The sequence below is a fragment of the Myodes glareolus genome, chromosome 1, assembly GCF_982192425.1.
Source record: "Myodes glareolus chromosome 1, mMyoGla1.1, whole genome shotgun sequence".
NCBI lineage: Eukaryota > Metazoa > Chordata > Mammalia > Rodentia > Cricetidae > Myodes > Myodes glareolus.
In genome coordinates, this window is record NC_142026.1 from 55,580,939 (window position 1) to 55,689,033 (window position 108,095).

The window sequence follows — 108,095 nt, forward strand, 5'->3', positions numbered from 1 at the left end:
TTTCCACACTGGGAAAGGTGAGTCAGGAGAACCGTGAATTCAGGACCAGCCCAGGCTTCACAGCAAGACCCTATCTCAAACAAACAAACAACAAAGAACATAGTAAGAAAATAGTTTACGGGTTGGCAAGATGACTCAGCAGGTAAAGGCCCTTGCCTCCAAGGCTGACCATCCAAGTCTGATCACCCGACCTCACATGGTGGGTTGAAAGTTGTCTTCTGACTTCCACACATGCACCGTGGGGCATGCATACACTAAGATACATACACACCATATAATGATGATGATGATGATGACGTTGATGATGATAATAATAATAAATAAATAGAACACTTTATATTGCTCATTAAAATAAGAGACAATCATATGTCCTAGGCACTGTTTTGGAGCTGGGTACAGTTGCTGGGTGTTCTTTATTATAAAGGAAAGTTAGCTGGAGAGATGACTCAGTGATTACTAAGGGTTCTTGCTGTGGCCGGAAGGGGATGGCACCTGCCTTTCGACCCAGCACTTGGGAAGCAGAGACAGGGGGATCTCTGTGAGTTCGAGGCCAGTCTGGCCTACAGAGCGAGTTCCAGGACAGGTTCCAAAGATACACAGAGAAACCCTGTCTGGGGGCTGGAGGGTGGGTAGAGAAAAGTTTCAGCTCCCTGCACCTACACCAAGTGGCTCACAACTGGCTGCAACTCCAGCTCCAGGGGGTCCAGCGCCCTCTTCTGGACTCTGTGGCACTTGCACGCTTTGGTTACAGAACATCCAGAAATCAGTCTCCAACAGTTCAGGAAATTCTCTCCCAGCTGGCTGGCTCTCGCGGTGCTGGAAGAGAAAACGGTCTTCTCCAGGGTTGGACCCTGCACCCTGGAGTACTGAACTGCCCCGAAAGTTACAGCCTCGGGGGTAATAGTGGCTTGATGGCTATGAAGGTAACCAGTCACTTTCTGATTAGATCTGAGACCGGCTCCACAGAAGGGAGTTTGTGTATGGCACTGTAAACCTGGTCAAAAGCCTATGACTTGAGAGATCATAGACCCTGGAGGGAGACCGATGGTGCTGATTCACTACACGGTCATGTCAAACTTCCTTCCTAGTCTTTCTGCTTATACGCATAAATTTTTGATGCTCTTCACCTTGGTTGGAGGAGCTCCTTTTTGCAGTGGGCGGTGGCTAACACAGAGACTCAAAACTGGTTAATATGCCGAGAACAAGTGACGGTGGATGCTCAGCCTTAGATGGGTCACCTCTCCCAACTAACCACAGTTCAGGGCGTAGGAAACACCCCCAAAGAGTGGGTGCAGGGACTAAGAGTTGGAGGACGGAGATGGGAGCTGCTACATTGCTGGCTGCTGGACAGGACGGGACTGTTGTACCCATGATTCATAGCAGCTGCGGTTGCCGACAGACAACCTGTACAAGACCGAGGGAGGCCACATTCCAGCATGATGGGAGAGGGCTCCTGAGGCCCCAGCCCTGGCTGAGGAGCTGTTGGCGGTTGGTGGCTTCTAAAGGAGAGCGAGACACTTCACTTTGGAATGTGGCCACTGGGGTGTTGCCCACTCCCAGCAGATGGCTCCAGCGTAGCCATTGGCACACAACCAGCACTGCTGGACTTGTGTGTATGGGGGGGAGGGGGGAGACTATTAATAGTAACAATAACAAAAAGAGGGAGATGGGTGGTGGGTCGTGGAGGGAGCTGAAGAGGGGGATGAGGTGAAAACAATCAAAATACATTGTGTATGTCAGGTCCAAAGGAAACTCCATTTCCCCAAATTCTGACCATTGGACAAAAGGCGGCATTCCTCAGGATACATGAGGCGGTTTTCCTCTGCCAGAGGAGCTGTGCCCCTCAGAGAGAAGAGAAAAATGGCTGTCTGTGGTGCCTGCTAGCATTCCAGATTGCATACCGGCTTCCATGCTTCCTCAGTATCATGGGTACCTAGTTCTTCACACACACACACACACCTTCCCCCAGCCACTCATTTCTCTTTATAACTCCTGCTATTTGGGCTACGATCTCTCTCTTTGTCCCCTCTTTTGCCTTCTCTTTCTTGCCCACACTCTTTCTCTTGGGTCTTCATCTCTCATCCCATCCCCTTTCTCCCTCTCTTCCCCTCTCCCTTTTTTCCTCTCTCCCTCTCTCCCTCTCTTCCCCTCTGCTCTGCTTCTGCTTCTCTCAAGGCAAGGTCCAGTCTGCTGGCCATGCTCTGCCTACTCTGTGCTGTCTGCTCTGGACTCTTCCAGATGCCTCTGGCTGTTCTCTCCCTCTTGTCTCAATGAAACCCTTCTCTTCAGTCATGCCAGGAGCCATCCTGTTGTCAGTTTATGCAGTATACATGTGGATGAAAGCTTCACCCTATCTTTTTGTTCATTTCAGTGAGCCGCATATTTGGGGGCACACCTGTGACCGCATCGCTCTGGCTGCTGAGGCAGAAGGATCCCGAGTTCAAGACCAGCCTATGCAATCCCCTGTCTCAAAAAAGCGAGGGTGACTGGAGAGATGGCAGCTCATGACCGTCTGTAACTCCAGTTCCAGGGATCTGCCACCTCACGGCCTCCACGGACATTACATGCATGTGGTGCACTGACAGAGGTGCAGACAAACAGCCATACAGATAAACTAAAAATAAAGGAAACTTTTAAAAGTATTCTAGTTGGATTAGGAGGGTGGGTCAGTGGATAAAGACTTGCCATGTTAGCATAAAGACCAGTGTTCAAATCCCCAGGACCCATGTAAGCCAGATACAGTAGCCCCCATCTGTTATCCCAGGGCTCCTAAAGCGAGACTGGAGAGAAAGACAAAGAAATGCTCAGAGGCTCTTGAGCCAGCTAGTGTAGAGTATACAATGCAAGCAAAGAAACTCTGTCTCAAACAAGGTGGAAGGCAGGAACCAACACCTGAGGCTATTGCATGTAAATCACACACACACACACACACACACACACACACACACACACACACAGTTGAACATACATATTCACACATACATATCATATATAAACAAATAAACAAGCTTATGTGTTATTACTTTGTGTGTATTGATATTTTGCCTATGTACTGTGTGTGTGTGTGCGCACACGTGTGCACGTACGTGTACATGCACACGCACACCTGCCAGAGAAAGATATCAAATCCCTCTAGAACTGGAGCTGCAGGTGGTTGTGAGCCCCACCATGTGGGTGCTGGGAATTGAACCTGGGTCCTCTGCAAGAGCAGTAAGTACTCTTAACCCCTGAGCCACCTCTCTGACCTAACAGACTTTAAAACATGGGGAATAGTGCAGCCCAGGTCTGACTCTGACTGGTCCCTTCAACATCAGTGGGCAGCCTCCTTCCTGCATCTAATAACATCCTGTCTAAGTCTCTGTCTTAGTCTCTCTCTCCTCTTTACTGTTTACTGTTTCCTGTTTCCGCTGAAACTTCTCAAGTGCCGGGCAGAACTGTAAAGAAACCTACAACTGGAAGGAATAGGGAAAACGTAGCTGGCATTTTCAGCATCCAGCGTGATCAAGGAGAGTCCTTTCAGGTCAGCTGCAAGTCTACAGGAAGAAAACAAGCAGAGGGTGTGGCGTCTTCAAGCAAGACAGCATGCAGAGACCCTGCAGCAGGCGCCTGCTTAGTCTACTTAAAGAGCACTGTGGCTGGAGCAGGCAATGGGAGAAGCTGAAGTCAGAGCAGGAGGAAGGCTTGGGGACTTGGGAGATTCTTGTGAGGACTTTGGTTGGAGGCTACTTGCTGCTTTTGGAAGCCCTCTGGGATGGGAAGTACGCAGAGACCAGTGGGGAGGCCTCAGGGAAAGACAGGAGGCTGATAAAGTATAGCAGGGAGATAGCCTTGGGACTGCCACATCCTACTCCTCTCCTGGAGCCTTCAGCACTCATTCTCGGAAAGACAGGAGGATGTGAGGCTCAGCTGCAGCGAACAGGGGAAGCCCCAGCAGAAGCAGCAGGACTCCGTGACCTGTCAGGATGCTTTCTTCGTACTTGTTATTGTTCTTGATGACATTGGTTTTTGGGTTTTGTGACTGACAGGGTTGGCTTCTCTGTGTGAAGCCCTGACTGCATTCTTGATGATTTTTTTAATTTTTGTTTTGATTAGGTTTTGTTTTTTTGTTAAAGCATTTTGTGTGCATGTGAGTACATGCACGCATGCGTGCATGAGTGTGCGTGTGTGTGCGTGTGTGTGTGTGTGTGTGTGTGTGTGCATGAGGAGGTCAGAAGACACTTAATGGGAGTTGTTTTTTCTCTCCTTCAACCATGTGGGGCCTGGGGACTGAACTTAAGTCATCGGATTTGGCAACAAGAGCCTTTAGCTCCTGAGCCATCTAATTTCGTGTTTTGAGACATGGTATTATAACGTAGACCAGGCTGGCCTGGAACTCACTGTGTAGTACAGGCTAGCCTGTACTCATGTTCTGTCTTCCTGCCTTAGCTCTGTAATCCCTTCTGGTGTCAGATGGGTGCAACCATACCCTGGCTTATAGTCGTGTGGTGCCCAAAACACACACACACACACACACACACACACACACACACACACACACACACCTGTCTTTAAAGGGCAAGTCAGAAACTTGTTTATAAACAGGGCCTATTACCCTCTTCCCTTGCTGCAGGTCACAGGAGGACAGACCACCTCTCAGGTGGCCTGGCAACACACGGAAGGGCTCCCCTGGATGGCCTTAGGCAATTGTCTCCCTCTACCTGCTTCTCCATCATCTGTGAGGGGGGTATTGAGGGTGTCTGCCCCCCGGGCCTTGTGAAGACACAGTGAATCATGTCTGTAAAGTGCTTAGTACAGACCCAGCAAGAGCCCTGAAAGGTGGCGGTGGCAGCAGTGAGGTCCCACCCAAATTCCTCACCCTACTCCTAGGCATCTGCAGAAACTGGTCCTTCCTCCGTCTCTCTGGATCCACCCTTCCCAGCCTAGGGCTTCTCCCTTCCTCTCAGTCCACAGCCTAGCCCCGGTTAGCTCATGTGTCAGACATCTGGGTCTGCCCCTGACCTCACCGCCGGAGCTCCATGAGGGAGATGAGTGTCCAACAAGTAACGTTGTGGTATAATTGCAAACTGCCAGGGGCACCATGAAGGACAAGCTCAGGGTGTCCTGAGAGAGTATGGGAAGTAATGGTCAGGTGGTCAAGGCAGCTGTGACCCGAAGGATGAGGAGGGAACATTCCAGCAGAGGGCAGCAAACCCCGCCCATCCCAGGAAAGAGGGGCCTGTGAGTTTCCTTGGGGGATCAGCTGCCGTTCCTCTGGTAACCTCAGGGCTGCTCTGCAAACAAACCCGGTGAAAAAACGTCATAAGAAATGAACAGTGGCTCAGTGGATACGGGGGCTGCCTGCCAAGCCTGAGTCCAATCCCAGGGCCCCCGAGTGGCATAAAGAATCATCTCTTGCCAAGCTGTCCTCTGATTTCTTCCACACACTGGTCACGGCATCAGTGCACATGCACACACAAATACATAAGCACATAAACACATAAATAAAGACGTGGAATTTGAAAATTAGCCAATGCAAGCTTTTACTTGGTAAAAGACTGGTGGTGCCCTTGAATACTGCCTTTGGAAAGCAGGCGATGAAGGACGCCTCCCAGAAGGACCGGTCCCTCTCTGGGAATCCAGCACAGTGTCACCAAGTGTCTGACCTGGTTCTGTTTACCAACATGCAGCACACAGATTTTCACAGTATAATTTGAAATGCACAAAAAAAAAAGTTGATAATGGCACATGCCTGCGATCCCAGCAATCCACAGTAGAAGTAGGGTGACCAAGAGATTCTTTTGTTTTGTTGTTGTTACTGTGATCCTTGTTGATTTGAGACAAGGATGAATTGTATAGCCCCAGTTGGCCTTGGGGTCCTCTTGCTCCCCAACCCTCTACTCCCCCATCCTCCACCCCATCACCCACCCCCAATCCTGCCTCCTGAGTGCTGGGATGATGGACATGCACCACTGCATATGGTAAGAATTGTTTGAGGCCAATCTGGTCTAAATGGGGAAAGCCTATTAAAATAATAATAGTAATAATAGCAATAATAACCCAGGTGGTGGTGCACACCTTTAATCCCATCACTCGGGAGGCAGAGGCAGGTGGATCTCTGTGAGTTCAAGGCCAGCATGATCTATAGAGCAAGCTCTAGGACAGCCAGGGCTACACAGTGCAACCCTGTCTTGAAAAAAACAAAATAATAACATAAAATAGCTATTATAATAAAATGATAATAGTAAGAAGAAGCAAGATGTCTCAGCACCCGGGGGAGACTGCAGCCGAGCCTGAGAACTTGAGTTTGACTCTGAGACCTTACATGGTAGAAAACAGACTCTCACGAGCTGTCCTCTACTGTGGCGTGCACATGCCCACACACTACACGCACAAAATAAATAAATAATGTTTTCTTAAAGGGTTGTTCTGAGGCTAGATGGACCGGTGTGTGCTCAAGCAAGTTCAAGACAATAAGGAGGGAATCTGCGTGGCAAAATCGCAACCTCTTTCCTTTCTATTCCTTTTCTTTCTTTTTTATTTTGGCTAAAATACTTTCAGAATATTTCAGATGTTATTATGAACTGATAATACTTCCTTTTCAAAAAAAATTAAAACAAGGTCTCCCTGGCTGGTCTGGAACTCACTCTGTAGACCACAGAGTCTTCAGACTCACAGAGATCCACTCGCCCCAGCCTCTTGAGGACTGAGATTAAAGGCGTGCACTAACTCTACAAAATAAGATGGGAAAAGGGCAGCACATTAGAAACATCTGGGATGTTGCCTTTATTGTGCAAAGGTAAGCTGCTAGGTGCCTTGGGGTGTCTTTTTTGTGTTTTAAGGGGGTGTTCAGTGTTGGCAAGCACTCTGTGATTAAACTGCAGCCTGGTTTGGGCTTTCCATGGTCTAACATCACCCCCAGCAAAGCCTAATTCCCCAGGGCAAGCCCCCTGCATTAGTTGTGGTCCAGTGGGTGGATGGGGGAACTGAAAACAGACTGCAGCCTTAGACTGTAGACACCCCCGCCTGCTTGACACTGGAGGAAGAAATCCTACAGGCGGCTTCCCGGGGGGCTGCAGCTGTCCTAGTGAGTGCTCTGGTTGGATCTGGTTGGATTTGGGAAGTGGCAGGGAGACCACGGAAAATGCAGGGTAGCATCCTGTGTGCAGTTCAGTAGTGCCCAGATGCAGGCCTATTGCTTCCAGTGAAGGATTCCCCAGTGTGCCCTTGCCCTGAGGAATCTCTGTGCACTCAACAGGGGTAATACGACGTCTGTGCTGGGTTGTGAGACAGATGGACATGAGGAAGCTTTGCTCAGCCCCTATGATTGGCACTTGCTGCCTGCTTTTGTTACCCCTCTGTGCTCGAGCGGTTCCTGAACCCTGGACCTTCCATGTCTCTACCCACATCACTGAAGAGGCTCTTCCACCTGTCCAAGAACCTCCCAGCTGAGCGTCCATCTTCCCCTTCCCTGAGAAACCCTACCACTTGTCCAGTCTTCTCCCAGTCCGCTGGCTGCCTCACCCTCCCGCCAAACAGGAGAGGGTTTGCAGCTCCAAGACCATTTTGTCCCCCACACTAACTGCCCGTGTTTTCCAACTGCGCAAGCCTCCATGAGACTCCTCCATACCTAAGGATAATAACAGAACTTTTACCTAATTGGGCAGTCGGAGGATTCGGTGAGATCATGCCTGGAAAGCTCCCAGCATGTCTTTATTGCACAACGGATACAAGCTGCCATTGTTTCTTCTTGGGTACCACACACCCCACCAGCAGTTGCTTCCCTTCCCAGCTGCCTTTCCCAGCACTGAGCACAAACACTACATGTTGTAAGGCAAGTGTGGCTCGCCTCTGGGAACTGCCCTCTTCGAGCCAATCAGCCTGGAGTCTCCACCACTTTCCATCCTGTATGGCAAATTCCCACCTCCTTCCATCCAACAAGGGACAGTGCAAGCCCCTTCCCCGCCCGCCAACCCTGCCGTCCCTCTCTAGGGAGCACAGTCAACCATGATGAGAAAGGACAGCGTGTTCGTGTTTATTCACAAAGCTCAAAGCAGCCCCCGCTAAGGACACCCAGGAAGCTCTCCCCCACCCCCAGCTCCTCCAGGCCATTTCAGCTGATGTGACAACATGAACATTCTGTGTTGCCTGGGCATCAGTTTAGGGCATGATGGCGGTGATACTCTGGAAGAGAAGAGAGGGGGGTCAGATACAGGCACATAGTCACAGGGTCCTGAGATCTGGGCTCCTATTCTACCCTGGAGAAATGACAGGGAGACCGTTGTTTCTCTTGGAATAGTCGGGTGCCATTCCTAGGGAGATAGGCTGAGGGAAGGCACTCTACAGAAGAAGCCCTGTGTGTTTCACCTCAGAGGATCTTCTGCCACTCCGAGGTAGGGCTGTCACACACCCTGGGTCCTGGGCCCTAAGCTCAGGAAGCAGATAAGAGCAGTTTCTGTTCAGTCGTGAAGACCAGAGTGTGGATCCCAGCACCCACACCAGGCAACTCACAAACACCTGTAACTCTAAGGGATTCAATGCACAGTGTACACACACACACACAAAGACACACAGAGGGATCCAACACACAAGAGTACACACACACACACACACACACACACAAAGGGATCCAACACACAGTGTGTAGGGGAATACACACACACACACACACACACACACACACACACAGACATACAGACACACAGAGATCCAACACAGAGTACACACACACACAGGAATCCAACACACAGTGTATACACACACACACACAATTTCAAATGTTTTTTTTTTTTAAAAAAAAGACAAAGCAAGACTGTGGACCTAGAATAAGGACCAGAATTCCACAAGACCTTTATACTCTCAGCCTGGAAAGGAGCTTCCTGCCAAGACAAATTACCACTACTCAGCTCACCCACGCAAAGCAGCAGGGCAGGGTAACAGGTATTCACAGGAAAGCCAGTGAGAAGGAGAGGCAGCTAGTCTCTGGGAATGGGAGGAGAGATGATGGGGAACCCAGACCAGCATGCACGTGAGGGATGGTTTCAGCATCCCCACCCTAGCTCCCAGATGCCCCAGGGCCCTAGAGGTGATTTCTGTCAGCTTATGTTTGTTCACTGGGACTGGAAAGTACCCAAAAGCTGCAAGTGAGTGACGAAAGGCCAGCGCACAGAGCTAGGAGAACAGGTTGGATGGTCTCAATAGAGGTTGAGTCTGCCCAAAGGAACGCTGACCGCAAGAAGGCCACAGGAAGGGAATTCAAGGTTGAAGGATGGGGAGTGGGGATCATAGAGGCACTCACCCTCCACAGAGCTGGGAAGTTGATAAATGGCTTGTTGACCGAGGCCTGGAAGTCAAGGGCAAAGCCAGTCACTGACCTTCAATCAACCACTGTACTTAGGAGAACCTCCAGCAGCCTCCACTCACCCCTCCCAGCTCCAAACCCATGTTAACCCAGAGACTCACCCCAGATGCTAATGTAGTGGTTGCGGCCCCTCCGTGTTGGCCTGCGTGCCCGCCTTGATGAGCGCCCTAAAGACAAAACCCAGATTGTCACTACCATCCCTTGACCTGCAAAGGTCTCCCCCATTCCCTCCTCCCCACCCGAGAACCTGCCCCCCTCTAAGATGACTGGGTCTGGGTGGGAGCCTAGGCTCCTCACTCGACTATCCTGAAAGACAACCCAGAGTCCCAGATGCTGACCCCATGGGAGAGGTGGAGAGGACTCCAGGAAGGATGCCTGCCTCTTTCTGACTCGCCTCACCCAAGCTCTCCTTAAAGTCAATGTTAGGAAAACATTCCCATCTTGGAGAAGGAGGACTCAGAGGACCCACACAAATGCCAGAGCCACCATTCACCCTCAGCCCTGGTTTTTAAATGCCTTTCCACACAGTCTAGCCTCAAGCCTAACACAATTCATGCCCACTCTTGAACACCACATGTGATTCAACATGTCCTCCCCAGTTGCACCCCACCCTCAACCACTCTTGCCCTTCCCCCAGCCTCTATTTCAGTCTCTCACTCAGGGTCTGGGTCTTCACCCAGGACTCTCTCTAGTCCCCTCCTCCACACCCCAGCCTTCTGTGGCTCCCTCCAAGTATCAGAGGTGACTCTGGGCTCTGAGACCTAGACTCATCCTCCAGGTGGTGTCCCAGCTTGCTGATCTCCACAACTGCTCACGGGGTGTGGAGAACTGGGAGCCAGGCCACGTGAAAGTCAGCCTGACAATGCTTCCCAGTCCTCCTTGGTGCCTGCTCTGTGGCTGCTTGCCTGGCCTCCAGCATCTGTTCCCTCTAGAAATACGGGTAAGAGAGTCCTCCAGAAACTTCCCCTGCCACACAATCAGGAAGCAAAGGAAGAAAGAGAGCTGTATCTCCTCCACTGGGCACTTGTCATGTGTCCTTGGTGAGTCCCCTTAGCCTCTCTGAGCCTTAGTTTCTTATCTGAATGTCATAGAATCAGCACCCTCATTCTGAACACCTCGGAGGCTTGTTACAAGGATGGAACACAACAGAGCCTGCAGCCAAAGTGCCTCCTCGTGCTCTGGGGTTTCTCAGCCTCCATCTGTTTGTACAGTGTCTGAGCTCAGGACTATTTCCTGGTTCCAGGAGTGGGGACAGTTTAGGGTCCCTCATCTAGGAGGACAGTTCCCCGGCAATGGGACTGGGTCCCTTGCACCTTGTCTAGCCAGCTGGCCACCAGCTCTGTAGCAGTGGAGATGGACGGGAGGGAACGCAGTGTTAAGGCTTCCCAAGGGTTTAGTCTCTTCCCTCCCACGACCCCCATCCCCCCAGTTTCCCCACCTCTGTTCACCTACATTCAGCAGCTGGTTGGCCTCCTTGCTGGCTTGGTTGACCCCATTATGAACATCTTGCTGCAACCTGTCCATTTCCTTCCCGGCCTGGCCAGCAGCATGGTGGACACCTTGGCCAAGCTTCTCCGCTTCCTTTTCGGCCTGGCCAGCAGCATAGTTGACCGCTTGGCCAACTTTCTCTGCCTCCTTCTCGGCCTGGTTGACCCCAGTGTGGACCCCTTGGCCAACTTTCTCTGCCTCCTTCCTGGCCTGGTTGACCCCAGAGTTGACCCCTTGACCAACTTTCTCTGCCTCCTTCCCCGCCTGGCTGACCCAAGTATGGACCCCTTGACCAACTTTCTCTGCCTCCTTCCCTGCCTGGTTGACCCCAGTCTGGACCCCTTGGACCACCTTTTCAGTCTCCTTTCCAGCCTGGTCAATGGTATGGCGGACACCCTGACCAAAATGCTCCATCTCCTTCCCAGCCTGGTTGACTCCAGGATGCATTACTTTGTCTCCCTCTTGCCAAGGCTGCCCTGCAGCATAATAGCCATGGCCATGGCCATGGGCAAACTGCTCTGCCTCCATTGCAGCATGGCTAAGTCCCTGATTGGCCCCCTGCACCACTTTCCCTCCTTCCCTCCCAGCCTGACCAAAGGCATTGTGGACTCCCTGACCAACGTTCCCTCCTTCCTTTCCAGCCTGACCAAAAGCATGGTGGACTCCCTGACCCAATTTCTCTGCCCCCTTCTCGGCCTGACCAAAAGCATTATGAACCCCTTGACCAAACTTCTCTACTTCCTTCGAAGGCTGACCAAATGCATGGTGACCATCCTGACCAAATTTTTCTGCTTGTCTCCCAGGCTGACCAAAGGCATTGTGAGCCCCTTGACCTAATTTCTCTGCCTGCTTCCCACCCTGACCAAGAGCATGGTGGGCCCCTTGACCTAATTTCTCTGTCTGCTTCCCACCCTGACCAAGAGCATGATGGGCCCCTTGACCTAATTTCTCTGTCTGCTTCCCACCCTGACCAAGAGCATGGTGGACCCCTTGACCAAACTTCTCTACCTCCTTCTCACCCTGACCAATAGCATGGTGGATCCCTTGACCAAACTTCTCTACCTCCTTCTCACCCTGACCAATAGCATGGTGGATCCCTTGACCTAATTTCTCTGTCTGCTTCCCACCCTGACCAAGAGCATGGTGAGCCCCCTGTCCCAACCTCCCAGCCTCATTTCCAGCCTGCCCCCAACCATGGTGGGCCCCCTGTCCCAACCTTCCAGCCTCATTTCCAGCCTGCCCCCAACCATGGTGGGCCCCCTGAGCAAACCTCCCTGCTTCATTGCCCGCCTGGTTGACCCCGTGATGGACCCCATGATGGATGATTTTGTCTGTCTCCTTCCCAACCTGTCCAGCGGCGTGGTTGACCCCATGGGTTAACTTCTCTGCTTCCTTTTCTGCATGTCCGACGCCATTGTTGATGCCATGGGCTACCTTGTCCAAGCCACGGTCCAAATCCTTGCCAGCCTGGCTCCCCATGTTGCTAAGTCCATTAATAACTTTCTCCACTTCCCTTCCAGCTTGAGTGATTCCATTATTGATGCCTTCAAGGGCCTTGCCCACCTCTCTCTCTGCATTGCTCAGCCCTCGGCTGAACCCTTCTATGACCTTCTCAAGGGGATCATCATGGGCTGCCCATGTAGCCAGAGTCCCCAGGAGCAGTAGGAGGCAGCAGGACCTGAGCAAATTGGCGAGATGCATGTTGTTGGAAAGGCAGGGAGGGTGCAGAGAGGAGCCGGAGAAGCGAGGCCGCTATTTATCCTTTGCCTCCCTCCCTCTTCTCCACCCCTCATGACTCAATTACCCCTGTGATGCTGTGACTTAGTTCCCAGTCAGGGAGGTGTTTCCCAAAGGCAGTTGCTGTTGAGCAATGAGAAGGACCAAGAGGAAAACAGGGTGAGTCATAGAGAGAGAAGACTCTAGCTAGCATCTTTGCTCCTTCACCGGCACAGGCCCTCCACCCCAGTATACGGTTCTGCCCTGCTCAACCCCCTCCTATTTTCCTTCCTCCCCCACCAGTCATCCTCCTTGCTCCCGAGTCCACCTTCAGGCACCCACCGAACCACCCTGTCAGCCCTCTCAGAGATCTAAACATACAGCCTGCCCAGCTGGATAATTCTGAAAACTTGGAAAGCAGTCAGGGAGGAGTAGAGAACCCCAGAAGCTGAGGGAGTTACCCGATTTTGTTCTTGGGGGTCCCTCTGCCACCCCTCTCTCTGCTCCAGTCACATGGCCCTTGTCCCAGCTCCTCCCATAGCCCTCTCGTCACTGCCTGACATATTTGTGTGTGCCTGGAAGCTGGAGTGTCAGCTTAATGGCTCCACGCATTCCGCACCTTGCTCGAATGGCCAGCATCACAGAAGGGCCTGCCTGACCACCCCCAGGCACAGTGTGGTATTACAGGTATGACTTCTATGCTCGGTGACGTCATCCTTCTGTCTCCATAGTAGTTATCACAACCTTAAATTGAATTTGGTTTTTAATAGTGTCTCACCTGCCAGATTGTACACTTCAGCAAACAGGCCCTTTGTGCTGGATACTGCCACGGCCCCAACTTGGGGGACAATAACTGGGGCTCAGTAAGTAGTCATAGATGGAACACACGGATGGGTTAGAAACCAAAGGGATAGTCCAAGCCTGAGCCCATCTCACAGGGTGCTGGAGGGAAGGGGTACCTGGGTCCCCAAAACTGCATGGGGTCTCTTGGAGATGGTTGCAAATTTTGGAGCCAGGATCACATGTTCATGACAGAATCCAGGCCTCTTTCCTCCCAGCCCGTGGGCAAGGGCAGGGGGACTGCTCGTCATACGCTGGGAGAGGACGCAGTGGTACCTGAAAAGCCGGTTGAAGCAACCCTGGGGAGAGGCTCAGAGACCTGTGCAACAGCAACTGTCTCAAACATACGGGCTGGGGGCCAGGACCTTTTCCTTCCTCCCTTGGGGCATCCAATGCCTGGACCTGAAGCCCCAAGCATTGCCCTATAGGTTCAGATTACTGGGGGAAGCAGCTGGGAGCCTGGGCTGGGGTCGAAGCCCAGCATTAGAATGAAGGGCAGGTAGTGGCTGATGGATCATCCATGGTGTGCCTACCCTAGTTTAGAGGGAGGCAAACAAGAGCCAGTGGGTGGGGAACAGTGGGGCGAAGATATTTAGGTTTTAATGCCAACAGTGAGGCTGAACGAAGGGGTAATAGTGGGACAGTCAGGCACGGAGGAATGCAGAGGGTGTGTGCCAGTGGAGGTGGCAGAGTTATGTGTGTGGGTGCCAGGTGTGGCTGAGAATCAGCACGTGTTTTCAACTTCAAACCAGGGCATGAGGTGGTCCCCTTAAAAAAACAGCAGCCACACCCAGAACCAAACATCCCAGGACCGGGGACCCTGAAGCCTCTGCTTTCCCTAGCTCTGACAGCAAAGTGTGGCTAATTGGGCCCCTCTACAGAGTGGATCTGTTTCCCAGTTTCACACTCCAAAGACAAAGGCAGATCTCTAGGCAGTTTCGGGCGTGGTGCTCCAGCCAGGAGCATCTCTAAATGATGGAGAATCAAAGACCGAGCAAAGAAGTGATCCAGGGTATGTGTGTGGGAAGGGGACCAGAATCCTGGTCCACCCCAAGATAGACAGGCTGGCCTTCCCCTTTTTACAAAGTAGCCTATCTTTTCTACGTTCTATTGTGGTAGGATCTCATGTAGCCCAGAACAGAGGCTGGCTGGCCTTGAATTCTTGATCCTTCCGAGGCCACGGCCAGGCGCTGGGACTGCAGGCACACATCCATGTGATATTTTCTTTTCCATCCTTCTTTCCCTCCATCAGCCCTTCTTCTCAGCTTTCTGTCCCCATCTGCCACTGAATTCAGGAAGTCTCATCTTTCTCCTTAACTGCTGCCAGCAACCTCTGGCCGTCTGGTTGTGCTGGTTCTTTGCTGCCAGTGGAAGAAGTTCAGGGTTTGGAATGTCACACTTCAGTATATGTTCACACAGGGTGTTTGCTCGTCCAAGGATGTCACAGTGAGTGCCTTACCCAGACCCCCGTGCCGAGGGACTGCCTGGGGCTCCCCAGCTCAGTCCAGGGTCTGCCAGTTAGAAAAGGAGATGGACACAGGACATTGATCAGAAGCAGCTGCTGGGAGAACAGCTCAAGACTCTTTCCTCTTATGTTATTGACAGAACTTGTCACTTCTGACATCAGATCCTGGGGAGCTGTGTGTCATTTTTGTTTTGTTTAAGCTAGGGCCTCATACTGTAGTCCAGGCTGACCTCAAACACATAGCCATCTTCCTGCCTCAGCATCCCAAGTACTAGGATTACAAGCAAGAACCACCATGCCCACATCTGGCACAGGGCAGGATGCTTTGATGTGGTTCTGGCGTTGGTTTTATGAGACAGGATCTCTATATGTAGCTCAGGTTAGTACAGAACTCAATCTGCCTGCCTTAGCCTCACAGGGCCTGAGAGGGCAGGTATGTACCACCATACCAAGGAAAACTTCCTCACACATGCTAGGCAAGTGTCTGCAAAGTTATCTATACCCTAAACAATTTTACATTTTATTTTATTTTTTTTTTATTTTTTGAGGTAGGATCTCACTTTGAAGTCCTGGAACTCACTATGTAGACCAGGCTGGCCTCAGACTCCCAGGGATCTGCCTGCCTCTGCCTTCCAAACACTAAGAACAAAGGCTTGCACCATGACACCCAGACCTTTTAAAGCATTTTTATTTTGAGACTAAGTTAACTTGAACTCAACTCTATAAACCAGACTGACCTTGATCCTATGATCCTCCTGCCTCAGCTGCAATTACAGATTCAAGCTTGTCTCCCTCCAGTCTATTTTTAGTTTACTTCTCTAGGGCCATCCAAGCAGGAGACGGCCTTGCTGACTCTTGTCCCATGACTGTTTCTTGACATAATGTAGATCTGGCTTTAGTTTGGGGAGACCTCTGTGTGTAACCCATGGAAAGCTTCTGTGGGGATTTGGGGAAGGAAGAGGTTATGTCATTGTATGAGTTTTGGGCCTTCCACCCGTCTCTCTAGGATAGTGACTCCTCCCTGTACAAAACTCCACACCCACCTTGGTCACAGCTGCGTGTCAACTGGCCCTGCAGGGAAAGGAGCCTGCTAGTGAGTCACTAAAATGCAAGCAAGACCTAGGGCTTGAGGGGACGTCTTCACCTTGCTTTTGCCTGGACACTTCCTGAAAGCTGCTCTATAAACTGGGCATGGTGGCATGCAGTTGTAATCCCAGAACCCAGCAGGCCGAGGCAGGAGGATCACGGCAATTATGAGGACCACTTCAACTACGTCATGGGATCTTGTCTCAAGAAATGAAGAAGAGAGGGCCTGAAGAGGTGCCTCAGTGGCTAAGAGTCTTGCAGAGGACCTGAGTTCAGTTCCCAGCACCCACAGGGTGGGTGACAATCATCTGTAACTCCAGTTCTAGAGGAATCGACATCCTCTTCTGGCTTCCAAAGACACCAGGAATGCACACAGCACATTGACGTACATGCAGGTAAAACTCTCAACTATATAAAATAAACACTGTCTTAAAAGAAGGATAAGAGCCCAGTATGTGCCAGGTGCTGTCCCAGTATGTCCCAGGAGTGGATGCAGCACCTCCAGAATACACAGCCAGCAGGGATGACATGGAACAGGACGTCAGTAGATGCTAGATACAGGAAAACTACAAGGCAAACAATGGGCTGCAGTGGGACATGGCCTAGCGATTGCTTCAGGACTGGGGACCAGAAAATACATGAGGGCTGAGGGTTGGCTCGCTGGTAGCAGGGGATTGCTGCAAAGCCTGAGGAGCTGAGTTCAATTCCTGGAGCCCACAGTTGGAAGAAGAGGACCAACTCCCACAAGTTGTCCTCTGACCTCCACATGGAGATGTGGGGTGAGAAGAAATACAAAAACCTGAGGGGCTGGGGTGTGTCTCAGTGGAAGGAAACTTGCCTAGGTTGCCCAAGGCCCGGGGTTGACTCCAGAAAGGAAGGGAAAAGAAAAGAAGCTGAGGAAATGGGAGACCTGACGTGTTCACCGCTCACACACAGAAACACCTATCCAATCGTGCTTCCTAAATATTGCATGGATGGGTTTGGTTGTTTTAATATTTTATTTTATTTTTTATTTTACATGTATGGGTGCTTCCCCTGAATGTCTGTCTGTGTGTGCCTGGGGCCTGTGTGAGGCCAGAAGAGGGCATCAGATCCTCTGGGACTAGAGTTACAGAAGATTGTGAGCTGCCATGTTGGTGCTGGGAATCAAACCCACATCCTTTGGATGAGCAGTAAGCACTCTTAACCACTGAGCCATCTATCCAGTCCCCTGTTTGTTTGTTTGTTTGTTTGTTTGTTTGTTTTGATACAGGATCTCACTATGCAGTCCAGGCAAGCCTCAAATTTACAGAAATCCTCCTGCATTAGCCTCCCAAGTGCTAAGACTGTTGACATGGTATTTGGCAAACTAAGTGCCTGCACCAACCCTGTGTCCACACGTCCTCCAGCTCCATCTCTTCCACATAACTGATGGTCAGGAGTCATTGCAGTTTAAGGTATGTGTAGGCTGGAGTGTGGGTCCACAGCAGAGCACATGCTTAGCCTATGCAAGAACCTGGATTCAGTCTCCAGCACCACACTACTAACAGGAGCCTTAAAGTCAATTAAAGACACCATGATAAGTGAAAGGGGGGGCTAAAAATCTGAGGGTAGAGAAGTCTTCTCACAATGGAATCCAGCTGTTCATGTTTCTTTATTCTTCTCCCTTCAATCCATCATTCTCATTGTTCCCCCTTGTTCTCCCGTGTTCTCTCTTATTCTACCCGTTACAAATGCTCCCAGTAATATATACCCTTAAAACCAGCAATTCCCTAGCCCTAGCAGGTTCCAGGGCCAGAATACTTATGCCCCATAAAAAAAAATCAGATAAGTAAGGAAATGCTCAACATCCTTAGTCATCAGAGAAATGCAAATCAAAACAACTCTGAGGTTGCATCATACACGTTAAGAATGGCCAAGATCAAAAACACTGATGTCAAGTTATGCTGGAGAGGCTGTGGGGCAACGAGAACACTTCTGTATTGCTAGTGGGAGTGCAAGATGGTACATCCCCTTTGGATATCAGTGTGGCAATTTCTCAGAAAATTAGGGAACAACCTTCTTCAAGACCCAGCAATACCACTTTTGGGTCTATATCCAAAGGATGCTCAACCGTGCCACAAGGACATGTGCTCAGCTATGTTCGTAGCAGCTTTGTTTGTCATAGCCAGAACCTGGAAACAATTTAAATGTCCCTTGATTGAAGAATGGATAAAGAAAATGTGGTACATTTACACAATGGAGTACTATACAGCAGATAAAAATAACGACAGCTTGAATTTTGCAGGCAAATGGATGGAGCTAGAAAACATTATTTTGAGTGAGGTAACTCAGACCCCGAAAGACAATTATCATATGTACTCACTCATAAGTGTTTTTTAAACATAAAGCAAAGAAATCCAGCCTACAATCCACAATCTCAGAGAAACTAGACATCAATGAGAACTCTAACAGAGACGTACATGAATCTAATCTACATGGGAAGTAGGAAAAAAAGATCTCCTGAGTAAATTGGGGACCTTGGGAGAGAGTTGAAGGGAAGGGGAGAGGCAGGGAGGGGAGCAGAGAAAAATGTAGAGCTCAATAAAAATCAATTTAAAAAATCAGATAAGGGTTTTCACACACACACACACACACACACACACACACACACACACACACACACAGATCCCTGATTGTCCACACGAAAACGGGAATGGCTGTGCACGTCCAGGGAGCTCCTAATGAAGAAAGTTAGTTAAATAAATTCTCAGGGGATTCTAGAGGGAAGGTTAGTGCACATGCTACATTCTCAGGTGGTTTGCAAAGAGCTAAAAGGTTTATTTTCAGTAAAATTAGGAACAGGGCGCAGATTGTTTAAATCGTCATGCCACTCCTTTTCTCACAGCATGCATAGGATCGGGTAACCAAGCAACCTATGTAAACAATCAGGGAGAAGCCACTGCTCTTGATCTGAGTAGCACATTCGCCAGAGGCTGCAGTTTCTAGGGCCTAGGTCTGGAGTTAGACTTACCACTCTAAGCAAAGAAGAGACCCAGGCCTCTAAATTCTCAGTTCTGGGCTATGCTGTTATCAGCCGTGCTGGTTGTGGGGTAAAACCAGAGCAGCAGCTTGGATAGGAAGTAATTCTACGTCCTTGGAGATGTGTGACTATCTTAGATGGGATGCTCTATGCCTGGACCCTAAACATTGACCAAGTTTCTACTGATAAAGATAATTTCAGGAAGGCAGATCTCTGCGTGTGCCTAGAAGAGAGGAACAGAGGCCTGGCAGTGGGAACTATTTTTACGTGTAGCTAGAGGAAAACAGTTCTGAACCGTGGGAATTAATTCCCAAATATGTAACAGAAAGGGAGTTAGCTACAGCGAAAGTCTACATCAAAGGATAGTCACTCATTCACAAAGCAATGACACACAAAAAAAAAAAAAAAAAAAAAAAACTTGTCATTTGGTTTAAAAACCTTCACCAAAGCCCTTGACTTTCATAATTCACTCGTAAAAAGATAGCTGAGAAATTACTGTATAATGTTGTGGCTTGTAGCACCCTACATCCAGGCAGAAATAAAAACCAAGGTGTACATCAGATAGGTCAGACACTTAATATAACAGATAGCTTCTTAGGCACGTAAGGTAAGTTCTCTATCACTGAACCTCAACCTCAAGCCAAAACTTTTTTAAAAAGTTGTTATATTTTCATCTATTTTATAAATGTTTATAATTTATGGAAATAATTTATATGCTTATATTTACAAATATATTTCTAATTTTATTTATTTATATATGAGTGTGAATGCATGCCCATATGAGAGCAGGTACCTGTAGAGGCCGGAAGAATGTGTCAGCTACCCTGGAGCTAGGGTTCTATGGGGTTATGAGCCGTTCAACAGGAGGACTGAACTAGTATTGTCTGCCTGAGCAGCAAAGGCCCTTGGTCACTGAGTCACCTCCTCAGGTCCACTGGCCAGAATCAGAACCCTGGAGGAAAAAAATCCTGTGACCAAAATGTGGGTGCAATATTTGCATCTTATAGCCTAAAACTGAACCTATAATAGTAACAGGGAAATTTTATTTAAAGCTTTAAATATATATATTAAAAAGTTGCAAATTATAAAGTTTAAAACAAAAGTTAATGAACATTTCCTTCTCTTAATAAAAAGAATCTGCAAGGCAAATGTGCTTTATTTATGGAGTGAATAACCTCTAAGTTAAACATGCGGTTGAAGGCAGTTCAGCTGGATAGGACACTTGCTACCAGGCGTGACAGGTTCAGAATTCAATCGCCAAGACCCATGTAGAAAGAGAGTGTCATCCTCTGGCCACCACATGTGTGCACATGCACACACATCATAAATGAATGGGATTTGAGTCACACACACTTGTCGTCAATGGGACATAGAGAATGAGACAAAGCCCCACCCTTTCAGGATGTGTAGGTGACCTCGTGGAGGAAGGGTCTCTACTCATTCGGCAGTGCTGTGTCATCGGGCTAGCTGGCCCACAAGCTTCTAGGATGAGCGATGCATGTTGCCACATCTGGCTGTATGTGTGTTTCTGTGTGTGTGTGTGTGTCTGTGTCTGTGTCTGTATGTGTCTGTGTGTGTACACTTTTTTTAAGAATTTCCTATGTGCATAAAATGTGTTTTGATCATGTTCATCCATGCCCCACCTCCTAACTCCTCACAGATCCTCTCTACCTCCCACCCTTTACCAATTTTATGGGCATTTTTTAAAGTTATTTTTATTTTATACATACAAGTGTTGTGGAATGTTCCTTTACATTGTGGTTGGTTTAATAAGAAGCTAACTGGCCAATAGCTAGGCAGGATGTATAGCAGGGATGTCTGGACAGAGTGCGTTCTGGGAAGGAGGCAGGCAAAGTCTTGAGCCAGATACGGGATAATCAGGACAGGTATAATGAAAATGAGATAATGAGTGCATGGAAGAACATGGATTTAAAAATATGGGTTAAATTAAGGTATAAGAGCTAGTTATAAGTTAGGTCAAGCTCTTATAATTAATAAGTATCTGTATCTTTTTTTGTGAGCTGGTGCCCCCCCTCAAAATTCCATCTACATAAGAGTATTTTGCCTGCGTGTATGTGCACCACATGGGTGTAGTATCTGAAAAAGTCAGAAGAGGGTGGTGGATCCCTCCGCCCGGAACCAGAGTTACAGGTGGTTGTACACCACCATGTGGGTGCTGGGAACTGAAGCCAAGTCAACTATTAGAGCAGCAAGCACTCTTAACGGCTGGGCCATCTCTACAGCCGCATATCCTCTCTATCCATCTATCATCTATCTATCCACCTATAATCTATCTAGCATCTATCTATTATCTATCTATCTATCACCTATCTATCATCTATCTATCTATCACCTATCTATCATCTATCATCTATCTACCGACCCACCTGTGTATCGATCTCTATTTTTAAGCCCACACCCATTTGTACTGCCAAAAGACTCATGGGTGTGAACTCACCCTGCAGTGTTTGGCTTAGGATCCTAAGGAAAACTGACTCTTCCTTTCCCTGTCCACAGCTCCTGAGCTGGGGGCTGGAGTTCATGTGCCCCTCCCCCATCCAGGAGAATGTTGACCGCCTTGCTCTTGGGCAGGCAACCGTGCCTGACGTGAGTTCAGGAGCACAGCAGTCCCGTCATGTCGGGAAGATACTGTTTCGTTGCTGTCCTACCAGACTTATGGATCTTACAGTATTTCCTTCCTATTCTCCGCCTGGGTGAGAAGGGCCACGCTTAAGCCCCTGGGAACCCAGGCAGCCAAGAGGAGACTTGGGAGGGGGTTTCTAGGTCTTTCCTGAATCCTGGAAAACTAGGGAAACGCCTCAGAGATTCAGGACACCATGGAGCAGGTGGACCAGGGGAGGGAGGAAGGGGGCCAACAGCCATAAGCACCTGAGTGAACCCAGCAAATTCCACTCTGGATGCCAGAGGGAGGCCTAGAAATACTCAGCGTGAGATTCCCAAAAGGCCTCTGGTGGGCTAAGGTCCCCAGCCTACACACTACTCCCTCTGTGATGTCACTGAACAATGTGACATCATCAGAGACTCTGGAGACACTAACCAGCCCCTGGGGAGCCTCACACCTCAGTACCATCTCAGAAGGGCCCAAGGCAGCCAGGCCATGAGACCTTAGGCCATGTCGAAACGTGACGTCGTCCTCACCAATGTCACTGTTGTCCAGCTACTGAGGCAGTCATGCCCATGCCCGGGTGAGGAGAGCCTTTAGGGGTGATGCTGGGAAGAGGAGGAAAGTGTGGTCTGGGAGTCAGCACACCCTCACACAGGGTGCTCAGAGTCCTGAGACCCTTCTTCCACCAGAATGCTGACTGCTAGGTGCCCTGGAGGAGCAGGCCAGGGGTGGGCCCTTCAGGCAGCTTCCAGGCCTCTCTCCTCCAGAAGTCCTTCCCTTCCCTTCCCCATTCCCTCTCATTCCTTCCTCACTCCAGAGCTTCTGCTTCGGATACAGATGGAGGTTGGGAACTCTGTCCCCAGAACCGCCTGAACTCTGGGTTCTAACAGGGCAAAGGGGAGAAGCAGAGGCCAAGATGAGGCAGGGAGGCCGGGAGGAGAGGGACGGGGGACCAGGAGGAGCGTTTGTGAAAGGGGCCAAGTGGCTGTGTTTCCCTCATTTCATTGACATCCCTGGTGGCTGGCCACAAAGGGGCTGATGGGCTTAGTCATCAGTGGGCTGCAGAGAGAGCAAAGGTGCTTGCTGCCCTCCAGGTCAGGGGAGGCATGTGTTCACACCCTCACAGACACCAGGTGAGGTCTGGGTGTTCACTGTCCCCATTCTATTGAGGGCAGAGGGCAAGCCACTTCCCAGCCTCCCAGTCAAGGCATGGCACAGCTGGGATTCTCCCAGGACCCCAGGACTCTGTGCAGTCTCGCTGCCAGATGCTGGGCAACCCCAGCCAGAGGGTGTGTGCACATGTGTGCTGTCAGGTGCTCAAGCCAGAGGAAGCCAGGGCTTCTGGCAGGGCAACCCCCAGTTCACTCCTGTGTCCTCACTTCCCACAAGTGGGCGGGTGTGTAGGGGACCCTGGCTTCAGGACACAGCAGCAGACAGGTGGACAGCAGGGACTGGCTTGTTCTGTGGCCCCCAGCTTCACTCCCCCTCCGGAGAGTGGGTGTGTGTGATGGGGCGGGGGCGGGGTGGGGGAGAGACTGTGCTGTGCTCTGAATGGCTTCTAGGTGAGCACACAGCCCCACTCAGAACTCTAACGGAATAAACCTCTCTACCTTCTCTTGTTTTAGGTTTTACATTTTATCTGGGAGAGGGAGGCATGTGTGAGCCACAGCACAAGTGTGGGGCAGAGGACAGCGTGGGAGAGCGCTTCTCTCCCTCCACCATGGGGGCAGGGTTCCAAGCAGGCCACCAGGCCTGGCAGCAAGCACCTTTTCCCATTGACCCATCTCACTGGTCCAAACCTCCCCGTCTGTATGCACAGAGCTAGAAACTTCAGGGTGCAGATATTCTCAAGGTCACCAGGGAGTACAAGGTCACTGCCACCAGGAAACACTGACTGACCTGTGGAGAGATTCTTGGTCCAGTTGGAAACACCCAGAGTCCACTGCCAGGCCTCAGGTCTGAGGATCAAGGAGAGGTTGGACAGAGACAAGCTGGCCACTGGTCCCTAACCCGAACCCCTCCTGGTGCCTTATTCTCTTGCCTGTAGCAACTCCCATCCACACCTTCCAGCCATTTCCTAGCCTAGTCCCTCCTTAATACTCCAAATGCTACCCTTCCTTCCCTGATCCTCCAAACTCAGCTTTTACTTGTGGGTGTGCAGGGCTCACAGAACCCTCGAAACCTCTGGATGAAAACTGAGATGCAACATCCAGTACTCAAATCAGAGAGGTTCATTAATGGTCTCCAGGCTCACACAGCAGCATGTGGCTAAGCCAGGGCTGATATCCAGAATGTCCAGGATGAGATCTTCTGCCAGCCAGGTCCTCTCACTCCTGTCTCCATTCCTCCCCTCCTTTTTCCTGAGGCCCTTGCCTACATAGCTCAGACAGACAGAAGCACACTCCAGGCCTGCACTGAGGTGTGGGAACAGGGAGCCAACAGAACTTCCACTCAGGACAGCGCCATACACTCAGTCTCCTCAATGTTCCTCAGGATAACCGCCACCTGAGTTCTGTTGTTTTGAATAATCAAATTCCTGTCCAGTGTGGGGGCACTGTCATCTCAAAGGGTCAAGGGTTCAAAGTCATCCTTGCCACAAAGTGAGTTTGAGACAGACTGGGCTCTAATGAGAAAACCCTGCCTCAGAGAGACACAGACACAGAGACACAGAGAGACAGGAACAGAATTCTGGACCTCGGTGTTGCCAGGCTCAGAGTTTCCTAGAACGAGGTCTTCCTCAGGTAATTCTTATCATAAGAGGTTGGGGATCCTGATAAGAAAGGGTCCAGAAACAATCTTTGAAATATTGACGTGTAAGAGTGGAGCGCAGCTTCGTGGGAGAGCAATCATTTAACACGTGGGAGGGCCTAGGTTTTTCTCCAGCACTAGAAAGATGGGGCAGGGAAGCCTGGGAAGGAGGAAATGCACCTGTAATCCCAGCATTGAGGAGGCTGAGGCAGAAGGGCCGAGAGCTCCAGGCAAGAGTGGGCAACATCGTGCAGAGGGCAAAAGCAGTGAGCACTAGGATTGATGATCTGCAGCCAACACTGGGACCCATAAGGTGGAAAGAGCAGAAGGAGAGAACATATCTCTCTCTCTCTCTCTCTCTCTCTCTCTCTCTCTCTCTCTCTCTCTCTCTCTCTGTATGTGTGTGTGCATGTATGTGCGCGCACACGTGTGTGTGTGTGCATTTGTACGTGTGTGTGCATGTGTGTGCATGCACGCACACGCAAGTGTCCACAGAAGCCAGAGGAGGCCAATCCCCCAAAACTCCTAGAACTGTATTTATAGGAGGTTGTGAGGCACCTGATATAGGTGCTGGAAACAGAACACAGAACTCGGATCACTAGATGAGCAGTACATGCTCTTAATCATTGAACCATCTCTCCAGTCCAATTTAAATCTTAATTTTTTTCTGTTTGAATATTTGCCTGCAGGTATGAATATGTACCCTGTGCATGTGGTGCCTTCAGAGGCCAGAAGAGGGCATCAGATGCCCTGGAACTGGAGTTACAGATGGTTGTGAGCTGCCACGTGGGTGCTGGGAACTGAACTTTGGTCCTCTGCAAGAGCCATGAGTACTCTTAACTGCTAAGTCATTTCTCTTGTCTCCTGTCTCTTAAGATTTATTTTCTGTACTATTAGTGTTTGGGGGATTGGAGGGCGTGAGAGTGCAACAGCATATTACAGAGGTCATAAAGAGCTGCTCAGGAGTTGGTCCTCTGTCTACACTAGGTGCCAGGAACTGAGTTCAGCTTGTCAGGTCCTCTGTCTACACTAGGTGCCAGGAACTGAATTCAGCTTGTCAGGTCTGTACAGCAAATGATTTTTGCCGGCGAGTTTCTCACAAGCCTGCATCAGTTTACAAATCTTCCCTCGTGAGTCCAAATTTACCATTCCACCGAAGACACATGGAAGATACATAAAGATGCCACTAACAAAGTAGGTTTCAGGAGCCATGCAAGATAGGACAGTTAATACATTTTTAAATGCATTTGAGTTTATTTTTGAAAGTATTGAAGATTAAATTCAGGATTTCTTGTCTGTTAGGCAAGCACTCTACCACTGAGCTGTGTTCTAGGTCCTTAAATTTAATTAAGTTCTTAAAATAAATGTCTAAATATAACCTTTAATAATTTTATCTTATACATACGGCAATACCATCTTCTTCTTCAAAATGGCATTTTCTACATAGAAAACTTTAATTCACTTTACCACATATTCTGTGATACGTTGCTTTTTATTTTTATCTTTTAACTGTTATTATTTTATTTTTATTTCTCTATTTTTCTAATTTTACTTTTAAATTTTAAAATTGTGTGTGTGTGTGTGTGTGTGTGTGTGTGTGTGTGTGTGTACCAGCATAGTCAGGGAACAGTGTGGAAGTCAGAGGATGAATATGAAGAGCCATTTCTCTCCTCCTCTTGTGTCGATGCAGGGTCTCCTCTTCCTGCTGTGTGTGTGCTGCAGGCTAACTGACCCATGAGCCTCTGGGCTTCGTTACATTCCTCTACTATTTTTATTAAATATGTGTGTGTGTATGTGTGTGTGTTTAAAATATATACTATTTTTATATTAATAGTATATAAATATATACTATTTATTAACTTTTGAGTCCATACATGCAATGTATTCGGACCATTTTCAACACTACCTCCTCCCCATGACTCCTCCCTAACACTAATTCCTTCCCAACTTCCTGGGTTTTTGTTATTGTTTGGGGTTTTTTGTTGTTTTGGTTTGGTTTAGTTTGTCGACACAGGGTTTCTCTGTGTAGTCCTGGCTGTCCTGGAACTCACTCTGTAGACTAGGCGGGCCTCGAACTCTGAGATCTGCCTGCCAAAGGTGTCTGCTACCACTGCCCAGCTTGGGTTTTTGGTTTTTGGTTTTGTTTTGATACGCCACTGATCCCCATTTGAGCTGTGTTCCTAGAGGGGCCAGGGGTCATGCACTGGAGCTAGATCCACACCCTTTTAAAAAAAAACTGATTCTCCTTTCCCCACAACTATCAAGAGCTCCTCAGCCAGAGGCGGTTGGGCAGGGGCCTTGGGAGTGCTGACTGGCCTGGTCTGTCACGGGGGCGCAGCCCGAGTAGCTATAGGTTCAGGCCTGCAGCCTATGTCCAGGAGACACCCATGTGTCTTCCTCCCCACCTCAGGCTCTGACGTGCACTACTTTACCTGCTCTTCTGTCATGGGGAGAAGGACCTCAGTTACAGAAAGCATCTAAGAGGAACCCAGGCAGGAAGGGGAGACTTAGGAGGGGCTTTCTATGTCCTTCCTGACTCCTGGAAAGCTAGGGAAATGCCTCAGAGATTCAGGACACCATGGACCAGGGGAGGGAGGAAGGGAGCCAACAGCCATAAACACCTGAGTGAACCCAGCAGATTCCACTCTGGATGCCAGAGGGAGGCCTAGAAATACTCAGTGTGAGATTCCCAAAAGGCCTCTGGTGGGCTAAGGTCCCCAGCCTACACACTACTCCCTCTGTGATGTCACTGAACAATGTGACATCATCAGAGACTCTGGAGACACTAACCAGCCCCTGGGGAGTCTCACACCTCAGTACCATCTCAGAGGGGCCCAAGGCAGCCAGGCCATGAGACCTTAGGCCATGTCGAAACGTGACGTCGTCCTCACCAATGTCACTGTTGTCCAGCTACTGAGGCAGTCATGCCCATGCCCGGGTGAGGAGAGCCTTTAGGGGTGATGCTGAGAAGAGAAGGAAAGTGTGGTCTGGGAGTCAGTACACCCTCACACAGGGTGCTCAGAGTCCTGAGACCCTTCTTCCACAGAATGCTGACTGCTAGGTGCCCTGGAGGAGCAGGCCAGGGGTGGGCCCTTCAGGCAGCTTCCAGGCCTCTCTTCTCCAGGAGTCCTTCCCTTCCCTTCCCCATTCCCTCTCATTCCTTCCTCACTCCAGAGCTTCTGCTTCGGATACAGATGGAGGTTGGGAACTCTGTCCCCAGAACCGCCTGAACTCTGGGTTCTAATAGGGCAAAGGGGAGAAGCAGAGGCCAAGATGAGGCAGGGAGGCCGGGAGGAGAGGGACGGGGGACCAGGAGGAGCGTTTGTGAAAGGGGCCAAGTGGCTGTGTTTCCCTCATTTCATTGACATCCCTGGTGGCTGGCCACAAAGGGGCTGATGGGCTTAGTCATCAGTGGGCTGCAGAGAGCAAAGGTGCTTGCTGCCCTCCAGGTCAGGGGAGGCATGTGTTCACACCCTCACAGACACCAGGTGAGGTCTGGGTGTTCACTGTCCCCATTCTATTGAGGCCAGCAGAGGGCAAGCCACTTCCCAGCCTCCCAGTCAAGGCATGGCACAGCTGGGATTCTCCCAGGACCCCAGGACTCTGTGCAGTCTCGCTGCCAGATGCTGGGCAACCCCAGCCAGAGGGTGTGTGCACATGTGTGCTGTCAGGTGCTCAAGCCAGAGGAAGCCAGGGCTTTTGGGAGGGCAACCCCCAGTTCACTCCTGTGTCCTCACTTCTCACAAGTGGGCAGGTGTGTAGGGGACCCTGGCTTCAGGACACAGCAGCAGACAGGTGGACAGCAGGGACTGGCTTGTTCTGTGGCCCCCAGCTTCACTCCCCCTCCGGAGAGTGGGTGTGTGTGATGGGGCGGGGGCGGGGGGGGAGAGACTGTGCTGTGCTCTGAATGGCTTCTGGGTGAGCACACAGCCCCACTCAGAACTCTAACGGAATAAACCTCTCTACCTTCTCTTGTTTTAGGTTTTACATTTTATCTGGGAGAGGGAGGCATGTGTGAGCCACAGCACAAGTGTGGGGCAGAGGACAGCGTGGGAGAGCGCTTCTCTCCCTCCACCATGGGGGCAGGGTTCCAAGCAGGTCACCAGGCCTGGCAGCAAGCACCTTTTCCCATTGACCCATCTCACTGGCCCAAACCTCCCCATCTGTGTGCACAGAGCTAGAAACTTCAGGGTGCAGATATTCTCAAGGTCACCAGGGAGTACAAGGTCACTGCCATCAGGCAGTGTGGAGAGATTCTTGGTACAGTTCTAAATACCTAGAGTCCACTGCCAGGCCTTGGGTCTGAGGAGCAAGGAAATGTCGGAGAAGAGAGACAAGCTGGCCACTGGTCCCTAGCCCCAACCCCTCCTGGTGCCTTACTCCCTTGCCTGTAGCAACTCCCACTAGTCTTGTTCTCTCAGGACGGTTAGGGCAGTGAGAAACATCTCCTACATTTCCAATGCTAACTAAGCGTAGCTAAGAACAGAATTCCCTCCAGGTGTGTTGGTACAAGCCTGCAATCCTGGCCCCGAGAACCAGGCATTCAGTGTAGTCCTTGGGTACATAGTGTAAAGACAGCTCAGGTTACAAAGAGAAGACTCTATCTCCAGGAAGAAAGGCTGAGGGAGGGGAAAGGAGAGAGTGGAGAGGAGAGAAGAGGAAGAGAGGGGAGAGAGAATATTCTTGAAGCTCAGTATTGCCCAACTAAGTCTGATTTTTCTAGAAAGAGGCCTCCCAGGGTAAGCCTTATCTTTAGAATAGGTTGGGGCTCACAGAACTAGATCTATTATCAGATCAAGAAATGATCTCAGAAATATTAATATGTAAGAGGGCTGTGTACCAAAGTGGAGGAGCGGGAGAGCGATAGTCTTAACAGGTGGGGGTCCTGGATTTATCCCCGCACTGAAAAGGCAGGGGAAGTCTATAGAGTGGAACACAGCTGTGGCCCCAGCACTGTGGAGGCTAAGGCGGAAGGACCAGGAGTTTGAGTCTACTCTGGGTTACAGAATTAGACCCTGTCTCGAAAAGGAGGAAGGGAAAGGAAGGGACAGGGAGGGATATATGTTATAATATGTGTGGAATGTTTCATCCTCATTTCACAGAATAAGAAACTGAATCCCAGAAAATAAACCCTCATAGAACTGCTAAAAACACATACGCTCAGAATGAAGTTTAGGAAGAAATCCCTGGTACAAACCTTTTGTTTTGCTTTTGTTTGGGGAGGCAGAATTTCTCTGTGTAGTCCTGGTGGTCCTGGAACTCAGTCTGTAGACCAGCCTGGCCTTGAACTCACAGAGATCCACTGCCTCTGCCTCTGGAGTGCTGGGATTACAGGCGTGCACCACCACACCCCGCTACCTGGCACACATCTTAAACTCAGTTTCCTGCTTGTTCTGGGGCTAGGTAAATTTGGCAAAGAAACACTAGGCCAGGGAGTTGGCCACTAGGGGCTCTAAGCCAAACTGGGTCTGTGTGGTAAAGATAGGTCCTTCTCTTCTTTGAGAGAGAGAGAAGGGGGGGAGAGAGAGAGAGAGATTGACATTTATTTGTGTGTGCGTGCGTGCGAGCACCAATGCATTCTTCTGTATAAGAAGGCACTCACATACCTTTGTATGTGTGCAGAGGTGGAGATCAGAGGACAATTTGTGGAAGTCCATTCTCTTTTTCTACCACAAGGGTTCCAGAATTTGCACTCAGGTCACAAGCCTTAGGGGCAGTCACCTTTACCCACTGAGCCATCTCATCCATCCCCGTGTCTTGTATGGAGTGATCCAGCTCACCATCTCCTTTCTGGACTCTCTCTGCTCCCCACAGTGATCAGACCACCACCACCACCACCACCACCGCCTCCTCCTCCTCCTCCACCTCCTCCACCTCCACCTGAGCCCAAAGTTGAGGAGCCACCGCCACCACCACCACCACCACCACCGCCTCCACCCCAGATAGAGCCAGTCAAAGAGGTTCCACCTCCCCCTCCTCCACCACCCAAAAAGCCATCAAGAGAGCTGACAGTGGGCATCAATGGGTAAGTCAACCTCAGGCCTGAGTGGATGCTGAAGCTGGGCAGTCCTAGAGGCTGATGCTGTGGCTACCTCGGGTCACTATGGTCTGGGGGCATCATCTTCTCACTGGGCCAACAAGGGCAAGCCAGCCCTCAGAGAACTCCCTTTGAGGAGATAACACTCAGAGGTAGTTCTGAGTAGATAACACCCGAGGTAGTTCAAGGCTGCAGTGGTAGATCTCACGAAGGCCCAGGAGCGCAGCACAGGGCCTTGAGGTTTCTAGGAAGAGATACAGGAGTGAGGCTGAGTGACAAAAGGTAGCCGGTCTTCTCGCCATTGGGGAAAGTCTTCAAGGGAGTGGGGCAAGCAAGTGCTTGGGTATGGAAGCGCCTGCTTTATATATTCAAGGACAATCAGGAAATCTGCATAGCTGTAAGAACAAATGGGGGGTGCAGAGTGTCTTTGAAGACCCCAAGCACCATGGTGAGGAATACAGATCTCACTGAACACAGAGGGGGTGAAGTTTCCCAGCCAGTTACAGGGGAAGAATAGGGAACATTAGCAAGGAATGGTGGTGTGCCCACAACGCTAGCAACTAGGGAGGCTGAAGTAGGAGTTCTAAATTCCGGGCCAATCTGAGCGAAATATTGTGAGTTCCAGGTTAATCTGGGCCACACACTAAGATCCTGTCTCAAAAATACAGAACAGAAACAATACAAAAAGGAACTGGAGGTTGGGAGTGGTAGCACATGCCTTTGATTCCGCAGAGGCAGAGGCAGGCAGATCTCTGTGAGTTCTGGGCCAACCAGGGCTACGCAGTGAGACCCAGACTCAAACCAACAGAAGAGTAAAGGCGGGGCAGGACTGAGGGTGAAGGTATATAAACTGGTGGTCGGGTGCTTGCCTAGCATACACAAAGCCCCGCATGCACAACCACAAAAAATACAAATAAAAATGAAAATAGAAAATAAAAAGGGATAGAGAGAGAGGAAGAAGAGGGGAGGAGGGGGAAGAGGGGAAGGGAAGGGAGGGGAGAGAGGAGGAGAACGGAGGGAGTGGGAGAAGGAAAAGAAGGGAAGAAGATGAATCAGCGGGTTGGGTGGGGCTAGGAAATGGAAATGCAGGTTAAGCCGAGCAATCTCACCTGGGCAAGAGATGACACACACAGTGGCACACACAGAAGTGGTCGATTCCCACACCCACACCAAGGACCTAGACTCCTTGAGTGAGCTTCATGCTGTCTCAGTCTGTTTTCAGTGGCTGTCATTCAACACCTGAAACTGGGCCATTTGAGAGATCTCTTACAGTCTGGAGACTGGGGGAGTCCAGCATCGAGGTGATGTAACTGGTGAGAGCCTCCCTGCTGGTGGGGACTCCTGCAGAGTCCTAAGGCAGTGCACTAGTGGCATCGCCAATAGAGTCCGAGCCAGTTTTCGAGTCTCTATTCTCAAAAAGCCACTAATGCCACCACAGGGGCCTCACCCTCCTATCTTCATTTAAACTTAATTTTCTAAGTCCCATCTGCTAATACCACAAGAGGATTAGAAAAGATCTATGTGTTTATATGCGTGTGCACGTGTGCATGTGCACGCATGCACACATGCGTAGGTCAGAGGACAACTTGCAGGAGTCAGGTCTCTTCTTCCATCGTGTGAGTTCTGGGGATAGAAATGAGGTTGTCGGGGTTGGCAGCAAACGCCTTTCCCCTTGAGTCACCTCACCAGCCCCAGGTGTCCATCCTCCTAATACCCCCTCCCCATGGTCTAAAGTTCAACATGAACGTTGGTGGGACACTGACACCATGGCATCCCTGTCACCCTGTCCCCACACCCCTCCCCTTTTTTGCATGTTCCTGCTTGGACAGATTTGGACGTATTGGTCGCCTGGTTTTGCGAGTCTGCATGGAGAAGGGTATTAAGGTGGTGGCAGTGAACGATCCATTCATTGACCCAGAATACATGGTAAGTAGCAGATGGGGAGAGGGACCGGCAAGAGAGGCACTTGTGTTGAAGAGGTTTCAAGATCTGAATGGAAAGCCTTGCAGAACCTTCCCCAAGGTGGGTGGAGACCTGTCTGGGGTTGCTTGCTCTGCCACCTAAAATGGGGACCCCACTCTGTCGACTGCAGGTATACATGTTCAAATATGACTCCACGCACGGGAGATACAAAGGAAGTGTGGAACATAAGAATGGACGACTAGTTGTGGACGACCTTGAGATCCACGTGTACCAGTGGTAAGGATGGAGCGTCTGTGGCACCGTGAGGCTGGGAGGCTGTCATCCCTTGCTACACCAATCTCTATGTGCATGCCTCTGGGTCCTGTTTAGAGAGGGGGTCTCAGGAAGGTCTCTGGCTCCTACACAGTTAAGAACAACAGCTAAGAACAGCCCATGGTTCTTTAGTGTTTTGTATCTCACATCTTCGTGTGGCTGGCTTGGCTAGATGGGTGTCTTGTGCCTCATGTCCTGTTCCCCTGAGCCATCAGCCACCTCTCTCTAAGGCAACTGAGCCAGTTCTGACTCAGCATTCCCTGAAGTCTTTTGAATCTCAACCAAGCCAGGGCACTCCTCTACCTAATCCCCCATGGTCCTCAGCACCCCAAAATAAGGCCCCAGCTACCAGTGTACTCCATGCAGCATGCATTGCGTCCCGCAGTGTCTCTGTGCTTCATCTGCCACACTGGTCATCACCTACAGCCTGAACCCTACACCCAAGCAAGACTGACTTCATAGTGCCCTCCTCACACAGCTTCTACTGATGGAAGTCCCACTGTTTACACATAGATTCGGAATCTATATATCAGGCATAACATGCCAGGTGTGGGGTGTAGACTTATAATCCTGGTACTTGGTAGGCTGAGACAGGAGGATTACCACAAACTCTAGGCCAGCCTGGAGCTACGTAATAAAATTCTGTCTCAGGGAAAAACAACAACATCTTATGTTACTTGCAAAGCCTAAGAAACACAGCCCTCTGTAGCCCCAGACAAGGTCTTCTGGCTCCTCAGGAAGGAAACTCTCAGCTTCCCTTTTAACTCGCTGAAGATGAGGTGTAACAGAGGGGGCTGAGGGAAGGTAGGTACTGGGGTGTCAGGGAGAAGAGAAGCTGCTTGCCCTGAGTTTGAAATCATGACCCCAAGAGCAGTTTCGCCGTAGCAGCTTATCAGCTGCTCCAAGTCCTTCTGCGTCTGTCTGGTCATCAGTGAGGCACTCTCCCTCCATCACCCTCACCACACAGCACCCCGCTCCCACACTTCTGCGTCTGTCTGGTCATCGGTGAGGCATTCTCCCTCCATCACCCTCACCACACAGCACCCCGCTCCCACACTGCTGCAGAATGACCTGTGACAGTCACACTTTTGGTTTTCAGTTTGAATAAGTTTATAAATGGCAAGCCAAAGTAAAATAGATAACAGCAAGGGATGGATGAATAGATAGATAGCAAGATGTCAGATCAGGTAGTCAAAATGTCTGGCAGAAATCAGCTGGGGATACCCCAATAAGAGTCAGTTCCCAGACAGCTGGCGACCCTTTTAAGTAAAAGAGCAACAACAGAGTGTGATGAGACATCATACAGTCAAGGGCTCACGACATCGACATCCGGCAGAGACTGCCTGGGGAAGCTGAGCTTTCTCTCACGGCTGAGTGTGAGAGCTTTCCCACTGCCAGCACTAGGGTACCACAGGTTGAACAATAGGAGACTCCACCCGGCTGTGTTCTTAGCCCTGGGCTATTTCACTGTTCTTTCCTTCCCTGTTACAGAGGTGGGCGGGGCCAGTCCAACCCTGGACAAGGTCTTGAAGAACACTTGACCTAAACATGCCTGAGTCTTGAGTCAGCTTCTCAGTGAGCCCAAACAGCACGTGACAACTTGCTAATATGATATACAATACAGTTGCCTTCCCCCATCAATGCAGCTGAGTGGATGAGTCTTCAGGACAGTTCTGTGGGCATGAGGGGCTGGGGCAATGCAAGTGCTCTTTTGGGAATTGCTGAAGTACTCCCAACTCGAGAGCCAGAAAATGGGTGCATCAGTTCAAAGCTACCCGGGCCAGAGGGTGAATGGTGTGGGCTGAGGGTGCAGAGGGAGAAAAGAGCCATGTGGCCAGGAGACGGGGGTAAGTTCATGCAGTCATCCGTTCCCACACTGTAGCTGACTGGGGACAGAGCCTAGGGCCGGGCAGTCTGTGCTCCCTGCCTGCTGTCACCATTGTCCTGACGGTGGCTTCTTTGGAAAGTGATCACAGTGACAGTGGCGGCATTGTGGTGGCCAACAGTGCTTCCTACAGTAAAGCTGAGACTGGAGGCTCATGAGAGTTTAGTGCACGTGTGCAGAACGACTAAAAAGCAAGACTAGGGATGTGGCTCAGTAGAATACTCTCCTCTATGTATAAAGCCCTGGCATCAATCCTCGGCACCCCAAAATTAAGTAAATATGCATCGATTTGTGCTGGAGAGATAACTCAGTGGTTAAGATCACGAATTGCCCTTTCAGAGGACCCTACTTTCAATTCCCAGCACTCCCATAAGTGGCTCACAGCCTCCTATAATTACAGCGCCAGAGGACCCAACAACTCTGTCTCTCTGTCTCTGTCTCTGTCTCTGTCTCTCTCTCTCTCTCACACACACACAGGACTTAAAATAAGTTATTTTAAAATGTTTAGATATAGCCAAGGCAGTGGCAGCACGCGCCTTTAATCCCAGCACTTGGGAGGCAGAGGCAGGTGGATATCTATGAGTTCAAGGCCAACCTGGTCTACAAAGCAAGTTCCAGGACAGCTAACGCTACACAGAGAAACCCTGTCTCTAAAATTAATTAATTAATTAATTAAAAATAAGTTTAATTATCTATTGACTGATTAAATTGCTATAGCAGAAGCAGACCCAGCCCTGTGGTATGGAATGATCCAGAAGTAGAGCCAGAAGCAATCATTAGAACAAATCTCCCTGTCACATGATAAATTCCATGCGGGACAAGCCCACAGATGGAGTCACTGAGCTTGCTTGCTGGACACAAGATAGCAAGGATAGGTGTTTGTTGACCAGTTTCAGATGAAAACACTAGTGGGAACGTCAGGGAGAAACTGGGCATGATGGAGCCCATGGAACCGCTGCACTTGCAGGCTGAGTCAGGAAGAGCACTGACGTTGCTGAGCAGACTGGATTACACAGCAGTCACTACCACCACCCACCAAACACAAACCAAGTGAAAATGTAGACTGATGGAGAGGAACAGACTGCCTTTCGGGGTAGGGGGGACTTTCTATTGTCAATGATCGGTCACTGCTGGCCATAGGGTCTTCAGCTGTAGTCTTCTCACAAGCTGTTGTCTGATGTGGGTGTCTGTCCTTGGGGAGTTCCCAACAAGAGCTTGGTGGTGATGGCAAGAGGCTGAAAGGTGAAGCGGTCAGAGGTGGGGACCAGAGAGGAGTACTGTCAGTTTCACCATCTTGGGAGTCGTGCTCTGAACATGGGATGAAAAAAAGGCTCTGGTCCCTCTTTGGCTCCTGAGGGAGGAAGATCCTGAGCTGAAGATGGGAAAGTCTAGACACTGCAGGTTTAGCAGACAAGGAAGAGCTGACAGGCGATGGTGGCGCACACCTTCAGTCCCAGCTCTTGGGAGGCAGAAACAATCCCTGAGTTCGAGGCCAGCCTAGTCTACAGAGCTAGTTCCAGGACATCCAGGGCTACACAGAGAAACCCTATCTTGAAACCTCCCCACCACAAAAAAAAGGGGTGAGTGGTTGGTTTGGGCCTGCAAGATGGCACCAACCTGGAATGGGTAGGTATCTATAGAGTTAGGAAACAGGGGTTAGCAGGTCAAGGCACCAAGGCCTCTGGCTTAGACTGACACAGCCTTCCCACCACTCCACAGCAAAGAACCCAAAGACATTCCTTGGAGTTCTGTAGGAAGTCCCTATGTGGTGGAGTCTACAGGCGTATACCTGTCCATGGAGGCGGCTTCGGTAAGTGGGCGATAGTGCCCATGCCTGTCCGGGAAGAGGGGGCAGTGGTGCTTGAAGACTCTAACCCTTGTACTCTATCACTAGGCACACATCTCGGCCGGAGCCCAGCGTGTAGTAGTCACTGCGCCTTCCCCTGATGCACCCATGTTGGTCATGGGTGTGAATGAGAAGGAGTACAATCCCGGCTCTATGAACATTGTCAGGTACCTGGGATGACAGCCATCCTTGAGCATGTGGGTGGTAGCAGCAGACATGCCAGGCTGTGTAGCACAGGAAATGCTCCCTCCCCCCACCCTCTCCCCACCCCAGTCCCACTAGATCTCTGGGGTCTTTTACATCAACTTACCCCCACTTATCAGTCCCTAAGTCTCGAGTTCTCATGTTAACCTCACCCTGAGGAATGCTCGACGTGCCTGGGCAGCAATCCCCACTGGCACTTCCAATGGCTCCTTCATCTTTCCCATGGCATCCCCAGTGAGCCCTCCCTCCCCAATCCTCGCATCTCACAAACCAGACCGGGTTAAGTAAGAGTCAAGAGTGGAAGGGGGGCTCTGTCACTCAGCCGGCACACCATGACCGTTTCAGCAATGCATCCTGTACCACCAACTGCCTGGCACCCCTCGCAAAGGTTATTCACGAACGCTTTGGGATCGTGGAAGGGCTGATGGTGAGTTGGGGCAGGAAGGACGGCAGGGAAATCAACCCCTTCTTCCTGGGCCTTGCTTAAGGCATGGAGTTAGCATGGACAGTGGTTTGGGGAAGAAGCCCACCAACGGAGGTGCCTTTTGAAATACTCCTGACAAGGACAGGCCCTGACCCCCAGACACCCTTCCCATGGTCTGGGGTGGTGGCCCTGTTAGCTTCATACCTAAGTCACCTCCCAAGTCCTAGATGAGAGAAGAATGAGAGCTTAGGAGCCAGAAGGCTTCATCTTGATCCTCTTGTTCTCCAAGACCACAGTCCATTCCTACACGGCCACTCAAAAGACAGTGGACGGGCCATCAAAGAAGGACTGGCGAGGTGGACGCGGTGCTCACCAGAACATCATTCCATCCTCCACCGGGGCTGCCAGTGCCGTAGGCAAAGTCATCCCAGAACTCAAAGGGTATGAGGATACACTGCTGCAACCAGGGTGGGGACAGATCCTAGGAAGACCTCACTGGCCCCAAGGCAAGGGGAAAATGCAAGCGGAAGTCCCTGGGCTCTGACTCCCACCCTTTCTGTGAAATTCTCCAGGAAGTTAACGGGAATGGCATTCCGGGTGCCAACCCCAAATGTATCTGTTGTGGACCTGACCTGCCGCCTGGCCCAGCCAGTCTCCTACTCGGCTATCAAGGAAGCTGTAAAAGAGGCAGCCAAGGGGCCCTTGGCTGGCATCCTTGCTTACACAGAGGACCAGGTAGGGACTGGGGAAACGGGGAGCCCACTCACCAAGGAGCTAATCTGCATGGGTCAAGATAAGAACCGCAGGCCAGATGGGCATGGTTATGCACACGTGAGAAGGCGTGTGCCCCCGAGCCTAGCAGATGACACTAAGAAGTCTGCTACTGGGAAAAGTGTCTGACCCCTGAACAAAAAAAAATTTAAAAGATAAGAACTGGTGTCTTTTGTTTTCTAAGCATGTATTAAGCACCTTTTGTATGCCAGGCCCTGGGTAGATAGTGAAAGCTCCATAAGGAGTTAGATCTTAAGTTACTGTTTTCTTGGACAGTATGGTCTATGGGTTATGTGAGTGACTTCTGGTCACTGTGGTAGGAAAAGCAACAGACTTCTTAAGTGTCATCTGCTAGGCTCAGGGGCACACGCCTTTAACCCTAGCACTCAGGAGGTACAGGCAGCAGATCTGTGTGCTTGAGGCCAGCCTGTTCTACATAGCAAGTTTCAGGAAAAAACAAAAACAAAAACAAAAACAAAGGAAAGCATCAGTGCTTCTACCTTGGAGAAGTTCTCTTGCACTGGCTCCTGCAGGTCCACTCTCACACAACTGACAAGATCTCATTTGAATGGGTCCAATCAAATCAGTCCAATGCCAAAAGCCCTCCTGTGTTGTAACCCATAGGGTTACAGCCCTCTTATCTGTGTCAGTAGCTCCTTCCACTTCAGACGCTACTCATCAGGCCCAGGACTCATGCCATCCACTGCTTGCATGTAATGTTTCCTGGAACAGTGTTCAGGCCTTGCGGTCTGTGTCCTCCCCACACCTTGTGTACATGTGTGGGTGCATGGAGAAACGTGTGCAGGTACACAAGCAGTAGTGATACATGTGTGGAGGCATGAGGCTGACATGTCTTCCTCCAGTGCACTCCACTTATTTACTGAGGCAGGCTGTGATGGCAGCTTGTCAATTTCAGCTAGTCTCGCTAGCCATTTGGCCCCAGGGATCTCCAGTCTAGATCTGGAATGCTGGGATTACAGGTGTCCACCACCTGCCAAGTCTTTGGGGATCCAAACTCAGATGCTCACGCTTATGTGACAAGCACTTTTACCCACTGAGTCATCCCCACCCCTGTCCCAATCTAAGTCCTTTCTGACAGTCCCTAAAACAAAAGTCCCACCTGCCTTGGTCACATCCTGTTACCAACACAAAAGACCTCAATCCACTATGCCAGATGAATGAATGACAATGCGGAGTGAGAGTCAATGTATGGGATTCTGGAGGTCCTTACTCTGCTACACTTAACTTTAAAATTGTCACCTAGGTGGTCTCCACGGACTTTATGGGCGATTCCCATTCGTCTATCTTCGATGCTAAGGCTGGCATTGCCCTCAATGACAACTTCGTTAAACTCATTTCCTGGTAAAGGGGAAAGATGACCGAAGGTAGTGGGAGAGGTTGGCAGGAGGGCACACTCAAACTCAAACACACACACACACACACACACACACACACACACACACACACACACACACACACACACACACTGATGCCTTCTTTCTCCCCTCTCCAGGGGAAAGATGACCGAAGGTAGTGGGAGAGGTTGGCAGGAGGGCACACACACACACACACACACACACACTGATGCCTTCTTTCTCCCCTCTCCAGGTACGACAACGAATATGGCTACAGTAACCGAGTGGTCGACCTCCTCCGCTATATGTTTAGCCGAGAGAAGTAACCCGGAAGGCTCCTCCTAGCTTCCCCGCGCACCTTACGTTCCTGCCCTTGGGTCCCCTTCGAAGGAGGTGGTGCGGCTCTCGCGCCGCCACCAGGTCAACAATGAAATAAAAACCAGAGTGCGCACAACTTCGCCTTCTCGTCTCTGCGCCGATCACCGTGCACTCCGTGCCGGGTTCAAGGTTCTCAGATGGGCGAAAGAGACGTGGCGCTTGGCTCCGAGTCGGGTGCCACTTAAGGGGGGCACACGCATCTCTGCTGTGGAACGCCAGTCCACAGCGGCAACGGGCTCTCGAAGCCCCGGAGTGGGGTGGGAAGGGGGGCTCCCTGACGTCACAGCGCGCGCCGTGCCAGGCCGTACTACAATTCCCATAAGGCCGCGCGCGGGCCACGACAATTAGGTGGCGCCAGGCCCGGGTGCCGGCAAGGCCGAGACCCTTGCCCAGAGGAGACGCCGCCTGGTGAGTCCCGCTCTGGCGGGACCGGGCGGCCGGCGTCATGACCCTGTTTCACTTCGGGAACTGCTTCGCCCTCGCCTACTTTCCGTATTTCATCACGTATAAGTGCAGCGGCCTGTGAGTGCAGGGCGGGCGCGGGGCGGAAAGGGTGCGGGTCCCGGGCCGACCCCTCACCGCCCGCCCGCTTCTTCAGGTCTGAGTACAACGCCTTCTGGAAATGCGTCCAGGCCGGAGTCACCTACCTCTTTGTGCAGCTATGCAAGGTGAGGGACTCCGGGACTCCACGTGTTTGGCCTCCAGGCATTCCAGACCTCAGGACCCAGCTCTGCTGTTTGTCGCCCTCCATGGGACCACCCTCGAGACAACGTTTAGGGACTGTGTCCGAATACCTTATAAGGGGTGGAAGCCCAGGAGAGTCCTTGATGCAACTTTTTCTTAGCATTTTTGGTAAAATTGAGAAAACCCCTTAAGTGTTGGCTAAGCAGTATTTCACCCACAGGGTGTCGCATGGTGCTGCTTACGCTATGCTACGCATGCATTCACTCCGGCATTTCTTGACTTCAGATTCCTCTGTGAACTTCTAGACTTCTTGGAAACCAGGCATCTGCTGTCTCCCCCACTTTGTGATCGTACCACTTAGACCCCAGAACCCAATGTCCTGCCCTCCTCTTGCACTCACTTTCCACAATATCCTCGTGGTTTTAGCTCCTTCACCTTCAGGTGACCTTTCACTTTCTGTTCTCAGATGCTGTTCTTGGCCACTTTCTTCCCCACCTGGGAAGGTGGCATCTATGACTTCATTGGGGTGAGTTGATCACGGAAGGGACAGGGAGTGGAGGAGTGGGTTCTCCCGGCCCCTATGTTTACTCAAGCCTCTACCTGACCCACAGGAATTCATGAAGGCCAGTGTGGATGTGGCCGACCTGATAGGCCTAAACCTTGTCATGTCCCGGAATGCAGGCAAGGGGGAATACAAGATCATGGTTGCTGCCCTGGGCTGGGCCACTGCTGAGCTCATTATGTCCCGGTGTGTGGAGCAACCTGGAGGAGCCCAGACTTCTGGGAAAGGGCCCGGGTCCCGGAGGGGTACCGGAGGGTGGGGATCAGAGTCTGGGTGTTGAGGGGGTCTGGGTACTGGAGACTCCCTCCCTTTGCCTTCCTCAGCTGCATCCCTCTCTGGGTGGGAGCCCGAGGCATTGAATTTGACTGGAAATACATCCAGATGAGCATCGACTCCAACATCAGTCTGGTATGCAGTCTTGTCCCCCACCCCATTTCATGCTGCTAACCATGCTTCTCCCCGAAATTTGGCCCCAGCTTCTCACTTCCCTCCCACCTCCCTGCAGGTCCACTACATCGTTGCGTCGGCTCAGGTCTGGATGATAACCCGCTATGACCTGTACCACACCTTCCGGCCTGCCGTCCTCCTCCTGATGTTCCTTAGTGTCTACAAGGCCTTCGTCATGGAGTGAGCTGCATGGGGTTTGAGGCTGGGTTCAAATGGGGGTGTGTTTTCTCTTTCCTTTCCTCATAATGATTTTTCCCCGCAGGACCTTCGTCCATCTCTTCTCTTTGGGCAGCTGGACAGCCCTGCTGGCCCGGGCCGTGGTGACAGGACTGCTGGCCCTCAGCACCTTGGCCCTGTATGTTGCTGTTGTCAATGTACACTCCTAGCTTGGTGGCCAGGTGTTGGTGTACCTTTTCGCTGCCTCTCTCCAGATTTTAGTGAAGTAAACAGTGTTTGGAAAGTTTTTTGTGTGCTCATTTCTGTCTCAGAAATCAATGCTAGAACTATGTCACTTCGGTCCCACAGAACCTGTCTTGCTTTGGAACTGGGAGACAAGCTGACCAGTCCTCCTGGTTTCCCCATGGGAGCCTGGAGGCTTGATAATTGAATAAGCTAAGGATCGGGCGCACTAGAGTTCAAGAGGGAATTTGGGGTAGAGGTGAATTCCTTTTCTCCTTACATCTTGGCCTGAGCCCTCTTCCACATGGAGCCTTCCCTAGGCTGGCTGCCTTCAACACTCAGTCTATGCTTCCCCCTCTGATCCATCCCCTGTGTGACAGCTGGCGGGGGTCGGGGGAGAGGTTGATCTGAAACCTGTCTAACTAGGTCACCATCCTCAACTTATAGCTCTCAGTGTTGCCTCATTGTACATCTGACAGTAGCCTGTGCCATTGCCCTTGACATATCTGGAGCTGCTCCCTGGGTTGATTTCCCTAGTCAGATTCCTATCATCATTCAAGCCACAAAGCCACTGTGAAGAGTTCCTTGATTCTGAGCTTCTCCATGCTTTGACTTGGTTCTGCAGCCTTCAGACTAAATCCTGGCCTAAGTCTATTAAGGTGAAGCTTGGGGTCAGCTATCGCCAAATAGCCCTTGAGCCCACCATCTTGGATACTGTCCTAGATGCTAACTCCACCACGGTAGTCATGCCCTTCCTTGGCCCACTGGACTAGGCCTTTGCTGCATCCAATCCCTCCTCCTGAGCAGGGCGTCAGAACCAAGGCTTTGGTCTTCCCAGTGTCCTCACACCCCCACCGCAGTGGGAGTAGGACAGCTCCCCATCCCACTAACACTGGGCTCTGAACTGCATGTTTCACCTTAGACATAGGAAAGGCCGATTCCTTTAAGCTCTGTGTGACAGTCTGTTTACAGAAGGCACATTTTTCCATCACATGGACTTCCTCCTTCCCCTCCCCTTCTTCCCCCAGACTTCCTTGGTGCCCTGAGTATCACTCTGTAGCTTTGTGTACTGAGGGTAAAGAATGTCCTTGACTTTGCATGGACAAAAAGTAGATGGGGTGCACACTGGACATATATTGGGATCACTTTCTCATGCATCTCTATCTTGTGTCTGCCCGTCCCATTGTGGAGATGACAGAACTAAACAGAGCCCTAATGGTTGGAAACTAACCAGAGCCTTATGGTTGGAAAGCAGGGTTTACCCAGCCTGTAGGTAGAGGGTACTCAAGGGAGGGTGTATCAGCTGAGTTCTAAAGGACTGGTTAGGACAAGCAGAGAAGGGAGTGTTGAGTTGGATGTAAAGGCCTCGGGTAGGGGTGATGGCCTTGGCTTCTGGGACACATCAGACTGTTTGGTCCAAATCAGCTGGACTTGAGACACAGTCTAGTAGCAGGGGCCAGAGCTGATGGCTGACGATGATGTTGACCAGGGCACGGGTTGGTTTGGGGTTTTGGAAGCCGCCCATGGTTGTGGTATGGAAAGAGACAAACCAGAAGGCCCTCAGCAGGGATGGACTAGAAGTGAGGTGCTGACAGTGTTGATTGGTAGGCCAAGGGGAGAGGTCACAGGTAAGGGGCAAGAGCCCAGGACAGCACTCATTTGGGGCTCTACAGCTCCCAAGAGCCTTCCACCCTTCCTAGGGAGATCTGCCCTGTGTCAGACTACACAGCAAATGGGGACAGGTTGGAGAGTGGTGGAGATACCAGTGTGGGTTACCTCAGGAGAGGCTGGAGACAGATGTGGGCATGACAAGAGAAACTGAAGTCCTCAGGGCGTGGGATGGGGTAGTGGTAGACAACAGGGAGGAGAGAGAAGCAGAGATTCCCAGGAAGGGGAGTGGGGTATTCCCAGCAGCTGGAGGAGTTGGCTGTTCAGGAGGCAGGGGTTTATGGGAGAACCTCCATGATTTGATGAGGACATCAGGGTATAGGCACCAGCACATGAAATCAGAGAAGACCCTGGGGACTGTGGCAACAGGCTGTTTGCTGTGGAAGTCTGAGTCCCTGTGCCAAGAGGCTGGAGAAGGGGGTGTTACTGAGAATACCCCATCTAGGGCACCTGGGGTAATGGTGGTCATGCTCTGGATGACCTGAGGTCATTATCCCAGCTCGTCTTTAAATTGCTACCTTACACAAAGAAATGGGTAATAATTTCCTTAAGGAATCTGCTTGAATCCCTACTCCACTAAAAGTTCTGCCCTAGGCCCTACAGATGCTGCAGCCCTCAACATTAGTCCCTTGGTGGCAGGTTTGTGGGAAGTTGAGGTTACTGGAAAACATGTAAGACTGCACAGTTGTGTGGTATGTGGTTTATTACTGTCCAGCAGAACATGAGGGGTGTGTAACAGAGCCCCTAGGCTACCTTCTGTCCAGATGGAGTCCTTGGGATGGACATACCTCCACGGGATCTGCCAACTGTTTAGTCTAGCCCCTCCCACCTCAGAGGACTTGTCTGGGGTGCAGCTGCTCCAAGACGGTATGGAACTTTGGGGTAAGAGGAGCAGTAGCCCCTCCAAGGGGTGTGTGGGCTGCGGAAGTGGGTACAGCCAGGGCTGGGAATCTACTGTATAGATGTTTTGATTGTCACTCATAAGTCCCATCACCATCACACTGCCAGTAGATGGAGAGATGACTGGCCCTCTAATAGTAGAGTTCCTGGTCCCACCAGCCTGGAGGAGACAGAGGGAAGGCAACTCAGTGCTGGGTTACACAATCGAGAGCAAGGTTCTAAGCAGTAATAGTTTGATTTAGAGGGTCAAAGACTTAAAGCCATATGTTAAAGGTCAGGGGTCAAAGGGCTACTCTAAGAACCATTCAGTTCTCCCTCCCAGACCCCTAGGCTCCACACTCACTCCCTGGGCAACAGCGAACTCCAAGTTTCCGGATCTCATCATAGACAAAGATGAGGAGGCCGAAGGGCATGGGGACTAGCCACCACTGAAACCTGAAGGACAGGTGAGGGGTGGCAGGGTCAAGGCTGTGCCCAAGTCCGTGTCCCACATCTCCCATCCCTTTATCAGCACCTCACAGCTCCTCACCGGATGGGCATGAAGTTGAAGATATTGGGCATCCCTGGGCAGTAGCACAGGAAGGAGCCGATGCAGACCTGGAACACGATGGCAATCACCAGGATCCTGTTCCTGTGGGGGGAGGAAGGGCTCAGGCTGGCAGGCTGGGGACAGACACAGACCAGCCATCTGAAGTAGGGAAATAGAAGGGACTTAGGGAGGCTGGGCGTCACAGTAGCAGGAAGATGCCCTAAACCTGTGACTCTGTGATGGCTGTCCTTAGCAGGAGCTGGCCCTCTCAACCTCAGCCCTTAGCCGAGATATGAAAGGACCCCAATGCCAGCCACTGGCCAGCTGAGAAGGCCATATTTCCATGGTTTGCACCCAGCTCACTGCATCTGGTACTGGCATTTGCTGGTTGGGAGTTGGTAGGATCTGGGACTCGGGACTGGAGGGTGGAGCTGGGGCCAGCTGGGGACACCTGAAGAAGCCCTGCTGGAAAGCAGAGAGGCGACGTGTCTTGCGGATGAGGACATCAGCGATCTGGCACATCTCGATGCTGATGAAGAACACAGTGTAGCAGGTGTACTGCTGGTACAGACGCTGACCAAATGTCTGCAGGCCAGAAAGGGACAGGCAGCCTGAGCCTGGGTGAAGAGCCTCTGCCACCCGCTGGGCACTGAGACCCCCTGACCTTTCTCTCGCATCACAGGCTGGGCTGCAGGAGCCCAGCATCTAGAGGGGCTTGGGTAGCTCTGCCCAAACTGATAGATGAACCATGGGGTTTTCCCTGAATACCAAGGAAGGAGCCCAGGAAGGGGAATCAGAAAATCCTTGGAGAAAGGTGACAGGAGGCAAAGGGGTGGCAGAGAGTAGGACATGAGCGATAGAGAATGCCTGCCCCACATGGGAGCAGCAGCTGTGTATGCTGTTTCTCCAGCAAAGGTCGTGCATGTGTGCGAGCATGTGTGTGTGTGCGTGCGCACGTGTGTGTGTGTGTGCGTGCGCACGTGTGCGTCAGTACCTAGCCCTGGAACTCAGTTATGTAGAGACCAGGCTGGCCTGGAATTCACAGAGATCCACCACTCATCTTGATAGCGTAGGAGGAACCTGAGCTTCAAGTGGCCAGGGTGATATCTTTTTCCAGGGAAACAGCCGAATGGCAGGCATCAGACTCCCCAGGAGGCCCCACTCCCAGAGTTTCTGACCTTAGGTCTGAGGTGGGGCCTGAGAATTTATATTTCAATGAGTTCTTAGATGAAGTGAATTCTGCTGGAACCGACTGGGAAGGGAGGCATAGACAGGCCACATAGCTTGTCAGGTTGATACAGTTCAGTGAATCTAGGCTAGCCCTAAACTGCATTCATAACTGTGGTAGCAGCCATGGGGAATTTCTTGCTAAGTAACATGTTACTCTCCAAGACAAACTAAACACATCTGGCTACTGCTGGCGTCACAGCCTTTTAAGCCTTCAATGAAATAGGTGCCACACACCAGAACTCTGTGTGAATGACATTACCAGAAAAATGACAGAAGACCAGTTGAACCTGAGATATTGAGGTCTATCAGTGTAGCAAAGGGGCTCTATCGGGAGCCTCAGAAGCAGAAGGCAGAGCCGAGGATAGTGAGGGAAAGACTCCTCTCCACAGTAACCACAGAAGGGGTGGGGGCCAGGCACTCCTCTAGCTGAACTGTTCCAACAAAGGTACATGGCACTAGGTAGGAGGAAGTGGAAGGGAATGGCAGGCAGAGCTCACCCATTCCTGGCCATAGCTGTCCTGAAGATCTTGTAGGTGGTGGTCCTCCCACTGTGGCCGCAGTCCCACACACAACAGAGGGAACCAGCCCTCCTGGGCCATGGCGGTGAAGTAGTCAGCAAAGCCCGCAAATGACTGAATGGCACCTGGGAAAGGCGAGACACCGGAATGTGGGAACAAAGACGGAGACAGACACAAAAAACAAGCACACACAGAGCATGGGACCGTGAGACAGCAGGGTTAACATTATACACTAGGATCAGAGAGGCCACCTCGAATAGACTGGGACATGAACCAACCCAGCCCCGGAGGCCCAGCCGGGAAGCCCTCGGCAGGTGGACAGTAACTGGGGATCACGGCCTTGGCCACAGAGCTTACCAATCTGGAAATAGGAATAAGCCGCCAGGGGTTCGTTGACCAAGCGGTCACGCCTGGGGTTCCGTGGACGCAGGTGCATGATGTCACTCTCAGCCTTCTCATATGCCAGGGACACCGATGGGAACTAGCCAGGAGCAGAAGGAAGAGGTGGAGGGTAGCCTGGGCCACTGACTCCTCTCACTCTAAAGCCAACCACCTCACACACATACACACACCAGGAAAGAACAGGAGGGAGGTCCTGCAGTCACCACACAGCCACACCTGCCCGACAACCGGGGCCACTTGGCATGTCTGGGTCACAGGCATCCTAATGTCCATCTCCATACAAATGTCTGTCTTTTGTTGTTTTGTTTAAGACAAGGTCTCATGTAGCTCAGGCTGGACCAAGACTCACTATTAGCTGAGACTGTCCTTGAACTACTATTCTTCCTACCTTCTTCCATGTGTCCCAAGTGCTAGGATTACAGGTGTGCATCAGCACACTTGGCAAAGGTCTGCTTTAATCCCATTAGCCTTTGCTTTCCGGCTGGCCCCCTCTTCTCCCTTTCTCTCTTCCTCCTCTTTCTCTGTATTTTTGTTCTCTGGTGCTTGTGGTATTCTGTTTCCCGATATAATGCCTTTCTTTTCCCTTCTCTCTCCCTTGCCCCTCACCCACCTTTCTCTCTAAGGGTTTGCTATGTAACCCAGACTGACTATGAACTCACTATCTAGCCAAGGACAGCCTTGAACTCATGGTCCTCCAGCCTCTGCTTCCCAAGTGCTAGAGTCACAGGCATGGGCAATAATTCCAGACTTTGATCCTCTCTCTCTCTCTCTCTCTCTCTCTCTCTCTCTCTCTCTCTCTCTCTCTCTCTCTACACACACACACACACACACACACACACACACACACATACATATTCGCATGCACTATCTCCTCCCCACTCCTGTCTCTGATGTATGAAGAAACAATCACTGCCAGGATGGCAGCAGAGTGGACTGATCAGGTGCACAGGCCCAAGGGAGCAGATCCCAGCTGGGGCCACTTAGGAGCTGATAGACCTGGGGCAAGCCACTCAGCTTGTCTGTGCTTCAATCAGATGATCAGCAAGACGGGGAGAATCACAAGAAAGCCTGTCCTGAGGGCAGTGATGAGGACATTAAGTCAATTAGTGTGCACTCAGCTGAGACGGCACCCTGGGAGGTGTTGAACACACCCTTCAAAAGGGGCCCCATGTCTGCTGCCTTCAGAGCCTCAAGGAGGTCTGCTGTGGGATGTCTGTCTGTTAACCCTTTGTGGCTAGACACCTATGTCTTCTAACATCTCTATTTACTTTTGGTTTTTGTTTGGCTAGCAGGGTCTCTATATGTAGTTCGGCTGGCCTCAAACTTGATAGCCTCCTGCCCCTGTCTCTTGTGTGCTAGGATTACAGGACTGCACCCAACTGATATCTGTTTGTCTGAGTGTCTGTGAGTCTTCCGTATCCATGGCTCTCTCCTGTCTACCCTACCTGCCAACCTCTGTGTCTATTTCTGGATGTCTGTTGACCTAAAAATGTTCATGGTGATCTTGGTCCATCCTGTCCATCCATGAGTGTATGTCTGGGGGCACAGTGGGGTGGAGGACCCAGGCATTAGGCTGGAGACTCACGATATCTGTGCAGAGCTCTATGAAGAGGATGGTGATGCAGCCAAGGGGTAGGGGCACGCTAACAGTGATATAGATGAGGTAGGGTGTCAGTTCTGGAATGTTCTTGGTCAGTGTATAGGCGATGGATTTCTTCAGATTGTCGAAGATCAGTCGGCCTGTAGGGGCAGAACAGGTACCTCAACCTCCTCCCAGTCAGCTTCCTGTTGAGCCCTCATGACCTGCCCCCTCCCTAGCAAGGCACAGACCCTGCTCCACGCCTGTCACAATGGAAGCAAAGTTGTCGTCCAGCAAGATCATGTCAGCAGCATTTTTAGCAGCATCTGAGCCAGCGATACCCATGGCTACACCAATGTCGGCTTTCTTCAGGGCTGGGGAGTCATTCACACCATCTCCTGTTACAGCCACAATGGCACCCTAGGGCAGTGGGTCAGGTGAGTAGGAGATCAGAAAGACACCAGACTGTGGCCAGGCTGGCCCACCTGCCACCCTCCTCAGCAGGGTCTCACCAGTCGCTGACAGCTCTCCACAATGACTAGCTTCTGCTGGGGACTAGTGCGAGCAAAGACCATCTCAGGATGGGTGCGTAGGGCCTCCACCAGCTCAGATGGGTCCATGTCCTTTAGCTGCATGCCATTGATCACACAGGCCCGGGCATCCCTGCAGGAGGGAGCGAGTCTCACTAGGGTCTCAGGGTAGGGGTGCGAGGGAGAACCACAGGGACAGCTGACGAGGGCTTACTTCCGATTAACCTGGTCCACAGGCATGCGGAGGCGGGCAGCAATGTCTTCCACTGTCTCACTGCCTTCTGAGATAATGCCAACACTGGCTGCAATGGCCTTGGCTGTGATGGGATGGTCACCGGTCACCATGATCACCTGTGGGAAGACCAGCACACCCTTTACCTCTTCAGATCAGCGCAGGGTCCCTGCCCTTCCTGGTAGATCTCCGCTGACACAATCATTAGGCAAGCATGACTGCCTGCTGTGCCTAGGGCAAAAAAGACAACTCTCTCTGTCATTATGCCTTGACATTCTCGGGCAGGGAGACAGAAAGGACAAGATACAGGAGTGAACACATTAAGAGGGGGAAAAATAAGCTCACTGAGGGAAGCAGCGGCTTAACTGTGCACAAAGACCTCACTGAGGAGGTGACATATGAGCAGAGACCCAAACATGAAAGAGTTGGCCACACGGAGATGTGTAGGAAGAGCATCTCTGGCAGAAGGAATAGCCAGGTGCGAAGGTCGTGAGGCAAGACCATGCCTGAATTGCTAGAGATACACCATCCTAGAGAGGGCTAAAAACCAGGTAGATGGCTAAGCGGCTCTTCTCAGGCTGGCGGCTAAAGTGAGGTCTGTGGCCAAGACTGAACAAGTAAGCCCAAACATTGCCGATCAAGACATTCTATCCCCCAGCCACCAAAGCCAGTTTGGGGATGAGCGTGTGACCCAACTGAACAGGAGAGGAGGGAGCTGTAAGTGGGGTCGTCTCCTCTGCACACTCACACTGAGTGCTGCCTGAGATTAAAGCAGAAGAGACACAAAGGGAACTAGGACAGGAGAAGGGCAGCTTCCTGACTACGCTGAGCTTCTGGGTACAGCTATGCACGAAGCTTCCTTCCCCGGGACTTCTGTGTCATGAGCCAGTAGCGTTTAATTCGCGGTGGTTACAGGTGAGCATCTGCCATCTGTCCTCATCCCCAGCTGGCATACCCGGATGCCGGCCGTGCGGCACTTGAGCACAGCATCAGGGACAGTGGCCCGAGGAGGGTCAATCATGGAGACGAGTCCCGCAAAGCAGAGGCCACTGCTTGGAAAGTTCATGGCCTCCACATCGAAGGCATAGCCAGGTGGGTAGTCCTTCTCATTCAGGTAGAGCTGGCAGAAACCTGGCCAGGAAAACGGGAATGAGAGGAGTCTGGGCAAATAGATGGTGTGCTAGCAGAGCCAATAGAGACGAGAGGCTTGTGAAATAACAGGACCTCACACCACCCGTGGATGCTGGATCCTGAGTCCATCCTCACTCGTGAAATAACAGGACCGCACACCACCCATGGATGCTGGATCCTCAGTCAACCCTCACTCATCTTATGAGGTGCACTCCCACCCTGCTTATGAGGAGACTGCGGTGCCGAGCTAGGCATGGCCTGTAATCCCAGCACTCCGGATGTAGAGGAGGGAGATCGGGAGTTCCAGGACAACCTGAGCTGCAGAGGAAGGAAGGAAGAAAGGAAGGAAGGAAGGAAGGAAGGAAGGAAGGAAGGAAGGAAGGAAGGCAGGCTGGCTGAGAGAGGAAACATTTCTTTCAAAATAAAGTGAAAGGCAGAACTGAACTATGGGTCTGTGCCTTCCAGAGTTTCCAGGGGTTAGGAAAGTTTAAAGAGGAACAGCAAAAGTTGGAGGGTTTACAGGTAAGAACGAAGGAGGGACATGGTAGCCCACACCTTTAATCCTGCACGGAAGAGGCAAAAGCAGACATATCTCTAAGTTGGAGGCCAGCCTGGTCTACAGAGTGAGTTCTGGACAGCCAGGCTGTATAGTAAGGCTGGCTCAGGAAACAAAACATGGGCCTGGGGAAGGTCCAGCATGGAGACAAGGACTGGAAAAGATCAAAATATCATGAGGACACAGGACCAGAGATGGAGGAATGGCTGGAAAAAGAGTGGGCACAAGTAAGGTATGTATGGGGGTGGCCAGGGTGAAGACCTAAGAGTGTCAGGTTAGGGGGGTCAGGACTGACACAGGGAAGAGAAATCAAGGGTGAGGCTGGGGCAGTCTAGACCCTGGGCCAGAGATGAGGGAGGTTAGGGCCAGCAAGCCTAGCACACACAAGAGTACAAGGCCGTGGGATCCATCCGCAGGATCACACGAAAACAACAAAAAACAAAAGGTCAGGTCCGGGCCAGGCAGTTTGAAGGGGTCTGTGCCCACACCTCTCCACACCCTGTCCCGCCCAGAGCGTCTCTCACCAAGGACACGTTCGCCCAGACCTCCCAGGCTGAGGTAGGCAGTTTGGAAAGCCTCACGCCATTGCTCATCTAGAGGCAGCTCCTGGCCTTTGATGAGGATGGAGCTGCAGCGCTCCAGCACACGCTCGGGGGCGCCCTTCATTACCAGCAAGTGCCGGGAGTCCCGCGGATCCTCGAGCGTGTGGATGGACAGCTGTGGACAGAGGGAGAGGCGGAGCTGCGGGGCTGCACCGGACTTGTGGGGAGGGAATCAACGGGTGGGGAATGGATAAGGGACGTGGTCACACGAGGAGGCAGACCTGAGGGTGCAGGGTCCTGCCTAAAGCAGAGATGCTCCTCTATCTAGGAGGTGTGGGTGGGGCTTGAATGAGTGGGGCTAGTGTGGGCGTGGTCTAACGGAATATAGGCGGGGTCATAAACTGGATTGACATGGAATTGAGTCTAAAGAGACAGACTAAGAAGTCCGCCTTCACTGTGGCGTGGCCTGTCGTGGACCCGACTCCAGTGAGCAGCGCACCTGGAATTTGTTGGTGGAATTGAAGGGGATCTCGCAAACTTTGGGGAAGCGGTCCCGGTAGCCCATGGCGTTGCCCAGTGTCAACTCCGAGAACTTGAGCAGCGCAGTCTCAGACGCGTCTCCGATCACGATGCGCTAGGAACAGGGTCCAGTGTCAGGGTCGGAGCCGGCGTCACTAGGCTCCAGACAGCACCCTCTGGAATCCCCCGGTCTCTCACCTTGGGCACCGGCACGGCGTCCTGGCCGGACTTGAAGGCGGCGCGGTTGCACAGAGTGAGCACGCGGCACAGCGCCCGCCATGTCTCCGAGGACTGGTCGAACGTCTGCCCTGGAGACCAGACATCGAGGCTAGGACCTCAAGGGAGTGGATCTCCCAAACCAGAGCAGAGCCCTTCCCACTGCTTTCAGGCCGCCTCTGCTTTTGGGTCCCCTTCCCAGGCATGGATAGTATCCCATTTCCTCTTCGTATTCCAAGACAGAGCTTTCTCCAAACACCATACAGAGCCTCCGGGAGACCAGATTCCCTTCACAGACCAGATGAACTCCCTCAGAAGACCCTGGACCTGTCACCTCTCGTTAATGCAAAGCCTGCCCCAGGTTCCCAGTCAGACCACCAACTGCATCCGGTCCTGGCGCCTTCCCCTCCCACCCGCACACCTGACTGATCTTCCGTGGTGTCCGCCGTGTGGATATGGTTGTCAAACCATAGATGAGACACCGTCATGCGGTTCTGAGTGAGAGTTCCCGTCTTGTCTGAGCAGATGACTGACGTGGAACCCAGGGTTTCCACCGCTTCTAGGTTTTTGACCACACAGTTTTTACTGGCCAGCCGCTTTGCTGTCAGTGACAGGCAGACCTGCGGACAGATGGGGAACATAGGCATGGCCAGTTCCTGCCGCCAGCCCTACCTCTCCTTCCTGTACTCCATCTTGCTACACTTTGAGTGCAGCATTCCTTGAGCCAAAAACCAAAACAGGTTTGTTCTTCCCTCCAAGCTGTTTGCAACCCATGCCTTCCCCAGTATCACTGGATACTCTCTGTGCTCTCTCCCAGCTCACATTCACACCACGGAGATGAGAAAACGAACTTCTGAGCCTCCCTCCTCTAGGTGGGTCTGGGCTGCCGCTGGCTAACTCCAGGGACCTCATCCCTCCTGTTCCAGTATCTTGTTTGTTCAGCTCTTTGCCGTGGTGTGTAGTGGTGTGTGCAGGAAGGAGGCCAGCCCAGAGGAGCCTAGTAGATGTTTACTGAGTGGACAGGTGATGTTGGGTGGGGAGCAGAATGGATGGATGAACAGGAAGGAGGGGGATGGGTGGAAGTCTGGTGGGATGATTGAAGAAGCAGCTCTCTGCTCCCTGTACCTCCTTCTGTCTCCCCTACTCACTGTGACGGTAGCCAGCAGCCCCTCGGGCACATAGGCTACCACAATGGCCATAAAGAAGACCATGGCCCGAAGAAAGGTGTAGCCGATACACATGGCCACCACAAAGAATGTGGCACCAAAGAGAATGGCCAGGCCCGCAATGATGTCCACAAAATGTTCAATCTCGATTGCAATAGGCGTCTTCTCATTCTCCACGCCCGAGGCCAGCGATGCGATGCGGCCAATGATGGTGCGATCGCCTGTGCTCACCACCAGGCCCTGCGCTGTGCCTGAAGTGGCAACAAGAGGAGAGCTCAGGGTGGGGTGGGCAGCATCAGGAAAGTGCTCTGTGGTGGGGAGGCGTGTGTGTGGCATATGTCACGGAAGATAGAAAAGGGGCTGTTGGGGGTGTGTGAAAGCTGTGTGGCTTCAGGGCAGGGCAGCAATGCTTCACAGACCCTCCAGACACATCGTAGAGAAAAAGGCGATGTTGCGGGTCTCCAGGGGACTCTCATGTGTACACTCAGGTGAGCGGGTCTGCGGTTCAGACTCTCCAGTGAGAGAGGAGTTGTCCACCTTGCAGCCCTGGGCCGACAGAATGCGGATGTCTGCTGGGACACGGTCCCCGCCTTTCATCTCCACAAGGTCGCCCACCACAAGCTGATCCGCATTGATCTGGAACTTGTCGCCGTCTCGGATCACGGTGGCTTGCTGTGGGGCAGGGGTGCCAATAGAAGTTGCTTACTGTCTGTCGTCTACGGCCATACCACCCTAAACGCGCCCAATCTCTGCTGATCTCAGAAGCTAAGCAGGGTCGGGCCTGGTTAGTACTTGGATGGGAGAAGCTGCTTATTGTCATGGAGTCATGGGAGGTGAAAACTGAGAAAAGCAGAAGCACTAGCTGGGGAGATGGAAGCCATAAATAAGGATAGTTATGGGCTGGTGGGGATGAGCCCGATGGAGAAGGCAGGAGATGCTGGGGCGGCTTGGAGACTAGAATCGGAAGAGAGAGGTGGCAGGCTGGAGGACCCACCTGGGGCACGAGATTCTTGAAGCTGGCGATGATATTTGTGCTCTTGAACTCCTGGTAGTAGCCGAAACAGCCAGTGACTACAACTACAGCGATCAGCGCCAGCGCCAGGTACAGCTGCAGAGTGAGACACACAAAGGTTTTATGCATAGCAGTGAGAAGCCCCTTCCTCAAGGCCACTGCCACTCTTTCCGAGTCCCCTGGTGTTTTGGGGAGTTCCCTCCCTCTACCGGGAAGCCTCGTGTGCTATTCCTGCGACCCAAGCCCCTGTCCCCATGTTCTATAAATGCAAATTCACTTGCCTTGCATCTTCAGTGTCATGTGTCCATGTCCCTAAACCATAGTCCCTGGCTCCTGATCTCCCATGTCTGCATATGGTCCTTGTTCCTTGTTTCTTGGTCTACTCCTGCCTCCCCTAAGTCCTGCATCTGCCGTGTCTCCTCATGTTTCTATGTCCCGTGTTTCATATTTCCTAATCCATATGCCACCCTGTGCCCTTGTGCCCACTGGTCCCTATGTCATTGTGTCTCCGTTCCTGTGTCTGTGCTGCAGACCTATGCCATGATTGGTATCTCCATGTCCCAAATGCCAAGTCTGTGTACCTCTGAGTACCAATGCCATGTCACTTGACCTATGACTTTTCTGTCATAGTCCGTGTCCAGTGTCACATATGTCACCCCGTGTCCTCTGTCTGACCCTGACACATATCCAATGTCCTATTTACATCGCCTTTTTCTCTATCAATGTTTTCATATCTACAGATATCCTACTGTGTCTCTCTGTGGTGTGTCTGGTGTTTAGTGTTCCTATGTCTCAGGTCAAGTCCTTGTGTCCCCTGTCCCATGTCCTTGGTCTGCCCTATATCCTCGTTTCCTCTTTTGATCGGGTTCATATCTTAGATTTTCCAGTTCCATTCCCTACCTATGTTCCACCACCGAAGAGTCATCCTCAGTGTCCCCTGTAACCTGTGTCCTCCATCCTCCATCCAGGTCTCAGAATTGCACATTAACATTCCCGTATCCTCATTTTACAGCCTGACTGTTGTGAGTCCTGGGCTCAATGTCACAGTCTCCTAGGTCTCACTGTGCCCCATGCCGGCCCTGAAGCACCCTCCACTCACGTTGTCATCTGTGGTCAGGTCACCCTCACTGGCCTGGATGGCAAAGGCAATGAGGCAGATGGCAGCAGCCACCCACATGAGGCACTGCAGACCGCCTGCCAGCTGCCGGGCAAACTTCACATACTCAGGAGTGCCGCGAGGGGGCCGGAGCGCATTAGGCCCATCCCTCAGCAGCAGCTCGGCTGCCAGGCTTGCAGTCAGGCCCTGGGGACAGGCAGGTGTGGTCATGGTGGAGGCCACAGCCTTCACCCTTTCTCTTTTCCCTTTCCTCCTCTCTTGTCCCCTTCTTCTCTCTTCTTTCTTCTCTTTTCTCCCTTTCCCCCTCCCTCCATCTTTCTCTTCTCTCCCCTCTCTACCACTCTCTCTCCTATCTCAAACTGCTCTCTTCCTCTCCATCTTTCCCTCCCTCTCCCTGTTCCTCTGTATAGGTCTCTCTTCACCTCTTCTCCATGTCTCTCTTCTCTCTCTCTCCTCTGTATCTCCCCTTTCTCTTCATGTATTCCCACCTCCCAACACACACGCATGCACACACGTGCACACACGTGCGCATGCACACACACACATATGCACATGTGTACATACACACACGCACACACAAACACACACACTGCTCCCAGGTGCCCTTCTCACCTTGCTCTCTCCCCTGCCCCCCCCCCACACACTCACACACGCACACATGCACACACGCACACACTGCTCTCGGGTGCCCGTCTCACCTTGCTCTCTCCCCATACATCTCCCCCCTCACTATACCCACCCTCTCCTAGCTCACCTTGGTGGCACTGGTCCGGTACTTCTGCTCCAGCTCAGACACTGACAGCTGATGGTCATTCTGGGGGATGGAACAGGACCCTCACTGTCTGGCTGTCACAGACCCGTCCTGCCCACTGCCTAGCTCCCAGTCCCCACCTCGATCCTGCCAGGCTCTGGCCCCCATGCTCACCATCTCCATCTCCTTCTTCATGTTCTCCAGCTTCTCCTTCTTCTTGCCTCCCCCACCACCTGCCTTCTTCTTGCTCATCTTGGCGGTCTTGTCCCCACCAGGGCCAGACCCCAGTTCCACTGAGTACAGTTCATAGTTCTCCTGGGGATGAGATGGAGCAAAGGAGATGTCAGGTGTCAGGTGCTGTGCTTCTGCACACACACACACACACACACACACACACACACACACACACCACTCCCAGGTGCCACTCACTGCCTTCCCCATGGTGCCTGGTGCTCTGCCTCTTTGGTCTCTAGAACCTAGGGTCTAGACCAGGCTTGATATAGCCAGGGAGGGTGGGCGTGGAGCAGAACCAGCTGACTACAACTGATTATGAGGCTCCTTGGGGTAACCTTCAGGCTTGGGCAGCTCAGACGTTTTCTACTGAGCTGTCCCAACCTGCCCAACATTATTGCCACCTGTCACTCAGATCAACAAGAAGAGGAGCAAACACGGGTGCTCACTTCATGCCACCAATGTGTTGGGGACTTTCACATTCAGTCATTTAACCTTCCAGAAACCCTTTGAGGTGAGGAATACCCACTACAGGTGGGGAAACTGAGGCATAAAGAAGTCAAATCACTTGTTCAACCCTAGTCTAGGATATGGTTGAGTCAGGAGCAGGCAGATCACCTGCAGAGTGTCCTCTTGTGAGCCCTAAAGCGTGTGCACAGTCACCCATGACATCATATCTTAGCTATCATTCTCACCGTGAGGAGACAGGGAACAGGCTTGTGGGAGTTCAGCAGGGTCCTGCCGCATACTCAACCTCTAGCTGCTGCCCACAGCTCCCAACCATTCCCCTATCCCCACCCCAATCTGCTCAGAGAAACAAAGGTGCACACTGGGAAAGGCTGTATCTAATGGTCCTTGTTTGAGCAGGGTGTCAGGAAGTCTGAGGGACTCTCCATGTAACCCAGGCAGGGGCCCCTGGGGTCAGCGGTGAGGAGCTAGGCTGGGGAAACGGAGAGAATTTTGGTGCAGTTTTTGCTCTGGCCTCCGATTATGGGCACGTCTCCAAGGGCAAGTGTAGGTGTAACTGATAAGATAATCGCCTTGTCCACATCCTCCTTGGGAGCGGGTCACCTGGGGAAGTAAGAGGTGGGCAACCTGAGCTCCCCAACACCCAGCTGGCTAAAGATGCCCACCCTACTCCAGGAGCCCCAAAAAGAGACAGTCATGCTGTCGGCACAGCTGTGAGATTCCTGGAACACGGATGACCCTCAACTGAGTCAAGCATGCCAACGTTTGTGTCGTTCCTTGACTCACAAGCTTCACACACGCACATACACACACACACACACCACTCCTATAATTTCCTACGAAGCCTACCCCATGATCCTCCCCATCTCAGTTCCTGTGCTTGATCCCTCCATACGTGGTACGCTTTGCGCAGGCTGAGGTCATTCATGCCTCGGGGCTTTGGCACTTGGAGCACCATCTGTTTGGTCCCCTTTTCCAGAGATCTATGTGGCACTTTCTCGTCTCCTTCGAGTCTCATTGCACATGTCGCCTTTTCTGAGAGTCCTCTCGGAAGCTCTACACTACCACGGCATTTCCACTCACTGCCGCGAACCACGAACCACACATCCTGTTCCAATCTGGCGTTGTATTCTGTTCATTTGGCCGTTCATAAGCCTGGGGCACTGAGCAACCTCTCGGGAAATCTCGCTCTTTGGGAATTGCCTCAGATGCCTCTCATCGTCTTCAAACCTTACCTACCAGCCTCTGTGCCCAACATACTCTGGGCCTGTAGAAGCTGTGAGAGGTGGGGGGTCATCTGCAAGCAAAGTCACAGACGGGGTGCGAGTCGGGGACCAACAGCATCCCTGGCAGCAGATGGTTGACTAAGACACTTTGCAGACCTCTGCTGATATGGCGTGGCCACCTTTAGCTTCTACCTCACTGGCTGTCTCTTCTCTCAAGTCTTCGTGTCATTATGCTATTGTAAATTTTAATATGATAAGCTGATATTAATGTTAATTGATATTTAGATATTTCAGATCTGCAAGTTATAGAAACAGTAAAATGAACATTTTACCATTTTGGTAGATTTGTGTTAGATAAATAGATCAATGGATAGATAAGAGATATATATCTACATAGATATATGTCTATATATCTATATATAGAGAGACAATGATAGATGAAAGACAAATGATAGAGCAATAGATGATAGATAGATAAATACATAGATAGATAGATGATTGATAGATGATAGATAGATAGATAGATAGATAGATAGACAGACAAATCAATAGACTGACGAATTAATCAACCAATAAAAGATTTCAGTTTTATTCTGAATGATTTAGAAGACTTGTATACAGGAAGTTTTGTTTGTTTGGGTTTTGTGGGTCTCTTTCCTATGTCACATGATCTTGAACTCCTAACCCTCCTGCCTTCATCTCCCAAACACTGGGGGTACAGCGATGCCTGGCTAGGAACAAAATGCTTTTTAACTATATTCAGACAACTGCTGCTCATGAATAAGGACTTTTTTGTTATTGTTTTTTTCGAAACAGGATTTCTCTGTAACTTTGGAGTCTGTCCAGTAAACCAGGCTGACCTTGAACTCACAGAGATCTGCCTGCCTCTGCCTCCCGAGTGCTGGGATTAAAGGTGTGGCAAATAAGGACATTTTTGAATGAAGTATAGTCAAGAGAACAACTTCAAAAATTTGTTTGACTCTCCCCAGTTTTCCACTGAAGTCCTTGCAGTCCGGGAGCTGGTCCAGACTGCGCCTCGCATGAGCTCCTGCTCTCCTCTTCGTTTCTTCTGTCTTCTCTGGCTTCCCTGACTCTTGCATTTTGGAAACATGTCTCATGTTGTGGCTCTTCCCCTCAGTTTTCACCCGCTGGTCTTCGTGGGAGATTCAGACTGCTCATTTTGGGTAGGAACACAGAAGCCATGTGTCCTTCTCAGAGCATCACATCAGGACATACCTCATCTGAACAGCCTAGAAAAGAACATATATTTGGGGATGCCCACAACTCGGACCCGAAGCCCCATAGTCACTGCCAAAACGTAAATACATATAGCTGCTGCCTGAGCCTGCATCGGCACAGTCACTGCCCAAGCCCCACACCTATCACATGAGCCTGAGTCCACAACAGTCGTTGCCTAAGCCTGAATCTACACAGTTATCATATAAATCTGAAATAATATGCACAGCTCCTAAATGCCTATGTCTGAGTCCACACCCCCACAATTTCTTCCAGTGCTCCAACCTGGAACTTACACCCAGCCACCTAAAGACAATGCCTGCTACAGCCAGCCTGAATTTGCACCATCTTTATGGCTCTGTTCATCTCAAGTGTGCAGTGCCCATGGGGTGGGGGTGGGGAGGACTGTGATTCAGGCTGGTGGGAAGCTCCTGACACTGTTCAAGGGCCAAGGCTCTGAGAATGGCAAGTGTTCTAGGATGCAGACCCTGTAGAAGTCAGCAGTGTGAATCTCACCAAGTCTGAGGCACACGGGATAGTTGCAAGCTTGTTTTTGAACAATGGTCAGAATTTAATATACTTTTCTTTCCCTAAGACACCACTAAATAGAAAGAGAACATTGCAAAGAGTATAGGAAAATTTTGACTGAGAGTCTCCTGAATATATACATTTCCAAGGCCTGATAAGGCTCAGACTCCTGCTGCATCCTTCTTCCTCATGTTGTTTTCTCTTTCAGGACTGAGGGACTTCTGCTTTTCAAAATGTTCATTTCTGAGGCTGTCATTCAATGGCAGAGCACTTGCCTAGAATCCCCAGTGGGGAGCTGGGGGCATGGCTCAGTGGTAGAGCCCCTGCCTAGAATCTCCAGTGAGGGGCTGGGGTGTGACTCAGAGGTTGAGCCCCTGCCTAAAATCCCCCAGTGAGGGACTGGGGTGTGGCTCAGTGGTAGAGCATCTGCCTAGAATCCCCAGTGAGGGGTTGGGGTGTGGTTAAGTGATAGAGCACCTGCCTAGAATCCCCCAGTGAGGTGCTGGGGTGTGTGGTTCAGTGCCTAGTATATGCAATGCCCTGGATATACCACCCTTGGTAACACACACACAGGATGTGGATACTGGAGAGATGGCTCAGTGGTTAAGAGCACATATTGCTTTTACAGATTCAGGTTCAGTTCCCAGCTCACAACTCACAACTACCTGTAACTCCAGCTCCAAAGGATCCAATATTCTCTGTGAGTACCTACACACACGCAGGGTGCGCCTGTATGTATGTATGTGTATACACATATACTAATTAAAACATAAATCCTATTTCTAATGAACAAAATGATCATTCGAAGATGATTCTTGGCCCAGGGTGGATGAAGGACCACAGCCTCATGTTCATTTCTGTCTGTCTATTTCCCTTTCTTTCTCTATCTCTCCTCTCTCCCTCTCTCTCCCTTTCCCCTTTTCTTCTCTCCCATCCCAGCTGTTAAGTTTGAATCTGAAATCCCCCCATGTGTTGAATGGTTGTTCTCCAGCTGCTGATGCTCTTTGAAGGGGTTCTAGAAACTTCAGGAGGCCTAGCTGGAAGAGGGAGGTCATTTGTGGTATGCTTCTGAAGGTTCTAGCTGCCCCATGTCTCTTCTTCACAGTAGCCATCTGCTTCTGTCTGTCATGACAGCTCCTCCTCCTACACACACACACACCCACATACACACACACACACACACACACACACACACCTCTATGATGTTCTACCCCAGTCTACGGGACCAAGTCTCTAAGGACTGGATCTTTAGAGCCACGAGTCAAAAGAAATTTCAGTAGGCTGTTTCTGTCACGTGTCTGGTCACCGCAACACAGAACTAACATTTCAGGCCTCACCGTTCGAACCAAATTCTCCACCAAAGCCCTGAGTTGTCAGCATTTGGTGATAATTCATCCCACTCTAATTTCACTCCTGTGAAAACAGATTCCAGACGTAGGCCCCTGCGTGTTCTCTGCTGTGCTCACAGGTCCAAGGCCAGCCTGGACTGGCCCCAGGGAATGTTTGCTGAGTGTGTGGACCTCACTGTGACCTTGACTTTCAGTTTGTGTTTGAGACTTACTGATAAGATAGTGGGCCCAGTGGTGCCCTTCACTCCCCATAACCTGAAGCGGACACTGGGCAGGCAAGGACCTTGCAGCTCACTCCTTTTCGAGCCAGTCTGGGGTGAGGTGGTGAGGAAAAGAACAAAGAACAAGGTTTGCTCAGTCTCCCCAACCTGCTTAACCTGCACCTGTTCCTCTTCCACCTTCAGCAGATTGCAAAGATCCTGGACAGAGTCCTCCTCCAGTTCCTCAGGGAATTGCCAAACTGCCCTTGTTTTAGGGTCTCAAGGTCATTATATGTAGATCCACCTTTGTCTGTCTTCTCTGCTCTCAGCTTTGATGTAGGTGGGTCTTCTGTCTATGTGTTACTTTCATTGGTCAAATAAAGAGACTTCCTTGGCCTTTGATAGGACAGCAACTTAGATAGGCAGAGTAGACAGAACAGAATGCTGGTAGAAAGAAGCAAAGTCAGGCAGATGCCATGAAGCTCCAGCCCGAGATGGATGTAGGTTAGAATCTTCCTGGTAAGTCACAACCCCGTGGTGATACACAGATTATTAGAAATGGGTTAATTAAGATGTGAGAGTTAGCCAAGAAGAGGCTAGATATAATGGGTCAGGCAGTGTTTAAATGAATATAGTTTCCTTGTAATTATTTTGGGTAAAGTTAGCCACGAGCCGGGTGGCGGAAAGCGGCCCACTCGCTCCTTTTACACAGCTTGGTCCAGCTTCCATCCCCTCCTGTCTCTATATCCCCACGGCCTGCCCCCCACCCCACCCACACCTGACAGGATACTTCTCAAAGTTGTCCAAAGGGAGTACAGGAATGGCATAGCCAGAGTACTCCATGCTGTAAGGCAAGTCCTCACAGAGTACCCAAGACCCAGTGACACGGCCGTTCTGTGCTGCCTCTAGGTTCCCTCTTCCTACTCTCCAGCCACTGCGCCCTCCCTGATGCTGTTTCACACAGAACACTAGCCGCTAGCCGTTCCTCACGGCTGCCACCTAAGCAGCCTGTCATTGTTTGTGGAAAGATCTCTGTATCCACAGATAGAGATTCTGCTAGTGTAGCATGCCTGTGACCCCAACACTTGGGAAGCTGAGGCAAGAGAATCTGAAGTTCAAGGCTAACTTGGGCTACCTAGTAACTCCAACTCAAAAATAAAATCGAAAGGGTTATGTTTGTGTGTTTTACATGTATTTATTTATTCGTGTGTGTGTGTGTGTGTGTGTGTGTGTGTGTGTGTGTGCGCGCGCGCGCTCATGGTGTGGCACAGAAATGGAGGTCAGAGGACAACAAGTGGGAGCCGATTCTCTCTTTCCACCCTGTATGTTTCAGAGATCAAACTCAGGCCATCAACCTTGGCCCCAAGAACCTTTGCCCACTAAACCAATGTACCATGTTTATCCTAAGTAATGTGAGTCTGAAAAGTCCCCCACAGGGTCATACTTTAAACGCTTGGCCCTCAGCTTGTAGCACTGTTTGAAGGCTATGGAGCATTTAGGAAGTGGGGATTCATGACCAAGAGAAGCGGGTGACTGGGGCCAGAACTTTGAAGGTTGTGCCTAGTCTTGGCCTATGGTCTTTGTTTCCTAGCCTGAGCCTTATGGGCCCGTGTAGGTGGAGTTTTTCATCAGGAACACCAACCAGTTCCCAAACAACCACACAGAGAGTTAATAAAAAATGCTCAGCCAGTAGTTTGGGCTTGTTACTAACTAGCTTCTACATCTTAAATTAATCCATATTTTATCTATGTTCTACTCTCTGCCACGTGGTGGTGCCTTTTCTCAGCATGGCATGCTCGTCTTCTGCTTTCTCTGCATCTGGCTAGAGAACCCTGAAACTCCACCCTTCTTGTTCCAGCATTCTCTGTCCCCAAAATCCTGCCAGTCAGCTCTTTACTAACCAACGAGAGTAATACATATTTACAATGTAGAAAATTGTTCCCAGCAGGCCAGCTGCTGGCTCACACCTTCGCTGCCATAGACAGAGCTGTACCTGCCTCCATGCGCCTTCACCACAGCTTGGGATCCCTCTGAAACCCAGAAATCAACACTTCTAACCCTCTCTCTGTCTGGTTGGTGTAACAATAACTAACACTCTGTAAGCTGGGACACAGTGAAGTCACAGACTGGACTGCTCCATGGGTGCATTTGAAGTACAGGTAAATACATAAAGACGGGAGAGAACAGCCTGCGGCATCTGGGGAAGTCCAAAGACACCTTAGCTCCTGTGAGGTGGGGAGCAGAGAAGTGGGCAGACTGACCAAGGTCAAGGCTGTCTTGGGAACAGAGAAAAGAATGGAGAGAGAAGAGTGAGGCAGGAGAAGTTGCCTTTGGGGTTATAAAGAGCGTGTTGGTGCTTGATATTCATGACAAGCACATGTTACAGGGGACCAGGAGCTTTGATATGTAACCATAGGTATATGCCAAGGGAAGGGATCCTTTGCCTCAGGCAGTAAACCCATCGCCTAGGTTTCTGAGGAATACCTCCGACAGTCCTGCTACAGTGCTGCCCTTTGGGGTCTGGGACCTAACGCACAGGACATAACAAACTTACTAAAATGTGAATTTCTAGGTGATGGCTCTCAGGTGAAGAGCACCGGCTGCTCTTGCAGAGGACCCAGGTTCAGCTCCCAGCACCACAATGGTGGCTCCCAGCCATCTGTAACTCCCCAGCTCCAGGAGACCCAGCACATTCTTCTGGCCTCCATGGGTACCAGGCACACATGTGGTACACATACATATATGCAGGCAAAGCAATCACATACATAAAATAATCTTCATGTATATCTTATTTATTTATTTATTCATTTGTGGGCTGACAGTGTAGCTTAGTTGCTGGAATATTTGCCTAGACTGTGTGAAGTCCTGGGTTCGAGTCCCAGCACCAAGTAACCCAGGTGTGGTGGCACATGCCGGCAATCCCAGCACTCAGGGAGTGGAGGTAGGAGGATCAGAAGCTCAAGCTCATCCTCAGGTAGGGACCAGCCTGGGCTACATGAGACCGTTTTAAACTTAAACCACACACACACACACACACACGTCCGCGCACACACACTTCTTAAGAGTTGTTTTACTTCCATTTTAACTCAATCACTTTTTAAAGACTTATTTCATTTTTAAATCAGTATGTGTCTTAGTGGGAACATTTGTGTCTGGGTGCAGCTGTCCATGGAGTCTAGAAGAGTGCCGGATCCCCTGGGGTTGGAGTTACAGGCTGATGTGAGCTGCTTGGCATGGGTGCCGAAGAGTTCTCTGCAAACCCATCACTGCTCTTAACCACTGAACCATCTCTCCAGCCCCCTTGGATTGATTTTTAAATCAGCAAAATCAAAGCTTGGCCTCCTCCACATTGCAGAAGGTCTAGCACATTTGGCTGGTGGCTTCAACACTGGACAGAACAGACAGTACCGTCACTGACGTTCTTAGACAGGAAGACCTCAGATGATCTTGGGACTTTACATTTTATTCTTTCTCAGTGTCTTCTCAATACAGGGTTTCTCTGTGTAGCCCTGTCTGTCTTGGAACTTGCTCCATAAACCAGACTGGCCTCCAACTCACAGAGATCCGCCTGCCTCTGAGTGCTGGGATTAAAGGCGTGCCAAGCCTAACATATGTTATTGTTTTTGTGTGTTCTTAGGATTTTTTTTATTTTATGTATACGGTGCTCTATCTGCACATACACCTTCACTCCAGTGGCTGAGAGCCACCATGTGGTTGCTAGGACTTGAACTCAGCACCTCTGGAAGGGTAGTCAGTGCTCTTAACTGCTGAGCCATTTCTCCAGCCCCCTTGTTTTGCTTTCAAGACAGACAGGTTTTCATAGGCAGCACTGGCTGACCTGAAATCTGCTACATAGTCCAGGATGACTCTCAGATATCCTCCTGTTTTGGCTTCCTGAGTGCTGGAATTAAAGGCATGCACCACCATACATTGCTGGGAACTGAACTCAGAGTCTCCCTCAGGCTAAGAAAGTGCCTAATCACTGAACTAGAGAGTTGTCCTCTTTTTAAAATTGTTGCTGCCTTTTAATCCACAGATGTCCTATCGGTAAGTGCAACTCTGGATGCTATCAGCAGTGGTTAAGGCAAGAGCAGCAGCCTGAGGAATTCTGTTCCCTCAGGCACCGACTCTTTCAAAGCTACTAAAAGAATTTAACTAAATCTGTCCCTCGAAAGAACGGCAAAGGTTGCAGTGGAATTCTGCTCCTCAGAGAGGCAAGTAGCTCACTTCCTCTCCTTCCTGCAGCTCTCCAGAAGTCCTCATGCTTCCCCTCATCTCTCCTTACAAACCTTTCTCCAGACAGGTGGTGGTGGTGGCAGTGGCGGTGGCCTGCACGCCTTTAATCTCAGCACTTGGGAGGCAGAGGCAGGTGGATCTCCGTTCGAGGCCAGCCTGGTCTACAGAGTAAGCTCCAGGGCAATCAGGATTATTACACGGAGAAACCCTGCCTCAAAAAAAAAAAAACAAAAACAAAAACAAAAACAAAAACAAAAAAACCTTCTCCATCTGGCTTCTCCCTAGTACTTCCTGTCAGCTAATTGCTGATGCAGCCTCCTGACCACAGGTGAATTTTAAGCAAACACAAAGGTTCCAGAGCATTAACAAAAGTAACACACCTTAAAATAAAATTCTACAACACTAGATTCCCAGCCCAGTAAATGAAGGGATTTTTTGCTGATTGTTGTTGTTTTTGCTTGTTTTTGAGATGTCTGTAGTTTACCCTGTGCTCCTCCTGTCTGAGACTTCCCAAGGCTGGCATTACATATGTAGTCATTGTACTTTTGTTTTCTGAGAGTTTCGCGATATAACCCAGGCTGGCCTTAAACTCCCACCTCTGGCACCCAAATGCTGGGATTACAGACATGCACCGCAATGGTAGTTTGAACGAGAAATGCTTTGTAGGCTTATGTGTTTGAACACTTGGTTCCCAGTTTGGGGACATTTGGAACCTGTAGAAGATGGAGCCTTGCTGTTGGGCGAAGTATGACCTTGGGGAGAATTTACCCTCATCTCTTCTCCTCTCTCTTCCCTTCCTCCACCACCCCTACCCTCCCCACTAGCCCCCACCAGCCTCCTGCCCTACCCCCACTTCTTGAGTAAAGAGAAAAATATAATTGCTTCCTGTTCCTCTATGCTATGTTTACCCAGCCATGCCAGACTCTTTCCCTCTGGAACCATAAGGCTAAAACCCTCCGTCCTTGAGTGGCTTCTGGTCACAGAGCAAAGCAAAGTGGAGAAAACAGATACCACGCCCATCTTCCCTTTACAGTCCTCGGTGAAGAGGCACGCCTCATCCATCTGCCTTAGGGTTGACCCTAACACTGTTGTCGATAAATGTCCACTCTCTGAAGGGGCCCCAGGGCACCTGGGAAAGCAGACCCATGGTGCCATGAGAACAGGTGCCCAGACACTCACACATACAGCAGGTGAACGGGAAGGTAGAAACCTCCTCAAAGTCTTTATTGCTCTTAGCGTTGTTTCCTCCACACAGACAGTAGCTGATGTCCAAGGTCAGAATCTCCAAGAACAGACAGAACTCCCTGGATGAAGTGGACTTTCAGGATGAGCTCATGTTCTCCGTCTCAAAGATTACGGTAACAGAGCTGATCATCAAAATGCAGCCCACGAGGATGCTGGAGACACTGAAGCCCAAGGCCAGCCTGGAGTTCCTCTGTGCTCTCCTCCAATCCCCATCATAGTTGGCTTCCCGGGTCTGTGGAGGTGGAGGCCAAGCAGGCAAGATGGTTTCCAAGAGGAAAGGGGTGAAAGGAGGGACATCCCTGGAAAGTCCAATATCAGGACTGGTGAGGTGAACAAGAAAAGAGTGGGACTCAGTCCCCAAGGGAAGAAGTAACCAGGAGGGGGACAGAATGAGAGAGAGCAGAGCTAAGTGAGACCCAGGAGTTGAAGGAATCAAAGGGGCATGCAGCCAGATGGTGAAGAGGAAGTGGACGAAACCTCTGGGAAGTACCTGAGGGAGAAGGGCGGAGTGGGAGGGGAAGGTACCCACCTTAAGGGAGAACATCAGGGCTGGGATGGCCAGCAGGATGCAGAAGCAAAAGGAGGTGATAGAGAGACACAGATAATCCTTTGCTGGGGGAGGCAAGGCAATCAGCATCACTGGTCCTGACACAGGTAAGGGATGTTGCCCTGATGGTGTCTGGGATTCCAGGTCCTTGATTTTGGTCCCAGGAGTCATGGATCCTAGCCCAAGGAGGTTGCTCTGGGTGAATAAAAGATGTACACAGGGTGGAGGGTAGAGGAGTCAGGAAGGTGCGGTGCATCTGAGATCCCAAAAAAGAAGATCTGAGCCAAGCCTGGTATAGGTCTGTAGTTTTTGGGTTTTTTTTTTTCTTAACTCTTTAGGGGTCTGCCACCCAGCTCTGAAAGAAATAAAGTGACTTATTCCATTTATGAATGCCAGACCTTAGCTTGGCTTGTTTCTAGCCAGATCTTCTTAACTTACATTATCCTGTCTACCTTTTGCCTCTGGACTTTTATCTTTACTCTATATGTCTTTCTTTCCTTCTTACTCTATGGCCGGCTGTGTGGCCCCTGGCATCCTCCTCTCCTCCTTTTCTCACTCCTCCCTCTTCTCCCCTAGATTTCTCCTCCTATTTATTCTCTCTGCCTGGCAGCTCCACCCATTTCTTTCTCCTGCCTAGGTATTTGGCCATTCCGTTCTTTATTAGACCAGTTAGAGATTTTAGCCAGGCAAAGTAACCCAGCTTCACAGAGTCAAACAAATGCAACATAAAAGAATGCAACACATCTTTGCATCATTCCACAGCATTAACGAATGTAGCACATCTTCAGCTAATGTTTTACAACAGAAGGCTGTCACCACAGATGCTCAGGAGAGTGAGTCAGGAGGGTTGGAAGTTCAAGGCCCACCTGGACTACAGAAGGCATTAAAGGCCAGTCTGGGCAACTTCGTAAAAAGACCCTGCCTCTAAAGAAAAAGGAAAAAGAGGCTGAAGATGTAGCTCAGTGTGAAACATACAGCTATAATATGCCCATGAGGAGCTGGAAATGTGACCTGGCAGGAGGGAGGGGTGGAGCATGACTCAGCAGCATCAGAATCCTAGTTTAAAATCCACCAATGAGGAGCGAGTGGAGCTTTGCAAGCAACTGGGTCCAAGACAAATGAGGTACAAGACACTGGTGATCCCATCCCAAGCAAGGGAGCGGGCACCATCTGGAATCCAGCACATCTCTATGTTCCTATGGAATAGCCTTGCAGGCCCCATATCCCCATGCTTCCTGAAAAGACCTCACTGTCTCTCTCAATTACTCTTTCTTCTTTTAAATCCTCCTTCATGCACAAACACATACTTTTCTCCCTCACTGTCCATAACTTAACACAAACCCAAAGTCTGCAGGTCTTCTTCCCTCTGCTCCACAGCTTCTGAGATGGCCTTGACAATCTGAGTCACTGGGCGTGGCCGCTCTAGAGCCCACCAACTCATTATGATTTGTTACTCTCTAGTGGTGTGCCTCCATGATGGGGAACTTCTCCAGCCAATGAAGAGGCTGGACCAGGTTGGGCGTGGCTTTGGCTACCAAAAGGTGAGGGCCCACCATTCTCTCTTTCTCTCTCTTTCTCTCTCTCTCTCTCTCTCTCTCTCTTGCTCTGCTATCACACCTGGATGCTGGATTCTGTTCCCCATTGTGATCTGTGAGTCCCCCCCCCAAATAAAGAACCCCTTATTACACCCTAAATCGGAATTAGTGTGGGATTATTTTATTTTCGGTCCTCTTCATTTGGAGTCCAATGTGGGAACGAGTCCACCCTTTGCCCCCATGACAGCTGGAAGTAATTCTAGAAGATGAGGCCCTTCTCCCAACAAAGTTTGTCTTCAGGGTTAGGGACATCAATTAGGAGTTGATTATAACTGGTATAGGGCTGGGGGATGGGGTGGAAATTTTGTAGGCTCAGGAATCACACTAAAAAAAAGAAAATTGAATGATATAATAGGTAGATTAGTGTGAAGTTATTCACACTAATAATAGTGAATACTTGTGAGTTACTAATTATAGACAATTTACACTGGTATAGATTCTTGTATATTGATACAAATTCAAATTATATTTGTTATATTGAATATGTTCCTATTTCTATTTACAATATTTTGTACACCTATGCAAAGTTATTTTTGTCAGATTGTATGCATGTTTGTTTCTACCTCTGTTAAGACATTTTGTATATTAATACAATTTTAGGATATAGTTATCATATTGCATTGTACCTTTCAACCCCTGTTCAAGATATTTATACATTGTTTACATTTTGAGGTCATTGTTCTCATTTGTTGCATAGTTGTTTAAAGATTGTTTAATATTCTAATATGAAGTCTTAGTCTTTGAGTTATATAGGTATAAGAATTACAGGTCAATAGTCATCCATGTTTGTCATACTTATAGTTAGGCTAATCAGGTTCTTTAGAAACATAGAAACTGTATTATGCATACATAGGTAATCTTCAACCACTTCAAAGAGCTGTAGAATATGGCATTTAAATAATTTAGGGTCCTGTTGATGTGAGACACAATTGCTCCTGGCAGCACCAATCTATTCCCGAGAGAATGTTGAGCACTGAAGACACTCCACTTGGAGCTTGTTTTCTTCCTGGCAAAACTGACCTTTGGGCAAGAAACTGTCCATGCCTCGACCACTGACAAGATGCATAGTGTCCAGACAAGAGGACAAGCAGGATACAAAAACAAGCAAACAAACAAACAAAAAAAAAACAAAAAAACAATGGCCAAACCTTGCCAAGAGAGAGTAAGACTGTTTTGAAATTTCCTTGTCTCTGAAAATGGTCTGTCAATTACTCTAGGTCTTAACCAAAGTTGGTTGCTCCAGAGTTGCAAATGAGACTTTGTGTGATTGCCCAGGTAGTCAGTTGTCTCTGTCATCTACTACACATTTTGGAAGTTGCTTGATTGCACTTCCTATTTACTTAAGTAATATTATTTCCCTTCTCAGGTCTTTGATGGGGTTGAAGACTAGATAATGTAGTTACTTTCCTCTTATGACTTAGCCAAGCCATTTCTAATACATGACTTAGACTCCTTAGGATAAAATGATTATTAAAATATTTAGCATATGTTTCTTGCTTAATATTGTTTATGCTGGTTGTAAATCTAATTTTTATACTTGATATCTGTTATTATTGTGTATAGCTTTGTATTGGGTTTGGAACTCTCTTCTTTAGACAAAAGGGTGAGGTGATGGGGAACCTCCTTCAACTAATGGCCTGTGAGAGGCTGGACCAGATTGGGCGAGGCTTTGGGTACCAAAAGGTGCGGGTCTCAAAAGGTGAGGTTCTGCCCTGTGAGCTCTTCCCCACACACACACCTGGATGCTGGCTTCCATTCCTGTTTCCTGTTGTGATCTGTGAGTCCCCCCTTAAATAAAGAATTTATACCCTATTCAGAACTAGTGTGGGATTACTTTATTGGTGTTCCCCTTCGTTTGGTGTGTTCCCCTTTCACCTCCAGTGCTTAAATCTGATTGGTCCAATGTAAGCAGCATTATCCAGCTGCACCCTTTTCTTCATGCTCTTGTGATTGATGCTTTGAGTCAAGGAGTCTGCATTACAGTTAATGACCTTTTTGTTACCCCCACCACCCTACCCCATCACCCCACCCCACCTCCCCCGCTGCCGTGTAAACTGATTATCTCCGTGACCAGTGTATGGATCTCACTCCCAGGCTGAACACAAGCATGGAAGGCAGTTCTGCTGATCATATCATGGTAACATCCTGACATGTACACCCAGCTGGACCCCGAGTCACAGAGTAACTCAGGCCGAGAAGACCCTGGCTCTCCTAGAGTTCACAGCTCACAGGAAGAAAAGGGGAAAAAACAAAAATAAGTAAGCAAATGGGGCTGGAAAGATGGCTCAGAGGTTAAGAGCACTGGCTGTTCTTCCAGAGGTCCTGAGTTCAATTCCCAATAACCACATGGTAACTCACACCATCTGTAATGAGATCTGGTGCCTTCTTCTGGCATACAGGTATATATGCAGACAGAACACTTTATACATAATAAATAAATATTTTTTTAAATATTTATTTTATTATGTATACAATATTCTGTCTGTGTGTATGCCTGCAGGCCAGAAGAAGGCACCAGACCCTATTACAGATGGTTGTGAGCCACCATGTGGTTTCTGGGAATTGAACTCAGGACCTTTGGAAGAGCAGGCAATGCTCTTAACCTCTAAGCCATCTCTCCAGCCCCATAAATCTTTTTTTTTAATGAATAAAATTAATTGTGAGCCAAACATGAATTTGAATTTAACCGTGAGCCAAATATGGTTTAGATTTAAAAAGACCCACACCCCACACCCCACACCCCATGCTCTCATTTTTTTTTCTTTTAAAATTTATTTATTTATTATGTATACAGCATTTCTTCCATGTGTGCCTACAGGCCAGAAAAGGGCACCAAATCTCATTATATATGGCTGTGAGCTACCATGTGGTTGCTGGGAATTGAACTCAGGACCTCTGGAAGAGCAGCCAGTGCTCTTAACCACTAAGCCATCTCTCCAGTCTCCCACGCTCACATTTTAAGCACTTGATTCCTGGGTTTGTGGCTCTGTTGTGAAGGCCGTGGGACTTGTAGGAAGTGAGACTTGGCAGACAGACGTAAGCCTCCAGAGGTGGGCCTTTGAGGTTGTTCCCAAGTTTCTGCTTCCTGTTCATGGCCATGTGAAGAGTGGCCAGTGCTGGTCCCATTGTCATTAACCCTGACAGCTAAATTGCACTGAACTTGGGCAGAAGCAGGAGGATCTGCAGATCGCCAGAGTTTCTTCTTGTTGTCATTTGGCTTTGACCTGAGGGTGATACTGGTCTATGTGTACTATGTTGGAAGCATTCTCTTCTTGCTTTGCATTTGGAAGAGTTTGTGAGTGTGTGTGTGTGTGTGTGTGTGTGTGTGTGTGTGTGTGTATGTGTGCACGCGCACATTTATCAGGCTTGCATGAACAAATGGCACAGATGCACGGGGAACACAGAGGTGGATATCAAATGTCTTCCTCAATCACTCACCATCTCAATCACTCGCTTGATTATCTCCACGATGGAAAAGCTGGAGATGCCCACAGAATTAGAGCCAATTAGAAATCAGGAAAGACAAACACAATATGTATGCACTCCTAGTGGATGCTAAATTTAAAGCAAAGGACAACCAGACTACCATCCACAGCTCCAGAGAAGATAGGTAAAGAAAGACCCTATGAGGGTCACATGGATCACCCTGGGAAGGGGAAATAGATGAGCTCTCCTTGGCAAACTGGGGGCAGGGGGTGGTAGAAGGGAGGGGGTGGAGGATGAGAACATGAGGGAACAGGATGGCCGAGTTGGGGGAGAGGGACAGAGCAGAAGAGCAATAAAAGAGATATCTTGAGAGAGGAAGCCATTATGGGGTTAGGGAGAAACCTGGTGCTAAGGAAATTCCCAGGTATCCACAACCCAGGTATCCACAAGGACGGCATCAGCTAAGACTCTTAGCAATAGTGGAGAGGGAGTCTGAACTGGCTTCCTCCTGTAGTCAGATTGATGACCACCCTATTGTCATCAGAGAGCCTTTATCCAATAACTGATGGAAGCAGATGCAGAGATTCACAGCCAAGCACTAAGCCGAGGTCTGAGAGTCCAGTCGAAGAGAGGGCTCGGGAGGGAATAATTATGTGAGCAAGGGGCGTGGGTCAAGACCATGACGGGGAAATCCACAAAGACAGCTGATGCAAGCACTCACGGGAGCTCAAGGTCAAGACCTGTCTAGGCAACCTAAGGGGAGGTGGCTGGAGGTTTGGCTGTCCTGGAGCTTGCTCTGTAGACCAGGCTGACCTCGAACTCACAGATATCCACCTATCTCTGCCTCTACCTCCAGAGAGCTGGGATTAAAGGCGTGCACCACACTACCACCCAGCACACTTGTTACTCTTGCAGAAGACTCAAGTTCTGTTCCCAGCACCCATATGTCAAGTGGCTCACAACTTCCTGTAACTCATTCCAATGAATTCTATGTCCACGTCTAGCCTCTATGGGCACCTGCACACACACACGCACACGCACGCACACACACACGCACACAAATGCACATGCACATAAACAAAACATAAAATAAGTCTTTTAAGCTAGGCATAATGCCCCCAACCTTTAATCCCAGCACTAAAGAAATAGAGATTGGTCAGCCAGGGCTACATAGTGAGAACCTGTCTCAAAAAATGAAAACATCTTACTGGGCAGGGCTTTAATCCCAGTACTTGGGAATCAGAGGCAGGTAGATCTCTGTGAGTTCAAGGCCAGCCTGGTCAAAGCCAGTTCCAGGATAGCTAGTACAGAGAAATCCTGTCTTGAAAAATCAAAAGAAAAAAAATACACCTTGTTTAAAAAGTGCTAGGAATATAGCTCAGTGCTAGGGCACTTGCCTGGCCAATGTGAGGCTCTGCATACGTGTGTGTGTGTGTGTGTGTGTGTGTGTGAGAGAGAGAGAGAGAGAGAGAGAGAGAGAGAGAGAGAGAGAGAGAGACTACAGGTATGGACTTCAAGTCACTTCAGTCTTCACAGCATCCATCTCCCTAAAACCATCAGCTCAGGGAGACCCCCAGCTGAATGCCAGTGGCACTGTGTGAGTGTCCACTGATGGTTGTCACCTGAATTGTTCATCACCATGTGGCTTGAAAATTACAATTCATTTCCTGTAAAGCATAGCAAACTCCAATAAGCTTAATTACCAACCTGCAGTTCTGTGTGTCAGCACATCCAGCTCTCTGGTCAGGATCTCCTACGGCTAAAAATAAGGTGTCCCTTCTGCTGGGTTCTCAAAGTTCAAGTCCTCTTTCAAATGAACATGGTCGTGGCTGAATTCAGAATCTTGCTGTACCTGGCTGCTGGTCGGCTAAAGGCTGCTTGTGTTCCTTACTTTGTGACCCTTGTGGTGTCAAGCCAGCAGCCCTCAAGGCCCAAGCTTCTTCTGTCAATAAGACCAAGGCCCCTATAAGGACTCACTTGGCTGCTCACAGCAGCATTGCTTCACAGCAGGATGCACTTCAGTAACTGAATGACCAGGTCGTATGTGTGAGGCGGCAGGCCTCTGAGGGCAATCTGAGGTACACCCTCCTGAAAGATTATTTCCTATGCCATTTGCATTTTCACAGAGCAGTTGGTGGGGGGGCTGAAACCATGGAGCTATATCTACATTTAAGTGGTATTCCATTTTAAGACAGTTCTTCCAGTCATCCAGCCAAATAGGAGCACAAACATGGGGCTTCAGAAGGCAGAGAATGGATCTGGAGGATCAGGAGATCAAAGTCATCCTTGGCTACATCACGAATTTCAGGCCAGCCTGGGCTGAATGAGATCCTTTCTCAAATGCTGGGATTATAAATGGCCACACCTCTCACAGTTCTTATTTATTTGGCGGCAAGATTTCACTATTAAGACCAGGCTAAGAACACTGGCTGCTCTTCTAGAGGACCTGGATTCAATTATCAGCACCTACACAGCAGCTCACAACTGTCTGTAACTCCAGTTCTAGGGGACCTGACACCCTCACCCAGACATACGTGCAGGCAAAACACCAATGAACATAAAAATAAATTATTAAAAGATCTGGCAGGCAGTCTTGAACTTGCTGTGTGGACTAGGCTGGCCACAACCTGACCCTCTTTTTATTTATTCTGAGACAGGATTTCACTAGGTAGTCCTTGAGCTTGCTGTGTAGACTAGGCTGGCCTTGAATTTGCAGAGATTCACCTGCCTCAGTCTCCCTTGAGTGCTGTGATGTGTGTTACAACGCCCAGCTAAAAGACTTGTCTACCTCCTCTTCAGAGGTCTCCCTTCCTCTATCCGTTAGCACTCTGCCGAAGAAAGAAACTCAGTCAAATTTCCTCACAACCAATCCTTGAGGGTACAGTGGGAACTACCTCTGTACAGCCTAGGCTGAGGAGCCTAAAGGCGGTGGGACCACGCCCACCTCTTGAGGTCAGCCAATCAGAACTGGAGATGCTCTTAACTCCATTGTGAAGAGTGGCCTTAGCCCGCACAGTTCTTAGGATTCTGGGTAGGTCCTCGGAAAGCGCGGTGAGTCTGGGTCTCTGTTTTCAAGACATCAGGATCTGTCTTTGCATGAAAAGATCATGGCTACAGCCCCACCAGCTGCCCCACCAGCTGCCCCACCAGCTGCCCCACCAGCTGCCCCAGCAGCTTCCAAAACTAGGAAGCAACTAGACCGTCCACAGACCGAGGAAGAACTAGCATTTTATGCTCGGAATCACTTATTCATGACGGTCTGTGCAGTGATTCTTTTCCCACCCTTGGGATTGGCAGCCCTCTACTTCAGCCGCCAGGTAAAACTATTCCCCAGACACTCCTCATCCTGTCCTCTGCTGATCTCAGGTCGGGCTCTCCCCGCAGTGAGCTTCTAGCCTGAGAAACCCATACCCATGCTCCCACCCTTACAGACCGACGAGGCCAATAAGTGCAGCGACTGGGATGATGCGTATCTCAACTCAACTCGAACTATATGGATGGATGTATTCGCCATTCTCGTGGGTTTAATCCTCATCTACACATATGTCCTACTTATATGATGGCTAGACCAGCATCCACGGGCTGCACTCCCCGACAGACACGCCCACTTAGACACAGACCAGCCACCAAGAAAAATCTCAGAGCTTCAGACATCCCTTAGCCAGGAAACCCACGAACCAAAAAAGTTCAACACCCAAGCAACCCGCCAGCCCAAGAAGCCCCGGGGCCACCTACCAGCATACCAACTCACTGTCATTTGGCCTCCACAGCTGTCTCCATCCATCTTGAAGGCCCACACTCAAGTCCTAAATCCGTGTAAGCCTGAAAAGAAAAAAAAATCATATTTCTTAGCCCAATAAAACTAAAGGGAATATTCTGGCTTAGCATGTGTTTCTAGATTTTTTTTTTCTGGTCAATAGTGGTTTGGGGCTGTGTTTGCTTAGGTCCTGTGAAAATCAGAGTGCAATAATGGTGCCAGACACTGGGGCACACAGCTATAATCCCAGAATTCAGAAAAAGAGACAGGAGGATTAGAAGTTCAAGGCCAGCCAGGGCTACACAGTAAGTTAAAGACCAGCTCTAGCATACATGAGGCCCTGACTCAGACTAACAAAAACCCAAACAATAAACAATGTCATAATGGTGAAACCCACAACCATGAAAATGGGGACTCTGTGGATTTTCACCCACTCACCACCAAGATACTGATAAATCTGCATGCCCAGAGGGCTGGGGAGATGGCTGGAGTGTTTAAAAGCATCCGTTGTACAGTTCTGATGAACAGGGTTCAATCTGGATGCAGTGGGTCATATTGGTAATCCCACACTCCCGTGCTGAGATGGGAGGCAGAGGCAGGCTGGAAGCTTGTGGACTAGCCTGGAGTACATTGCCTGCTGGTAAAAACAAGAACGATCGATGTTGCCTCACAAGGTGAAAGGTGAGAATCGAATCTCAAAAGTTGCCCTCTGAGCTCCATACGTACACACACACAGACACACACATGCATGCATGTGCACACACATAGACACATTTTAAAATTGATTTTTTTTGTTGGTTTTTGTTTTGTTTTGGTTCTGGTTTTTTGAGACAGGGTTTCTCTGTAGGTTTGGAGTCTATCCTGGAACTAGCTCTTGTAGACCAGGCTGGCTTTGAACTCACAGAGATCTGTCTGCCTCTGCCCCCCGAATGCTGGGTTTAAAGGCATGTGCCCCCACCACCCAGCTAATATCTTTGATTTCTTGGAGCTGCTTTTCTTGCAAAGCATACATACTAATTACTAAGGTGGGAGAAATCTGAATGAATGTCTGATTTCTCATGACTTCCCTTTCTCAGAGCAGGAAAAGAATGCAGAAATCGTGCCAGGCGGTATGTCACACGTCTTTAACCCCAGCACTCAGGAGGCAGAAGCAGGTGGATCTCTGTGAGTCTGAGGCCAGCTGGGACTACATAGTGAGTTCTGGGATAGCCAGAGCTGCATAGTGAGACCATGTCTCAAAAACAAGAAGAAGAGAAGGAGGAGGAGGAGGAGGAGGAGGAGGAGGAGGAAAAGGAAGAGGAGGAGGAGGAATTCTGTAATCCCAGAATTCAGAAGGCAGAAGCTGAAGAAGAGAGATTTCAAGGCCAGCCTGGGCTTTATAAATGAGACCTTGTCTCAAAAAGAAGATACACACACACACACACACACACAAAATCAAGAAAACAGGAAGTTCTTTCTTCTAAGAGACAAAGGGCAATGCAATATTTTAAAGAATAACAATGGGTTTCATAGGGCTAGGAAATGTAGCTGCCCTAGCAAGCATGAAGTCTTGGGTTCAAGCCCCAGTACTGCATAAACTGAGGGTGGTTGTGCATACTTGTAATCCTTACTCAGCAAGATCAGTTTGAAGTCAGCCTAGGTTATCTAAGTCTGAGACCCTGTCTCAACACACACATGCACACCACACACACACACCATAGATAGATATATAGATATTAAGAGAGAGGGGGGGGGGGATAATGTTTAAGAGCACTTCCTGCTTTTGCAGAGTACCAGAGTTCAGTTCCTAGGACCCATGTGTCAGGTGGCTCATAACTGCCTATAACTCCAACTGCAGGTCTAATGGCCTCTTCTGGCATCCACCAATACCATACACAATTGGCATATACACAGATACACATTCATACACATAAATTTAAAAATAAAAATAAATATAAGTCTTGAGCTGGGCACTCTGGGGATGTTTTTAATCCCAGCACTCAGGAGGCAGGTGCATATGGATCTCTGAGTTCAAGGCCAGCCTGGTCTACTGAGGGAGTTCCAGGACAGCCAGGGCTACACAGAGAAACCTTGATGATGGGAGGAAGCTCTAATGTAGGTCGTACAACTTGAGTCAGCTAAGGAGCCCCAACAAGAAAACAGAGCGGCTGCGATTTGACCAGTAGGTGAGCAACAGTGCCACCTGTTGGTAGTAAGCAGTTATTTCCTCCTTTTTACCTCATGTGTTGGGATGTGTGTCTTTGTGCCTAATACATAAATATGTGCCCGCCTGAAAGTGTTTGGAGGTAAGAGGTCAACATGAGGTCAACATAAGGCCAACACCTGCCTCTATCACTCTCCATCGCCTTAGATTTTTCGTTTGTTTGTTTTTGTTTTTGTTTTTCGTGACAGGGTTTCTCTGTAGCTTTTGGAGCCTGTCCTGGAACTAGTTCTTGTAGACCAGACTGGTCTCGAACTCACAGAGATCCACCTGCCTCTGACTCCCAAGTCCTGGGATTAAAGGCGTGCGCCACCACCACCCGGCCACCTTAGCTTTTTTTTTTTTTTTTAATATTGATGTATTTATTATGTATACAATATTCTGTCAGTGTGTATGCCTGCAGGCCAGAAGAGGGCACCAGATCTCATTACAGATGGTTGTGAGCCACCATGTGGTTGCTGGGAATTGAACTCAGGACCTTTGGAAGAGCAGGCAATGCTCTTAACCTATGAGCCATCTCTCCAGCCCCCACCTTAGCTTTTTAAGACAAGGTCTCTCACTAGACTCGCCATTTGGACTAGACTAGCCTAGTGAACTCCCAGGATCCACTCACAGTCCCCTAGTGCTGGGATTACAGACAGACCACAACCCTGGTTTTCTACATGGGTTTGGGGATCCAAATTTACACTTGTGCAGCCAGAGGATTCAAGGCTAGCCTTAGCTACAAAGTAAGTAGAAACACAGTCTGGGCTACCGAGAAAAAAGAGGGGCAATTAGGGAGATGACTTAGCAAAATATTTGGAGTTGAAGTGTGAATGAAAAATAAGGCACAAATGACCCTGTCAGGTCCCACTGCGGGTGAGAGACCTTCGCAGGTAAGGAACAGACAAACATGCCATGCAGAGTATGCCAGCTTGGGAGTATGAAATTTTATTTAGGAAGAGGGTTTGGGGAAGGTTTGGGAGGGTAGGAGGGACAACAGGAGAGATACAGAGACAGACAGAGAGAAAGAAGGAGAGAGACAGAGAGAAGGGAGAGAAGAGGAGCAGGAGAGGCAGAAAGCTGCCTCTTCAGAAGGGGGTGTGTGAGAGCAGAGACCAGCTTGCCTCAAGAAAAGGGAGAGATTGAGAGTGGGTGGAGTTTGTATCTTAAAGGGACAGGGTACTGACAGGGAAGGCCAGCATAATCATAACATTCCCATCGTTCTCTTATCATAGAAAGGCGAGAAGTTAAGTGTGACATCTTAAAGGGATGAGGGCATCGAGTTCTCAAGACCGCTTTCTGCTGATTTGTGGGTATCAAAATCTTGGGGTCCTGAGAAAGCTGGGATCCTGACCACGTCCTGGGATAGCTGGTTGCTTCACTACTGTGCAGGATTTGTGGACCTGGTGAGGTGGGGGCAGAGCAGAGGACAAGGTTAAGTTTAGGGCTAGAGCTCCACTGGGTGTCCTGATGTTCCCTAAAAGCTGCCGGTTTTTCAGAATCCTGCCCGAGACTGACTTTCCCTCTGCTCTGGACCTCACACCTACAGCACATCAGATCTGTCCTAGACACTGGGGCTCTCCAGAACTCACACTTCCCAATGTTGTTTTGCATTCAATATGGTGACTGCACCTTAAGCAATTGCTGTCCAAACTGGCAATTGCAACTCTGCAACTGCAAGTTCAACTGCAGGGGCAACAACCAGGCAGGAATTCTGCCGGCTCCATGCGGCTGCTAAAGGATACTTTATCTAAATCTCTACCCTTCTGTAGAACTCAGGATTCAAAAGTTGAGATGAAATCCTGCTAGCTCAGAGAGTCTAAATAGCAAGTAGCTCACCTCTCCTTGCTCAAGCCTCCCAAAAAAGGGGTGTCCTGCTCAGTCCCTACTAAAGAGCCCTTACAACCCCTAGTTTCTCCCTATCACTTCCTGTCAGTTAGCTGCTGAACATCCTGACTCCAGGCTAATTTTATTTAACGGAACAAATGTAACATGTCTTTGCATCATTAACAAAAGCAGCAGAAACAAATGTAACACCTTTACACACTTAAAATAACACTCCGCAACATTCCCAAGGCATCCTGCAGACCTCTTTATCCCAAAATGACCCAACCCTACTGCTTATGTTTTTTAACATCCCCACCCCATGAAACACTTCCTCCCGCCCCAACACACACACTGAATTGTGAGCTCTCCACAATGAGGACTGAGCCCACCTCTCCCCCCCCCCCCCGTGCCACCAGCATCATGGGGCACAGTCAGGTTGGTAAAAGCCAAAGAGTAAAATCTGAGCAAGTGAAATCAAGATGGACTAACTGGTAAAGGACCTTGTTTGCTATGTAAGCCTGAAAAGAGTCAATCCCTGGAACCCATGGAAATGTGGATGGCAAAAGCTACTTCTACACTGTCATCCTCTGACCAGCCCAGGACACATATACTCATTAATAATAAATTTAAAGAATTTTAAAATGAAAAAGCAATGCCCAGAAGACTACATACCGAGAAGATATATGTGCCAAGCTTTCTGTCTTTTATTCTCCATTCAAACACAAGACTCACAGATTCAACGCAATGCCCATCAAAATCCCAGCAAAATTCCTCAAAGACCTCGAAAGAACAGTACTCAACTTCATATGGAAAAGCAAAAAACAATAGCCAAAACAATCCTGTACAATAAAAGAACTTCTGGAGGCATCACAATCCCTGACTTCAAACTCTACTACACAGCTACAGTACTGAAAACAGCCTGGTATTGGCATAAGAACAGACAGGAGGGCCAGTGGAACCAAATAGAAGACCCGGATACCAATCCACACATCTTTGAACACCTGATCTTTAATAAAGAAGCAAAAAATAACAAATGGAAAAAAGAAAGCATATTTAACAAATAGTGCTGGCATAACCGGATATCAACATGTAGAAGAATGAAAATGGACCCATATCTATCACCATGTACAAAACTCTAGTCCAAATGGATCAAAGACCTCAACATAAAGCCAGCCACACTGAACCTCATAGAAGAGAAAGTGGGAAGTACACTTGAATGCACTGGCACAGGAGACCACTTCCTAAATATAACTCCAGCAGCACAGACACTGAGAGAAACAATTAATGAATGGGACCTCCTGAAACTGAAAAGCTGCTGTACAGCAAAGGACACAGACAACAAGACAAAACGACAGCCTACAGAATGGGAAAAGACCTTCACTAACCCCACATCAGACAGAGGTCTGATCTCCAAAATATACAAAGAACTCAAGAAATTGAACACTAAAAGATCACATAATCCCATAAAAAATGTAGTACAAACCTAAACAGAGAACTCTCAACAGAGGAATCTAAAATTGCTGAAAGACACCTAAGGAAATGTTCAGCATCCATAGTCATCAGAGAAATGCAAATCAAAACAACTCTGAGATTCCATCTTACACCTATAAGAATGGCCAAGCTCAAAAACACCGATGACAAGTTATGCTGGAGAGGTTGTAGGGAAAAGGGAACACTTATGCATTGCTGGTGGGAATACAAGCTAGTACAACCCCTTTGGATGTCAGTGTGGCAATTTCTCAGAAAATTAGGAAACAACCTTCCTCAAGACCCAGTAATACCACTTTTGAGTATATATTCAAAGGATGCTCAATCGTGCCACAAGGACATGTGCTCAACTATGTTCATAGCAGCTTTGTTTGTCATAGCCAAAACCTGGAAACAACCTAAATGTCCCTCAACCAAAGAATGGACAAGGAAAATGTGATACATTTACACAATGAAGTACTATACAGCAGAAAAAAATGACATCTTGAATTTTGCAGGCAAATGGATGGAGCTAGAAAACATTATTTTGAGTGAGGTAACCCAGACACAGAAAGACAACTATCACATGTACTCACTCATAGGTGGTTTTTAAACATAAAGCAAAGAAAGATAGCCTACAAACCACAATCCCAGAGAACTTAGACAACAATGCAGACACTAAGAGAGACTTACATAGATACAATCTACACAGGAAGTAGAAAGTAGAAAAAGACAAGATCTCCTGAGTAAATTAGGAGCATGGGGACCTTGGGGGAGGGTTGAAGGGGGGAGGGGAAAGCAGGAAGGGGAGCAGAGAAAAATGTAGAGCTCAATAAATATCAATTAAAGACATTTTAAAAAGACTCTACTTTTGGAATCAAGCTGTAGTTGGTTTTTGATAAGTATTTGAATTCCCAGTTGTGGGTTTTTCCGCTGACACAATGAGCCAGATTAAGCTAAATTAAATTCCAGGTTTAAGGAGCAAAGCACTACTAGGTGACTCTCAAGACCCCCAGAAGTGAGGTGGGGGGGAGGAGAAATCACATGGCAGGGCTGGTGACTGGTGCTTAAATACCCTGTAGGTGGTCTTGAGCGGCAGGCTTCCTGAGAAGGGGGGGAGTAGAATGAGGAGGGAGGAGGGAGGTCAAGGGGAGCTTCCAACATGAAGACTTATTGTTACTTATGAATGCCTGGCCTTGCCTTGGCTTGTTTCTAACCAGCTTTTCTAACTTATCCTATTTCTCTTTAACTATGTTTTGCCTCTGGGCTTTTTACCTTTCTTTATTCTATGTATTTTTCTTTCCTTCTTATTCTGTGGCTCACCGTGTGGCTGGGTGGCTGGGTGTGTGGCCCCTGGCATCCTCCTCTTCACCTTTTCTCACTACTTACTCCTCCCATTCTGCTCTCAAGTCTAGATGTTTTTCTCATATTTATTCTCTCTGCCTGGAAGCCCTGGCTATTTTTCCTGCCTTGCTATTGGCCATTTAGCTTTTTATTAGACCAATCAGGTATTGTAGGCAGGCAAAGTAACACAGCTTCACAGAGTTAAACAAATGCAATATAAAAGAATGCAACACATCTTAACATCATTAAACAAATGTTCCACAGCATAAATGAATGGAACACATCTTCATATTCCACAACACCAAACATCAGTAGCTTGTAACTGGAGATTTTGCTCCCACCCACCAGTTCCTGAATAACTACTCTGAGGCTTAATATTAATTCCAAATGGCTTGACCTTTTAGATCAGGCTTATTATTAACTAGCTCTTACAACTTAAATTAACCAATTTCTATTATTCTATATTTTAGCATGAGGCTTAAGGCTTGTTACCTCACATCTTGCTTCTCCAGTGGCTGTTGGTGATCCCCTGACTCTCCCCTTTTTCTCCCTGTATCTCTGTTTGGATTTCCTGCCTGGCTCTATTCTACCTAGCTATTGGCCAGATCAGCTTCTTTATTAGTCAATGGTAATAAAAACATATTCACATCATACAGGGGGCATCCCACATCAGTAGCTCATCCCAGAGTTTGGGAGGCTGAGGTAGAAAGATCACAAGTTCTAACCCAGCCTGGCCTACATAGACCCTTTCTCAAGAAAATGGATGAGGATGGGAAGACGACTCAATTGTTAAGAACACTGGCTCTTCTTTCAGAGAAATCATGGTTTGAGTCTTCTCAACCACATGGCAGCTAACAACCATCTGCAATTCCAATTTCAGAGACTCTGACACCCTCTTCTGGCCCTGCAGGTACTGCATGCAGGCAAAACACCCATACTCATAAAATAAAACTGAACATATCTTAAAATAAATGTAAAAGCAAGTTAAAATAAACATTAATAAAATAAGCATTAAATTTATTGTCTCTCCTCATTTGGTTCTCAGTGAATGAAAATGAAGACAGGACCACTCCTGGGTATGGCTGAGAAGGGTTTTATTGCAGATAAAGAATGTTCTGACGGAAGCTCCACCTCAGCCCCTGTCACCCACATACCCAAAGAATCTGGAATGTTCCGGAGGAAGCTCCACCTCAACCCCTGGAACCCATATACTCAAAAAGTCTGGAATGTTCTGGTGGAAGCGCCACCTCGATCCTCCTCCCCCAACTCTCTCTCCCCAAACCCTACTTCATCTCAGAAGCCCACCACACATAGCTCCTCTGCAGATGCTCGTGACCACTCCCACAGGGCATTTAAACTGCCCCTCAGAAAACAGACACGTGGTTTTTCAGTATCTCTTCCCTGCCTCCTCTCTTGGGATGGGGGGCGGGGCTGGAAAATCATCAAGGAGTGTTTTATCCATTAAACCTGAGCCTTTTATAATTCGATGATTTGGTCTGATTTGAATTGCTGCATCGGTGGAGAGGCTTATGGGAAGCAGAATCTTTTCAGATAAGATAAGGAAAACAGTCAGAAGGGGCATCTAGAAGAGTCCAGACTGAACATGGCCAGCAAAACAGACCTGACCATGAGGGGAGAGAGGGGGGAAAAGAGCGAGAGAGGAAGAGAAGAGAGGAGAGAGGGAACCAAGAGGACAAGTAGCCCAAATGCCGAGTTCTATGGAAATCCGAACCTGGGGGAAGGGAAGGAAAACTCGGGCTGGAGAGGGTTAGGGTAGGAGGTGGGATATGCCAGTCAGAATGACTCTGGAACTGGTACTTGCTAGGAGGGACTCTGAGGCTAGAGGCTAGCACACACCCTGACACCACAGGCATAGGTTAATGGGAAAACCACATGTCCCTTTGCCAAAGATTAGGAGAATGACTCCTTTTAGCAAGTAGGAACTGTCTTGTTTTTCGAGACAGGGTTTTTCTGTGTAACAGTCCTGGCTGTCCTGGAAGTCACTTTGTAGAATTCACAGAGATACTCCTGCCTCTGCCTACCGAGTGTTATGGTTGAAGGCGTTCGCCACCACCATCCGACCAGGAGCTATCATTTTTAAGTCCGAGGGAATGCTGGCTTTTGTCTACACGGACAGACTTTGGGAGAAGCAATTTCTTGGAACCTGACACTCATCCTCTTAGCATGCAAGAAAATAAGGTGAAACCTTCAGGACCTTTTACCTCTTACAGTGAGTGAAAGAACAAAGGAGAGCAAGCGGGCGCGTGCACCTCAACCCGTCCTTTTCATTATCACTCAGTGGAAGCGACACGCGAGCTTGAAGAGGCACTATAGAAAGCCGCCTTGCTCCAAGACCTGGAAGCAGAGACCTGCAGGCGGCTTGGTAATCCGGGACGTCCAAGTGTCGCGCCCGTGACGTCATAGGCGGGCGCCATACTTGAAGGGAGTGCGGGAAGCTGCGAATGCAGCCGAGCTCTCTGACAGCCATGGACCAAACGCCGAAAGCGCGGGAACTTAGTTGTTGGGCTACAGAAGAGATGGAGGTGCCCCAAGCGGCCCGCCCTGGGGAGTCGACTCTGCGCAGGTGAGGCTGCTCCTGGAGTAAAGACGCCCCTTCCTAGTATTAGCCTCCAGGAGCGAGATTCCCAACCCTACTCGAGGATGAGACACACACACACCCGTAACTGAGGGCTCCCCATCCAGAGTGGTCTCTCCCCCGAAAAAAGAATCTTAGAGTTGAATGAGGACCCCAAGTAATTCCTGGCACGCCGCACAAAACAGGATTCCTGACACCTGTGATCATAGCTCAAGCGTTAATGGAGCCCCTCCTACCCACAGTGTGAAAATAGGATCTGCAGAGTAAGGCGAACCCTGCAGCACCTCGCCTTTACCGCTCTCCACCTAAGCAAAGATGACACTACGTGGTTAGCAATAGCCGTCCTATTGGGGACCGAATCTGTAGGAAGAATGACCCTGTTATGAAAGATCATTTCCTCTCACATTCACCTCTGGAAGTGACTACTGCTAACCCTCTCCGAGAAGGAGGAGAACCCCATTGTGGAATGAGAATACCTTCACACTTAATGAGACACCCACCCTTTCAGTGACACCCCCTCACCCCCAGGAGCACCTGCCTCTTTTCCCAGGGCCATTCTGCCTAACTGTGGGAATGGCGGAGGGTCCTCCTCCTGGGCATACCTTTTGCTGTGTCTCCTCAGGCTGTGTCTGGGTCAGGGGTCTGACATCTGGGCCTACATCGTGCAGCATGTGCGTAATCAGAGGTAAGGCAAGCTGCTGCAAGAGAAGGGGTTGTGAAGTGGGGAAGGCCTGGGCAAGACCCTCAGCAACTCCTCTCCCTCCGTCTTTCCCATGCAGGAGTATCAAGACGATCCGGGGAAACCTCCTCTGGTAACTGCTTCTTCAAGTCATCCCTAACTGTCTTCCCCAATCCTGTCTAGCCATGCCCGCATCCACAGCCTCTGCTTCTTGCCTTCTACTCTGAAAGCCCCAGCCATCTCCTCTAACTTCGGTCTCATTTCTTTAGGTATGGCCATCAGGACAATCCAAAGGTGAGAGGCCTGTGCTGTAAGAGTTTCTTTCAACCAAAAAAGAGCTTACAAGTATTTCTCTCTAGGCCCTGGATGTGCTGGATATGTCAGGGACACTACGCCACAGAACAGCCCAAACCTTTGCGCTCCCAGGGGCTGTAGTCCAGGGGAAGCCAGGCACCAGCCGGGTAGTGTAGGGAGCTACGATCAGTGTGGCCAAACTACTGGTAGCTGCAGGCTGCAACTGCTAATTAGACGGCAGATGCTGAATATCATGAAAAACAACAATGAGGAAAAGGCAGGTTTGGAAGCTGCTAAGGGACACAGGGAAGCAGTCAAGACTAGGAGGAGGCTCAACAGTTAAGGACACTTGCGGCTCTTAAAGAGGACCCCAGTTCAGATCCCAGCATCCAGAGCAGATGGCTAACAACCATGATTTCAGTTCTAGGGGCTCCAACATCTGGCCTCCACTGGCGCCTGTATGCATGTGATGTGTGCCACGCTCACATTAAAGACTTAAGACAGAGCTGGGCATGGTGGTACTTGCCTTTTATTCCAGCATTTAGAAGCTTAAGCAAGAGGACTGTGAGTTTAAGATCAGTCTGAGCTAGTTATACAACAAAACCCTGTCTCAATAAAAATAAAAAATAAGAAAAAGCCTCTGACAGATGTGGGAGTCACCACACAGAAAACCAAGAAGATGGTAAGGTCATCCCATAAGAGAGAGTCAGAGAGACTCTGGAGCTTCTGTGTCATTCACCTCCCAGGAGAGGAGCCTGGTGCTACCCGGAAGGTAGTCCAGCCAGGGTCAGCCCCCGTGAATCCTAGCATCTAGCCTTGACCCCACCAGGTCCGTCAGAAGCTGGAGCTGGAAGCCACTGTGACCCGCCTGCGTGCCGAGATCCAAGGACTAGATCAGAACCTGGAGCTGATGGATCGAGAGACTGAGGCTCAGGGTGACTCGTGGGGCCAGCCAAGTGGGCCGTGAAACCCTGGGTGAGGGAGGTACTGACAGCCGCCCCTGCTCATCTCACAGACATGGCCATGGCACAGGAGCTGCAGAGCATGAAAGAGACCCAGCATCGAGCTCTTCTCCTCAAGGCCCAAGCCAGAGCTGTGCAAAGACAGCAGCGTGGGCTGCAAGATCCCATGCAGAAGCTGCAGAATCAGACCAGGCACCTGCAGGACATGCAAAGGTGGGGCTCAGCCTCCCCAGGGAGGTTAGACATTAGCCTCAGAGACCCCTGCGCTCTGCCCGATCTCTTCCTGATTCTGGAATTCTGACCTTGCAGCTGTAACGTAAGGGCCATCTGGTAGGGAGTTCTACCTTGGGCACCTGATCTGGTGCCAATTAGATATTTAGAACACTGGCTTTGAGGAAACAACCGAATACACAGAATAGGTCCCCACCCTCCTAGAGTGGATGGCCTCCTGCCTAGAAGGCAAATGGTAACCTAGGAAATATCTCACAGTTTCAGGAAGAGATAAATTCTGTGAAGGATCCTATGACAAAGCGGGAAGAGTAAACATTTAAGTTGGGGAAGGAGTCCCCATAGCTAGCTTATAGGCCAGAGCTCAGCTTGGGAAATGGGCAGCCAGGAGATAGTGCAGCCCAAGCCTTGCTGGCCAGAGGGACGTGTGAGGAGGTGGAGTGGGAGAAGGGGACAAAAGCCATGGAGGCTCTGCAATTTCTCTCTGAAACAGCAGACATCCTGGCCTGGCTACTTAGAACCACATGATCTCGGGCCAAGTATTCTCTGTGCCTCTGTTTCTAAGATCTATGGAATGTGCCAATTTTCAACTTCTCTAGTTAGTGCATGGACTGGCTTTGTGGGAGCCTAGTCTGTTTGAAAGCTCACCTTCCTAGACCTGGATGGAGGGGAGACGACCTTGGACTTCCCACAGGGCAGGGAACCCTGACTGCTCTTTGGGCTGGAGAAGAAGGGGGGAGGGGGAGGGGGAGGGAAATAGAGGAGGTGGAAATTTTTAATAAAAAATTTGCTGAAAAAAAAAAAAAGAATTAGGGAGACTGGAGAGATGGCTCAGTGGTTAAGAGCACTTGAGCACTCTTCCCAGCAACCATCAGTAATGGGATCAGATTCTTCCTTCTAGTGTGCATGAATACAGCACATATAGACATAAAATGTTTTTAAAAAACGGGTTAGTCAGAATCATGGAGAGTGTTCAGATGTCTGCCAGCTGCTCTGAATGGGATAGGAAAATGTCACATTGGGGAGGGTTTCGAATAGGGCCATGATATTCCTTAGGTCTCATGAGGATGTTGTTTTGATTAAGAGTAAATGTTTTCATTTTTGTTTTTATTTCTTTTACGTATGTATGTCTGTGCCAGCATGTATATCTGTGTACCATATGTATGCCTATTGTCCTCAGAAGCCAGAAAAGGGCATTGGCTCCCCTGGAACTAAAAACTACCATGTAGGTGCTGAGAATCGAACCCAGGTCCTCTGGAAGAGTAGCCAGTGCTCTTAACCTCTTACCCACCTCTCCCTCCCATGTAGCTGTTTTCTGTAGTGGTACTCGGCATTAAACCTCAGGCCTCGCATGTACTAAACAAATGCTTTACTACTGAGCTACACCCCTTACCCTTTGTTTGTTTGTTTACTTTGTTTTAGACAGGGTCTACGTAGAGCAGGCTGGCCCCAAAATGACAATGAACCATTCACCTCTGCCTCCCAAGTGCCCAACCCTTGCCCTTTTGCTTGTTTGTTTGAAGATACATTTATTGTTTTTACTTATGTGTGTGCATATGTGATTTTATGTGCACCACATGTATACTAGTGCCCATGGAGGCCGAAAGGCATCAGATCCTCTGCACCAGGATTTATAGGCAGTTGTGAGCCGCTGAATACGAGTGCTGGGAACCAGACCTGGGGCCTGTGCAGGAGCATTATGTGTTCTTAACCACGAAGCCATTTCTACGGCCCCAGCTTGCCTTTTTTTGACTTTCTATAAAATTTGAGATGAAGACTTACTACGTTACCTAGAGTGGCCTTAAATCGACTTTGTAAGCATAGCAGCTATGCCAGCTTTCCATGGCCCTGGGATGATAGGCCTGTGCCAGGCCCAGCCAAATCAAGTTTTCTTTGTTATTGTTTTGAGACAGTAATTTAGGCTGGCTGGCCTGAAACTTCCTATGTAGCCCAGGGTGCTGGAGAGAAGACTCAGAGGTTAAGAGCACTGGTTGCTCTTTCAGAGGACCTGGGTTCAATTCCCATCACCTGCTAGCAGCTCACAGTGTAGCCCAGGTTGACGTCAGACTTTCAGTGATCTTCCTGTCTCAACCACCTGGGTGCTAGAATCCAGTGGTTCTTACATCGGAAGACCTTTTCACAGTGGTCTGAGGCTATTGGAAAACAGAGATATTTACGATGATTCGTAACAGTAGCAAAATTACAGTTATGAAGTAGTAATGAAAATAACTGTATGGTTGGGGGTCACCACAGCATGAGGAGCTGTATTAGAGGGTTGCAGTGTTCAGAAGGTTGAGAAGCCCTGGATAGACTCTCAGGCACTGGCCTGACTTTCCCCAGATTTTAGCAGGGTTACTGATGGCCAAGGTCAGACCAGAGGAGACAGGAATAGGTAGACCAATGAGGAGGCTAGCGTAGGAGATGACAGTGGCCCTAATCTGAGAGACAGTCAATGAGAGCCAGGCAGGGGGAGGGACAGAGACACCTGCTGTCCCTAGGACCCCATGCCAACTACACACTTCCTTCCAGGAAAGCCAAAGTGGACGTGACCTTTGGACCTCTGGTGTCAACAGCCCCAGCCCTAGAACCTGAGGTGTTGGTGAGAGTTTGGGGCTGTGCGGCAGCTTCGAGGCATCAGGGATCAAGCCGAGGCCTGGAACCCACTCATGCCCCATCCTCTTTTCTCTAGCGTGATGTCCGGACGGCCTGCTCACTCCGAACTCAGTTCCTGCAGAACCTTCTTATTCCCAAAGCCAGGGGAGGCAGCATCCCGTGAGTGTTGCCAGGTTCCAGGACCCGGGGAAGGCCGTGGGCATGAGGGCCAGGAAATCACTGGTTTGTAAATTACTCAAGATGGATTTCTGGGGTATGTCCCATGAGAGCTCCGAGGGCGGGATGAGGAATACGCAGATCCACCGTAGACAGCTACAACCCAATCCATTTAGCCAATGACATTTGGGGTGACTAGTCCTATGGGCATGTTTTTCTCTGGATCAGGGCTATTTGAAGTAGGAGGGCCTGAGGCTCTAGGACTCAGAGGAGGCCCTTATGTAGCTGGGGCTCTGGTGAGGAAACCGGCATGTAAGGACTGGGTTTCCTCATCTGTACAATGGGGACAACCATAGCTCCTACTTACAGATAGTGGTGATAATTGGAGGGTAACCGATGTGTCCTACAACATCCTTTGTCCCCTTACCCAAATCCACAGAAGCCCCCGTGATGACCACTTCGGAAGTTCCCATCAACAGTGGCTGACCTCAGTTGAGGTGAGAGGATGGGGCTTCGGGAAAGGGACTTCCTCCTGCTCCCCGATTAAACTTCCAACCCCTAACCGTCTAGCCATAAGTCGTATCCCCATAGACCTGGCTCGCATCCCTGCACCACCATCCTGCCCTGATTTCCCACTTGTCCCTAGCAGACACTGCTGAGAAACCACCCTGCAGGCCACATCTTGGCTGCCTTGAAGTACCTGGCTGCAGAGCGGGAGACAGAGATTCGGTCCCTGTGTAGGGATGGACTCAAAGAAGAAGAACTGTCCAGGTGTGCAGTAAGCTCCTATAGCCAGGAGCAGGCAGCATCCTGCAAACTGGCTGGAACTGAATGCCAGCCAACAGCAGGGGAGGGGAAGGCTGATATTGATGGCCCACACCCATCACGACAAAAATAAAGGGTTGCTCCCTCAGCTGCTCTGTCTCCATCCCAGAGCCCAGGCACCTGACCCATCCAACTCCAGCCAGGCTATGCCACCCTCCGCTCATCTCATCCAGGTAACCCAGGGACATTTTCCTAAGTCCCACTGAAACATTCTGCCCATGGACCAAGCCCACACAGACCTTGTTCCCCCAGGAGGGCTGGCAGGCTGTAGGTGCGCTCCTTACCCAGAGGAGTGTGCTTCTGAGTGAGTGGCAAGACCTGACTGGCCGCCTCCAGAGCCTAGTGAAGGAGGTGGAGAGACATGCCCAGGGACCCAGTGAGAGGTAAAGAGGCCCTCTCCCAGGAGGCTGGGGATCCTGGATGTCGGCTACCCTGGGGCCCCCTCACTTCCTTTCCTGGTGCTTGTTTCCTGTGGGGTTCCTCATGCCCCCCTGAAGATCCCGTCGTCGCCGCCCCCCCCCCCACGTGACTGCCAGTCTCTTTGCTCTCTTTCACTTTCTCCCCACCCCACCCCAAGGAAAGCGCTGCTGCTGGGGCTTAGGTATAGTGGCCTGTGCGCAGAGCTCAAGGCTCATCATACCCAGAGCCAAGAACTGGGGAATGCAGCTGGGCACCGGCAACTTCTGCTTCGGGAGCTGCAGGCCAAGCAGCAGCGGATCCTGCAGTGGCGTCAGCTAGTGGTGAGATGCCAGGCCTGCGGGAAGGACAGAGAGGAGGTGATGCCGGGCCTGCGGGAGGTGGGGGGGCAGAGAGGAGGTGATGCTGGGCCTGCGGGGCAGGAGGGGGGAAGGGGGGTCAGAGAGGAGGTGATGCCGGGCCTGCGGGAGGGGGGGCAGAGAGGAGATGATGCCGGACCTGCGAGGGGTGGGCAGAGAGGAGGTGATGCCAGACCTGCGGGGGGGGGGGGGGGCGGGCAGAGAGGAGCTGTGAGGTCTAGAGATCAAGAACTGGGCCTCCAGGACTTGAGAGATGGCTACAGAGGCCCGTGGGGGCGCACACCTTTAATCCCAGCACTCCAGAAGCAGAGGCAGGTGGATCTCTGTGAGTTTGAGGCCAGCCTGGTCTACAGAGTTACTTCTAGGACAGCCAAGGCTACATAGAGAAATCCCGTCTCAAAAAAAAAGAATATTAGATGTTTTTCCAGACAATCTGGGTTCAATTCCCAGCACCTACATGGCATCTCATAATGGGGACTTCAGTTCCAGGGGACCCAATGCCCTCTTTTGACCTCTGTGGGTATCAGGCATGCATATGGTATATAAACATCCATACAGGCAAAACGCCCATACACATAAAGTAAAAATAGGTAAATCTAAAAAAAGTTTTGAGGAGTAGGAAGAAGAGTAATGAACAAACAAATGAACTGGGCCTCTATGTGGGGAGGGGACCCTGGGTGAGACTCCCATGAAGACTCAGGTCCTGTACCCTGTAAGAAGGGGTGCTCTGCCCTGGGCAGTGAGAAGAACAGGAAGCTAGCATCACGGGCCTCCTGATTCCCCAGGAGGAGACTCAGGAACAGATCCGCCTGCTCATCAAGGAGAACTCAGTCATCAAGACCCAGCTGATCCGGGGCCCGGAGGAGGTGCGATGAGTGTTGGGCAAGGCTTGGCTAGGGAGGGTGGGCCCAAGGGAGGGTGGGCCTAAGGGAGGGTGGGCCCAGACCGCCCCACTCACCCTCTCCATCCCACAGGTTCTGGCCCTGATTCAGCAGAAAGTTGTTCCCACCTCAGAGGCAGTGGCACCACAGAGCCAGGAGCTGTTCCGCCACTTGAAGGAAGAGGCCCAGCACCTGTCCCACGTTCTGCTGGGCCCCCTGATGTGGTACCATGCCAAAGGGTGAGAGGGGCCAGCCCCATCTTCCCTGACAAAACCATTCAGCTCAGTTCAGGTAGCGGAGAGACACACTCTCAGAAAAGAAAGGTAACAAAGAAGACACGTGACATCCGCCTCAGGCCTCCACTCGTGCCTGTGCACACAAACGTAACCCAGGGTCCCCAGACTGCCAAACCTCACCCCAGATCATCAACTTCAGTCTGGTCTCCAGTCCCTAGGCCCATCTCCAAGTTCCTGACTCCCCAGAGCTTCTGGAAGTCATGATGCTTAGGGCTGTATTACTGTTCCCAGGCTGAAGCCGCAATCCAGGATCCTACCATCCATCCATCAGCTACACTCCACTACACCAAGGGGTTCCAGCCTTGTCTCGCTGAGCCATACATTGGGGCTGCCTGTAGGGAAAGTGAGTGCCCATGCCTGTGACCTGTCTGCCCATCCCAATCCCAACTCTACAGCCAAGATGACCAACCTTTCCCCACCCCAGGCAACCGAGTTACTACTTCCAAAGGCTGCCTCTCTTCGCCAAGACCTTCTGTTTCTCAAAGACCAGTTCAGTCTCCGGGGAGGAAATCTCCTTCAAGTGAAGACCAGTCTGCCTCTGGGACCATCCGCCAAGGGTACTTTGTCTTTTAGATCCAGCGTTCCTTCCAGTTTGCACCACCATGGGCTTGCCATCAGAGTGTGCCTTTGTTTCTTTGTGTGTGTGTGTGTGTGTGTGTGCGCGGGAAGGTCAGAGGACAACTTGTTGTAGTCTGTTCCTTCCACCATGTGGGTCCCAGGGGTCAAGCTCAGGTAGTTAGGCTTGGCTTCCAACACCTCTACCTGCTGAGCCACCTTGATGACCCAGAGTGTATTCTGTTGTTTCTTGAGACAGGGTCTGACTTAGTCTAAGTTGGCCTTAGGAAAGCAGTCTGTTCCCTCAGCTGCCCAAATGCTGGTATGATAGCCTTGCATCTCCATCCCTGGCCTTGCAGTTACCCTGAACTCTTAATGTACCTGTAACAACTCTTGGGTCCCTCTGCTCTAAAGATTATTCCCTGCGCTCTTCATCTGGCAGAAATCGGGTTTAGAGCCGGGCAGTGGTGGCACACACCTTTAATCCCAGTGGAGGCAGGTGGTGTGAGTTCAAGGCCAACCTGGTCTACAAGAGCTAGTTTCAGGACAGGCTCCAAAGCTACAGAGAAATCCTGTCTCAGAAAAAAAAGAAAAAAGAAAAAGAAGGAAGGAAGTCAGGCTTAGTTCTTATGGCTCCCAAACACCCATGCCAGCCCATCAGCAAGCCCTCAGAGTCCCAGTTCCAGGCTTCTGTATCAGCCCCGGCCACACTAGCCGATAGCTTAGGGAATTCCCAGAGACAGCAGGCCTAGATAAAGAACATGTAAGAGTCGTGTGGAGGTCACAGATAGGGAATCAGTGACCATGATGCTTTCTGCATTACATTTCAGTGGGGCTCTGATCTGGTACATGGAGAAGGATTAAGCCCATTCACTGTTCACATCATTCCCTATCTGCAAGAGTGAAAGGCTGGAGCAGGGTGAAGGGGCCCAGGGATGAGGGATACTAGGCGGGATAAGGATGTTTCCAAAAGGGAAATATGGTGAGTTGAAGGTAGTGCTCAGAGAGTAGACTGCTTGTCTGTAACTCCAGTTCCAGGGGACTTGATGCCATCTTCTGGCTTTTTTTTGTTGTGTTTTGTTTTGTTTTTTTGTTTTTTCGAGACAGGCTTTCTCTGTAGCTTTGGAGCCTGTCCTGGAACTAGCTCTTGTAGACCAGGCTGGCCTCAAACTCACAGAGATCCGCCTGCCTCTGCCTCACGAGTGCTGGGATTAAAGGTGTGTACCACCACCGCCCGGCCATCTTCTGACTTTTTTAGACACCAGGCACACATGTGATGTATATATATGTATATATACATGCAAGCAAAACTCATAAAATAAATGAACATAACATGCATGCATATGCATGCACACACCATCCCAGTACTCAGGAGGTTTTAAAGGCAGGAGGATTGGGAGATTCAACACCATCCTTAGCTATATAACATGTCTAAGGCTAGCCTGTACTGCATTAGACCTTGCCTCTAAAGAAAAAAGTAAGAGCTAGGTGTGGTGGCACACACCTTTAATCTCGGTTCTCAGGAGTTAGAGGCAGAAGGGTCTCTACAAATTTGAGGCCAGTCTGGTCTACTTAATGGAGTTCCAGGACAGAGAGAGGGAGGAAGGGGAGAGAAAGAGAAAGAAAGGAGAAACAAGAGAAAGTATGGTGTTTCATGGGGGCCCTGGAGTTAGTCAGGTGTTCCCCAGAAGGGAAGAGGAACCACATAATGCAAACTGTTGCAAACCAGGAGAAGGCTGAACTCTGTTTGAGAGGCACTGGGAAGCCTGAAAGGAGAGGAAGAAACTCAGGAAGAAGCTTCTAGCTAATGTGGAGGTGAGCAGAATGAAGAGTAAGGCCTGGAGCCTGGGAAAGAGGCCATAGAGAGGAGAAAAACTGAGGCAGCTGAGTGTGTGTGTCAGAGACTCGTGAACCATGAGGTAGAAGACAGGAAAGTCCAGGTTGCAGCCTTGAAGGTGGCATCCTTGAGATGGGGGCCCTGGACATAGGGAATGAAGCTCTGTTCAGTCGTACGACCCCAAGCTGCCTCCCTACTGTCACCTCCAGAGCTGCTGCAGACCCAGGCATCCCAAGAGAAGGAGCAGAAAGAAGACGTGGGGCAGACCCTGAAGAAGCTGGAGGACCTGATGGATTGGGCACTGGAGAAAATCCCTGAGTTGCAGCGGATCATTGGGGACTGGTGAGATGGGGCATTCGAGCATGGGGGAGTTGATTGGTTTCACAACTTGCGCTACCTTGAGGAGAGGGTCTGGATGATGGGACTTCCTCAGACACCCTTCCTTTCCCCAGGTGGGAGCAGCCAGGCCAAACCACTCTTGCTGGGGAGCTCTGCCAAGGCCTGACCCTGCCCCAGTGGCAGCTGCGCTGGGCCCAGGCCCAGGGAGCACTGAAGCAGCCTTACAAATGAAGAGACAGCTAGGAGCAGACTTTGTCTCTGCCCAGGAGGCTGAGGAAGAGGACTGCTGTCGATTTCTCAGCCAGACTGGGCTACGCAGCAAGTTCCAAGACAGCCTAGGCTACATAGTGAGATCCTATTTCAAAAATAAATAGTATTTAACCCCCAAACTTCACCTCCTCAATAAAGCATTTGAAAGAAAGTTGTCCGCTTTTGTCTGCTGTCTTGGCACAGGTCTTCAGTTCCCCTCTGGCTGCCATTCTGTGGTTCCTCTGAGTTCTCCCCTTGCCCTTCCCACTAAAGCCAAGAGAAAGAGGGTACTTTGGACCATACACCTTACAGTGGCTGCTTCACTTTCTTCTTCAACAGATTAAGTAAAAGCCCCTGCCTTTGGGGACCCAGTGGCCTAGGAGAGGGAACAAGCCAGCTGACAAGGTGAATGACAATGTAGTACAGCAGAACCTAACTGCCGTGAAGACATTAAGTAGGATAAGGGTGTTGGAGTGAGATTTCCAGGGTGGGGCTTTGCTAAAAAGGTGATGGGGCAGCTGCAAGTGGATGTCAGAGCACAGTGCCTGTCAGAATAGAGCCCTGTTGTCTTCTAGGGCTCTGTGCTGAAACAGGCTGTGAATATAGCCCAGGCTGCCCTTCAGCACGTGTGCCTCCTGCCTCCACCACCACACTCAGTGTTTGTTACCAGGTTCTCTTAATTGCTTTTCTAAACACTGACAAGCTAGTGGGTGGAAACAACACAGGAGTGGCTTATTTGGAGGCTACCGTGCATCCTAGTTGGGACGGCATGACAGCTGAAAGAACTCTGATAGTGGGAGCTAAAGGAATTACATGTTTAGATCATGATGGATCTAGAGACAGAGTTCAGAGATCAGAGATGAATACAATGTTCAAGGCTCACTGCCAGCAACCCACTTTGGCTAGCCAGATCCCAGATCTCAAAAGTTTACCAAAGTCACAAAACAGCACCAACGTTTGGGGATCAAGGGTTCAAACATGAACCTCAGACTCCAACTCAAGTTTTACAGTTTGTACAATTTTTATTTTATTTTTTAGTTTTTCTTTTTAAAATTTTATTGATTTTTATTGAGCTCTACATTTTTCTCTGCTCCCCTCCCTGCCTCTCCCCTTCCCCCTTCAATCCTCCCCCAAGGTCCCCATGCTCCCAATTTACTCAGGAGATCTTGTCTTTTTCTACTTCCTGTGTAGATTAGATCTATATATGTCTCTCTTAAGGTACTCATTATTGTCTAGGTTCTCTAGGATTGTGATTTGTAGGCTGGTTTTCTTTGCTTTATGTTTAAAAACCACCTATGAGTGAGTACATGTGATAATTGTCTTTCTGGGTCTTGAGTTACCTCACTTAAAATGATGTTTTCCATCCATTTTTCTGCAAAATTCAAGGTGTTATTTTTTCTACTGTGTAGTACTCCATTGTGTAAATGTACCACTTTTTCCTTATCCATTCTTTGGTGGAGGGGCATTTAGGTTGTTTCCAGGTTCTGGCTATGACAAACAATGAACATAGTTGAGCACATGTCCTTGTGGTACGATTGAGCATTCGTTGGATATATACCCCAAAGTTGTATTACTGGGTATAACATGAGGGGCTACTTGTTGGGGTTTCTGTCCTGCCCAGTTCCCACAGCCGTTTAGCCCCCAAAAAAAATCACACAGAGATTTGCATTAGTTATAACTGATTGGCCCCTTAGCTCAGGCTTCTTGTTAACTCTTATAACTTATATTAACCCATTATTCTTATCAATGTTAGCCACATGGCTCAGTACCTTTTTTGGCGGGCAGGTCACATCTTCCTTCTTGTGTGTCTGGGCAGGACTGCGGAAGAATGGACTTCCTTCTTCCCAGGATTCTCCTGTTCTCATTGACCCTCCTCTACTTCCTGTCTGGTTGTCCCACCTATTGTCCTACTATTGTCTGGTAGTCCTGCCTGACTACTGGCCAATCAGCATTTATTTAAAACATAACTGACAGAATATATACCATTCTCCCGTACCACTTCCCCCCTTTTTATTTTTAAAAACAAAGGAAAATATAGTTCATTTTGGGGGAATGTGGGCTTAGTATTCCAGGCTACTTCCTATTGGCTGGGGGTGCTGATAATCTTATGGGGACCTAAAGAAAATTTTGAATTATGATCAAGTCCTGACTGGAGTATCCTGTGAGTCTTGATCATCTCAGGCAGCAGTCTTGAACCTGTTCTGGATGTAGAACTCTGACATCTGGGCCATCTGTTCCTATTGGAGATTTCTTAGGTGATCTTCCTTGACCAAACCTGATTTTTCTTAACAAAGAATGAATCCACGGTCTCTTATTTCCTGTGGAAACAAAAACAAAATCTCTTCTCCAAAATAATATACCTTTTGACTTCAATTTTGAAGTCAAGGTATTTTCGAAATACCTATCTTGGATTAATTCAGCAACATTTATAAGCAAATATGTTTTACCAGCTGTTGCTCCTTCCTCAGCATTCAAACAATTCAGAGAGTATAATAGCATACAGTATCCAGATTCTCTGTGTATTTTCCATCTTTATGTTGCTTTACTTTAACCTCTATTTCTTTTATTTTTACTTTTAGTTTTTGAGATAGGTTCTCTGTATATCTTTGACTGTCCTGGAACTCCCTCTGTAGATCAGGCTGTCTTTGAACTCACTGAGATCCACCTGCCTCTGCCTTCCAAGTGCTGGTATTAAAGGCATGTGCCACCACACCTTGAACTCACAGAGGTCTGTGTACCTCTGCCTCCCAAGAGTTGGAATTAAAGGTGTGTACCACCACACCCAACTACTCTCTTTCTTTTTTATTTTAAGGACTTTAACCTTTTTCTTTTCTCTCCCAAGCCAGCATATATTTTTAACACACAATAAACCATTTAGAGGGTTTTTTTTAATCTTTGAATCTATCTTTACTGTATATCTCTCTCTTTTTCTGACCACATGAGTCTTTAATTTGCTAAGCAGTATGGGTAGGATTAAAGCCATGGCTTTGACGGCTGAATCCAGCCCATTCCTTAGCTTTATGAAATTCCAGGCTCATGAGAGGTACCGGCCGGAGCCATGTTTATTGCAACAACTCTATAGCATTTCAAGGTCTTTACCAGCAAGTAACACTCAAGTATCCACAAACAACACTCAAATGCTCTCTCTGTAGCTGAACCTCCTGCCTCAAAGAGTCAGAGTTTGCACTGGCAGGACGGCCCAGAAAGCCGACATTTTAAAACAGCGCAGCTTTTTTCCTGCTATGGTTGAAAACCAAAAAGATTGCAGTCAGCTTTTATCAACACCACTTAAGTGTTTCATGGCAAGACCTCTTAAAGAACTGCAACTGGGTCTTGAGGAAGGTTGTTTCCTAATTTTCTGGAAAATCATCACACTGACATCCAAAGGGGCTGTACCAGCTTGCATTCCCACCAGCAATGCAGGAGTGTTCCCTTTACCCCACAACCAATCCAGCATAAGTTGTCATCAGTGTTTTTGATCTTGTCCATTCTTACAGGTGTAAGATGGAATCTCAGAGTTGTTTTGATTTGCATTTCTCTGATGACTAAGGATGTTGAACATTTCCTTAATTGTCTTTCAGCCATTTTAGATTCCCCTGTTGAGAGTTCTCTGTTTAAGTCTGTATTCCATTTTTAATTGGATTATTTGTTCTTTTGATGACCAGTTTCTTGAATTCTTTGTATATTTTGGAGATCAGACCTCTGTCTGATGTGGGGTTGGTGAAGAGCTTTCCCATTCTGTAGGCTGTCGTTTTGTCTTGTTGACTGGGTCCTTTGATTTACAAAAGCTTTTCAGTTTCAGGAGGTCTCATTTATTAATTGTTTCTCTCAGTGTCTGTGCTGCTGGAGTTATATTTAGGAAGTGGTCTCCTGTGCCAATGCGTTCAAGTGTACTTCCCACTTTCTCTTCTATGAGGTTCAGTGTGGCTGGCTTTATGTTGAAGTCTTTGATCCATTTGGACTAGAGTTTTGTACATGGTGGTAGATATGTGTATATTTTCATTCTTCTACATGTTGATGATATCCAGTTATGCCAGTACCATGTGTTAAATATGCTTTCTTTTTTCCATTTGATATTTTTTGCTACTTTATCAAAAATCAGGTGTTCAAAGGTGTGTGGATTAATATCCATGGCTTTGATTTGGTTCCATTGGTCCTCCTGTCTGTTTTTATGCCAGTACCAGGCTGTTTTTAGTACTGTAGCTCTATAGTAGAGTTTGAAATCAGGGGTTGTGATGCCTCAAGAAGTTCTTTTATTGTACAGGATTGTTTTGGCTATCCTGGGTTTTTGCTTTTCCATGTGAAGTTGAGTGTCATTCTTACGAGGTCTGTGAAGAATTTTGCTGGGATTTTGGTGGGAATTGCATTGAATCTGCAGATTGCTTTTGGTAAGATTGCCATTTTTACTATGTTAATTCTACCTAACCAAGAGCATGGGAGATCTTTCCACTTTCTGGTGTCTTCTTCAATTTCTTTCTTCAAAGATTTAAAGTTTTTGTTATACAAGTCTTCCACTTGTTTGGTTAGAGTTACTCTGAGATATTTTATGCTATTTGTGGCTATTGTGAAGGGTTTTGATTCTCTAATTTCTTTCTCAGCTCATTTATCATCTGTGTACAGGAGGGCTACTGATTTTTTTTCCTAGTTAATCTTGTATCCTGCTACATTACTGAAAGTGTTTATGAGTTGTAGAAGTCCCTTGGTAGAATTTTTGGGGTCATTTATGTAAACTATCATATCAGCAAATAGTGAGACTTTGACTTCTTCTTTTCCGATTTGTATCCCTTTGATCTCCTTTTGGTATCTTATTGGTCTAGCTAGGACCTCAAGAACTATATTGAATAGATATGGAGAGACTGTCTTGCTCCTAGTTTCAGTGGGATCCTTGGGAGTTTCTCTCCATTTAGTTTGGCTGTTGGCTTGCTGTATGTTGCCTTTATTATGTTTAGGTATGTTCCTTGTATCCCTGCTTTCTCCAAGACCTTTATCATGAAGGGATGTTGTATTTTGTCAAAAGCTTTTTCAGCATCTAATGAGATGATCATGTGGTTTTTATTTTTGCCTTTGTTTATATGGTGGATTATGTTGACAGATTTTCGTATGTTGAGCCATCCCTGCATCTCTGGGATGAAGCTGACTTGATCATGGTGGATGATGGTTCTGATGTGTTCTTGGATTCGATTTGCCAGTATTTTATGTAGTATTTTTGCATCAATGTTCATGAGTAAGACTGGTATATAATTCTCTTTCTTAGTAATATCTTTATATGGTTTGGATGTCAGGATACTTGTAGCCTCATAAAAAGAGTTTGGCAATGTTCCTGCTGTTTCTATTGTGTGGAACAATTTAAGGCGTATTGGTATTAGTTCTTCTTTGAAAATCTTATAGAATTCTGAGCTGAAACCATCTAGTCCTGGGCTTTTTTTGATTGGAAGACTTTTGATGACCATTTCTATTTCTTCTGCAGCTACAGGTCTGTTTAATTTGCTTATCTGGTCTTGATTTAATTTTGGTAAGTGATATTTATCCAGAAAGTTGCCCATTTCCTTTAAGTTTTCCAATTTTGTGGAGTACAGGTTTTTAAAATATGACCTGATAATTCTCTGTATTTCCTCCATGTCTGTTGTTATATCCCCTTTTTAATTTCTGACTTTTTAATTTGGATATTCTTTCTCTGCCTTTTGGTTAGTTTGGATAAAGGTTTGTCTATTTTGTTGATTTTCTCAAAGAACCAACTCTTTGTCTCATTGATTATTTGTATTGTTTTCTTTGTTTCTATTTTGTTGACTTCGGCTCTCAATTTGATTATTTCCTGCCGTCTAGTTCTCTTAGGTGAGTTTGCTTCTTTTTGTTCTAAAGTTTTCAAATGTTCTGTTAATTCACTAGTGTGGTATTTTTTCAGTTTCTTTATGCAGGCATTTAATGCTATGAATTTTCCTCTTAACACTGCTTTCATTGTGTTCCATAAATGTGGGTATGTTGTGTGGTCATTTTCATTGAATTTTAGAAAGTCATTAATTTCTCCATTTATTTCTTCCTTGACCCATTGATGATTCAGGTGAGCATTGTTTAATTTCCATGTGTTTGTGGGCTTTCTGGAATTAGTATTGCTGTTGACTTCTAGTTTTAAGCCATGGTTATTTAATAAGTATGTGGGGTTATTCCAGTTTTTTTTTATTTGTTGAGGTTTGTTTTGCTACCAAGTATGTGGTCAATTTTTGAGAAGGTTCCATGAGGTGCTGAGAAGGTATATTCTTTTGTGTTTGGATGAAATATTCTATAGATGTCTGTTAAATCCATTTGAGTCATAACATCTGTTAGTTCCCTTATTTCTCTATTCATTTTTTGTCTAAATGATTGACCTGTCCAGTGGAGTGTTGAAGTCACCCACTATTAATATATGGGATTTAATGTATGATTTAAACTTTAGAAATGTTTCTTTTACATATGAGGATGCCCTTGTATTTAGGTCATAGATACTCCGTATTGAGAGTTCCTCTTGATGGATTCTTTTTTCTATCACTAATATGAACTGTTTTTCTTTGTCTCTTTTGATTGTTTTTAGTTTGTAGTCTATTTTGTTAGATATTAGGACAGCTACACCAGCTTTTTTCGTAGGTTCATTTGATTGGAAATTTTTTTTCCCAACCCTTTACTCTGAGGTGATGTCTGTCTTTGAGGTTGAGGTGTGTTTCTTGTATGCAGAAGATGGATGGATTCTGTTTTCGTATCTAGTCTGTTAGCCTGTGTCTTTTTATAGGTGAATTGAGTCCATTTATATTAAGGGATGTTAATGACCAGTGATTGCTATCTCCTGTAAATTTAGTATTCATTGTTGGTGATGTTAATTTGTGTGTTTTTCCTTTCTTTGGGATTTGCTTTTATGAGACCATCAATTGTCTGTGTTTTTGTTGATGTAGCCAACTTCCTTGGGTTGGAGTTTTTCTTCTAGTATTTTGTGTAGGGCTGGGTTTGTGGCTAGGTATTGGTTTAATCTGGTTTTGTCAAGGAATATCTTGTTTTGTCCTTCTATGGTGATTGAAACTTTTGCTGGGTATAATAATCAGGACTGGCATCCGTGGTCTCTTAATGTCTGCATAATGCTTAACCACGACCTTCTGGCTTTTATTGTCTCCAATGAGAAGTCAGGTGTAATTCTGATAGGTCTGCCTTTATATGTTACTTGGCCTTTTTCCTTTGCAGCTCTTAATATTCTTTCCTTATTCTGTATGTTTAGTGTTTTGATCATTATGTGGCAAGGGGGCTTTTTTTTTTTATCCAGTCTGTTTGGTGGTCTGTACGCTTCTTGTATCTTCATAGACATATCTTTCTTTAGGTTGGGAAAGTTCTCTTCTATCATTTTGTTAAATATATTTTCTGTGCTTTTGAGTTGAACTTCTTCTTCTTCTTTACCTATTATTCTTAGGTTTGGTCTTTTCATGGTGTCCCATATTTCCTGAATATTTTGGGTTAAGCTCTCATTAAATTTAATGTTTTCTTTAACTGATGAGTCTATTTCCTCTATTGTATCTTCAGCGCTTGAGATTCTCTCTTCCATCTCTTGTATTCTGCTGTTTATGCTTGCATTTGTGGTTCCTGATCCTTTTCTCATGATTTCTTTTTCTATAATTCCTTTGACTTGTGTTTTCTTTATTGTCTCTATTTCAGTTTTCAAGTCTTGAATAGTTTCTTTCATATGTTTGATTGCTTTTTTCTTGATTTTCTTTAACGGATTTTCCAATGTCTTCCAATTTTCTGTTTGTCTTTTCCTCCATTTCTTTGAGAGGATTTCTCATTTCCTTTTTAAAAGTTCAAACATTTTCCTGAAGTTATTTTTTAGGCCATTTTCTTCTGCTTCATCTATATTTGGTTTTTCAAGTTTTTGTAGGGTTTCTAGATTTTACTGGTGTCATCTTGCTCTTTGTGGTGTTGCATGTGTTCTTACCTTGTCTACTCATCTTTTCCTCTAATTGGTGTGGTTGGGGCTGTCTGTGACTCTGGTGATTAATCTTCTAGGTGCCAGTGGATCCAAGGCTCAGATGGTTGTTCCTAATGGTACAGTCAGTGCCATGGTTCTAGTTACCCCATTGGTCACTTTGTGCTACTGGAGGTCACTCAGCACTCCCATGGTTTGCTCCATTCTTGTGGAGTTTGCTGTCTCTGGTCTAGGTTGCCAGCTCAGACCTGTTTCTGTAAATGTCCTTGATCTGGATCTGTGCCTGGTGAGGTCCCTGGCTTTGGTCCTGCAAAGGTCTCTGGCTCTGATCTTCTCCCTTGGAGGTCACAGAATCAGGTGTGCCCAGACCAGCAGAGGACCTGGCTCAGGCCTACTCCCTCAGAGGTCCCAGACCCACAGAGGTTTCTGGTTCCTGCCTACTCCATTGGAGGTCCCAAACTGACACCCAAACCCACAGAGGACCTGGTTCAGGCCTACTCCCTCAGAGGTTCCAGACTCATGCCCAGACTCATAGGGGTTCTGGCTCAGGTCTACTCCCTCGAAGGTCCCAGATTCATGCCCTGACCTGCAGCAGTCTCTGTCTTGGTCTCACTCACTCAACAGTTGCTCCACTGTACCTGGTTCAGTGGAGTTTGCTGTCTCAGGTTGGCTCTGGCCCAGGTTGCTGGCTCAGTCCTGCCCCCACAAATGTCTGTGGTCTGGATTCACTGCTGCTCCCGTGGAGCTCGCTGTCTCAGGCCTGCTCCAGCCTAGGTAGCTGGCTCAGTCCTGCTCTTTTGGAGTTCACTGCTTCAGACCTGCTCTGGCCTAGGTCACTGGCTTAGTCTTACAGTTTTTATTTTTTATGTTTTTTTTATGTTCGGAGCTACTTGGAGTTTATCCAAGAAAAATTATCTGATATTGTTTTATTTTATACATATCCCAATAATACTTACTAAACTTTGGAGGAGCAGTGGTGAGCTGACTTATTGGGTAAGGGCCTCCAAACCTGATGACCTGAGTTCAATCCCCGGGACCTCACTACATTGTGGGAGGAGAGATCAACTCCTGCAGTGGTCCACTGTCTACCACATGTGCTATGCTATGCACATGGACACACACAATTAAATGCTATTTAAATTTTTCATAAAGGGAGACAATGCAAATAGCCTACGATATTATATTTGTTTATCAAGAAATGCAACTTGATTTTCCTAAAACATTCATTGTTAATAAAATGACAACATAGTGGCTAGGCGGTGGTGGCACACACCTTTAATTACAGGCAGAGGCAGGCAGATCTCTGACCAGGCCAGCCTGATCTGCAGAACGAGTCCTGGGACAGACATAGATATTACACAGAGAAAAAAAAAACCTGTCTCAAAAGACAAAACAAAACATAGTCAAGGGGGTTGGAGAGATGGCTCAGAGGTTAAGAGCCCTGACTGCTCTTCCAGAGGTCCTGAGTTCAATTCCCAGTTTCCACATTGTGGCTCACAACCATCTGTAATGAGATCTGGTGCCTTCTTCTGGCATGCAGACACACATGCAGGCAGAATGCTGTATACATAATAAATAAATCTTTAAAAAATATATATTACATATATAAATATATATTTATAGTTATATATTTATTTATATAATTATAAATTATATATTTATATATTCGTATTTATTGTATATTATATAATACATGTTATATATATTATAATATATATATAATAGTCGAATGAACAATCCTGGTGCCCAAACTGTGGTTCCCAAGTGCTATTTCTGACGAAGCCAGGAATCCTGGGGAAATGACTGATTCTAGATCTGGGTAAAGATGTATGCAAATGTACAGGAATTATTTTGTACCAGAAAGCAAGAATGTCCTTCAGAACAACTAGCCAAGTGGGAACGCTAGAGCCGACCTAAGGTACTCTCACACGTCAAAGATGGAGAAAGAAAAACTGCCCAGTGAAGTGGTACACCTGTGATTCCATCACTGGGAAGGCGGGGACAATAGACGTTGGGTTTCACGCGTGCTACACAGTGAGACTCCACACACACACAACCCCTTTTAAAAGTAGCACATAACTCCCTATTTCTATAAGACTGTGCCCGTTTTTTTAAAGTGATGGAACAGGATCTTGGCATCACCAAGCGCAACCTGCCATCACGAGCTTCTGAAGGGTACAACCTAATACAGTGGGTTACAGAACAGTACTATGAAGTATGCTGGCCTTCCCCATCACCATCTAGGCTGAGTTCCACACCTGGGGTCTTTTTTTGTTTGCTTATTTGTTTGTTTGTTTGTTTGTTTGTTTTTTGAGACAGGGTTTCTCTGTAGCTTTGGAGCTGTCCTGTAACTAGCTCTTGTAGACCAGGCTGGCCTCAAACTCACAGAGATCCTCCTGCCTCTGCCTCCCGAGTGCTGAGAGTAAAGACATGCACCACCACCCTGTTCACAACTGTGGTCTTTATTTGTTATCCCAGTACTCAAAAGACAAACACAGAACTGCTGTTAATTGAGGTCAGCATGGTGAGTTCCAGGCCAGCCAGAACTACACAGCAAGATGTCTCCAAACACCAAAAATTTTAAATATAAAATTATGGCCTAAAGAATAAATTTTCATGAGTCTATATTGACATAAATGATTGAATAAACGGACGACAATAGAGAAATCTGTCACTCACAGTATATCTGTAGGTACCAAGGTCTTTTTCCCTTCTTCCTGGCGATTTGCAGGGCCGTGTGACCTCCGGCTCCCTGGAGATTCTGCACTAGCACTGGCTTGAGGGGTTAGCTTAGGAAGAACCTGGCTCTCTTTGTTATGGTGATTCCACCTGTATTCAAGGTTCTAGCAGTGGGCTCCACACGCCTGGCCTCCCCCAGCTGATTCTGCCTGAGGCGCCAGGGCCTTTATTCTCCTCCTGCTCCTGGATGGGAGGAGGCCTTGCCCTTTTGATCCCGGTTGCCCACTGGTATAAATACCCGACTTGAGTTTAATAAAGTGGCCATTTACTCTTGGTAAGTGAGCAAGGTCCTTTTTTTGTGTATGTCTCTTTAAACCCTCAGGACAATCGTCCATTCTCGTGGGCCCGAGTTCGGGAAGGCATGCACCTGGATCGGGTGTGGGTATCCACAGAAGAGGCGGGATCCTACATATATCTAATAATTTATGTTTATATTCTTTTTTAATATTTATTTATTATGTATACAATATTCTGTCTGTATGTCTGCAGGCCAGAAGAGGGCACTAGACGTCATTACAGATGGTTGTGAGTCACCATGTGGTTGCCAGGAATTGAACTCAGGACCTTTGAAAGAGCAGGCAATGCTCTTAACCACTGAGCCATCTCTCCAGCCCTCTTATGTTTATATTCTTTCAAGGAAGTGTAGCAAAGTCACACAGCGGCACACACACACACACACACACACACACACACACACACACACAGTTCCTGAATTCAGGAGGCTGAGACAAAAGGATGCTAACCTGGGCTATATAGAGCTCCTGTATCCAAAAGAAGTGACATGTAATTCCTTATTCTTTAAGGTTGCACTTGATGTCTTTCTTCTAGAGTCCCGAAAAGCACTTTTTTTTTTTTTTACCGGATTTCTCAGTGTATCTCTGGCTGTTTTGGAATTCTGTAGACCAGGCTGGCCTCAAACTTACAGATATCCACCTGCCTCTGCCTCCTGAGTGCTGGGAGTAAAGGTATACGCAGAAAAGCACGTTTTAAAGGAACTCTATAGTGTAAATGCTCAATATAACCTCATCCAAGCAATAGGTGATAACCCTGTGTATAATTTGTATTCTTGGGTTCTGAGGAGAAATTTACTTTCCCTCTGTAGCCTTTTCCCCAAAGACCCATGACCAGAATAACGATG

At 48.9% G+C, this 108,095-nt stretch overlaps 7 protein-coding genes across 12 annotated transcripts; 4 read left to right on the forward strand and 3 right to left on the reverse strand.

The window, feature by feature from the left end:
- Positions 1-7,987: 7,987 nt before the first annotated feature.
- Positions 7,988-12,562, reverse strand: Sbsn (suprabasin). 2 transcript variants are annotated; one of them, XM_085691285.2, is made up of 4 exons: positions 10,786-12,562; positions 9,439-9,504; positions 9,275-9,319; positions 7,988-8,160 (listed from the first exon to the last, which is right to left on the reverse strand). In XM_085691285.2, exons 1-4 carry the CDS (start codon positions 12,524-12,526, stop codon positions 8,132-8,134), a joined length of 1,881 nt encoding a protein of 626 aa, XP_085547411.2. In that variant the 5' UTR covers positions 12,527-12,562; the 3' UTR covers positions 7,988-8,131. The 2 variants fall into 2 exon arrangements, with proteins under 2 accessions (XP_085547411.2, XP_048297368.3); XM_048441411.3 differs by having other exon boundaries at positions 10,790-12,560.
- A 9,445-nt stretch (positions 12,563-22,007) lies between these two features.
- Gapdhs (glyceraldehyde-3-phosphate dehydrogenase, spermatogenic) lies at positions 22,008-39,518 on the forward strand. Of its 3 annotated transcripts, XM_087906644.1 has the most exons (13): positions 22,008-22,137; positions 24,745-24,760; positions 27,230-27,245; positions 30,122-30,332; positions 32,174-32,270; positions 32,437-32,543; positions 36,184-36,274; positions 36,359-36,477; positions 36,860-36,941; positions 37,228-37,379; positions 37,511-37,673; positions 38,974-39,071; positions 39,318-39,518. In XM_087906644.1, exons 1-13 carry the CDS (start codon positions 22,067-22,069, stop codon positions 39,388-39,390), a joined length of 1,296 nt encoding a protein of 431 aa, XP_087762770.1. In that variant the 5' UTR covers positions 22,008-22,066; the 3' UTR covers positions 39,391-39,518. The 3 variants fall into 3 exon arrangements, with proteins under 3 accessions (XP_087762770.1, XP_087762769.1, XP_048293994.3); XM_087906643.1 differs by lacking the exons at positions 22,008-22,137; positions 24,745-24,760 and having other exon boundaries at positions 27,080-27,245; positions 38,974-39,106; XM_048438037.3 differs by lacking the exons at positions 22,008-22,137; positions 24,745-24,760 and having other exon boundaries at positions 27,081-27,245.
- Positions 39,519-39,772: 254 nt separating this feature from the next.
- On the forward strand, positions 39,773-41,598 carry Tmem147 (transmembrane protein 147). Its single transcript, XM_087906648.1, has 7 exons — positions 39,773-39,964; positions 40,041-40,110; positions 40,593-40,652; positions 40,738-40,874; positions 41,012-41,096; positions 41,194-41,315; positions 41,398-41,598. The coding sequence occupies exons 1-7, from the start codon at positions 39,888-39,890 to the stop codon at positions 41,519-41,521; spliced, it is 675 nt and encodes a 224-aa protein (XP_087762774.1). The 5' UTR covers positions 39,773-39,887; the 3' UTR covers positions 41,522-41,598.
- Positions 41,599-43,887: 2,289 nt separating this feature from the next.
- Positions 43,888-85,267, reverse strand: Atp4a (ATPase H+/K+ transporting subunit alpha). Its single transcript, XM_087906662.1, has 23 exons — positions 85,219-85,267; positions 76,155-76,241; positions 56,307-56,447; positions 56,136-56,195; positions 55,364-55,567; positions 54,247-54,360; positions 53,672-53,924; positions 53,235-53,503; positions 52,508-52,706; positions 52,069-52,178; positions 51,851-51,985; positions 51,334-51,526; positions 50,078-50,253; positions 49,105-49,241; positions 48,873-49,023; positions 48,612-48,780; positions 48,367-48,521; positions 46,737-46,860; positions 46,359-46,504; positions 45,083-45,216; positions 44,632-44,733; positions 44,446-44,537; positions 43,888-44,262 (listed from the first exon to the last, which is right to left on the reverse strand). The coding sequence occupies exons 2-23, from the start codon at positions 76,158-76,160 to the stop codon at positions 44,234-44,236; spliced, it is 3,099 nt and encodes a 1,032-aa protein (XP_087762788.1). The 5' UTR covers positions 76,161-76,241; positions 85,219-85,267; the 3' UTR covers positions 43,888-44,233.
- LOC148123355 (uncharacterized) lies at positions 66,798-85,280 on the reverse strand. Of its 2 annotated transcripts, XM_085689972.2 has the most exons (4): positions 85,219-85,280; positions 76,163-76,241; positions 67,381-67,593; positions 66,798-67,083 (listed from the first exon to the last, which is right to left on the reverse strand). In XM_085689972.2, exons 3-4 carry the CDS (start codon positions 67,567-67,569, stop codon positions 66,928-66,930), a joined length of 345 nt encoding a protein of 114 aa, XP_085546098.2. In that variant the 5' UTR covers positions 67,570-67,593; positions 76,163-76,241; positions 85,219-85,280; the 3' UTR covers positions 66,798-66,927. The 2 variants fall into 2 exon arrangements, with proteins under 2 accessions (XP_085546098.2, XP_085546174.2); XM_085690048.2 differs by lacking the exons at positions 76,163-76,241; positions 85,219-85,280 and adding an exon at positions 68,740-68,845.
- Pmis2 (PMIS2 transmembrane protein) lies at positions 75,447-76,303 on the forward strand. Its single transcript, XM_048438167.3, has 2 exons — positions 75,447-75,736; positions 75,851-76,303. The coding sequence occupies exons 1-2, from the start codon at positions 75,527-75,529 to the stop codon at positions 75,977-75,979; spliced, it is 339 nt and encodes a 112-aa protein (XP_048294124.1). The 5' UTR covers positions 75,447-75,526; the 3' UTR covers positions 75,980-76,303.
- Positions 85,281-85,403: 123 nt separating the features above from the next.
- On the forward strand, positions 85,404-96,454 carry Haus5 (HAUS augmin like complex subunit 5). 2 transcript variants are annotated; one of them, XM_087906652.1, is made up of 19 exons: positions 85,404-85,580; positions 86,215-86,277; positions 86,372-86,404; positions 86,541-86,565; positions 87,395-87,500; positions 87,581-87,740; positions 90,285-90,354; positions 90,445-90,527; positions 90,964-91,021; positions 91,171-91,295; positions 91,459-91,522; positions 91,602-91,732; positions 91,927-92,089; positions 92,911-92,991; positions 93,100-93,245; positions 93,534-93,645; positions 93,727-93,859; positions 95,904-96,036; positions 96,147-96,454. In XM_087906652.1, exons 1-19 carry the CDS (start codon positions 85,459-85,461, stop codon positions 96,262-96,264), a joined length of 1,926 nt encoding a protein of 641 aa, XP_087762778.1. In that variant the 5' UTR covers positions 85,404-85,458; the 3' UTR covers positions 96,265-96,454. The 2 variants fall into 2 exon arrangements, with proteins under 2 accessions (XP_087762778.1, XP_087762781.1); XM_087906655.1 differs by having other exon boundaries at positions 91,174-91,295.
- The last annotated feature ends 11,641 nt before the right edge of the window (positions 96,455-108,095 follow it).

Coding starts and splice junctions, on each gene's coding strand:
- Sbsn (XM_085691285.2), bottom strand. CDS start 12,526: ATGCATCTCGCCAATTTGCTCAGGTCCTGCTGCCTCCTACTGCTCCTG. Junction 9,505..10,785: donor CAACCAGCTGCTGAATGTAG/GTGAACAGAGGT, acceptor TTTTGTCTTTAG/GGCGCTCATCAAGGCGGGCA. Junction 8,161..9,274: donor ACTTCCCAGCTCTGTGGAGG/GTGAGTGCCTCT, acceptor CTTCTCTTCCAG/AGTATCACCGCCATCATGCC.
- Gapdhs (XM_087906644.1), top strand. CDS start 22,067: ATGTCGAAACGTGACGTCGTCCTCACCAATGTCACTGTTGTCCAGCTA. Junction 32,271..32,436: donor TCATTGACCCAGAATACATG/GTAAGTAGCAGA, acceptor TGTCGACTGCAG/GTATACATGTTCAAATATGA. Junction 36,275..36,358: donor TGTCCATGGAGGCGGCTTCG/GTAAGTGGGCGA, acceptor CTCTATCACTAG/GCACACATCTCGGCCGGAGC.
- Tmem147 (XM_087906648.1), top strand. CDS start 39,888: ATGACCCTGTTTCACTTCGGGAACTGCTTCGCCCTCGCCTACTTTCCG. Junction 39,965..40,040: donor ACGTATAAGTGCAGCGGCCT/GTGAGTGCAGGG, acceptor CCGCTTCTTCAG/GTCTGAGTACAACGCCTTCT. Junction 40,875..41,011: donor GCTGAGCTCATTATGTCCCG/GTGTGTGGAGCA, acceptor TGCCTTCCTCAG/CTGCATCCCTCTCTGGGTGG.
- LOC148123355 (XM_085689972.2), bottom strand. CDS start 67,569: ATGACTCCTGGGACCAAAATCAAGGACCTGGAATCCCAGACACCATCA. Junction 67,084..67,380: donor CCCTGATGTTCTCCCTTAAG/GTGGGTACCTTC, acceptor CCACCTCCACAG/ACCCGGGAAGCCAACTATGA.
- Pmis2 (XM_048438167.3), top strand. CDS start 75,527: ATGGCTACAGCCCCACCAGCTGCCCCACCAGCTGCCCCACCAGCTGCC. Junction 75,737..75,850: donor CCCTCTACTTCAGCCGCCAG/GTAAAACTATTC, acceptor CCACCCTTACAG/ACCGACGAGGCCAATAAGTG.
- Atp4a (XM_087906662.1), bottom strand. Junction 50,254..51,333: donor TCTGGGCGAACGTGTCCTTG/GTGAGAGACGCT, acceptor TTTCCTGGCCAG/GTTTCTGCCAGCTCTACCTG. Junction 48,522..48,611: donor TGTGACAGGCGTGGAGCAGG/GTCTGTGCCTTG, acceptor CTGCCCCTACAG/GCCGACTGATCTTCGACAAT.
- Haus5 (XM_087906652.1), top strand. CDS start 85,459: ATGCAGCCGAGCTCTCTGACAGCCATGGACCAAACGCCGAAAGCGCGG. Junction 87,501..87,580: donor TCGAGAGACTGAGGCTCAGG/GTGACTCGTGGG, acceptor CTCATCTCACAG/ACATGGCCATGGCACAGGAG. Junction 92,090..92,910: donor TGCAGTGGCGTCAGCTAGTG/GTGAGATGCCAG, acceptor CTGATTCCCCAG/GAGGAGACTCAGGAACAGAT.